Source organism: Chelon labrosus, assembly GCF_963514085.1.
Source record: "Chelon labrosus genome assembly, chromosome: 6".
Classification (NCBI taxonomy): domain Eukaryota; kingdom Metazoa; phylum Chordata; class Actinopteri; order Mugiliformes; family Mugilidae; genus Chelon; species Chelon labrosus.
The window spans coordinates 20,288,994-20,410,889 of record NC_140342.1 but is presented as its reverse complement, the minus strand read 5'-3'; the positions used below and the strand labels follow the sequence as shown (position 1 = coordinate 20,410,889).

The following is a 121,896-nucleotide window of genomic DNA, read 5'->3' as shown; positions in this document are numbered from 1 at the left end:
CCGAGAGAAGAAGAACAAGTGTGGTTTTAACCTTGATTTCGCAGCATTCTCACTGGGTGACGGTTGTTTGTCTTGAGTAATAATATCCTAGGCAGGCAGTCTGAGGTAACAGCAGACTCAGAGCATGACTACCACGTGCCAAGAGTCAGATTTGTGCCAGCATCCCCTTACAACACGCACTTTTAGACACGCGCACACTCAAATAAACACACACACGCGAACACAGTAGTAGTCCCTCATGTGGGCTTTAGGTAGTTATAGAGGGCATTAAGTCCTCCTTGCAGAACCTCCTGGATAGGCTTGAGGAGGGGGTTGTGGATAATGTGGAGTCCTTTATCCAGCGGGTGGCAGGCCAACCGCCCGAGCCTGCTCAGTAGGTACAGTTCCATCGGCACATTTTGCAGATCATTAAAATCAACGTTGAGGAGTTCTAAAGACTCCAGGAAGCAGAGAGTCTTAGGCAGTGTGTGTATACTGTTTCCCTCCACAATGAGAATCTTTAAGTTAACCAGGTCCTGGATCTGGTCCGCTATGGTCTCCAGGCGGTTGCAGGCCAGGTGGAGGAAGACCAGGCCCTTCATGCTGTAGACGCAGGTGGGGATGTGAACGATGCGGTTGTGGCTGAGGTTGAGTTTGGTCAGGCTGTGCATGGCCCCCAAGCTGCTGGGCAGGCCCGTGATTTGGTTGTTGGCCAGGCTGAGCACCTCCAGGCAGGTGCAGGAGCCCAGCTCCTCCGGGACCTCGCTCAGGCGGTTGCGACAGGCGAAGAGCACGCGCAGCTTCTTCAGGAGGCCGATCTCAGGCGGGAGGCTGGACAGGTTGTTCCCCCATAAGTTGAGAATCACCAGATTGCCCAGGGCGCTCAGGGTGGGAGGCAGAGAGCACAGGCAGTTCATGGACAAGTTTAGCTTCTGAAGCTCTCTGAGCTCCCACAGCTCAGCAGGGGTTTCATCGAGCCCCCGCATGGCTAGACTCAGGATGTTGTATCCAAAGTGCACCGTGGCGGTTCTGCGGATCCTCTCAGCCGCCGACGATAGGTTGGCCTGGTCGTCTCTAGTGGCGCTCTTACTTCTTTGACTCACACTCACCTCGCTCAGCTCCTTGTTGGACAAACTGCGAGACTGCTTCCCACCCATCGTCCTCGCAGTGCTGTTTATTCTATCACTTATAACAAGATGTCAGCATGCGATTAGCTGAATCACCAACTCTTGGAGCATTGAGAGGACTGCTAAGTATTGCGTCTCCTGATTGATCTCCAGGGTTCTTGAACCAGCCACATCATCGGTTCCAGCGGCACAGCAGTGTCTGGTTGTAGAAGTCCTGATGTTTGGCAGCAGTTACTCTGAGTCCTGGCTGGGTTTTTCTCGCCGAGCGGAGTCGCAGTCAGCTCTGACAGAGCGCTATGGGGGGCTTGCGCTCTGCGTCTCCCAGACCAACTGCCTGTCTTACTGGATTTCATTCCCCAGCTGGTCCTGTCACTTTTCAAGTCCACAGATAGCACCCTGCTCTCCACCCACTACAGGAGGGCCGGACTGGGGATAGGATGCTGTGTGAGCTCAATCAGTTGAGGTCACTGCCATGATCTCATAGCCCAACACACGGAAATACACCGGTCGCCACACGCTGCAACACGTGGAACAAAAAAAGTGTTTGTGTGACTGTAAAATACACTGTAAGGTATAAAATCTTTTGTTTATTCGGGCTTTCCTTTTTTCCTTTTGATTTAAAATGATTCAGATATTTCACATTCCATCTGTGGCTGAGCGCAATCTCTTCTCACATTTTTTCACGTGTGGGCCCCTGTGCCTTTGTGCATGTTCTTGTGTCTCAACTTAAATATGGCACTAAGCTGGCAGCAGCCGTGAAAACACCGAATGCGCCCGTTCAATCTCAAGAGCAAAAGGACGTGGAACTTTCCCTGTGTTCCCTGAAAACTCTACTACGACTCATATTCTCGTTCATGTGGTTCCCGAGGGGATGAGGGGGGTCTTTCTTTAGGTGAAACAATATACTCTAGCACATTTACATTTTTGAATTTGTCTTTCCCCCAAGCAACTCACACACTGAGGGGGGAAAAAAGAAAACGTCTTAATGCATCCTCCCTAAAGAGTAGTTTAAGTGTCTTTCCACGCAGCATTCCTCGCTTAAATCTATTTGTTCCACTTCCTTTTAAAACGTCAGACAAAATTTCAAATGTCTCACCAGCTCTCCCACAATGCATCTGGCGGAACGCACACACACACACAAAAACACATCACCACCTACGGACAGCATGTCCGCGGTGCTTTAAATAAATATTTCCTGTTTAATCCCGCTTTGTATTTCTGCTGCACAGCTACAAGACAATGTGTTGGGTGCCTAAGAAAGAACGAATGCCTCATTCATAATAATCCAATAATATACAGCATGTGCATGAATGCATCTAAAACATAAATTTGACATTGCAAATGAATAAATAGTCAAATGCACTGCTTTTACTTGTAACAGGGTTTGTTTATATTGCAGTTCTTCTTACATAAATATGTAAAAATCTGCAAATTCTACGTAAAGGTCTGCAGGTAGCTTGTTAGCTTTCAAGGCCTTCCTGTTCTGGGGCAATTTATAGGCTTGTTGCAAGGAGTTTTATAAAGTATTTATACCAATCAGGCATAACATTATAACCACCTTTCTAATATTATGTAGGTCTCCCTTGAGTCTCCATAACAGTTGTGACTAATCAGAGAATGGACATGGGCCTTCTGAGGATGTCCTGTGGTGTCTGGCAACAGAATATTGTTAGTGGGGGGCCTCTGTGGATCCGGCTTGTTCCAGTGCATCCCACAGATACTTGATCAAGTTGGGATCTAGTGAATTTGGAGGCCAAGTCAACACCTTGTGCTGATCTTCATGTTTTTGTGAGTTGTTCCTAAACCGTTTTTGTGTCTGTGGAGCGTCAAGGAGTGTCATTGCTATGGGGTGGGGGTGGTGGTGTCGGGTTTGGTCTAGGTGGGTGATACATGCGCTCTCTATGCTTCTGCGTTAATCAAGGTGGAACTCATCGAGGAAAGGTTAACTGAGAGAGGTTAACAAACATTTGTATGACTCGTCTTTGGTGAAATTTCCACAGCAGTTTCAGTCGCTATTCTTTAAACTGAAACAGGAAGTAGAAACAAAAATTAAACTGACTGGCAAAAAAGACAGAGTGGTGACTAGCGACCAGAATGACGAACGCACAAGCATAAATGGCTCGCACTGGCGTCGGCTACGTGCGTGGGTTACGACGTCTATGTCCCTGCAGAGGAGTAAACTGCGCTTAAGTAGCATCCACACGAATGCCAGGTCCAAAAGTTTCCCTGCAGAACATTGAATTGTCACAAGATGGTCAATGTTGTTTACTTCTTCTGTCAGTGGACATAATGTTGTGGCTGATCGGTTGTTCGAGATATCTTCACTAAATACCTTTAACAGGCGGCATCATGCATCTATACGTTCACATTTACTAATGTAGATCTAAACATATGGAAGAGCCTTCTAAATGAACATATGTACAAATGTATACTTGCCCGTTGTTCGAGGTGTTAATGGGAGCTTGGACTTGATCCACTTCCTCCCTCGACAGCGTCTCAGTGTGTGACCACCACCAGTGGCCTTAGTCATCATTCTTCTCCCAGTCCAGTAATCAAAGAACTCGGGTGACATTTAGTTGTGATATCCAACTCTGGGGACTCGGTGCCTCTGCTCCGAGCACAGCTACATCAGCACTTATGAGTGACAGCTCGGACCATGTGTTTGCTGAATTGGACAACAGGAGGAGTTGAGGAGCATCGATGCAGCTGCTTGTGCAAGCATGTGTCTGTAGTAAATGTTAATACCTTCACATCTTTGGGAACTTCTGTACAAACTGGCTGACTGGCAGATTTATTGTCTTTACAGAGCTCTCTTGTTTTTTTGTTTTTTTTTAGGAGGAGATCTGCACTGCTGATGTTGTGCATACTTGAACCACGGCTAATTTCACAAACAGCAGGATCGCTATATCCTGCCATCCTCTATTTACATGAAAAATGACACCTCAGCTGTAAGCGTCAGAGCGCACACACATACATCCCCAGAGTGGAAGCACAGGGCTCGGAACACATGCTGTCAAATATGCAGTAAAAAAAACCTCGGCTTCGTATTCATATGCATATCCCTCATTACGGGTTAACCGTAGCATCGCAGTACCTGGGAAAGAGCTGAAATGGACGGACAGATGGATGGGAGGGGGAGGTGGGATATGAGCGGGACAGGCGGGTGGATGAATGGACGGAGGGGATAATGCTCGTCTCCGTGACAGAGACATGTCAACCTGACATACCTAACTCCTCATGAATCTTCATTAAATGCTCCTTTCTCTTGTCCCGCGCATGCTTTTCTTTCCCAAATGAACCGTCCTCCTCGCTGACAAAGGAGCAGATGTGTGGAAACAGCTTGAGATTTAAATTACAAGGAAATGGGATTTACCGTTCCTCTTGCATTCACACAACACCTTAATACGGAGCCCCATTAGCGCCGAATGAGGATGAGTTATTCACTCCGAGAACAGTTACACCCTCCAGTCCTCAGGGTGACAAAAGTGATCTCATTTGAGAAAGCTCATCTGGTTATGTGGCACAATAATGACTCCGGATGAGCTACCTTGAGAGGCTCTCACTTCAAGATATATACCATTATCACTTGTTCATTACTGTGGAGGCTTCTGGCAATGACAGATGATATATGGCCTCACTGCCACGGAGTCTGCTGTAGGTGTTTCTGTTGAAATGTAAGGAGTACCTGCCAAGACCCGAGGCTCTTTAGAGTCCATACCGCAGACACATTACTTCTAAAACCGGCACGCCGACTGAAGGATGTGTTCCCTCTTCAGACGGGAGACAAGATCAGGTCTGAGAGACAAGAAATATGCATTTTGCAAGCAGACAAAATTAGCACCATAAAATGGGAGAAAGCGTGTGAACGGCGGCGGCTTGCCGGCCACCTGAGCTGATAATCGTCTATTATTCAGCAGGTGCAGATGTGAATATTCACACCACTGGATGCTTTCCACTTTCCATTTGCGCACGTGTACGCGCCCCTCACCGGCTAATGGAATCTGTGGAAATGGCTTCTCTTTTTTTTTTTTATTTGTCAAAAAATTGGGGGACATGTCACACATTCGAATTGCCATCTGGAAATTGGCTGCGGCGCTGCGTTGCCCAAACCTCCAGGTGACACAGAGGATCCACTCAGCAATGCAAATTAGCCGAGGAGGAAATTCGAGGGAGTGTCCAACGAGTCTGCTCGGAGGCTGAACGCGAGGCCAAGAACATTTCATTTCAGCGCTCGTTTATTTACAAGATTGGACGCGCCGACGTCGCCCCCGGCCGGTTGTGCAAATTGTCAGCATGGAGATGATGATATTAACATATTCAAGCATATTTTGGAGATATAACGTTATTAGAAGCGTACAAGCGCAACTTCGCAACTGCTCTGCATCTTCTTAGAATATTTTTCAACCCCTTTATCAACTCTAAGTGAAACACCTCCACCGAGTATCGTGTAATCTCCTAATCTCCCTCCTCAGGCCTCATGCCAGGTATCTGTAGTTAGATCTGCAGTGAAGCAACCAGATCCATCTTGGGATAAACTGGGACAACATGATGAATAGATAATAAAGGCACCCAGGGGAGAACACTATCCGGGTTAACTCCACCGCATAAAGATACCATTTGTAATGATGGCTGGAATCAACAGGAAAGCACAGTGAGCAAAGCTAACTGGGCTCCAAAGTGACCAGATCAGTTGTGACTCTGCTGATGCAGCAGATGGGGAGTACAAACCAATTGTGGCCGTGACAACAACAAGCGGGGGTGATGAAGTACCGCCGAGCAGCCTATCTGGGTCTCACCTGCTCTCTGCTATAGGCTACTGAGTGCTAAACTAAAACGCTTGTGCATTCAGAACGTTTTTTTTTTTTTTAATCACGGACGAGATAAGCTGTCACCGCTTTGATTGATTTGGAGTCGAGGATTTGACCTCATCACACCCCTCCGGCTGAGGAGATAAGCGGGAAGTGACGATGGCAAACTTCTCCCCGAAGACGCATTAGACACAGATCCTAAATAGGTGTGGACTCTGAGTCAGGACGTCCAACTGCTAACGAACTAAAACTTTCTTCATTGGGGCCAGGCGGTATCCACCTTATGGCTTTTCCTCAGCAAAGCACCTCCAAATAAAATATAACATAACTTACGTACACCAATCAGCCACAACATTATGACCACTTACAGGAGAAGTAAGTAACATTGACCACCTTGTGACAATACAATGTTCTGCTGGGAAACATTTGGACCTGGCATTTACTCATGTGGATTTTACTTACTTACTAGACCAGACCAGGCACCCCTACCTCATAGCAATGACACTCCTTGATGGCAGCAGCCATCCCCAGCAAGATGCACCACCTTCCTAATATTGTGTAGGTCTCCCTTGTGCCTCCAAAACAGTTGTGACTCATCAGAGAATGGACATGGACCTTCTGAGAACAGAATGTTGTTAGTGGGGGCCTTTGGGTCCTATGGGTTGAGGGGAGGGGCCTCTGTGGATCATCCCACAGATACTTGATCAGTTTGGGATCTAGTGAATTTGGAGGCCAGGTCAACACCTTGTGCCATTCTTCGTGTTTTTTGAGTTGTTCCTAAACCGTTTGTGTGTGTGTGTGTGTGTGTCAGGCTGCATCCTGCTGGGGATGGCTGCTGCCATCAAGGAGTGTCATTGCTATGGGGTGGGGGTGCCTGGTCTGGTCTAGGTGGGTGCTACATGTCTAAGTAACATCCACATGAATGAATGCCAGGTCCAAAAGTTTCCCAGCAGAACATTGTATTGTCACAAGATGCTCAATGTTATTTACTTCTCCTGTAAGTGGTCATAATGTTGTGGCTGATCGGTGTATATTCACCGAAACTACAATCAGGCCCTTGGCAGTTGAGCTTGCTTGTAAAACGTTAACGGTGGCACCAAGTGTAGCTCATGTTTGCGTTAAAAGAGCAAATTAGTAGCGCGGCAGAACAACCGCAGAGCAAAAGAGAGGGCGGGTCACTGCCAGTTTGAATCAGCTGCCGTACTGCAAAGAGTGTGCTGGGTGTCGCAGGGAGTGAGGCACGCTGGGGGAGTTGTCGGCTTTGAATGAGGCCTCGGCGGTGTGTCAGGTGTGGCGGAGAAACCCATATTGCAGAGTTCCTGTTTTGACCGCAAGTGACAATCTGGGAGTTGGTGGGAGGGGGTGTGGAGGGGGTTTCAAACTGGCCCGATGATTTTTCTGTTCATGCCACCAGAACTTGAAACAATAGCATCTGACAAGCTCTGTTCCAGAAATTAGGATGCTTGCCAGACCGTCACTGCCAGCGAGCCATAAATGCTTCATGCGGTGCTGATATGGTAATCACTGGATCCCTACAATGACACCTTGTGAGGGTTGGATAACGATGGCTGTCTTTCAGGCCTGTGTGACTCTGGACGCGGTCCAACAGCTGAGGCGCAGCCCAGAGTGTGAATCTGTCAAAAACAAAATGTAAAAAATAAAGCAATAGATAGTTTAAAAAAATGTTAAATAAGATGAACAAAAACAACCTGGCGCAGTGTTGCCATAAACCCACAGGTGAGAGTCGCCACTAAACGTATTCCTCGGCCTTAAATATGCTTTCATGAGTTTTGAGAGAGGGTCCAGGTGCCCGTCGGTGGCACAAGCCCAGCTGGAGGATGTGGCTGACTGGCGCTCGGGCTGGCATACTAACAGAGCCAGGGGTGCTTTCACAGTGAGTTGAAAGAGGCTGGCGCCGGTGCCACGCAGCCAGGGTTCAGAAAACACGAGCTCCAGCTGCATGTCCACTAGCTCGCACGGCTAAAAGAAACGGGGGGAATCATTTATTTTCTTTAATTTTATTTCTCTCCCCAACGCAAACCCTCCGCCGCGCGCTCCGTGACAGGAATGCCAATCTGGTGACATTAACGGTCGCCCCTTTGCGCCGCCACCTTGATCACATCTCCCTCTCGTCGAGGCGCTGGACTCGGTCGAGATTAAATCTTGCAGAAAAAAAAGAACAGGATGAAGCAATAAAAGGCCAACATGTCTAAAACAGCTTAATGTATTATTTCTCCGAGGCTTGTGTAAGCCTTTTATTAAAGTGAGACAATCTTGTCAGACACCTGTTGTTCTTGCAGGGAGGCATTTATTGTTGGCCTGCGTCGGCACACTGTAATCCCTGGCTGGAACATGGCTGTATTACCAGTGTGACCTATTCTTGGTCATCATAATTTCCTGAGTGTGTGTGTGAAAGGCAGAGGAAGTGACAGCGTTCAGTCCCCATGAGTGTGTATTTGTGTGTCCAGTGATTGCATGCACCGTTTTTTTTTTTTCTTTTCCCTGACACCCAATGTCATGCAGAACAAATCGCCTATTGCTGACACCGGTGATTTCTCGTGGCTGCCGCTGAGAAGTGTGTGTGGAGGCAAAACAGTTGGGTCTTACTGACGAGGAGTTGGACATTTCTGTGATTAAGTAGTAATAGCCCAGGACGTGACAGGGAAACAGGGGATTTTGTCGGTCACAGGGCAAAAAAATAAAATAAATAAAAACTGCACAGCCTTGGGCCTGTGTGCTATTTTTGGGGGGGAGGGAGAACATAATTATTTCAAGAGTTCCACTACCAAAACCAGCATTTAAGAACTCGGCCTGTAAAAATGCAGCTTCGCAGGCTGCGCCATCCAGGAACGACTGACGCGCACATGCTCCATTAGACTTTCAAAAGCAAAGAGGACTCTCATCGTCTCACCGCGCCTGTCTTGAATTCCACAGTGTCTGTATTTGGGCTTAACCCACTAATTGCGGCCTGGGTTCCTATGGTATTGTTGCATGCCTGCGGTTTGGTTATAATAAGACCGGGGGGGGCGTTTTAACGTCCACAACGGGACACGCTATCAGCTCAGATAATCAGGGATGCTCGCAGTCTGATTTATGTGTGAGGTTGTTGAGGTGCAGCACTGTTTAGGGGATTTGTTGTGACTCGGTGCAGCGTGAAAAACAGGGCGTCGTGAGTGCGAGGCTAAAATTGGAGTTTGGGAATAAACATTAATTAGAAGGGGGGTTGTTTGCACTGGAATATGAAACAGTTATTTGAGCTCTTAAAGATAGGCCTTTGGTGCTCTAAGAGGGTCACTGTGGGAGCTATGAGTGGGGTTGTGGGGACATCTAGTGGCCGATGTTGAAACTGCAGTAGTCCTCTATTCAGGAGCCAATTTATTTAAATCCTGTGGTAGTATTCTAGTAATATTCCTGGATCTGCAGTTTCCTTTTTCCATCTACCACAGCCACAACATTATGACCACTCACTGGAGAAGCAAATAACACCATCTTGTGACAATTCAGTGTTTTGCTGGGAAACTTTTGGACCCGGCATTCATTCATGTGGATGTTACTTAGACATGTAGCACCCACCTAGACCAGACCAGGCACCCCCACCCCATAGCAATGACACTCCTTGATGACAGCAGCCAGCCCCAGCAGGATGCAGTCTGACACAGTTTGAGAACAATTCAAAAAAACATGAAGAACAGCACAAGGTGTTGACCTGGCCTCCAAATTCACTAGATCCCAAACTGATCAAGTATCTGTAGGATGATCCACAGAGGCCCCTCCCCTCAACCCATAGGACCCAAAGAGAGCCCATGTCCATTCTCTGAAGACTCACGACTGTTTTGGAGGCACAAGGGAGACCTACACAATATTAGGAAGGTGGTCATAATGTTATGCCTGATCGGTGTATATTACAATGCCATGAAATGCAGCAGGGACACCAAGGAACGGTCCAGCATGGACATATGAAACTAAATAAAACACTGAAGTGAAGTTACATTTCTACACAAGTGTGCTTTTAATATGTCCCACAGAGTCAGCTGATTTAAAGTGGAGTTTGTTCCACAGTGGAAATAACCAGAACATGATTCTAATTTCAATTTATTGCCCAACAATTTAATCTTAGGTTTCTTGGTGGAAAAAGAAAAAAGAAGTGAGTTAGATGCATGCGTACCAAATGTGCAGTTCATGTCACGCATGCAGGACTACAGGAGTCATGTCTCATAATACCAAAACTGAGTTATCGTGTGTGAGCGGATGCCTGCACGCAAATTACCTTAAAGTGATCGTCGCCGCAAATGAGTCGGGTAGAAATACTGCAGCATAAAGCTGCCTAATTAAAAGTAGAAATTCTTCCCTCAGCTTTTTACAGAAGCAAAGGAAAAGAGGTTCTTATCGGCACATTCTTGTCCAGTGTAGTTAAACTATCAAATGAAACTCTTGTAGTGTACAGCACAATGGCTCCTTTCAGAGCGCTCCTGGTGCATTCGTGCATCCAGGATTTTACAGTTAACGTCTGTCAAAGCAGAATTACATTTTAAGTTTTACTGTTTTAAGTAGTTTGCTCTTAAGGCAGCAGCCACTTTAAATGCGGCCGTGATTGATGGGTTCGTATTTTGCCGGATGACTGACTGGCAAATTTAGCTGTTATTGCACCTTCAAACATTTAGCATTATAAGGTGATCTACAGGTGCATACAGAATGCATTGCAGTGTGATACAGGAGAAATGCAAGAGTAAGGTCTTTGCTATACGAGCAGGCTGCATTGTAATGTTTATGGACTTAATTTTGTGTTCTATTTTGAGATGTAGAATCACTTGCCAGTTCATTAGGTACGCTAGAGAAATCAAATGCAATTCATTCCTTGGTACTGACGCGTGTACTACTGTGTCTACTATTTTGACAACCCCATTTTAGTCAGTGGGTGAGCCTAAATAACAGAAACACTTTGGTATTTGATTAAATGCAGTTTAGCAGCATCACAAACTACATCCTTTAAAATAATCATACAGTTAAAGGGGAACTACTGTTTTTTACAATCTGGACCTTATTTCTAGTATAAAATACGATTGTTTACTCACCCATATAACTTTGGTGTAATTTGTAGTCGTTCGGGAGATATTTAGATCTGCGTATATCCATATAGTGGGAGTGACTGGGGCACCGAAACACAGGATCTAAATAACACATCATCTGCCACGAAACTTGTTAATTTCACCAATTTTTGTTATTGTACGCTAGTGCTATTCCCCGTTGAGTCCGGAGTTACCTGTTATCATCATCCGAGGTCTTCTGACCTGGATGATGTCATTTCTGAGCGCCGGGTGCACACACGATGGTCGGCTTGTTTACCTGTAATTTGCTACTGCTAGTTTTTTGCATCATGGCCAAATATTTTTCCGATTCTGAGGTTGTGGACGAACCATAGCAGTAGCAAATAACATCCGGCTGCACTAGCGTATCATAACAAAATATTGGTGAAATTAACGAGTTTCGCTGCAGATAGTGCGTTATTTAGAGGCTGCGTTTTGGTGCCCCAGTCACTCCCACTATTTGGATATACGCAGATCTAAATATCTCCCGAACGACTACAAATTACACAAAAGTTATATGGGTGAGTAAACGATCGTATTTTATGCCAGAAATAAGGTCCAGGTTGTAAAAAAACAGTAGTTCCCCTTTGAATTAGCACCTTTTTGACGCTGTTTCAACATAAACTGAACACTATAGCAGCCATGAAGGGGGATTTAGTGCAAGACTGTTCTACTAGAGTTACTTTGTTTTCGCAAGTGTACCTAATGAACTGGCAAGTTAGTTTATATTAAATAGAAGATAGCAAAGTACTTTTTATTTGCCTTCATGATTTCTTATTATATATGTTCATTTCCCCTTATTCTCATGCTATAGTGGTGCATCAGTGTTGGTTGTGATGTTATTTTAAGCTATTTTGTTCCACCAAAAATTGTTAAAGCACATTCGGACTGATAAACATTATGTCGTTTAAGAGTTCACTGTAGATTTACTACATTTTTCCCCCACTGTACATTAAAATAATGGCGTCTTCCTGTCAGGACCATCGTCCCTGCTCCCTGACCCTAAACATATGAATGACACCGCACCCGACCACCCAGCACGTCATAAAGCGCTTCGCAGCCAATCAGAACTCAGAAACCGACAACTGCTGTTTGACGAGCGGCCGCCTCGTCCAACCGGAGCTTTACAAAAGGCGCGGACGCCCGCCTCCACTCCGCGCGCAGCCAATCGGAGCCGGGCACCAATTACTAATTCATTACATTGCAAAGGGGAGTGACGCAGTTATTGTAGATTCATAGATACTCCATGCTTTTTCCCCCCCCTCACATATGACCTGAAATTATACACATTCCCCGAGCTTTAGCCGAAAAAACACCCTCATAAACAGAGAAAAGGAGGAGGATTCAGGCGGTCGTCTGGAGCCTGCATGACGGTTCTCTGCGCCCCTTGAATTTTGGATGCTATTCCGGTTGGAGGTTGCGGTACACCCCGAGGACTAGATGCGATAACCAGGACGAGACATGCCGCAGCCGAAATCACGAAAAATCGCCATCCTCGGGTACAGATCCGTAGGTGAGTTCCCAGCAGACGATGCACAATGAGGGGGGATGAAACGACAGCCCGGTGGCTAAGATGGAAGGCTGGGGGCTCGGTTTGAGCGGCCTTTCGGGTCAGTTTAAGCCCATTGTGAGAGCGCTTCACGCCTCCTATAATAGAGTTAAATTATAGGGAGTAGGGATCCGTCACGCAACGTCTCAGAGCGCCACCAGGTGAGACGCGGCCTTGTGGTTTTTTGGCACACGAGGGCCTCTCCTAACGCGTACAACACGGTACATGCGTGTAAATGTATATAAATAAATATATATTTGTATGAACGGACATGTCTCCATCCCAGTGACCCCGCCGCTGCCATGTTAGCCAGAGCCATGCCGTAGAGGCCTCGTTGGATTTGACGCATTACTGCGCGGTTTGTTTCATCCGAAACTGAAGAAGCGCAGTTTCCATGCAGTGGAAACGACGTGGAGGAAGATGGCACACGCACACAAGATAGCGCGACCGGGAGGCCTGCAGCCAGCATGCCAGCACTGACACTCTAGCATCCCCGTAGAGAAAGAAGTGTGTATTTGTGGTTTTATGTGAGTTGCGGGACAGTTTCTGAGCATGTTGGGTTGCTTTTGTGTGGTGCGTTTTGTCCCCATCAGTGCGTAATTTAACCACCACGGCTTCCATCCTTGCGGGATTTCTGCATTTTTAACTATTTCATAAAATGCACGTGATTATAGATAGACAGATTGATAACTTCTGCAGCATTTTTCTTCTTCTCCTGAGTCTGTTTTTGATGATTATTTGTGTTTTGCAGGAAAGTCCTCCTTGACAATTCAGTTTGTGGAAGGCCAGTTCGTTGACTCCTATGACCCAACAATAGAAAACAGTAAGTGGGGAATCTGTGAGCTGCTACGTCCTCCACATACCAGCAGGAAACTGTTTAGCCCAGGCGGTGAACCTCTCAGATCCTGGCACATCCTCGAACAGCCGAAACAGTACCTGTGTCCTACCGCCAGTCCAGTGTTGCCTCCTCCTCGTGTAATAAAATGTTTGACGAGGAAGTTTATTTTCATTTATTGTCCCTGACATTACAAATTTGTCAGAAACACCTTTTATTCTTATCTTGATCTTCCAGAAATTGGATCGTGTAGTTAAAATCAATATCATACTCGCCCAGAAGGTCTACTCCCTTGTTTCCAAAGCTATCATCTTCATCTTTTGGTCCTCCTCCTCAGTGGATGCAGCTGTTTGGTTGCCACGGAGATGAAACTACATCCTTAGGCCATGTGACAACAGGTGGTTGTGGTTGCACCGCACAGTCTGAACTTCCATCAATCGATAAAACGTCCGATTATTTTGCCGCGTCACGAAACGGTGTAAAATATCCGCCGTGTTTTCTCAGATTCATCGTCATCATTGTGTTTATTATTTTGTCTGAACTTCTTTTAAGTTTTCACGCTGGAATTTGCCCACAGCAGATTCTCCCATTTGAGACAAGTAGAATAGATAATGTTTAAGTTTGCCTCGCAGAAGGACTGTGCCCGATGTTTTTTTTTACGTTAAGTACTCTAGTTTTCAAATGTAACTTCAGATCGTTTTAAAACTTGAAAGTTTCCTTTTATAATTGATCCATATTTTTGCTATGGGAATGCACACATTCTTTTTTTTTTCTTCAATAACCATTGACACAGAAGACAAAGTGAGTTGCTGTAGCACCTCACGTTATCAGTCACATGAACCTTAAACCTTGACGGCATGTTTTATACGTTGGGTTTTTTGGATTTACTTTTGTTTTATGGATTTAAAGCGCAAGTCTGTAATGACTCGCGCATGAAAATAGTTGTTATATCATTACGTAGTTCATGTTTCACGTTTTACTCGGACCTATATTCCTCACGTGGAACTTGATGATGGATGGAAAGTGTAATGTCAGGCAGAGTTCCTTCTAAATATGTATTTATTCTTCATTTGGTTTTTGTTTGTGCTTCATAAATCTTTGCCATCATCCACTCCTGACATCTGGATTGCACATCCTGTTAAGTCATAGTAAGATTTGACAGAAAGACGATGAACTGCAGGATTCCGCCACCGGTTTCCGACTTTCACTTAAGAGATCAGCTCATGTAGATCTCAGTTGGAATAACCCTCTGACTTGTATACGTCCGGGCAAGGGAGCCTTGCTCGAAGGCACTTACGGAGCGCGTCTGGCAGTCTTGAGAGCGCACACTGTAATTCATCACCCTCCTAAACACATCAATTCCAGACGCACTCCGAGATTTTTAGTTTAAACTTCACCCGCGGGCCGTTTCCTCCTTCCCCTGACATGCGTGCTCCGACGATGCCACCCTGCGTTTCTTGAATCCGCGTCTATAAATAATCCCCGGACGGTTAACATAAAGTGAGGTGTCAGCGTTCCAAGCGAGATGCTGCAGGCTGCGCATTCCCCTCCGTCCCGCTGTAGATAATGTGACCCGCCTCCTGGCAGATATTGACAGTCCTGCGCCGGATGAACTCGCTGGTACCGGCCTGGATCCATAACTGGGTTGTGTCTAGTGTGTCTCGAGATCTGCAGAAGGAAAAATAAAACACAGAGTAATGTAGATGCAGCCGGCTGGATTTCTGTGTTAGTCTTATTTTGGTGATGACGTTACATTAAAAATCTTTAATTTGCATTTTCTAATTTCCTTTTACTTGCAGCATTCACTAAAATGATCACGATAAATGGACAGGAGTACCATCTTCAGCTTGTAGACACAGCAGGACAGGTATGACAGTTCATTTTTTTTTACCATCCTCTATGTGGTTTACATATTTTTATTGAAATACTTCTAATTTCTTGACTTTTTCTTCAGGATGAATACTCCATCTTCCCACAGACTTACTCCATAGACATCAACGGTTACATTCTGGTCTATTCAGTTACATCTAATAAAAGGTTCTTATCTCATCGCGCTGCATAATGAGACGGAGTGACGTGCATTGCGCGAACGCTGAAACTTTCCCCTTTGTCTCCTCCAGCTTTGAAGTCGTACAAGTCATCCACGAAAAATTGTTGGACATGGTGGGAAAAGTTCAGTAAGTGGAGCTTATTATCGCTTCTACTTAGTACGTCATATGAAATGGCAATGTCACTTCAACCTTTTCTTTCCCCCTTGATGCAGAGTTCCAATTATGCTCGTCGGAAACAAGAACGACCTACATATGGAGCGGTACGTCCTAACACACCTAAACTGTACACTGATGTATAGACGATGTATGCACAAGGAAAGAAGCTGTCAGAGGAGCTGAAACACAGAGTGGACGTCTAAAATTTGCAGAAGCCATCTGCACCGAGCTGTCTCGGCCATACTACATCTGTGCGCGTTTCGTATCCCCGCAGATTTGCCTCACGCAGCACCAAGTCAATGGAACCATTTATAATAGCAGATTTCTTCTGACACCGCAGCTGCATTCTGAAATATTTCTATTTCCTTCCTCCCTCTTAAGAGTAATCAGTTGTGAAGAGGGAAAAGCGTTAGCTGAATCCTGGAACGCCGCCTTCATGGAGTCTTCAGCTAAAGAGAACCAGGTAAGAGATCATCATCGAGGCCTGTCCATGGATATATTATAAATGGTAAAAAAGCATAATCATGGAGCACAGTCCTTCAACCTGATTGAAATCAGGCTTCATTAAAATAGAAAAAGATTAACAAGACAAACCAAGACAGATTACTGTTCCTCTGGGAAACTCGTCACCTGACCTTCACCCCGTTACTCTAACGATCAGATACGATCGGAAACGTAAGAAATGACCGGCTCAAGTGTATACATATAGTGTTTCCTTCTTTTGGGGTTTTTCTCTTGGGGGTTGTTCTTTTTGTTGTGCGTTTTGTATCAGTGCGTCTTTGAATTACCGCAGCAACGCAGATGTTGGATTCAGCGACCAAACGACAGCAGCCTGTGCCCGTTCACGTACAGGAATACCAAACATAAGCTGTTGAGACATGGCAGACGAAAGTGGTGCAATAGGAAGAAACAACGCAAGCACGTCGTGTTTGAGATGTGCACAAATGTTTCCAGTTCGCTATGAGTAAATTTAGATGTTGGCGGTTAACTGTAGTATTAACATTGTATGGGAAACCCTGATATGGTTATTGTTTGGTGTTAATATTTTCCTGCTAGCGATGTGTCATGCGCAAAAGAGCCGCCTCTATGAGCCGATGCTTGGCGGTGAATCAGAAGAGCCGATTCCCATCCAGTGAGAGACGGTTCCCCACTATTTTTTTTACGTTTTGCTTGTTCGTCTCTGCTCGCGTGAGGACGGGAGCAGAACTTTGTTTTGATGGGAATGGCAGAGCAGAGTGTCTTCACTGCAAAATGGAAAATATATTAAAGGGGAACTGCTGTTTTGGTGTCATTTGGAGTCGTTCGGGAGATATTTAGATTCGCCTATATCCATATAATGGGAGTGACTGGGGCACCGAAACACAGCCTCTAAATAACACATTATCTGCCGCGAAACTCGTTCATTTCACCAATATTTTGTTATGATACGCTAGTGCTATTCCCCGTTGAGTCCGGAGTTACCTGTTATCATCATCCGGGGTCTGTAGATTGATTCCGTTTTTGCTTGCGTGGTTTTGATTGCAGTGTTTTGCTCATTTATGTGCACAATTAAAATTTTATTGAAATATTAAACAAAATTACGAATGTTTTTGTAACAGAATAACTGCACAGAAAAAGACAATTATTAAGCTTGAAAGAGCCGAATCTAATTTGGGAGCCGTGGCAAAAGAGCCGGCTCCCAGAAAAGAGCCGAACTTCCCATCACTATTTCCTACGAGACATTCAGACGGAGCTAATATTCGTGGAACGTAGCCACTTTTGGCTGCGTTGGTGTGATGTTTACGTGTATCTCCTTCCAGCGTCTTTCACAGTCCAGAGACGTTCAGGTTTGGTTGAATGTCAGCCCTGTCATTAACTGCAAACCTGTCAGCGGTGCACTCTGCCTCTGACCCAGTGTCAGCTGGGATCAGCTCCTACCTGCCTTATCCTGTAGTGTGACTAACGGACGTATACTTGGACGGTTTGCTGATCAAATAATGACAGGGTGATATGGTTGCAGCTTGAAAAAGAGGGAACCTTAGTTTTATTTTTAGAGTTCGGACATTTAAAGAGCAGAAAATCACAGTCTGAAAAATGGAGTGAGTTGCATCATGGGAAGTATAACTAGCCTTGCAAGTGTTAACCAGTACTGAAATAATAATAAAGACACTGTAACGCCACCCTAATCAACATTTTCATACTAATGGATTAAATCATGTTTGATGTGGAAGCCGCAGAGATTTAGCACCGGCTCGCAGTTCCGCTCAGATTTGTGAAGCACTTAGCGTCTTTTTACGACACAGTTTTAGTTTTACGTATAACAATTGTACTGTTGTGCAACAGTGCTTAACCAATGCTTTCCTGATTAGATGTATCACTGAAGTTTGGTCATTTAAAGACCTCAAATGAGGTCATGCAGAGTGAGTTGTTGGTATTTGTCTCGCAGAACTATCACTGCTTCTGGTGCGATATCAATCTACGCCCACGCTGGGAGATTTTTACCAACATGAGCAAGCTAAACGCACTAAAAAAAAATGTGAATAAACATTAAAAATCAACCTACAGACGTGTTCAGTGCTGCATAAATCATGTTTGAAGCTTCCCGCAGTGGTTATTATAAATCATCGCTTTATACCGAATGGGAACACTTCCCTCTCTCGTCTGAAAGCAGCAGGGTTCACACAGTCGCGCCAGTCATTGCTGCACCACAGAGCGGCAGAACGGCATTACGCACATCCATCCGCCATGTTTATTAAATCACATGCAAAAGACACCGGGCTGCTGCAGAGTAAACCCAATCAATGTTACGCCTCATCAGACCGTATTGACTTTATTGTATTGGTGTTGTTTACACGATGATGTCAGATCACAGCGGCTCTTCAGTCCAGTGTGTCCTTGTCGTGTCTTCAACTCCTTTTTTTTATGTAAAAGTTGCACTGGTGCAACCGGAAATAGAACAGCATCACGAGGAGCAGTTGAATTCAAGTTAAATAAAAGTGCACGCCATAATGCCTCTGCAGATTTGACATTTGTTAGCATCAAGAGAGTCTTCACAGCTCGCTACAGTTCACGTTTTCTACCACGTCGCCATGCACGCGCGCACACACACAACAAACAGCGCTGTTCATGGTTCGGAAACTTTTTCCGATAGCGAGAAATGCAGCTGTTTGTGCAACCCTTTTTACATCTAGGTGTGAACAAGCGCACTCAGAGCTGCCCGTTTCTGATTTGGCTCACCCGGGACGCTCGCTGATGCCAGGTCTGACCGGAGCAGGTGGGGTCTGGATGGAAAAAGCTTCAGTTTGTGGTTTGCCGCGTGAACCCGGCGCGGCGTGAATTTCGCAGACCCTCCGAATTATATTCCACTTCAGCCGCCGTGCCGACTCGAACCGAAGCAGCAGGTGTGCTCAGGGAGACGCCCGCGCAGTCTGTGTTCCCAAAGAGCTAACGCTTTGCGCTCGCGTTACAATATGCCTCTGCTGTAGCTCCAGCTGGCTGAACAAAAAACATAAATAAAAATTAATACTGTTTTAACAACGGTTCAAAAGTTTACCTTGCACAGCTTCCAAAACACAGAGTGCTCTTTTCACTTTATACGTTCCATTTAGTAAAAGCATAAATCTTGGCTGACATAAGCTAATAGCAAACAGCAAATGTGCAACTAAGTTCCATATTCAGGAAGCCAGTTAATCATCTTTAGTCCGAAGTAGTAGAGTTTAATTTAAAAACAAGGACGTTTCTGTTGTGGCCTGAGCCCATGAGGCTCCACTGAATGTACAAAATTTAAAGTGGTGTGACCGAGGCATGTGACAACATCCTCTCTGTGTGTGCGCTCTCTCTCTCTCTCTCTCTCTCTCTCTCTCTCTCTCTCTCAGACGGCCGTGGAGGTTTTCCGAAGGATGATCCTGGAGGCAGAGAAGATGGACGGCGGCGTGCAGCCAGGAAAGACATCCTGCTCCATGATGTAGGGCCGCCCAATCAACACACAGGACACTGCACTGGGATATCCCGTTACTTGAAGGCTAGCTGCCAGTTCTCCTCCACCTCAGCTGACTCCACCCCACCCCACCCCACCCCACCCCTCTCTCCCCCTCTTCCCCTCCCCCAGGGTCCTAAATATCCAATACTGTCTATTTATGGCTCTGATTCCACTGTTATTTATCAGTATTCCCTTTTGTCATCCTCGGTTTTCTTTTGTGTGTTTGATAAAAAAAAAAAAGAAAAAATGAAAGAAGCGGATGGATGAGCGGCGGTTCCCTCGTCTTATACTGTATTTCCCACATTCCACCCCGCCACGTCTGTGCTCGGCACTGATGCAAAACACAGAACATCATACACTCCCCTCCAAAAGTATTGGAACAGAGAGGCCACTCCTTTATTTTTTGCTGTAGACTGAAAACAATCGGGTTTGACGTCATGAGATGAGTACGAGACAGCTTTTATTTCCAGGTATTTACATCTGGATCTGATGCACAACTTGGAAGGTAGCACCTTTTGTTTGAACCCACCCACTTTTCATGTGAGCGGAAGTACTGGAACAGGTAGACTGACAGGTGTGCAATATATAGCACTGAATGCCTGTGCCTGGACTGCACTTCTAGTTGGAGATGTAACCAACATGAAAACCGGAAAATCAATCAGAGCCATGACTCAAACATTTGCCATAGCTAGTGCAACCATTTGGAATGTCCTGAAGAAGAAACTTTCTGGTGTACCGAGTAAGAGGCGTTGAAAGCAAGAATACAGCAGGAGTTGACGACAGAAACATTGTGAGAGCCGTAAAGAAAGACCCTAAAACGACAACCTCCAGAGGGCAGGAGTGACAGTATCACAATCTACTGTTTGCAGAAGACTCCATGAAGATGCAAACCACTCATTAGCGAGTAGAAGAGGAAGGCCAGGCTGGAATTTGCCAAAAATTCTGGGACAAAGTTTTACGGACTGATGAGACGAAGATGAACCTTTACCAAAACATCTGTGAAGGTTCTCAGTCATCCAGGTCGTGGTATATCCAAAAAAGGTTTAACTGAAGAAGCTGCTCGGATGAGTGGTGAAACGTCTCCAGTCCAGTTCCCTCTTTTAAACCTTTTTTGGGGAAACCTTTACCAAAGTGATAAGAAGGCTAAAGTTTGGGAGAAAGAGAGGATCTGCTCACGATCCCAAACGTACAAGTTCATCTGTGAAACACTGACGGTGGTGTCATGGCTCGAGCTTGCATGGCTTCTTCTGGGATGATTGATACGATGATTGACACACGATGGCCAGCAGCAAAATTATCTCAGAAGTCTACGGAAAGATTTTGTCTGCCAGTTTAAAGGAAGATGCAACCAGACTGACTGGGAGACCCTTCATTGTTCAGCAAGATAATGACCCAAAACAACAAAGGAGTTCAACAAGGGCATGAAGTGGAAGGTTTTATACTGGCCAAGACAAGTTCCCAGACTTAAACCCTATAGAGCAGGGGTGTCAAAGTCATTTTAGTTCGGGGGCCACATACAGCCCAATTTGATCTCAAGCGAGCCAGACCGGTAACCTAGCATAATAACCTATAAGTAACAACAACTCCAGATATTTTCCATTTGTTTTAGTGCAAAGAAGAACAAGTAAATTAAGAGAATGTTTACATTTAATAAATGATCCTTCGAGGAAAATGAAATTTCTTAAGAAAAATTAGTGCAGTTGGGCACATTGCTGTCTGCTGTTTTGTCCTGGGTCTCAGTGTTGTGTCCTGTCCACTTCTCTTCCTAAAACAGTGGACAAATTAGGAATAGAAGCATTTTCATTGAAAAAACTGCAGCCTTCTACGTAAGTTTCGCACTTTGCAAATTCATGCTGCGGGCCAGATTAGACCCTCTGGTGGGCCGCTTTTGGCCCGCGGGCCGTATGTTTGACACCTGTGCTATAGAGCATGTATTTTATCTGCTGCAGAGGAGACTGAAGGGAGTAACCCCCCAGAACTAACAACTGAAACAGGCTGAGGTGAAAAGCATCACAAAAGAAGAATGCAAAAGTTTGGTGCTGTCAGTTGGTCACAGGCTTGTTACAGTTATTGCAAACAAAGGAGTTGCGACTAAATATTAAGTTTTATTCACTTTAATTTGAGTCTACCTGTTCCAGTACTTCTACTCACATGAGAAATGGGTGGGTTCAAACAAAAGGGGCTACCTTCCAAGTTGTGTATCAGATCCAGGTGTAAATATGTGGAAATAAAAGCTGAAAAGTTGATCTCTTGTCTCATATTCACCTTTTGACGTCAAACCGTTTCCGGTCTACAGCAAAAAATAAAGGACTTGACTTCACTGTTCCAGAGGGGAGTGCATGTGAATGTATCAGAAAAAATGTGTCTCAGAGATGACTATAACTCAGACTAGAGATAGTAGTGGCTTGATGCATCTCAGCTTCTCATTATGCGGCTTCCATTTAGGCTCCAGGCCCCCCCCCTCTCTGTTTAGATAACACGAGATAAAGAGATCTGTCACGTCTGCTGTGCGCGCACCTTCGAAAACTGGTTTAAACACAAGACGTTTCTTCTGATACATCACCGGCCGGCTGTTTGGTCCCTCCAGTATACAGCCCCCTTTTTTCTACTTCCATCACCACGCGGTTCCCACATCTCTGTCCCTCGGTTTGTTTTTCATCGCAGTTTCTGTCAGCCAAAATTACATTTAAAAGAAAAAAAAAGAAAGAATTATCTGCATCCATTTTCTAATGTTGAAAATGTTGTACAAATGTTTTTGATTGTAATCATTAAAGCAAAAAGTGGTTATGTAAACTGGCTGGTTTGTGGATTATTATTGCAGCGGCTGCTTTTGTGAAGGGCGAGTTTTTTCAAGTGTTTTACAGACTAATAAATACAGCGGAGGCATGTTTAAGTTCAGTGTCTGCTTCTACACAAAAAGATGGAATGAATTGAAAAGGGTGCAAGACTCGAGAGCAGGGAGCAATAATGATGTAATGATTTAGCACAAGGCGATAATAAAGGTGGGTTGTCTCGGTTCTCTGCAGCAGAATACACCGATCAGCCACAACATTAAAACCACTGACAGGAGAAGTAAATGACATTGACCATCTTGTGACAGTTCAGTGTTCTGTTGGGAAACTTTTGAACCTGACATTCATTCATCTGGATGCTACTTAGACATGTAGCACCCACCTAGACCACACCAGGCACCCCCACCCCATAGCAATGACACTCATTGATGGCAGCAGCAGGATACAGCCTGACACAGACATATACACACAAAAACGCTTTAGGAACAACTCAAAAAAACATGAAGAACAGCACAAGGTGTTGACCTGGCCTCCAAATTCACTAGATCCCAAACTGATCAAGTATCTGTGGGATGATCCACAGAGGTCCCTCCCCTCAAAGGCCCCCCACTAACAACATTCTGTTGCCAGACACCACAGGACACCCTCAGAAGGCTATACTGTTTTGGAGCTGGTCATAATGTAATGCCTGATCGGTGTAACTACATGCTGCGTCCACATTTTCTTAGTTATATCCTTTATTTAAAAGACAATCTGAGATTAAAATGTAAGTGTTTTAAACTCTAAGCTACCTTCCAGACTTTCTAGGACACATGCAAACCTGCTCCAAATAAAGACGTATGTAACTTTTTTCCAGAGCGTACAATAAGATGCTGTTAAACAAGAAAAGATTTTACAGCCACGGGCTCCTTTTAAAACTCTTTTATTTGTCGGGGCAAGAAAATTAACAGAGTGTATTTTTCCAAAAATAGCCTCTTTTATGTGTTGGGAGCAGCCTGCAGCAGCTGCAGGACTCACTGGGGGTTAAACGTGTCTCCTGAACCCCACGCTGCAGTACACTGTAACACATATCCACGTTTTTATTGTTATATATTTATTATATTTTTAAAAGGTATTGCACATGTCGTCGCTGCAGCACTTGATGTCAATGTAGGCGTTCATCTTCAGCATTTCGCAGTCCGACAGAGCCATGCATTTCTGGTAGTGCCCATCTGAGGAAGGGAAACGGGAAGCAAAGTCAAATCATTCTTTATGTATTATATTCATTCACTAGTATTTTGGCCTTTGTCCTGTGAGGCCCATGGTACGCATGCATGCAAAAAAAAAGCCAAATATTTTATTCATACTTTATTAAGGGTTATACACTGTCATTCCCGAGGTCAGGGGGTAACGACAGAAGTGTTTAATATTTTAGTATTTTGAGAACACTCACGTGGTGCTCTGAGGAATTTGGCAGCAGCGCAGCCGTCCTTCTCTGGATTACATCTCTCCACGCTGAGCTCGCAGGTTCCTCCGGCGCTTCTCGGGACGCAGCGGTGGCACTCCAGGGATTCACCTGAAAATAACGAGAAAATATCGGCGAAGGAATATGAGAAAATGTCTCATATTGTGATGAAACCTACTCAGGGGCCAAAACCAAATTTGCAAGTTAATATTCGTCTGGTTTGACTCTCCTGTGACCCCCCTCAAGTCATTCACTTTGAATTTGCTTTCACATCTTAAATATGTTTACAGTCGGCTGCGAAATTAAACTAATTGCATTTCATCTTCTGACGGGTTAACTGAGATCCAGCGCGGTGAAGGGTAACAGCAGATCTTCCTGTTGCACAGCAGCAGCAGCAGCAGCAGTCATGTTTGTACAGTGGAGAATCAGTGACAGACTCACCAGCTGCAAACAGCAGGGCAACGCTTAAAGCCAAGACCAACAACTTCATTGTTCTGTTCAGTGCTGCAGCCTGCGTGAGATAGAGCACAGGTTGGACAACATGCACGGTGGCTTCAAAACTCCTGATTTCATTTTAAGCAATGAAAGAAATGTACTCATCCCTCTCAGCATTTTCTCTAAGGTCATTTCATCTCATGATTTCAGAGAAATCCGTTTGATGCATTTTCACCCACAACGGATTTGACATTTAATATCAAATCCGATAAAATCAAACTGATATTGATTGACGTTTTAAACAAACTAAATACCGTACTTATCCGAAGCAGCGTTTTCTGTGTACATACCTCGCCGGGTTTCTCTGCCGTATTTTCTGTCTGAGAGTGCATTCATCGACCGCCCCTCTTTTTATACCCCCTTTCATACTTTGTCCTGCCATGGCAACGTCCCATTAAGTGCTGTATCTGTATACTTAGCACCTCACTCGCCCTGGGTACACTGTGTTCAGGGGTTACAGTTTCCCAATGCCCAGATTGCTGCATTATGCAAGAGCCCTCCACCCTTTGTCCACCGGTGTGTATAATTGATGAGCCCTTTGCAAATAGTATTTGTCACAAGCTCGACTAAAGGTTTATATTAGTTGGGTTTGTAAATGGGGACATGCTGCAGGATAAAGGAATATATAGTAAAAGTATAGAGTGTTTACCATAGGTGCTTTATGTCAGACCCACATGAGGTTTAATAACGTCGACTAAGGACTCTGTAGATGTGAATAGACTCTATACACTGAGGAAAGAAAAGGAAAGGCTGCAACACTTGACCGCTGCTATACATTTGAAGTACGTGCTTCTATAGGGCCAATTTATTTAACTCATGTTCAGTACAATGTACCAACAGCAGAGCAGCGGCCAAGGTCACGCGGTAAAACCGTTGCTTGCCTTGGTTCTGTTTGGTTTTCCGACCCGCTCCGGCTGCCTTACCTTAAATCTGGCGGGTGTTTGATGTCATGAGTTGCCTCGCAGATTTTTATGGGTCAAGGTCAAAACTGATCCTGGGATACGTCTCCAGCTTAAGCGGCAGAGCAACAACAACAGAAAGGGGTCCCGAAAGGAAGGAAAAAGCAGGAGGGAGGGGGGTATGTGCTTTCATGTGGAGACATTCGGCCTGCCGCGTAAACTGTGAGTACAGTGACATCGACCACTGTTTGTTTTTTTGTTTTTTTGTGGACTACTGCTTTAAAGTCCTTGATTTTGGCGTTTGAGGAGGAGCTGGGGTGGAGTAAGGGGTGAATCAAACTAAGAAAAGGCGAGGAAAATCTTGTCAACACATGAATTGATCTAGGCCTAATATCTAATTAATACTGGAATAATATTCAAAAGCAGCACCAGCACACTGACCACAAGAAAAGATAATGTGTGGAAAGATTTATTGACTTGGTATTTCCTGATGGAACATTTTTTTTTTTTTTTGATTATTGGGAATCAGAGACATTTTGGAGCCAGTAACCATAAGTGGTACTGCACTTTAAGCCACTTCAGACCTAGTGGCTACGTCCATCTGTTCACCCTGTTGCCATAAAGACTCAGCCTTGGATAAGTGAGACCGACTAGGACTAATAACCCTCATTGTTGCTGCTTGTCAGGAGACAGATTTACTGTTGGCTCTGGGTCTGTCCCGTCCTCTAACCTCTGATTTAAGCGTCCCCGTCTGTGTTTTTTTCCCTCCTCCTCTTTTGTCATCTGGACACAATCCAAATATTACTCTGTTGCCTTCGGTGCTTTGACTGGGCCCCTCACGGGTCAGATTTTGCTTTGACAGATTTTGTCCAGTCAGAGATACATCTGTCTCACCCCTCCTGAGCAAAACCGAGTTCGCATGAAACCCCATCGGTGTCGATACCACTGCCTTTAGGTCTTGAGTTTGGCATTTTGGCTGTCGTTTTTCTGTTTGTTTGCTTTTTGGAGCTAGAGCTGGACTATGAGCTGTGGGCTGACGAAGGGGTGAATCAAACTCACACTGATCAGAAACTAGGAAATCTGGAAAGCATTTTACTGACTTTGACAATTTTGAATGGGAGTCAATAGAAGCTTCCCTCTTCAGACTCCTTTATCCATTTCCATACTTCATGTACAGTCTTTTAGTTGCCCTATTCACCTTGGATATGTAACTCAAGGCTGACAAGGGCCCACCCTCATTGTTGCTGCTTATCAGAAGACAGGTTTATTGTTTATTGCTCTAGATGTGTCCCGTCCTTTAACCTCTGCCTTAACTTTCCCTGTCTGTGTTTGTTTTCCTCCTCCTCCTCCTCCTCCTCCTTTCTTGTCATCTGGGCACAACCCAAATATTTCTCCGTAACACCGCCTCGGACTCGGCGCGGCATCACCCGCAAAGCCCAATCAAAGCACAATCGGCCTCCCTCTATTGTTCGGCCCTCCCGAGCCAAACTCCAATATCAGCAGTGGCACATGTAAGGGAAACTGTCCATGTGGCAAAACATCTAAACCCCCCATTGTTGCGCTTTTGTTGCCCCCGCCTCGCGACACCGCCACACTCTGCGGCGGCCGTATATATCTGGGAGTGCGAATTTTTTCACTTGCTTAGACAGTGTGAGTAGCTTGGAACAGTGGAAAATGTCTCAGTACTCAGGAAAGGTGAGTACAACGGCAAGAATGCAGCCACAGTAGGCCTTTCCCTGCGCAGGCGTTCCACAAACAAATCACAAAGACATTAACCTTGATGACTTGTCAAAGATATAGATATCAGCATTTTTCAGTGTGTCTGTTAGGAAAGAAAAAATAATATATATATATATTTTAACCCTCACTGTCGTGGTGGAAACAGATTGTGTTCTATGAGGGGAAATGTTTCACTGGGAGGAAGCTGGAGATCTGCGGCGACTGCGACAACTTCCAGGACCGAGGCTTCATGAACAGGGTCAACTCCATCCGTGTGGAGAGTGGGGCCTACATCTGCTTTGACCACCCAGACTTCAAGGGTCAACAGTACATTCTGGAGCACGGAGAGTACCCTGAATTCCAGCGCTGGAATGCCCATAATGATCACATGGGCTCCTGCAGACCAATCAGGATGGTAAGAGAGTGTGTGTGTGACACTCCAGGGAGAGACAAATATTTGGCTGGGGGGCGGTAAGAGAATCCCTGGCACACTGGCATATGTGTGGCCTCATTTGTGCACATCTGTTTGTCAGGCAAACTGAAGACAGAATCATTTTTCTAACTTCTGTTACAGGAATTAGCCTTCCATCATAGGCACATTTAATTTTTTAGTAACCTAAATGTATTCATCACGAGCTGCGTTTCTTCACACTGAGGCCTACATGTATATCTCCCTCCACGTGGGTGCATTTAGCTTTCTATAGGTGCAACTGTTTGTGCACACAATGCAAGCCTCCGCGATATAAAGGAGGAAAAACCTTGGTCGTTTGCAGAGAGGTGAGGTCAAACACTGTTGCTATGACTCAGCGAGCACGCATATGTCATTACCCTCCCCAGCACGGAGAGCACTACAGGATGGAGCTGTTCGAGGGAGAAAACTTCAATGGCCAGTGTGTGGAGCTGTGCGACGACTGCCCGTTTCTGCAAGCACGAGGCCTGACCAAGAACTGTGTCAACTCCATCAGGGCCTATGGAGACGGAGCGTACGTATCTCTGCGGCCGTGTTTGATTTGACCAACATATTTTTATTCCTAAAGCTGATCGTTTGTAAACTGTTACAGGGTCGGTTCCCTAAAATCCCTCAACGCCAATTTTCTCTCTTGCCCCTCTTGCAGGCATACAGTTTCACATGTATTCATCAAAAATGTGGTAAAATCAGCTGTGAAGACAAATACATATGATTTAAGTGGCTCTCATCACTCTGTAACACTATTATTAATGTTTAAAATGAGTAGAAAAGACATAGGATCAGCTGATCTAGGGATAATTTCATGGTTACCAACCTAAAACTCACAGTTAAATACTACAATTAAAACTTTAACAGTAGGAACTCTGACCATAAATGTTTAAATAGGGACTGTAGAAAATTGTTCCAGTAAAAACTGTTATGATGCCTGAGTATAAATCACTATAACAAATATTATATATTGACAAAAGTGTTCACTGTATGGACACACTTTTGGTTTTAATATCCTCCTGAGACCCGAGCTTTTGTTTGGTGTGCATTTTTAATTTTGCCAAGGTATTTGGGTTTAGTAGGACCTAAGAAGTATAAAAACTAAGCATCATCTTTAAACAAGAAGTAGTTTTTGGGAAAAAAAAAAAAAAGATGTCCTCATATGTGGACACAGGGATTATCACTGTATATTACAATAAAGTCACCAATATTAAACTGTTTTAATACCTGAACATTGCTGTGCAAAACCAGAATCCCAATGTCCTCAAACGAGTACTTGATAATTAGTGACGTTGTAGCTTGTTACTATTGATACAATTTGTTAAATTTGTGTGTCATCTCAAACTAGAAAAGTTAATAAGAATAAATAAACAAGTTTCAACTGTAGAATTTGATGAGGTTTTATACCTCGTCCACTTTTGTCCCGTGATCGACTGTAGGGTGAATCTGCTGAAATGCCAGCTATCATGTTTTTACACCGACTACTGTATTGACCCTATACTGCCACTATATGGCAGACAAAGGCGTAGACAGCAGGTCTATATGAAGCAGAATGCAGATGAAGCTGCCACAAACCTAAAACTTAATGTCCCCATATGAGGACACAGGGTCTCAGGAGGATATGTACATGAATGTGATATACATGATTTTAAGATCGTGCAGGGGGAGGCAGGGCGACCCGTCCTACGTAATAATGGCCAGATCAGCAAAACTACAAAAACTGAAGATATGTATAAATAACATGAGGGAGGAAAGGGAATGTCACTGGAAATGTGTTTCTGGTGGATTTTCAATGCCAAATTCTGATAAGTCTCAGAGGTTGGGCAGTTTGGAGATTTAACAATCATGCAATGCCCTTTCGAGGATCATTTTTTGCACACCTGTACATCTTTCTTCCCTCATTTCCAGTCATCCCACCACTGTCATCACTAATTATTTTAATATTCTTGAAACTTGGCCAAAAAAACAAAACAAAAATAAAACTGTCTACGTTGTTTGATACCACCAGAGGGCAGTGATGGACCGACACTATAATCCCTTGTCATAAATAGTAGCTACTATAAAGGCCAAGTAAGAAGGCCTCAACTTTACATTGTGTTCACTGACTTACAGTAGATGTTAAAATTCTTAATGGTTTCTTTCTGATTTATACCGAACAGCTGGGTGCTGTACGAGGAGCCTAATTACCGCGGCCGCATGTACATCGTGGAGAGAGGGAACTACTGTACCTTCATGCAGTGGCAGGCGGAGAACCCCAACATCCAGTCTGTCCGCAGGGTGTCGAACTACTTTTAAAAAGAAAAAAAACCTCACCATCACCGGCGATGTGTGACTGCAGGGGGGAGAAAAAACTCAGCCGCTCCGACTCTGTGGGGCTGTGGAGCAATAAAACATGAAGAAAATGTGTGACACTGCTTGTTGTTTTATTTTTGTACTGAATAATTCAAGGGCTTAAATAAAGTGGTGATCCTACAATACCATCAGTCTGTTTCTTTTTTTCTCCTTTTACGCTTACTCAGCGTGCAACTACTAACTTTACCATTGCATTTCACTGCACAAGTGGCTACAGGCTGTGATTCGGGTAATTGCTTTCTATTATATGGCATAACTACAAAACCTTTAAGTGCTTTCTCTCATCCTAATGGATCCATTACCAAGTCATACGAGATACTCTGAATACCACTCTAACGCAGATTAATAGATAGCCAGGGATTGTATTTATAAAGGAGGGGAATTAAATTGTTCTGATGGTAAAATAAAGTCCAATAATCAACAAAGGGAAATGCTCTGATTAAAACGTTCACTGGACAGAGTTGCAGGTAAACATGTGATCCTCCCTGCATGCACAGTGTATAAATCAAGGTAGTGCACACATCAATAGAGCAGCTACACTTGCCCTGGGGAGCTCTGCTACCACCTAGTGTCATTTATCTAGTTTTCTGTGAAATATAGTGACTTTCACCTCAGGGTTCCCAGAATGATCAGAATGGAGGCATCTCTGACAATAAACAAAAAAAAACAAAAGCTTATCTGCATGACAGAAAAGAATATACATTTTCAACCTATGGTGAAGCTAATCTTTATCTTAACATAATGCAGTACATGTTTATGCTCCCTACAGTGCAACAGAAGTGCTGGCAGGCCTCCCATAAGTTGCATTTAACAGCCTTTTCCAACACGATTAGCTCACAGTCTCATGCTGCCCCGGCATCACATCCCGCATGCTCTCATTCTTCTAGGAATGTCACACCACGGCTGTGGCCGCTGGACCTTTAATGAGCACTCGTGTGCTTTCTCTTCCAACTGTCATGACAACAGAACATCTATCTTTACAAGGTTTCGCCCGTGGCCTCTATTGAGTTACAGGGTCAATACAGGACAGCCTAATGAGGAAATGCTTTGTCTTGGGTTACGCTCAACGCCACTAGTTTAAGGGCGATTACCTATAGCTAACCCTATTCCTGGGCCATTTGCCGCATGAATTGGCTGAGTGTCGCTAACATGGCATTGGCTTGGATGTCAAAGTGGGGAGAACTGAAAGAGGAGCCTGTGTGCTGGGCTAACTGGCTTCTTAACAATGTCATTGTTGCTTTTCTGTGATGATGATGGGAAGTTTAGTGTTTCTTAGGAAGCAAACTACAGATATACATGAAATTAGGCTTGAGCGGGAGAGGTAGGGCGACCTGTCCTAAGTAATCAAGGCCAGATCAACAAAAACTACAAAAAGAGATAGATAATATAAAAATATCAAGAGAAGAGGGAAAGGGAGCGTCACTGGAAATGTGTTTCTGGTGGACTTTTTTTTTGGAAATGTCTCAAAGGTTGGGCAGTTTGGAGATTTTGATATGCGGATCACGCCATGTCCTTTTAAAGACCGCTTTGCACACCTGTACGTCTCTCTTCCCTCATTTCCGGCTCCATCTCTCCACAGTCATCACTCCTTTATCGGCATTTTAACTATGTCATTGTTACAATTCTGTGATGATGGCACTTCTCATTTCGCACGAAGAAGTTTCGGCGGCGTCTTAAATGCGAGGAAAGCAAACCATGTGCCTTGACATTTAATTATAACAGGCGACTATTCTGTCACAAATGCACCTTGATTACTTGCTCCAGTGAAGGTAATCATTTCTTCTTAAGTGAAAGAGAAGCATACCCAATTAGTCAGAGGAAAAGAACTTGAACTCTTCAGAGGGAAATTCTTCTAGAAGTGATTGTCTGCTGTCTGGGAGACTTGATGAGTGGGCAGCGCAAGCGATCATCTGACACCAGACACACACTGTTTTCACACCATCAGTAAAGTTCAGTCTAGTCTATAAAAAACGAGTAGTACTAGGTTATTTTGACTCTCACTTCCTGTTTTGTGGCGAGAATAAAACGCTTAATGGAGCATTGTGAACTGTGCCGCCTTTTGCCTCTGTTTTTGTTGTTCTGTGTGGGATATGGTTTACATGTAACACCATGTGTTGGTGAAATGAGTAATTAGAAGGAATGCATTTTAAACAGCTTTTATAGTATCACGTTACTCCAAATTAGGTCAGCTATTTTCAGCACTACCACTTATGCATAAAAGATCTTTCAGATAGAAAACTGAAGGGCTGCAGGAAATGTAATGAAAAAGCTGTAAAGATTTTTCATATTTAGATTTTTATTTTATACATGGTTCTTGTTTGTAATAAAAGGATTATTTTTTTAAATAAATAAAATTAAAAGACAGGCTTTATTTAACTATTCATAATCATTTGGCTGTTTGTTAAAATAGATTTTCAGCACGTTTTTTTTACTGTGTTTTAATAAATTAAGGTAACATTTTACATGTCGTAACTGTTTAATTAAATAATCATCGGCTAAATTTGCCATTTAAATCCCGGGGATAATTTATAACAACGTAGAAAGTAGAGTAGGCGATAAAATCCCAACCCCGACCACAGAAAGTGTAAGTGTTATATCGCTCGAAGCGGGGACAAATACCGCCGTGGAAAACACACATCTTTCCCCCCCGGCACTTATATTTCTTTACGTATGCGTGTAAAAGCTTTGTCAATTTCCACCGCGAAGCTAGAATATAGTAATTTCAGGCGTGTATCCGCGGTGTCGTGTTAAGGTCACTCGCTGGCTGCCTGAATTCCCCTCTTTGTGTTTACACATCCGGGTTTCCCTGTTTGCAGCCCATTCCCCATTTAGAAGCCATTTTGGACACAGATCAGTAACATGCATGTAAACCCCTACCGACCTCCCGACGCAGCGGTGCTACTATTCAAGTGAATAACCTCAAAAGGAGCGCTGAGCCGTCGTCTCGGATGGTTAAACGGCTCCCCGTTCGGTTTTTTATCCACTTCCGACGCGAAATGCTGCACCTATTAATGGACTAAACAGCCCGGCAGTCAATTAATCGCTCCTATCTGTTCTTGCAACATTGTTGCGGCGTCGCGGCTATTGACACGCGTTGTGGTGGTGGTTAGGCTGCTGGAGGGACCGGAGGCCTGTGGTCGTTTTGATCCTGGACTGATGTTTTGGACAACCTGAGTTTTAATGTTCGCGACGGGAACCGGGGGAAATCTCTGTCCTGTATTTAAAACGGAACATGTCTTTTTCATGGCTGACTTGTTCACTTCTTCTGGGAACTTTATGCGCAGGTAAGCTGCTTTTTATTATTAGTATTATTATTTTCGTTGTTGTTGTTGTGGTTGTTGCCGTCGGCGGCGGCGACTCTGAATTTGCAACAGTTTTTTTTTTTTTTTTGTGTGTGTCGGGTCGGTTCGTCTCGAGGCACAGACATTTTGTGCGTAATTGTCCGCGCGAGCGAGTTCACGTTTGCTAGTTTAAACTTTGTTGGCTTCAATCGTTGAGCTCGGGATTTTATTCTCGCAAACATTAATCCCCCCCTGCTCGGAGACGGCATACTCCTCCACCCCCCACTCGGGAAACATTTTTAAACCCTATATGTGCCTTTTGATATCACTATTTTTTTTTTTTGTTGTTGTGCGTTTTAAACACACAAATACGTGTCCAAATTTAAAACTGTTGCGTCCCCCCCCCTCTCCCTTTCGCCTTGTCCCCGGCCGTGGCAGGAATAGAAGGCAGCAGCTGCATCAACATCCTGAAACCTTATAGGCTTACATCTCGGGTCTTGCACTCTTGTTTGTGGTCACAGCCCGAACAAGAACCTTTGAAAACACACTTCCTTCCGTGAGGATTTTCATAAATCAATGAAAGAGACGCGACAGCTCTTGTCTGATCTCGACTTTTTTTTTTTATCGCGAATTGGGGTTACTATTTCACACACGCCACACAGACACACACACACATTTACTCGGTACCACGTGAAATTGAAGCATGAGGGTTGTTTTTCTTTTGTTTGGCCTGTTTTATTTTTCACAGAAGAAGAAGAAACGAAATCCTGCTCTAGACATTAAAACTCTCTCTATATGACTGAATATATATGTATATTTAAAAAAAACAGTAACATCTACTTGAGTCTGTCCTCGAACTGTGATGAAATTTTCATTAGGGGGGCACAGCTGTCTCTTGTGTACTCAAGCAGCTCGGTGCTTAATGTCTTTTATGGCTTGTGTACAGTAAAGCAGCTTCTCCAGAATTCATGTTGTTGTGGTGTAAAGGCTCAGTAAGTGACACAGCTTGGAAGGGGGGAGGGAGGGAGGGGGGTTGGGGAATGATCTTGTAGTAAAAGTCCTCTCCCGGATCATGTGACCGCAGATATCAGAAATGCCATCTCGACTCAATGGAGCATTGAGCATCACTGCTATTTGTGTGTGCGCGCGTTTTCTTTCTTTTTCTTTTTTTTTAATCTTTAATACCTTTCTTCCTTCTAGCTTTTATAACGAGCATGATGTTTTGGTCGTTGCATGCATCCCTGTGTGCTATAATGAAGCCCATTGTATGCTGCTGGACAGCTAAATGTATGTGTGTGTGTGTGTGTGTGTGTGTGTGTAATGGGTTGGTGGGGTAACACTTGGGGGATGGGCAGCCTCCTATAGGCAGGGATTTAAAGAGACAGGCACTATTTTTTTTTTCTCCCCCTGTGAACAAAGATTGTCCAAGACATATGGTAAAAGACGCGCACAGTGTCTTATCTGCCTTAACGCTCATCACGATTACGTCCTCTGTGTGCCGTGTGCGTGCCCAACTTTAAATCCAGTGTGAGGAATAAGAAGAAGAAACCCCTTTCTTATAAAGAATTCAGCACGCAGAGAGTGGCAGCTATTGTTACGTTTCATCAAAGTATTTCCCATTAAACAGTCTTATCTTTTTCCCCCAGATGTGTCTCAAGAAGAGATGTCGTGCCGTAGTGTGCGTGCTGTGTTTCTATACCTCAGCAGGACGTATCAGTGTTTTATACCTAATTACATTCTGTAATTTACTTTTTTTTACTCCCCGAATAGATCTTATAGTTAATAGGATTACGCAGAAGTAGCATTCAGCAACAATTTCCTAGCTCAGAGGAACTCCCTTTTTTTTTTACTACAGAGAGCTCCCAAAGTTGGCTACGAGCCAGAGAGATGATAGAGGCTCTGCTCGGGGACGTTTCTTCGTGGCACCGAGCGGATCCTGCGCCATATGCCCGCGCTTCCGCTGTTGAGTTTCTATTCATTACGATGCGAGCTGACTGAGGCCTTCTGTCCGTCTCAGGGTACAGTCTTGGCGAAGCGGAGACCCGGGAGTGCGTGTACTACAACGATAACTGGCGTACGGAGAGGACCAACCAGAGCGGCTTCGAGCGCTGCGAGGGGGAGAAGGACAAGCGACTGCACTGTTATGCCTCCTGGCTCAACTCCTCAGGGACCATCAAGCTGGTGAAGAAAGGCTGCTGGCTGGACGACTTCAACTGCTATGACAGGTTGGGTCACTGAGCGAGGTCATCTCCACCGTGCATTACTATTTATATTTTATGTGTACAGTGTATGGCTGATACCCAGAGTGAGGGGCAGCGGGTACAACAGAAATGTCTGCCTCACATCTTTTGTTTTCCCCCCTCCCCTCTCGTCTTGTATTTGCAAGGACAGAAATAAAGGATCAGATGCTGAAACAATTTATCAGATTTGCCGGTTGCAGCTTCTCAGATGTTAAAATAAGCAGTTTTTCTCACGATTGAACGTCTTTGGCCTTGTAGTTTAACAAACCGACCAGTTTAAATATGTCATCTCATACTCTGGGGACATTTTAAAGGGTAAATAATTGACCAAAAGATTAATCAATATGGAAAATCATTAGTTGTGAGGCATAAACGGTTGCAAAATAAAAGAAATGTGGGGTATAATGCCACAATAGCACATGTTACGTAAGCTTGCAAGCGACCATAAATCTGTTGAGGCTGTACATAGACAGTGTGGTGTTAACTGATTGCTTTTTACTTCTCTCTGCACAAAACGTAAGGGGAAATCAATTCATAATGTGAGAGTAACGCAAAATGTACAGTGTACATACTGAGAATGTGTTTCCAGCAGATTATTTTGCATGTTATTTAGAGATTTATGTTGGGGTAGTCGGGGTGGGGGTGCAGGGGGGTGGGGGGGGGGGAGGGGTGCTCTGCAACCGGCCCAGCTCCATTTATTCTTTCTGCAAATAGCCTGATAGCCTGCATCAACAGTGCAGAGTACAGCTCAGTGTCCACATCCTGATGATGGCAGATAGATACGGTGGCACCGGGCCACTCAGGATTTTGTCAGTCAGGAGGAGACTTTTTAACTTTATCAGCAGTCAGTGCGGAGTTGGTGTGGCGCTATCACATTTTCTAGTAGTTAATATTCCAGCCGTGGCGTTTTGAACAAGCTGTGGAGTCCTGACGGCTCACAAAGGTGAGCTGGTCTAAAAAGAAGCTTAATTATTGATCTTGGAGGACCAAAAAGTTATTTCTTTAACTAAAGCTAGTCAAGCAAGTGTTGTGTGACGGTTACGTGGAAATATGACAATTATCAACTTGTGATAAACCTAATTCAGGTTTTTATATAGCTAACCCACAATAGTTGGTTTGGATGCAGATGCAAAGACAGATTGCTGGGAAATGACTTCACCCCTGAGGTGTTTGCTGTAATTACAACCTTGGGAGGAAATATAACAAGAACCTGAAAAGTAAATGTGTTGCTGGTCAGTTTAATCTGTATTAAAAGCTCTGGAAAGACGGCTGTAGCAAATTAAGAGCAGTGGAGCAGGTGGGAAATTTCAATTTTCCTTTTAATAGACAATTTCACAACAGGCGTTTTTTTTGGACCAAACTGTTCTGGGAACTCTCCACTAGAGAGCTCCTCCAAGAGCCACATAGACACTTGAAGAGCTTTTATCAGTTTGCATTCACACCACGCTGAAGTGACATACTAGTTGGCTGGTGGCGGGTAGAGCAGCACCGCTCGATTCTGTGCAGCGTAAAACAAAGACCTGTAAGATGCAGGATACAACCACAACGTCACTGCTGGTCCATTTCTCATTGTTAAGTCACGCAGCTAAACCTTTATGTACATTTACCATTATTCATGGACCATAAATAAACTTTAATTGCTCTCAGTTAGGGGGCTTTATTTATAAAGTGCTCTTAATGAAAACACAACCAATATTCATTTTTAAGACACAATTATGGAAATGATTTATTTCTGCTAACGGATCCCCCTAAATGCCGCATACTTCACCATTTTTATAAGTTGAAATAGTAAAAAGAGGATTTTGGTCTCAAATAAAATGCACACACTTGAACCAGTAACCCACACCATGCAGCTTAGACAATACATTGGATCAATATATTTTTTTTGTCTTCAGGCGATTCATGTACAGCAAGTGTACAATATCAAGAGTTACCCTGGTCTTATTTTTTATTTATTTATTTGTAAAGTTTCTCTTCTTATCTGGTTTTGGATTTTTTTGTTACCAGAGCAATGATGTAGTGGCGTCATGTGTCGTTTTAGGCAAGAGTGTGTCTCCATGGAGGAAAACCCTCAGGTCTTCTTCTGCTGCTGCGAGGGCAACTACTGCAATGAGCGGTTCACCCACCTTCCTGACATGATCGGCAGTGGCAACCGAGGTGAGCGGCTAATTCATCCCACGTATAGTACGAGTAAAATCTAGACCTCCTCAGTCTCGCAGGTTGGAGTGGAGTCGATATGCGATGTACGCGCACGGGCAGAAACATCACAGCCGAGATGTTATTACAGCCACATTTTCACAGCTTTTGAAGTGAAATGTTTTTTAAATCTTGAACAGATATTATATGTTTAAATATTAAAGGGTGTAATGTTGAAATTTTGTGCATTTTGGAATTGTTATTTGACTTGTATGTGATTTTACGCCATTCAGCGCTTTTATCACCTCAGCGGACTAGGAGCTGACACAAATTGAGTGTTTTTAACAGCCTGCTTGCTGCATTTCTTCACTGTGTAATCACTCATTTGTCAGGCGATGATCAAGGTAGCGCAGCCGAGATAAAATGTCACCCGGCTCTTCTTAAATTGGGTCTCGCAGCCTGCGAGGGACGCTCGCGATGCAGCTAATAACCTACACGTCATAAAGCTGACACATTGTAATTATTGTGTTTCCCCTTGACAGTGAAAATACGGCCTCCACCCCGAGTGCCGTCTCTGCTCAGTGTGCTGGTGTACTCCCTGCTGCCGCTCTGCGTGCTGTCCCTGGCCCTCGTCCTGGCCTTGTGGATGTACCGCCACCGCAAACCTCCCTACGGCCACGTAGACCTGAGCGAGGTGAGAGGAGTTGCAGTCGGTTCGGGCTCTCATTTGAAGTAGTAGTCTGAAGCTTATGAGGCGATTGGAATTATAGTCTGATTGTCTGTGTTCTTGTACATTTGTTCATATGCAGTTTTTTTTCCTTATACTAGTTTATTTTACTTATAGTTTATTTGTATTTTATTGTAATAGATTTTTACTTATATTTTATTTTGTTTTATCTTACTAGATTTTTACTTATATTTTATTTTTGTTTTATTTTACTAGATTTTTTCTTATATTTTATTTTTATTTTACTAGATTTTTACTTATATTTTATTTTATTTTACTAGATTCTTTCTTATATTTTATTTTTTATTTTATTTTACTAGATTATTTCTTATATTTTATTTGTATTTTATTTTTCTAGATTTTTACTTATATTTTATTTTTATTATACTTTACCAGATTTATACTTATATTTATTTTACTTTTATTTTTTTTAGATTTTTATTTTATTTTTTTATTTTTACTAGTGGTTCTTGTGTTTTTTTTTAGTTTTTTTTTTTTATGTGCAACTGAGCCACTGTGACCCAGCAGTTTCCCTTGCGGATGAATAAAATCTGTCTAAGTTTTAATGCAATAGAAATAAGTGTTATGTCTTGGGGTTTAGCAGTGGACTGAGATTTGTTTTTCTCTTTGTTATTCAGGATCCTGGACCAGCTCCTCCTTCCCCCTTGGTGGGTCTGAAACCACTGCAGCTGCTGGAAATCAAAGCTAGGGGGCGCTTTGGTTGTGTTTGGAAGGCCCAGTTAATGAGCGAATATGTTGCTGTAAAGATCTTCCCTATTCAGGTATGTCAGCAAAATTAATTCAAGCCATTTTTCTGCGCTGTCACGTTTGTTTTATACCAAACACCACGTTTCCTGTTAAATATACATCCTTTAATCCTTGAGTAAACCCAGAAGGTCGGTAATAAACACCTCCTGCTGAATCTGGAAATATTACAGGGCTATTCGTGTGGCACATGCGAGACGCTTCCGTTATTTGACGGCTTAACCGTCTGTTTTTGTTTACAGGACAAGCAGTCATGGCAAAATGAGCGGGACATATTCATGACCCCGGGGATGAGACACGAAAACCTCTTGCGTTACATCGCTGCAGAGAAGCACGGAACAAACCTGGAAGCAGAGCTGTGGCTTATCACGGAGTTTCACGAGAGGGTGAGAGCACGCCTGCGTACTTATACACGCTGATTCATACATACATACACACATACATACATACATACCACCCCAAAGCAAATTCATGCTGCCGTATAGGGCTTATGTCGGAACAGAACTGCTGGACAATTTCCCATATTGCCTGAGCCCTTGTTATTTACCTCCAAAATATAGCAGAGCGGCTTTTATTAAAAAGAGGATTTTTATCACCTACTATACGTCTGGTCTCTATCTGAAAGCAATAGATAAAATGCAGCTTACACCATTGTGTTTTTGTGATGTAAAAATAAATCAGTTTGCGTTTAATGTCTGCTTCTACAAGGTGGTATTGTGCGTTTGCCTCGTGTAACACTGCTCTGATAAAACACCTTTAGGATACCAGAACATCCCTTTCATTAATCACAGGATTAAACAATGATTGCCAAAACCACAAATGTGACACTGATGACTTATCCTCGTGGCACCTTTTATTCTTGGTGGCGATACGAATGGGTTTAGTTGCAGTAATTGTCTCGGTGCCATCCCTGTGTGCATCATCTCGTTTTTGGCTAAATGGTGATACTTCTATTTGTATTTTTTATGAATTAAAACAAGTGGTAATTCTTCCAGTCTATAATATTTGGCTGGCAAATGGAAGTTAAATCTATTCCCGACCCTTTGATGATCCGTCAGACGCTCTTATGCCAGGTTGTGGTTGGCTCTCGGCGTGGCCGCTGACTAACAGCACAGCTTCTGAGACGTGGATTGAAAAGGAGGTTCTTGTGCAGCTGTTAATCCTCGTCCTTTAATCCTCTGCGTGTGAGCAGGGCTCCTTGACAGACCACCTGAAGGGTAACACTGTGACCTGGACTGAGCTGTGTCACATAGCAGAAACCATGTCCCGCGGCTTGGCCTACCTTCACGAGGATATTCCCATCTACAAAGGAGAGGGGCCCAAACCGACTATTGCACACAGGTAAGAAAAACCTCATCTTTAGACCACTGGAAAAACCTCACAGTGTCTTTTTAGCACCAGCCTTTTCTGGCGGTGCTTCTTTTAATGATTTTACCCTGAAAGCCTGGGATCTAATTTGTGTGACTTCTGTGACTAAACATCTCTATAATTAAGGCTTTGTGAAATTAATTCCCCAGGGACTTCAAGAGCAAGAATGTGATGCTACGAGATGATTTAACCGCTGTCATTGGAGACTTTGGGCTCGCTGTGCGATTCGAACCGGGAAAACCCCCTGGAGATACTCACGGCCAGGTATGAAGTAACTTAATATTCAGTTTTCAAGTCAGCACTGACTGTTTTTAAACGTTTTATGGAGGATTTGCAAGGCAAAAATAGGAAAACAAATGTATCAAGATGCTGTCTCCTTAGTGTATTTAATATAACTGGAGGTTCAAAGGCTGGTTTAGAGAAGCAGAAAGGAGTTCTGGCACAGAATCTAAGCAATGAACAGTTGTGGATGTAGTTGGCAACGAAACATACATTTTAACCATCTAACACAAGGCATACCTAAAAAAACATCAATATCAGTTTATGTGTATACTGTATTTAGAGTATTTTTGTTTAACCGTGCTGTCAGACAGCCTTTCCTGACATAACTGAAGTCTTTATAGTGCTCTCTTCAAAGCAACCAGACTTCACTGACATAAACGGTGATTTTACCTCGCAGGCACAAGAGCTGTTGTGGTTGCACCGCTCCCTCAGTCGGTGGATCTGTTTGCCCAACTGTGTGACTTTGACGTTCGCGTACTAATTTCAGATCCAAATGAACATGTTCAAACAAGAAAAAAAGTCTCACGGCGGTGGAACAACAGTCAAATGTGTTGCAAAACATTTTATGTCAGTGTAGTCTGGTGGCTTATTATCCTTGTTGGATAATAAGGAGATAAGACAACAACAGAGAAGTACTGAAGTAATGAATATTTAATAATTATTTAAAATTCATTTTGAAGGAATTCAGATGGTGCTCTTCGTAGAACAAGGCAATGTGGATGCTGTTTGATATTAAAGGATACACCGATCAGGCGTAACATTATGACCACTGACAGGTGAAGTAAATGCCATTGACCATCTTGTGACAATACAGTGTTCTGCTGGGAAACTTTCGGACCTGGCATTCATTCATGTGGATGTTACTCAAACATGTAGCACCCACCTAGACCAGACCAGGCACCCCCACCCCATAGCAATGACACTCCTTGATGGAAGCAACCACCCCCAGCAGGATGCAGCCTGACACAGGCCCACACACAAAAACGGTTTAGGAACAACTCAAAAACAAGGTGTTGACCTGGCCCCCGAATTGACTAGATCCCAAACTGATCAAGTATCTGTGGGATGATCCACAGAGGCCCCTGCCCTTAACCCATAGGACCCAAAGGCAGTAACAACATCCTGTTGCCAGACACCACAGGACACCATCAGATGTCCATTCTCTGATAAGTCATAACTCATTTGGAGGCACAAGGGAGACCTACACAATATTAGGTCATAATGTTATGCCTGACCAGTGTAGTTTAACATTAACATTGGTGCATAAACTATGCAGTCGTCAGCAGGAAGTGTAAACCACATTTTCTTTATAGTGTGCAATATTTTGGGTTTATAAACATGATACTTAATGTGCTATGGTTTAGACCTGTAGGGGTTTGAAGGGTCTTGCATTCACTTGAATCCACTTGAACCCATTGTGCGTGCAGGTGGGTACGAGGCGTTACATGGCTCCAGAGGTGCTGGAAGGAGCCATCAACTTTCAGCGGGACTCCTTCCTGAGGATAGACATGTACGCTATGGGCTTGGTGCTGTGGGAGCTGGTGTCCCGCTGCACAGAGGCGGACGGTGAGTCAAACGGTGCAGGAATGCTGCTTCACGCGCAGGTTGAAAGGTCGCTCGGCTTCAGGCTGACCTAATAAACAAAGGATTGGTTCTGGCTTAGAGATTGAGGGCAAACGCAATTTAAACGTCCACGTTGTTTATTTGACGCGATTTCCTCTCCGGTTACAGTCGGCGAGTACATGCTGCCGTTTGAGGAGGAAATAGGCCAGCATCCCTCTCTGGAGGATCTGCAGGATGTGGTCGTGCACAAGAAGATGCGTCCAGTCATCAAGGACTTCTGGCTCAAACATCCGGTGAGTAATAGTGGAAGAATAGCTGCTGCATTTTCAACAGCAATACCAGGATATCACGCATCCTTTTCTTTATTAATGAATACAGTTCACTCGTTCGAGGTCACAATTCTCAGAATCTGTTTTTATTGTTTCCGGAGCTTTGTCGGTAACGTCTAGAATTTTAAACCTCTGATAAAGTAAAGGATTTCTGACATGATCTGACAAAACTTCCACGATTATAACCTTCCGTTTCTGGCTGCAGGGTCTGGGCCAGATGTGCGAGACCATCGAGGAATGCTGGGACCACGACGCAGAGGCGCGACTGTCGGCCGGCTGCGTCGAGGAGCGCATCAGCCAGATCTCCAGGACGATAAGCAGCACTACCTCAGACAGCCCCGTCTCCATTGTGACGTCTCTCATCAATGAGGACCTACCTCCCAAAGAGTCCAGCACCTGAACGGGGTGACGCCACCCTCCACCCGAGCTCCTGACTTTTCATTTTTTCAAACCCAAACTCAGTGGATCTCCGTGAATATTTGAAAACGTGAAAAACAACTAGCAACTTAAACGCAGCTGCTATTTTATCCCAATACTGGTATTTTCCCCCCCTCGTTTTAATGTTTTTCTGTGTTCAAAGTCAGATCTTACCAACACATCCATCTGCTGTAGTTGAAGTAGTAATAAGCTATGCGATGGGCACATCCGATAACACCCATGTGTCAAATCTTAAACGTCGTCATTACCTCATGTATTTCTTTGTTGTTAGTCTATTTTTTTATTACCTCATGAGTTGTTTGTCTGTTTTTTTTTTTTTTTTCCTGTCGTGGTCATGATCGTCTGCGGCCAAATGAAAACGAACCTTTTTGCTCCAAACCTCAGACGACGTGCTGCACACCTCGGAGGAACCATTTTGAGACTGTTAGACGAAATATATTCATCTTCCTCAGGGGTCGAAAGCTTCTCGATTTTTAAACTCGGAGCGTGCTCCCTCGTTTTTAAACCTGTGAATTCCTCAGAACGAGAAAAGAAAAGAGATCGTAAAAAAAGAAAAAAAAGAAAATTTAAAAAAAAAAGAAATATTTGGAGCACAGCTGTTTTACGGCGACGGAGGAAGCTGCGTTGGAGCTGAGCAGTTGTATCGGACATTTTGGACTTTCTGAAGATTTGGGACAAGCGTCTTGTCCTCGGGGAACTACCTCTCAGGTATCCAGTCGGCTTCTTTGGAACATTTTCTCTAAGTTGAGAGCCAAGCTATCCAGCTAGCTATCATGGACGTATTCCTGGATTTTTTTTTGTTTTCGTTTTGTGTTTTTAAGTAGTTGAAATTCAGAGTTACTCCTTTGCCAGTGCCAGAGGCATTGACGGATGCTGTCTGGAGTTGCAATGTTACACATTCTTAATTTTTAGCGTGTGTGTGTGTGTGTGCGTGCGAGCGAGTGTGAAAGATGGAGAGCGAGGATGCTAAGGCTAAACGATATGAGATTGACAGAGCGTTTTTAAAGCAAGAATCATGGACAGGTAATTGGGCGGTTATATCCTTGCGAGGGCCATACTTGAGTAAGCGACATGTCTGTTCTTTTTGTTTAATTTCCGTGGGCGTTTGTTCATTAGACTCAGTCGGACACCAGTCCCCAGATACCTCAGTCACTGTATGTCATGCAAGGAGAGCTCAAATGGTTGCCTTTGTCTCAAATGCAATGCCATAGTTGTACCATAACATGAATACCATACATTGAATGTCCGTTATGCTGCTGTGACTATTCCAGGATACTCAAGGATTTGAAGATGTACATGTATTCTTTGTTAATATAACACTAACATGTGATAACTATCCATGATATTATGTGAGGCTAATATTCTGTTTTATTTTATTATTTTATTTTGTTGTTTTTTTTTTTTTGACTGGGTAAGCCCTCAGCTGCTTACTCCTCCAGACTGACCTCAGATATTCAGACAAGTACCTCAGGCTTTTTTCTACATGTATATCAAGTTGTGTTATGTATTTTATTGTGTTTTAGTAGTCGAGATATTTTATCGCCGGTCGGGCCTCTCGTCTGTGGAGATTTTTTTTTTTAAAAAGAAACGGAGCCTGACCAGTTTTCACAGTGTTAACGCTCTACGAACCTAAAAGAAGACAGACGGATTCTTGTAAATATACGCGTGTACACACAGTTGCCGAACACTGATCTTTTTTTTCTTTTCTTTCTTATTTTTAAACACAAAAATCAGGGCATTGCTGTTCTCATTTCCCAGAAAGGGATTTCTCAGTTCCACCTCCTAGCCCTGCGATTGTCTCTTTTTAATTTTTTTTAAAGAGTTGTGGTTGTGTTACTGATTTCAGTGAATAATGGTATCAGTTCCTCTGGATCAGAAGCTGTGTGGGTAGCAGTTGCATTAGGAAGCTTAGCGTGTGTGTATCTCATCAAGAACAAACAAACAAAAAAAAAAAATAATAATAATTATGGTTCGGTGCTGGCGGCTTCCGTGATCGGCCACTTGTTTGAACAGTATTGCCTCAATATTAACCTGCTGATGTGATGTTCAAACCTGTTTTTAGTGATAGTTTAGCCACGTGGGGCGACACACAGGCTCATCTGTTGTGCTTTGATTAGTGCTGTGGAAAGATGGTGATTTTTTTAACAGTGGTCTGTAACGCTTGCTGATGTGCAGTTTTGGTAATGGACATTTGAGAAAAAAGAAAAAAAAAAGAAATCTAATCGACACACAACGGAGTATGTGGAAATCATCGACGTGTTTGTGACCACATGACTTGACTGATGATGCAGCACCATTAGGATTCATGTAAACCGTGGCATGCGCGTGGTCCAAGGGTCCAGCAATATTTATTATACAGCAATAGTCATTTGAATATCATAGTTTCAAGTCATTACAGCTGTGGCTTGGCAGTTTTTCTTCTGCGGGTCAGTGAAAGTACATCTGGATCAATTTTCTGATGGTGATATGGGAAAGAAAAAGGAAAAAAAAAGAAAAGTACTATGGGTTGAATTTTTGTGACCTGAACGTGGCCCAGGTGCTTTACACGAATTGTGCCAGAAAAAAAAAAAAAAAAAAGTCACGAAGAAAAAAAACAAACAAATAAATAAAAATCTGCCGTGAAGGGTTGTTACCTCCAAATGCTGTCTTACACCCAGCTCTTCTGAACAGAAAAACCAGTTACCTCATGCAGTACCTCGTTAGTAACACTAACATGGAGTCGGTCTCATCTTCAACAAAAAAAAAAAGACAAAAAAAACTTATCAATTATTGTGTATATATTTACTTGACAAATGTAAAGGGTTTCTTCCTTTTCATGTGTGGATCCTGTGAAAGCAAAGTCCTTTTACAGTCAACATATTGTTCATTACTCGTAGTATGAATGGATGTTTGACTGAACCTGTGTGACCTTCCCTGTTTATGTGAACTGTGTGCGTGTGTGCGTGTGGTGTGTGTTGGTTGGTTTCACTAAAACCGTACGAATGGTAACTTTATCTGTGAGTTGAAATGCTTAGAAATATAAACTAGATGAGAATACATCCATCTTTTTGTATATGAAAATAAAGACAAATCCTGATTAACCATGTAAATTGTGTTCTTTGCATCTCTTTCACCACCTTGGTATAGTCTGTTCAGCATAATAGGGAAGTTTCAGTGCGTAAAACCCAGATGGTAGTTTGATGCATCCAACAGTTTGTAAACACAAGAGGCTCAATCTAGATGTGTACATGCACACTGCCAGGTCTGTCACAAGGTCTAGGCTGCATATGCACACTAGATGGCAGCAGTGGAGCCAATGGGTTGGTCAGACTGTTTTATTTGATGGGTCTGGAACAATTCCCATTGTAATGAACCAAGCTTGAGAAATGTACATGTAAAGGAAATGGTGGCACATTAAAAAAAGCAATTTTCATTAACCTTTACATTACAAAATAAGATAAAAGTGGAATAATGTACAGTAAAAAAATGTAAATACATGTCCATATATGCTAGAACACAGCTTGTATATGCACATATGCAATATCTGTAGTATTCGTATGCACAAATACAAACATGTGCAATATCCAATAATTTTCTCTGCCTAGAAATGGAAAAAGCACCTCAAAAACACTTCAAGGTGCAGAGTATCAGTATGTTTTATTCAGTATCATATAATATTTTCTGTTTTTTGGGTGCACATTTTTAAATTTGTTTTATTATTTAAAGCGCATGAACTGTGCATTAATCTGTGTCAAGCACAGACTGATGTCAGAACAGTAATTATTAACCGTCTCCTCATCATTTCATCAAGTAAACTTGATGAACACAACAATTACAGAAGAAAAATATCCAAAGGGCGAGCAAATGCACTAATGTGCATATGATACACTATATTACCAAAAGTATTCGCTCACCCATTCAAATGATCAGAATCAGGTGTTCTAATCACTTGGCCTGGCCCCAGGTGTATAAATTCAAGCACTCAGGCATGCAGACTGTGAAACAAGACATTTGTGAAAGAATGGGCCGCTCTCAGGAGCTCAGTGAATTCCAGCGTGGAACTGTCATAGGATGCCACTTGTGCAACAAATCCAGTCGTGAAATTTCCTCGCTCCTAAATATTCCACAGTCAACTGTCAGCTCTATTATAACAAAATGGAAGCGTTTGGGAAAAACAGCAACTCAGCCACGAAGTGGTAGACCACGTAAAGTGACGGAGAGGGGTCAGCGGATGCTGAAGCGCATAGTGCAAAGAGGTCGCCGACTTTCTGCACAGTCAATTGCTACAGAGCTACAAACTTCATGTGACCTTCAGATTAGCCCAAGTACAGTACGCAGAGAGCTTCATGGAATGGGTTTCCATGGCCGAGCAGCTGCAGCCAAGCCACACATCACCAAGTGCAATGCAAGGCGTCGGATGCAATGGTGTAAAGCACGCCGCCACTGGCCTCTAGAGCAGTGGAGACGCGTTCTCTGGAGTGATGAATCACGCTTTTCCATCTGGCAATCTGATGGACGAGTCTGGGTTTGGAGGTTGCCAGGAGAACGGTACATTTCAGATTGCATTGTGCCAACTGTGAAATTTGGTGGAGGAGGAATTATGGTATGGGGTTGTTTTTCAGGAGCTGGGCTTGGCCCCTTAGTTCCAGTGAAAGGAACATTGAATGCTTCAGGATACCAAAACATTTTGGACAATTCCATGCTCCCAACCTTGTGGGAACAGTTTGGAGCGGGCCCCTTCCTCTTCCAACATGACTGTGCACCAGTGCACAAAGCAAGGTCCATAAAGACGTGGATGACAGAGTCTGGTGTGGATGAACTTGACTGGCCTGCACAGAGTCCTGACCTGAACCCGATAGAACACCTTTGGGATGAATTAGAGCGGAGACTGAGAGCCAGGCCTTCTCGACCAACATCAGTGTGTGACCTCACCAATGCGCTTTTGGAAGAATGGTCAAAAATTCCTATAAACACTCTCCTCAACCTTGTGGACAGTCTTCCCAGAAGAGTTGAAGCTGTAATAGCTGCAAAAGGTGGACCGACATCATATTGAATTCTATGAGTTAGGAATGGGATGGCACTTCAGTTCATAGAATGAGTAAAGGCAGGTGAGCGAATACTTTTGGTAATATAGTGTATGTAAGTATTGGAGGCTTTTGGTAAGGCATATGCTTCAGTTAATATATCGGAAGTCTTTGGCATACCCTTTACTGCTCTTTGTTCGGGTCAAAGAAAAAATGAAATACATAAATAAATAAATAAAAATACGGATAAGTAGAAAAAAAGGTCATGTGTTTTGCATTTCCGGTCATACTGTACATTACGACATTAATGTATGAGGCATGACACCAAACTGGCGCATTCAGAGGTCATCGGTACGAGTCAACTTCAGGTGATATGACACACACAGTTTGATCGTTCGTCTAATAACTGGCATGTGTCAAAAACTCAGATAGCGTTTTATTTGATTTCTCTCTTACATTTAAATGATGTCAGACACATACAGTATATTATCTCATAAAATCATCAATAAACGAATCCGCTTTTCAGTGAACTGTTATTTGATGGTTTATTTGCGAGCCACTGTCCTATAACGTCCGCCGGCACTTGAATGCACCACTCCGAGAAGGCTTTAGCCAATCAGAACGCGTCTGGGCCGTCATGTGACAACCCGCCTCGTAAATTGCGATTGACTTGAGTTGCCGATAGTCAGCTACTTCTCGATGTACAGTGAGTCAAAGCTGACAACTTTCTGCCTTTGTCGGAGTTTTTAGTTTTTCCTGCCTGCGATTTTTTTGGAGGGGTTTTCACAGCTTTCCAGTTAGCAAAGTTCTGTTCGGATACTGTGGCCATTATGTCAGCAAACTGCCAAGCAGGTAAGTTTATATAGCGTATTTTGGCTGTGCCAGCAAAGCAGTTTATGACCCGGGTCGACTGTTTTTTTTTTTTCAGCAGCATCACTTTTCACTATAAAGAAAAAAAGAAAAGTTTAAGTGGCTAAGTTTTTGTTGTTGCTAGAGTTTTGTAAACATCTTCTATAGGTTTACTCCATCGTGGTATTTTAAATACTAAGTGTTTTGTGTGTGTGTGTGTGTGTGATAACGTATGGACGTATATTGGCAAATAACGTAATTTCACAGATGTAACGTTAGTAACGTTAGCTGTGCTAGCTAACAGCAAAAACGTTGCTCAACGTTAAAACAGATGTAACTTAGTAAAAATATAAAAATATATGAACTGTGAGGGAATGGAGACCATTTATTGATATACATGACTTTAAAATAAGATACACTATGATTAATGCCTGCTGTAAATTAAACAGTTAGTTTCAAGTAAAAATGTAAATATGATTTTAGACTCTGGCTTAAGTGGTTGTTGTTTGTGACAGGTCTTTATTTAGTTTTCATATATATATATATATATATTAATGAGTTTTTGAGACTAAAGCCCCATCTGCACACACACACCACTTTCAACCATCATTCCCTGTCCCTCAGCCGTCCAGGTACCAGGGCAGCTTGGTGAGTTCAGGGGCTAGCTGGCCTGCTGTACCCCCTTTAAAGGGCAGCAGCCGCACTGACTGCTGGGATGCTACGGAAGAGCAGCAGCAGCAGCAGCAGCGGTGGTGGCGGCGGCACAAAGCACACACAGGGACCGCCACGACACTTCTCCAGGCCCCACGCGGAGCCCCTGACGGCCGGATCCTCCAGGACCCTGGATATGGGTCGCAGCTCCAAGAACCCCAACCCTCTGAGCAGCATGGGGCTCACGTCCCGCCTGATGGGGGCACCGGGAGTGGACCCCGAGTATGTGATGCAGCTGGTGAACGACGTGCGGAGCTTTGCTGACGTGCTGCTCAGCCTCAAGGATGCGTTCCAGTGTAAAGGTGAGTTCAGGAAGTTGCTGGAATGTGGCGGTTTTTGTGCAGGGGCTGCGGAGGTCAGGGAACCGTAAAATGACAGCTGAAGAAAGAAACTGCACCCTTGGCTGCTCTTGTTACATACCTTGCCGTTCATATAGGATGCTAAGTATTTATCATATCTTGCTCTATGTAAGGCTCTAGCAGTGTCTTGATAATATATATTAAATTATCAGTCAACCTGATAATGGTTGAGAATGTGTTGCATTCAGGTGACGCTTGAGAGGGCAATCTCCACAGCGTGATAAGAAAGACTTTCCAATTGACTAAGTACTTTATTTAAAATCAAACAGCAGCTGCAAGGAATGCTTGTCTGAAGAGGCTTTTCTCCACGGAGAACATATTTCTATCTCTAAAATAATGGATTTCTCCTTGAGTAAGTGCTGACCCTTTGTCTAAACCTGAGACCCTTGCTCTTTGAACAGAGGCACTAAAACCCAATGTTTACCAGTGATGCTGTAGATAGCTGAAATTCTCCGCCGGCAAATTCCACTGTATATATGCACGTATTGACAAGATGTTGTCTTTGTTTGGCCAGTTGTCCGGTCACAAATACCAATGTGTTAACACTTCTTAAACAGTGCTATAGTGAACATTCTTGTCTTTTAAATGTTGGTAGCGCATCACAGCTGTTGCACGTCAAACCCTGTCCCTGCTCTGCTTTGGTGCACTGCTTTGGTTTCAAAACCACAAAATGCAGTTGCACGTAGCACTGTAAAGGGCTCTGAATAAAATGTTTTTTTTTTTTTTTTGTGTGATGTTACTGTTTGGGTAACGATAGCCTCAAAGTTTGCTATCATGACAGGCGGCCAGACCCACCTGTGGAGCGTCTGTAGTGCGACAACAGCCTCACTTGTTAACGCGCTGGAGTGCTCGCAGTGTTGTTAGAGTCTTCAGCTACAACTGCGCTCACCCACGCACCACTACTTACACACTAGAGTGCGAGAGGAGCAGACACCAGAGCAGAAAGCAGGTTACTTACTTTCTGTTTTTCCCACTTGGTTTTGATGACTTGCAGACTCAGACAAACACTCTGCCCACACGAATGCACATTACTTCACAGCGGGATTAACGCCGTGAGAGGCTTGCTGTATTGGTTGGTGTTAGTGTAGGGCTGCAGAACATTTGTGTTTTTGTTTTAAGTCATTTGATTCTACTAATTAATGGCTTATTCTATAAAATGTGTGATAAACAAGTTTCTGGAGCCAAAAGTAACATCATTGACATGCAAGTTTTTTTACAACCAGCTTTAAAAAACTCAAAGATGCAATTTATTTGCTTTTTATCGTCTATTATAAAGCCATTTTTTCTGTGGTATGTTTCACCCTTACAGTCTCTGCTGCCTCGACTGTACTGCTAAAGGCCCATACCTACAAACACACAATCGCTGGGGTATTGCTCTACTGTAGGTCTGGCGGTGGGAGTGAATTGTTTAGCCATTCCTCTGGCTGGAGGAGTGTGGCCTCTGCGAGAAAGCCTCAGCTTGTGTCGTGCTGAGTGTTGCTCTGAACCATCACAAAAACATTTGGGGTATTTGCCTCCCCGTCAGCAACAGCCCCTTATTCAGCAGGTGGAATGAAATCATACCGTATAACCCCTTAATGTCATTTGGATTAGTGGTTGCTTTAGTTTTGTTTTGCATTTCTCTGAGACGCTGTCATAAGCAGAGGGGCGGAATAAAACATCTGACATGCTGCCACTATAATGTGGTTTCCTGTCAGCTCAAAAGTAAATAGTGAGTCCTTTTTTTGCGCTAACTGCTAACAAGAAGTGGCCGAAGATGGTTACAGAAATCAAACATATTAGAATCAAATACAGATAAATCCTAAAACCACTATTTAAGTGATGAATTCTTTATTTATGGGTGAGCATAAATTTGCTTGAAAAGACAAACAACCTCACATGGACAGGTCTGGCTGAAGCTTGCTGAAGTAGTTAGACAGTGAAGGAGGTGATGAGGAGGTTAGCGAGGCACATGACAGCTCTTGTGTTATTCTTTTCATATTTGGAAAGGTCCGTCACAGGAGTACAGTGTGAAACCGATAACAGTGTTGTTTTTTTGCTGAGAGGCGTTGCACCCTGTTGAGATCTTGCAGGATTTTATTCCCCTTGCCGAGAAGCAAGTTTGAGTCAGTGTGGCTCACGCAGCTCCTCACGCAGAGAGAACATTATAGCTTTAGTTTAGCTTGGAAGATGCTTATTTTGCCTCTCAGAGCTCCCCGCCGGTTTTTAGCCGGAGGCGACACATGCATGCAGCGTGTTTGGTCGACGGAATCCCGCAGGGGCGCTCCGTCGGTCACCGTAAGCATGAGTTAACTAGACCCACCACATTCACACCCACGGCTTCACACCTATGGATTCCCCAAGGTCATATCTTGGTGTAGATTTACACTTTCTCTCATAACTGTGCCCCCAGTCACTGCGCTCGCGGGGATTTGTTGCCTAACAATAGCTGAGCTGTCAAAGAATGTAACCCAAGAAAAGAATGTGAGGCTGTATGAGTTTTGACTGAGTAGGTGACCCCTGTCCTCATGCTCCTGTTGTTCCAAAATTATCTTTACCCACTCTCAGGGCCCATCAAAACACACTGTCAAGTTACACATCTGGATCATACTCAAAATTATGCTGAAATAATGTGATTTACAAGCCATAATATCTGAGTTACTTGGCCCAAAATATTATTGAATAAATGGCCAACTTGCAGCCGGCTAGCTGGCAGCCAATGGCCAGCTAAACATCATGCAGCGATGTGTGGTTGTTGTTAAGTGACCTTCTCTTATGTTGAAATATTTCTATTGCTTTTAACTCAAGCACACCCAGTGAGGTTTAATTTGCCAGCATTACAAGCATTTAGTAGTAATAGTGCAAGAGGCAGTAATTGCTTAGACCTTCAGGGCCGATGTTAAAAAAGACTCATGCAGTTAAAAAGGTCGGGGCAATTTCTCCATTCACATTTTTCCATCTCAGTCTGTGTTCTGTTGCAGAAGACAGCTTAGTTAATGGTTTTAATCGGCATGAAAAAGGAGTCCTCCACACACACAGCCGAGCTGCTGTCCCCCTCCCATCCCCCCGCTCTCCTGCATACTCTGCATTCCTTTAGAACAAATGTTCACTTGTAGCTATAGTGCCTTCAATAGACTAGTGGTAGGTGTGAGGCACATTGACTATGAAAACTAAATTCACTTTGAATTCATGGTCATATCTGCCCTTCGCAAGACGCCACTCTGTGTTGTCAAAGAAGAATTAGAAACATTATACCTATTTTAAGGGAATAGTGAAGTGGAACAGTCTCTATGCTTGACACAGACTAAACATGCTGTTATATCTTAGCTGTTAAATCAATATACATGCACAGGGTTATGGTGCAAGGTTATGGCATTCAGCATTTATTACAAATAACTCCAAGAGCTGTTGATTCAACTATGTTTTCATTTTGGAGGCTGTGATTTGTACTGTTGAGTTGTATTATGTTATGCAGCGACACATTCTATTATTTTGATAACCTTGATTCAGTCAGTGGGTTAGTCTAAATAACTTTTAATACACTTTAACGTCATACATTTGAATTACCACATTTCTTACTCCGTTTCAACAGGCGACAAACGGTTGTTAAAGTGAGATTAAGTGCAGGACTGTTATATTGGAATCCATTAGTTTTCACTAGTATACATAATGAACTGGCAAGTGTGACTGAATTAAATGTGACGAAACAAAAAAAAATTTAATTGTTGCCACAAGTTATTATGCTAAGCAATAAATCAAGTGGCTTTGTTTTGCTTTTATTTTGGTAGTCATAAAGAAACGAAACGACAATTCACAAGAACTCTGTGTTTTCAAATAAATTTTTGAAGAAGTAGTTAAGAGGAACAATTGCTTGTGCTTGACATAGAATACATATATGCCTGTATATATTTATAAAGTTATGTCAGTCACTTACATGTACAGTATATACACTCACTCGACAGTTCATTAGGTACAATAATGACACCAAAAGCAGCGTCTACTGTCACAGTCCTGCATTAAATCCCCGTTCATGTCGGTTATAACATTCAGTTTATGTTGAAACAGTGTCAGAAAGGTGATTTTGAATGATGATGTACCTTGTGCTATTAAACACCAAAGTGTTTCTGTTATTTATCTAAAATGGGGCTGTCAAAATCATAGAAATATGTGTCAAACAATACAATTCTACAAATGAAAAAACACTGTTAAATCAGCATAGGTATGTTCAACAAATGCTGAATACCGTAACCATCAAGCCACGACGTAGTACGGGACTATTACATTAGAATGCATTCATTTTGACGAGTATACCTAATGAACTGGCAAGTGAGTGTAAGTGAACTGAATGTAACGGGACAAAACTAAAAATGAAACTGTTCTGTTCTCAAGTTCTTATGCTAATAGGTCTTGTGACTTTGTTTTGCTTTTATTTTGGTGATCAGAAAGAACCAATTCAACTCACCCAAAGTCTGCTTTTCCCTTCAAAATGTTTTGAAATTTGAAAAGTACTGGAGCACAGTGGTTTGCCCTTCATCGAGCCAAAAAACGTTAGGAATGTGTGTTGAGAAATATGCGGTGGAAGTTATGGATAGTGTACAGGCCAACAGTAGGGCTGGAGAGGGTGAGGTTTTAGCTTGAAATGGCTCCTGTTACAAAAACAGATCAGGACACCTTCTGAAATTCAGTTTCCTTAGAGGTTTCTGTGCTCAGTAGAGTCTGGCTTATTTTAGGCTATTTAGCCTCAGGTGGAAAGGAGTTTCACTGCAGCTATTACACACTTCTACTTCAGGTAGAACAAACATCTCTCGGGCATAGCTGCAGAGCACGAGGTTAAAAGCTTATTTACTCAGTGTATGGTGTTCATTGTACAGTTTGTCTGACCACAGATAGACTCTGGAGCTACGCTACTAAAAAAAATGGTCTTCACACAATCTAGTGCTAGTCTAATCAGAGGCATTAAATGTCTTTAAATGAGGAAGAGCATATTTAGATGACTCATGAAACATTGTGCCATCATGAAAACTGTGGCTGTTTGTGGCTGCTGGTGTCATCATGACACTGTGATAAGATCAGGCAGTACTCCAGTTAAACTGCATTGTTGTGTTTCACAGTGCCAGCCTGTGACTTTGTTGTCATCAGAAGGAGCAACATATGATAAAAAAAATATAAAAAAATGTTGAAGGAGAGTTTGCTTTTATCTTACAGGGAGTTGTTCACCATAATGCTTGTTCTTTCAGCTTAAAAAATGTTTGTATGGAGGTTGCAAGACAGTTGGAAAGTTTAGGTTACTGTACGTGGTGTCAATTCAAAAAGATTCAAAGAGTTTCTGTACTTATTTGAGTAGATATTGGCATTTACACTCACCCGCCACTTAACTAGAAACAGCAAATGCATTCAAATATAGTCCGCACCAAATCTTAGCTTTGTGAAGGTTATGGTATTCAGCTTTTATTGAAAAAATATTCAAGATTCAAAGAGTTACTTGTATCGAATGCCCAACAATATAAAATCTTAAAAGTATAATTTAAAATAGTTATATACATAATAAAAAATGTGAAAAAATACAATAAAATATATATTTAAACTATGTAGGGATATAAACTACACTCAGAGAGCTGTTGACTCAACTGTGGTTTGTAGTACTTTTGAATTGAATTGTGTTATACCGACACTTGTTTCTGTTATTTTGACAGCCCCATTTTAGGCAGTGTGCTTGGATAACATAAGATAAGATAATCCTTTAATGAACCCACAGATAAATACAGAAACAAAGAAGACTTTTTTGTTTAATTCAGTACAACTTAACAGCACCTAGGTCCCTTGTTTTTCAAAATGACGTACGGATATACGGTTGAATTGTCCTCTTGCTCACCCTGTTTTAACGTAAACTGAACATTATAACAGTCATGAAGCTAAGATTGAGGGCAGGACTACAGACTATAGGTTATATTAGAATGCACTATTTTTCACTGGCGTACCTAATGAACTGGCAAGTGAGTGTATGCAATTTGATTGTATAATTAGGCCAGTTTTAAACATTTTAATCGGTTTAATGATCTATTTTCTGGCCATAAAGCCACCACCACTGTGAAAAATCCATCCCACAAACATCTCCCTCCTCTCACTCAAATACCCCGGTGCCAAGCTGAAGTGGCCACTTGCAGGTGGTGTCTTCAGTCGAGAGAAAAGCCGAAATCTAGCACATAATGGTTTAATGGCCCGCTGCTCTTAGGAGTAAGAAAGGAGAGATTTGTTGGGCAGTAACTTTCCCCTGTGATGCTGAAGGATGTTTTTGTGCAAGCCTGTGGTTGGGGTGTGTTTCCTGGGGTGGGATTTATGGTTATGGGCTCTGGATGTTTGTGTAGGACATTGGTCATGGCGAGGGGAGGATTTGCCATTGGAACTCCTGCTAGCAGGGGGGACGTTACTGCTGGTGATTGGGTTAGAACGGCTAAAATTTACAGCTCCGGGGCAGGCTTGCAACAGCGCGGGGGCTAAGGCTTGTTATGCTACTTGGTGAGCCAGGTTGTTATTTTTTTTATTTGTAGTGTAGCAAAAACTAATGTTATGTTTGCACAGGTTTTGAATTACTCACCACGAAAAAACACAATCGTGCCTGTCCCAATAAATACCTAGATCCGTCGTTTTTCCCGTCTAAAAGAATGAATCATTTCTCTTGCCCAATACGGTAGTCTCAAACGCACAGTCCCTTGTTGTAGTAAGTGATGCAATTCATTCAGGTGTTTAGGTTTATTTGCGTACTAGTCAATAAAACTCACAAACAGTACCAGCCTGCCTTTATTTTTCTTTCCTTAGTGATGAAGCTCTTAGGTATGATAATGGCTAATAACTAGCCAATTAAAACTTTAATAAAATAATTGCTAATGAAACCCCAATTACATTTGAGGTCAGTTTTATAGAAAATTAAACAAAAGTCTATGATTTCGACTAGAGTCTGTAGATCCCTAGCTGACACCTCATAGAGACTGTTCATTCAAGAATGCCATCTCGTGTCACCTGCTATAAAGTCCCCCCAAAACACGTAACGAAGTGTCAAGGAATTAGCCTGTCTGTGAAGGCCGGACCTCACAGGGTGTCCTTCACTAATGGCCCGTGAGCAGGTAGCTGTTTATGGAGTGCTTGCTGTTTACTGTCTGTGTGATGTCTGGGGCTCGCCTCGTCTCCAAACAAGGCATGGGAAAGACGGGAGAGGCACCCGGCAATGCTGTGTGTTTGTTTGGACAGAGGGGGAAATTAGTGTTTGGAGATGGAATCCTGACCAAACAATTCCACCTGTCGCAGATCAGGTTCCAGGCGGCTCAGCAATGCAAGCGGAGTCTGTTACAGTGAGTATTTTATGCTTTCTGGCCTTGCGGTCAGGGATTGAAGAGATTTGTGGATAATCTGAGTTTAGCTCGTTCGGTTTATCTGTGGACGGGGCCGAAAGTGGCTGTTTCCATTTCTAGGGGAGCATTCGGGGTGATGGCTGAGTCACCACAGGGAATAGTGCATCAGCGGACTGGAATGCGGTACACATTTGAAAGAAAATGTGAAAACAGTCTACTGCTACAGGTGTAAATGTGTCAGCCTCCCTCCTTCCAGGAAAGGGGAGGAGGGATGCCGCAGGACAAACGTGGCCTCCCCTGTCTTTCACCAAAGCCCTGCGGCTGTTTCTCAAGCAGCACTGTGTCGCTAGAGCTGCCGGGGCTTGTTTCATGTCGAGCAGATCGCGTGTCCAGACGGGCCAGTTGATTGCCTGTTGTTATCAGTGGGGGGAGCAGAGGCTGTAACCCCTGTCAGACCACCTGAAGGTCTGGATTAGATTGGTCCTTCTCTGCGCCAGACTCACAGTGAGCCTCGTAAGACACAATGGAACCCCCCACACACAACAATTTAAGAGGCAACATTAATTTAAAAGATAAATGTTTGAGCCGGTGTGCTGCATTAAAGTAGAGTCACCACTTAAACCTGCCTAACTACAATTACAGTATATGTTTGGCGTGTTTAGCAATATTATGACGTGTGATATGAGTGTTTGCAAGATAATGAGCCTAGACTGGCAGCAAAAGAGTAAACTGTTCTGGATCAGTGATTAGAGAAGTTTCGGCTTGTTTCTCACTCTGGTAGGACTAGAAGCAGGCTTTTCAGACACATACGATGGATTGGCTGCAACATCCCAGTTGAAACTCTGATTTAGAAAATGTCACTTCATAGTAAAGTTATTTCCCTAAAAGCGAAGGAGGTCTTGATCCAGGCCGAGCGTGAAGCGCGGCTGGGGCTCTAGCACGTCGCACCGCTGTAAAGAAAGACGAGGGCAGGTCTGAGCTGCGTCGGTGTTGGCAGGGGGTCTTCCTTTAAACAATATGGCCCAGCTCTGTGCCTCTGCGCTGTTATCTCTACCAAAACAATGGAACGGCCCTCACAGTCACCAGCAAACTTCCAGTCCTCTTTATGATGGCATTGTTGTGACAAAACCACTCGCCGCTGATTATTACCAGCTCTCTGCGGTGAGCCCAGATACTCTAACACAATCACAAAAGCAACAGTGCCAATAATCACTAAATGTGACCCTGTTTTGAAACTTAAATCCCGTTTATAATTTTTTTAAACACAGATCTAAGAAGCCTAATTGCACACAAACTATGCAGCCATGTTTACATTTTTATTTCTCACGGTTGTAATGAATTATTTCTCCTTTTGATGATCTTAAAAAGTCATTATTTACTTATATCTTAATTGATCCTTTATATTTTCTCTCACATTCTGACTACAACGTTTGCCAGGTCTCTGATGTGTGGTGCAAAATAGATGCATGCATGAAGCTCTGCCCTCATTATCGCCGTGGACACTCTCTTTGTTTGCTAAAGGTTGCCGTCGGTATGTTTATCATTAATTGAAATGGCTGGCTGCTGTTTATTTGTACGTGCCACTTAATGACGCCGTGTTTTTAACTCTGCACATTGCCGCTTTTGTGAGCGGGTACAGTAAACAGCGAATAAAATGCCTTCTTTGGCTTCAGCTCCGGTCCAGCAGATTGGCTCGGGACATCCTCGTTTTTTGTTGCCACAGCGTCGCGGCTATTGTTATTTCCTCCCAATTTGCACTCACTTTGCTCCTCTGAAGAACAGATTAGTCTAATTAAATTCTTTTCTTTTTCAGAGGAAAAAGGAAATGGGCGATCCTAGGCTACATTGCTCCTGTGATTCCGTAGCAGCGCTTTTCAGTCATGCTCCATTTGTGTCATGCTAAGTGGAAATTCTCAGGTGTGCGCCTCATTAAGACCGGCTCTTATATGCTAATTAAAAACCCTTTGATAAGAAAATCTTCAAAAGCCAGTGAGCTAACCACTAATGCCTTGATGGCCACAACTGAGGAGGAGGAGGAGGAGGGTTAAAAGGAAGGGGAGGGTGCTTAATTAAGACTCATTGTGTTGGTAGAGAGGCAGACTTCAAAGTGTGTGGTGAGGGTCAGGGACCTCTCACCTTGGGGCAAGTGAGCAGGTGAGCCCCCTGCAGTAAAGGACACATTTTCTTTAATCCTAGGGTGGACGCTGGGGACACAGGCCCTGTTCAGACCTGGTTATATGAATACGTCCTGAGTGATCGGATCACAAGTAACCAGCTGAAGATGTTTGTGTTCATACCTGACATTTTAAATGCGTCTTGAGATCCTTACTATTCAGCATCTGACCACCAAGATGGATCCTCTAGTTGAGCAGATTGTTTTTTTTTTAAAACATTACTGAAGAAACACCATTATTCCTCTTGTTTATGGTGCTAACTTGCATTTCTTTTCTTGCTTAGCGTCTGTTAATGTCTAATTCTTCCGTCATCTGTGGAATAGTATCACAGATGGCCAGGGCTTATGTCTCAGTTGTGGATTATGTCTCCTCTGTCATGTTTTACGCCGGCCAGTTGAATTAGTGTGCGCATGAATAAGAGAGGGGTAGAAAGCGTAACACACACACACACACACACACACACACACACACACACACACCCAGGCTCTCATTTTCACTCCCTCTGTAATTCCTTTTAACCTTGCAATAAATTCAGTCTCTCGCCTCACCCTGCTGCTCGGTTAGGGCAGACTTGATGAAAAACAGATGACTTTTCTGTTTCCAGCCGGTGCCCCCGCTTCTTCCAAAACAGTGAGTTAGACATGAACTCACCTACTGTCTGGTGCCAACCTTGCGGAGTCTCCTCTGATTAGCTGCATCGGCGCAGGACGCAGGTTCTTCCTATTGTGTAGTTGCTTTGTTGTTAGCAGAAGTTCGCCGTGTCGCAAGTTAAATTTTTTCTTCTGCTATCTTTTAAGGGCTGCTTTGAAAGATTGTGTAGGCAAAATAAGTGTGTGGCCAACAAAACCACCAGTTAAATGCATGAGTAAATAAGTTGCTGCTTTTCGCTGCTTTGCCTGGTTTTACAGGAAAGAGATGCCTTTCATAGCAGAAGGACTGATAGAACATGATATGGTTGAAAAAAATAAATAACTAGAGAAGTGTAATCTAATGCATTTTGTACATTCTTTTCCTCGTCCTGTCATCTCTTTTAACTCTCACTGGCATTTGAGGGATCTAAGATCTTCCTCAACTTTTTGTGCTGCTCAGACTGTCTGCTAACTCATGCAGAAAACACATGATTGCATAATTGGTACCGTGTGTGGCTGCAGTCGCCTCCAGAATTTCATTGTAATCTCTATTTACGATGGCAGCCCTTCGAATTATATACGTACTTTAAAAGATTTTTTGTTTTCATTCAATAACAAAGCATTAAGCCTATGTCATAAATATAATTTCTGTCTGTCGCTGTTAACTTTACCAGAAAAGATGATGTCTGACACATTGGCATTTGTAAAGATAAAATCTGTGGTTTCCTGAACCAGGACATTTTCTCACTCTGTAGATTGACTGTATTTGAATTGTGACCACAAAAGCATAAAAAGCACGTAGAAATTTCCTCATCTTTACCTAGACTCGTGAGGGGGACAGTGCAACGTGTTTACAGTTCACCTCTTCCGTTTTACACCGTGTCACTGTGTGCCTAGAGGAAGCAGAATGCAAGTTGCGTCACAGTCATTTCATGCAACTGAGTTTGTCACCGTCTCTGAACCACAACCGTCTCTGGCTCTGGCTCAGTAGGTGGAGCAGGTTGTCCACGAACCACAGGGTTAGCGGTCCGATCCAATGTGGCACATGCCGAAGTGTCTTTGAGCAAGACGCTGAACCCCAAGTTGCTCCCAGTGCGTGGTGTGTGAATGTGCTCGTGTGAGTGAACGGGTAGGTGCAGCTGTGACTGTAAAGCGCTTTGAGTACCAATAAGTAGAAAAGCAAGGCCATCTACCATTCCACTTTTCAACTGTACCGTAGACACAGATAACAACAGAACATGTGTTTGCCTGAGGGGAACTGTGTGGATTGGATAAAAGATAACAGCAGTAACGTCATAGTTTCTAAATGACCAAGTATTTGTGAATGTAATGTGAATGTAACGCAACGACAGAAAGAATGCCAAGAATTGATATGACGCTGGCTAACTTGTGACTCATGCTGCAGTGCGAAGGTGTTAATTTGAACTGAGAATGTGTGATTGCACCCGGTGCATGGTAATTGGGATTAGGATTTAATTAAGAATGTGTTATTCTTGTCAAGGTCTTAATGCTTACGCGACCTAACAAAACGGACTTCTTCTTCTTCTTTTCCAGAGAATCTGGAAGGTCTTCAAGCGACGGTGCAGGAACGTTTGGCAGAGCTAATCCGCGTCCTTAAGGTTGTCATTGGCAAACACCCGACCCTCAACTCGCAAGACATCCTAGGAGCAGCTGGCACGGTCATTGCTAAGGTCAAAGGTCAGTAGTTGCTCACTAGCATGCGTGGGTGCACACGGGCGATATAGGTGAATACGTAAAAGCGCAAAGGTGATGCTCAGATAGTGGCTCACGATAGGGGCATACGTCAGTCTTTTAGAGCTGCGTGGGAAACACCCTTCTGGACTATCTCATTGATCTCTGCTTCATGATATTCTTCTAAAAACAGCGTAAAAAGTTATTATTCCTTAAGCAACAAATTTATTCCTGTCTCCTGAATGAACACACACACAAAGAAATTCTGTAGTCACAAGTTCATCTGCTAAAAAAGTCAACCACTGCAAGCGTAAGTCTTCACCTGACTTGCACGCAAGAATCTTTAGAGCGGAGCCTCTACAGCTGTAATCTACATTCCGTATTTCAGGGCCCTTGGCCGTCTGCTTGTCGACGTTTCTTTACTCTCTTCCGTGTAGTGAGGTGTCTGGCTTACTAACAGGTCACCTGCCGTATCTCAGCATCTCACTTGCTGCCTTACAATGGACAAGAATGCACGTCTGCCTGTTGAGTGGTGCTTTGACAATGTTTAGAATGCAAAAAGGAAACAAAAGACAGACTGATTAGCCAAAGGAATGATTGGCTTTGTTGAGGTAAAACTTTAGTTGAACACATTTCGACATGAGTCATGGGATGGAAGAACGGCACAAAAGCAACCAACTCATGCTGACTTGTACATTTTCGTACAGCATTTAATCACAAATATTCCTATAAAACCCATCGAAAGTCATATAATAAATCTGAAGTATTTGAAAAGCTTAAGTGGGTGCTGCAAAGCCTTTTTGATATCACAATTAGGGATGAAGTAATCCAGTATAATAGATTAGTTTGGTGCAGATGCTGTCATAAGTTAAATCCTAAATGGATTTGGTATGGACCATTTTTCAACAAATCCGCAGTAAATACAGTTTCCTTGTCGCTGTCTTTATAAAGTATGTTTTTCTGCTACCTATCATATAGTGTTGACCAAATGGAATCTGTGTCGAGACAGATTGAATAAAGATTGGCAAAAATTGTCAATTAACAAATTGTTTTGTTTACGAATGTGTGAGTGTGAAGGCATTACTTATGAGAAAGGATGTTTCATGTTTGAAACCGAACCAAAGTCATGCATGCTAACAGTGACAGATCGATGGTGATTCTGTACATTGTAGTGCAGTGTGTCTTTGCTTTTATGAGGAAAGCTCTGCAATTTCTTGTCGCACTTATTGCAGTAGTTTCACATCTAGTTGACTCAGGAATTTGCCTGTCCACAAGGGGGTGCCTTGCATCTGCTCACTCCCTGGATGGACTGTCCCTAATGGCCAGTAACACAATACTAACACAGACAGTGAGCCAGAGGAGGCCTGAAAAGGAGAGACTGAAAGAAGGATGAATCAGTGAGACATCAGAGATGAAGACTCAAAGGTTTGGATGATAACAGGCCTTGTGCACCTCACTGTCTTCAGAGTGTGTCGACTCTTCGCCCGTGTTCCTCTTTGAAGCTTGGTCACGACACCTGGGGCATTTGGACAGCTGCCAGAATTTACTGGAAAAAAAATCCTCCCCCCTCCTTCCCTCTCCAAACACATTGTTGTCTAACCAGTTTCAAATGCCAGATTAGGCACTCAAGATTTTCTCCTACTATTGTTTTTGTGCTTGACACTGTATGCATTGTGTGTTGATAAAGGTGAAAAAAGTCAGAAACGTGTTCAGCTCCACAAAGCCGTGTAATGCACAAGGTTTGATTCCAGACAGAGACGGCTATTGTTGCCGTCTGTCCTCCTCTGCATGTGTGTCATCGAAGATATGATCTTTTCGCAAAGTCTCATTGGCTCAAAACAGACAAGGTTTCTTTTCTGGTCACATTTTGAGACAGTGTTCATGTTCCCTCTCGAACTGCGCTGCAATAGAAACTGCGCTGCAATAAAAATGAACACATCTGGTTTCAGTCTTTTAATGCTATAACATTATAGAAACAGTTTAAGCGGGCCAGAGAAATTAGAAGAATTTAATGTGCTAATTGTCTCGTTTACGGCTCAACCGTGAGAAAACAATGGGCCCTGTACTTGAATGATGCAGTTTCCATATTTCAGTCATGACAAGGGGGGGCCGAGCTCTGGAATCATTGTTATGAGACCCACAGGATGTCCTGAGGAAGAAGTCGGTGCAGAGTTGTACGCTAGCATTCAGGGCCAGGGAGGTGCACGACAGGGAGGCTCGCACCGCGCCTCCTTACTTTTTGGTGTCCTCAAGAGTCTCCCTGGAACGCGGGGTTGCCTCCCAGAACCCAGGATGCCGTGACCTTTTTATGTTTCTTCGCAAGCTGGGAATTAACAATTACCCTTCCACCACTGACTTGGATCTCCTGAAGAGAAAATGGAGGATAAAAAGCCATGAAGCAGCCTGGAAACTAGAAACTTTTTGCCCAGCAACTCATACACGTTGCTGAAATTTTGAGGTCCCTATCGCTTGACAATGCCAGTTGACTGACAGAAAGCGGGTAAGTGTTGTCATGGTTGACTACAGCATTTCATGTCACAGAACTCGTGCTGTGTGAGTGTTTCCTGTGGCGGGGCAGACAGGAAGTACTCAGCTTAGTCGGATTTCACTGACTGTGTCTTTAGTTCCTCTGATTGCTCTCCGCAAATGTCTTCTTGCTGAGGGAAGTGTTTTCTGCTCTGTGCACTTGTTTGCGAAGATTTATCGAGATTGGAAGACCTTTTAAAATTGCAGGACGCCTTGCTGTCACCATATCTCAACGCCAAGAGGGCATGCCATCGATTTTTGTTTTCTGTGCATGATCAGCATGGATTATGGCCCAGAGGATTATAAGACATTTGAGCAAAGGAGGGATCATTTGGGACTGTTTCTGAATATGTCTTGAACATTCAACCTTGAAGATCTTTGAAGCCACTTCAAGAAGACATTGGTACGAAGACGTATTGTACGTGACATTTCCTTTGACCGCTTCCACTCTAACAGTTGTGGTTTTAAGCTTTTTTTGTAAAACCCTTGACCTGTTGTAACAGATGGGGGGGGTTAACTTTTTGCATGTCAACGAGAATGTCAGCGATTGCAACAACATTAAAAATTTTACGGCCAATAAATGACTTCCTAGAAAATCTATACGGTCTTGGAGGCTGCAAGAGGATAACCTCAGTCACCTGCATTAAATCTAGCCGTTTCATTTATATGTCACGTACTTGCTCATGGGTTTCCACTTTGGTGGTTAAGATGTCAGCGTCGTGTGCAGGCCTAACTTTACCGATGCCTTTGCTGAGTATAAAAAAGCTGGTTTGTGATTGCATTTCATTTTGGCTAAAGGAGTTTTATCTTTCTCCACAGGCGTTAACTTCAAGGAAGTGAACCCAGAAAACAAAAAAGCTATATTTGGCGACGTCCACGCATCCATTGACACTTTGGCATTCACATTCGGCAATGTGTGAGTACAATGCTTGTTTACCCTTTCAACACCACTAGATTTTTATGACTTTTTTGTGTTTCAGCCAAAAAAATAAATAAAAATTGGCCTGATTTTGACAAGATGGGAGCTTGTTGGCCTAGTTTAACCTATTATTATGTGTGTCCTATATATGTGTTTTAAATAGTAGGTTTGCTTCTTGTTTTTTAGTCCGGCGCAACTATTCTTTAGAGTCGCTTTTTAACTGAAAATATTGCAGTGTTGCACATATGAAAGTATACTTTTGACGTGGACTCTGTCTTGTGTACCTACCCTTCAGAGTTTCTGACTTCCTTATGGGAGATGTGGACAGCAGCTCAGGGTTGGGGATCCCCCACACCGGGAGAAGCAGGGTGAGACACCAGTTTTCTGTTCCCCGCTTTCGTACCAGATATTACTTTATTCTAGCCTTTGTTTTGAAGCATCAAGATTTTCAAAAGGGTGCACTTAAAGCAGCAATTTTACCACGCCTCCATTTAAAAAAGCCTCAAAGTCTTGCTTTCTGCTCTTAATTGGGGTGTTGAAAATGCGGCTGCTTCTGATGTCTGACTTTGATTGTATGTCTGCTGTTCCCTCCTTATAATCTAAAATGTCTTTTTCACAGTCTTTTGACAACCTCTCTGTGGATCATGAGGGATATGTTTCAGAGAAAAGCGATCTCGTGGGTAAGTGTTGTTCACATTTCGTCATTGATCTCTGAGCTATCTATGTGTAAAATAGCTGTTAATGTATTCTTTACAAAGCATTTGACGGTTGCTTTGCAGCTGAGGGCAGCCTGAAGTGTCAGCTTTTGAGTTAGCTGAGTGATTTAAGCTTTGGACTCTTGAATGCCTGAGGTAGACCCGCCTTAAACCTCTGCTTCCACCCCTGTTATTTCTGCTGCGTGTTTCATACTACTTGCTCGTTTTCCCCTGCTCCTTCCACATATCTGACATTCCTTGCCTGTTGGAGAGTAGTTCCGTGTGGGATGGGAAACACATGGGGTTTGTGTTGAATCAGATGGCGGGCGGCTAGGGAAGGTTGCACGGTGTAACCAGTAAAAAAGAAAATAATGCTGCTAGATTATTTTAAAAGATGCCTGGCACTTTAATGTCCTCCTACACCGGCAACTTCACTGACCTCACTACCTCAGTGTGTTTTTTTTTTTTTTCTTTCTTGTTTTCATTTACCTCCCACACACGTCTGCTGGGATAGTCTAACTGAGATAGAGTAAATCAGTTAAGCGTTAGGGAAATTTTAATCTTACCCTTTATGTGTGATGTGCGTGTCTCCTCTGCTGGCTTCACAGGCTCCGAGGTGCCACTGTCACGGGAAGAAGAAGTTGACTTGACCCTGCTGAAGAATGACAGCGGGGTGGAGTCTGCGCTGCTCTATGCTAAGGCTTGGTCCAAGTACATCAAGGACCTTCTGGCCTGGATGGAGAAACGACTGGCCATGGGTGAGACATTAGGACATCATACTAGATAATATAGGAAAGAATGTTTATTTGCTAATTTATGATGTTCCCCATGCAAAATATGTCTGAGCCAAGGTTAAATTTTGCATGAACATATAGATCTTAAACCATCATAATGACTTCATTAGTCTTGGCCATATGTGCTTAAAGAAAGTAAGTAAGCCTCAAATGAGGACTGTAGCTCTTTATAGTAAAGTAATTTTGTCTGTCAGGCCTTATTGTGAATATGCTATTCTTTTATCATGTCTGTATAGTCTAAGAGTTTATCTATATTTAGCTGGTTATATCAACAAGCAGTAGTTCCGTAGAGGGCTGCATGTTGACTGTGTGTTCATACAATATGTATTTATTTTGCAATTAGATATCAATACTAAAACCATTTGCCATACTGTTCCAGTTAGACGTCTTCTGAGCAATCTTAATCTATTTTTTGTGCAATGTAATAACCAAAGTCAGTTGGCGTATTACCTCATGAATATGAAATGTGAGTTACTTTGAGTCTACCTCTGTACCCTCAGATGACACATATTTATTTCATTTATTTTTCTCCAGATATTGAGTATGCCAAAAGCTATACCAAAATGGCTGAGTCTGCAAAGGCACTGGCCAGTCAACAGGTAACCACAGAGCTATTTTTGAACAATATTTACTTTATTATGGTATTTACTGTTTCAGCCACATTTACAGTGAAGCATATACACTATGTGAACATTAATTTCCTTATATTGTTTCTCCAAGGACTACATGCCATTCAGTGATATCTACATCTCCACATTCAAGAACGATATTGAGTACAACCAGCTGCTTTTGCAAGACGCGGTGGCCCTTCAAACGAATAAATTCATACAGGTAAGCGCGGCAAGAAGAACTTGACAACTATTGAGATTAAACATGAAAAAAAAAAAAAGATCTTGTTGAAATACCTCAGTCTAATCGTTGACCTTCCTTCAGCCTCTCCTGGCACGCAAGAATGAACTGGACAAGCTGAGAAAAGACATCAAGGAGCAGTGGCAGAGAGAGCAAAAGAAGATGGTATGTGAAGAGTTCCTGTATGGATACACTGTAGTTACTTGATGTTGGCTCAGTAGCAATGCTATCAGCCTCCCTTTCTGTATTACAGACCAGTCAGCATTCCACAGTAAATGTTGCAATGTTGTCAGAAGGCCAGGAGTCGGATATGCAAAGATTATTTACGGGCAACGTAGTTAGATTCATACAGCCACAGCCACATAGAAGCTTTTTGCATGAGTTTTTTCTGCTTGATTAGTTTCTCTCAAAAGTATTCTTTTCATGAATTCTTACTCTTTCGGCATTGGCTGTTTTTAAATGTCACAAGCTTTGTTTATCATCCACAAAGGTGTGTCTGATTATACTCACGATGAAACCGGTGTCACAATTTGATCACGTGATTTATGTGGCTTTTCTGTGTGGTTTTGGCAGCAAGAGGCAGACGCTACCTTGCGTAAGGCACGAACGCTTAAGACCCAGAGGAGGGATGAGTACCAGAAAGCCCAATCATCCACAAACCGCTCCCAGGAGGAGCAGTCTACTGGTGGAAACAAACAGCTGGAGAAGAAAAGGAAGCTAGAGGAGGAGGCTCTTCAGAAGGTGGGCAGGAGGAAAGAAAGAAACAAGGAGATTCATTTGGTGACACCAGTAATTTCGTGTGAACGGTGAATTCTTTTCTTCCACGTCCTTACAATATTCTCTGTCCATTGTTTTGGGGCAGGCGGAGGAAGCGCAGGACCAGTACCAGACCTGTAAGGCTGACGCAGGCGTCAGAAAAATGGATCTGGTCAACGCTAAGAGAACCATCCTCACTCAGATCCGGGAGATGATCTTCCAGTGTGACCTCACACTCAAAGCTGTGAGAGCCAGTCTAAGCTTTTATTAGTCAGCTAACTCACAGGGAGATGAAATGAGAGAGGAACCTGGACTCTGCCCAATGCAGTTGTACAAATTTGTAGCTCTACAAGCAAAAAACAAATCACTTTAACTAATCCCGAACTACAGGATATTTATTGATGGTAACATGATATATTAATGATTTTTTTTCTTGTCAAAATCACCAACAATCAATATAAAATGACTACGATTTGAGCTAATTATATTATTGAACTAATGACATCATTTTAGGATGATGTCCATGGTACTGAGTAGTGAAATGTGATGTCAGGATTGTGTCAAATACTGATAGTTTGTTCTAAATGCTTGCTTTTTAGTCAGTGTTTAGATATTGTCTTATTTGGACTGAAATATTGAATGAGAAGGACAGAAACCATAGTACCTGTTCATGTGCTGTTTGATCTGTTTACAGTCACTTTAGTATTTAATACTGAAATTGAGATTAAGATCAACTCGGTGACTCACTCTCTGATTTTATTGACTAATCCCTTTGTGTTTTTAGGTGACGGTGAACTGGTTTCAGATGCAGCAGTCGCAGACCGTGTCACTTCCTGCCCACTTCCAGGCCCTGAGTGACGGCGCCAAGCTGTATGAGCCAGGCGAATGCTATGCTGAATTTGCCCGGAACCTGCCTAAACATCTGCCCAAAGAGCGCCTTCACTCAGACTCCATCTCCTCTGACAGTTCCAGGTAACATGGGCAATGAATGCACACATGCATTCTGGAAATGCTTCTGAATCTGTAGTCAACCAGGAAGGATACTGATATGCAAAACAGGAAATTAACATAATCAAAGTCAAAGCTCCTCAGTTTGTCGCTTCACTCTGGCGATGGTTTATCATTTAAAGTTAGTCATCAGAGATTATTGCACATGAAATGACATGAAAGAGTCAGTGTGACCTGAGCCGGTCTGATGCAGTTGTAGTTGTAGATGATTGTGGTGTGTTAAACTAAAAACGACTGTGTGTTTTGAAATATACTGAAGCCGTTGCCACCCATTTTGAAGTCGCTCAGTTCTTCTTTCAGCAAGTGTTAACAGTGAGTCAGAGTGGGAGGGAGAGAGAGAGAGAGAGAGAGAGAGAGAATCTAGGAGAGATAGAACGTGTGTTGAATTTCTTGCCCTTCCTCAGGAAATATCTGTGGCGCGGGCTGAATGCAGCAGGGAAGATTGCGAGCGTGAGAGTTTGGCTCTGCATTGGAGCTGTCCCTAAAACCCTACTTATGTTGTCAAAGCTCTGTCAAATGGCTTCCCACACATACACTCTCATTAGCAGTAAGAAAATAAGCAATACCTCATAACAGCTTCAGTCTCTACTTCTAAGTTAATTGTACGGTTAACGATGTTGTGGCTCTGTTTGGTATTAGGTGTTGACAGTGATTTAAAAATTGTTGCTGGGATGTAAATCCAGTGCCACAGAGATAGTACTTTCGTTATTATGAAGGCATTTTTAACGGGAAATTAAGTGTTGTAGTGGTCTGCTGCGGGATCTCATTTCAGTTTCTGTTCCTCATCTTCGGCTTCAGTCTTGAAAAACTTAATGATTTCTCTGAACAAATCGAAACAAGCATTAGTGTGACTAACATTAACATTTATTAACAGAGAGGTCTCTAATGGACAGATAGCAAGCTGTAGTCACATTTTTGTGTTGTAAAGAGGAATAATACAAAGCAGATGACTGTTTAAGCCGATTAATAAAATATGTCCTGCCATTAATCACCTATTAGACTGCCTATGTTGTTAGTGCTATGCGTTGGCAAACAGATTCTGTCCCAGAAAATGAAAGCCAGAAATTTCAGTTCCTGGTTAAGTGATTGTTGAGTCACTGGTGGTGATCAACAGTCCTGTCAAACCCCCACAGATACTCCCTGTGTAATTTAATAATGCTGACCTATGGGACAATAAAAAACTTTCTTACCCTTAAATCCATCACGCCAAACCTTAAATGTCGACTTTATTTCTCCAGGTTTGTGTTCAACAAAAGGTCAGTGGGCAGCACTCATTCCTCCCACGGCAACCTGTCGCAGGCATCAATCACCTCTGGTGAGGTGTTGAGCGGAGATGACATGGACAATTCCCTCCAACGGCCTGCAAAGATCAGTGAGCGGAGGTCCAACAGCAGCACAGACATACAAGGTATGTATTCAAACATACATTACATGTCAGCTTGAGTTTGTACTGGTTTACAAATAAGCCCTGAATGATTGGCATTGAGGTTGGGAAGTTTACAACAGTCTGTGGATTTTGTGGACATGTCCATATCTTCACACAGGGACTTACCCTGTGTTCTGAGTCATGGAAATGTTCTCAATACTTAAGTCAAAACAGCTGCTGTCGTGTGTGGCTTACTCACCATGAGTCTGGAATATCAGTGTGACTGCTTGTGTCTCAAAATAAAAAAAAACTAAGTATATCTCAAACAAAAAGCTGTTATTTAGCTGTATTACTGTGGTCACTCTGTGTGACTGGTGGCCTTTGTGTGTGTGTGTGTGTGTGTTTGCAGCGCTGAGAAGCCAGGCCCCGCTGAAACCCTGGACCTCCAGTAGTCAGGGAAGCCAGGGCGGGATGTGCAGTGACTCGGAGAGTGCTGGAGGCAGCAGTGAGTCAAGATCCATGGACTCCCCCACTGCTAGTCCAGGTAAGAGGATTTTACACTATTATGCAGATTTGTAAGAAAAAAGTCTTGAGGCTGTTTGCACATGAAAATGTTGAATACATAAGGAATGCAAATGTGAAACGTTTGTGCAGATGATCTCATGTTGGGAAAACACCCAAAAAACGTCTCTTAAGTGAGACGACAAAGACAGTGAACAGATAACGACAGAAAAATGCTTGTTTTCATAAACAAACTGAATATTTTGAGTCTGACTTCCTCACTTTATTCTGCTCAGCTGGAAGTTCTTACCACAACGTCCAAAGCCATAACATTTTCAACACAAAATGTAGGCATGTAGAGCATTCCAGCTTTTCTGTCTGTTTAATATTGACCTTGTTTCAGTCCACGGTAAAACTGTAATCAGTCACATTGTTCCTGTATATAAAAATTAATGGCTTCCTTATTTGTGAAGGTGACTTCAAACGGCGGCTGCCTCGAACTCCGTCCACTGGGACCATGTCATCTGCTGATGATCTGGATGAGAGGGAGCCACCATCACCCTCAGATAATGGTGAGACTTGTCTGCTTTTGTGTATTCTGTCGTTATTAAAGTGTAGTTTGTGTGTGCCTTTCTGCTCAGGCAATTGTTTGCTCATGTCTTTTGCTAATTTTGGACTCGTGTCTGCAGTAGCACGGCCAGTCAGTGTATCCGTTTATGTGACAGGGAAGTTGAGGAAGAGAAGGAGAAATAACATGAGAGAGCACCGCACAGCTCGGTGTCATGTGTGATACATCTGCACTGTTGTACTGGTCCAAATCTTCTTACATCAATTTTTTTTTTTTAACATCCATGGAGCCATGCAGATCGAGGTCATGTTAGTTTTGGCGTACGGTCTCAGCTTACACTTCCTGTATCTGTGTTGACCTCTCCCTGTCGGTGTGTTTGTTTTCTCATTGTGAGCTGAAGCTGCCAAACAGCTTTTCTGTCGGCCCTCTCTGTTTTTTAAACCCAAGTGCTGCAAGTTAATTTGATGTTTTAGTTTGTAACCTTTTCAACTTTCTGAATTTTGTTTATTAGTATAAAAGGAAAGGAAAGCTACTTCAAGCTTTTATTTTGCAAAGTGTGGTGAGGTTAGATTTCGGCTGCTTTAAACTATTATCAGTCTCCCTGTGATAATTACTCAGCAGCATGCTAGGCGCTCTTCTCATCAGCTGCTCCCGATTTTCAGGTCTGGCAGAGATGGTGACAGAGACGGCCAGTTCACCCGGTCCCTTCCGAAATGCTCAGATGTCCAAAGCCGCCCAAACCCATAAGCTAAGAAAACTACGAGCCCCGTCTAAGTGCAGAGAGTGTGACAGTCTGGTCGTTTTCCACGGTGCTGAGTGCGAAGAGGTACATTACACACAGTATGCTATAGAAATGGTCATGTTATTAAAGGATTAAATACAAGTATTAAAGGATCTGTGCCTTTGAAGTATTAATAAATCTTCTTCTCTTTGCCAGTGCTCCTTGGCCTGCCATAAGAAGTGTCTGGAGACGCTTGCTATCCAGTGTGGTCATAAAAAGCTGCAGGGCAGACTTCAGCTGTTTGGTATTGACTTTGCCCAAGCATCAAAAAACAGCTCGGATGGTGTCCCATTTATAATCAAGAAGTGCACTTCTGAGATTGAGAGCCGAGCCCTCAACATCAAGGTAAGTTTTAGTTTAAAGATTACTTTAATATGTTATGTTACCTTATAATACTATAGTTTGGGTTATATATCTGTCCTATAATTTTGTGTTACATTAAAAATCTATGTACCTTCTTTTTTATTTTCACAGGGCATTTATCGTGTCAATGGTGCCAAATCACGTGTGGAGAAGCTCTGTCAGGCGTTTGAAAATGGGAAGGACTTGGTTGAGCTGTCTGAGCTCTCGCCTCACGACATCAGCAATGTCCTCAAACTCTACCTGAGACAGGTGAGACTTAAATGCATAGTGCACACTTAAGCAGAGTTTATTCCTCTGCGGGACATAGACGCCGTAAGGCAACACCGGTGCGAGCCATTTATACTTGTGCGCTCGTCAGTCTGGCTCGCTCTGTAAAAACGCCACCCAAACTCTAGTCGCTGCTGTGTCTTTTTTGCCAGTCGGGTTAATTTTGGTTTCTACTTTCTGCTTCACTATCCACTTCCTGCTTCACTTTCAACAATGGCGACTGGAACTTTCCCCAAAATTTTGGCCGGATTTCGCTGAACATGAGTCATACAAATGTCTGTATCCCCAAACCTCCTCGGTTAACCTTAATGATTCTTTATCAATCCAAAACAATCAATTCAAAAATTGCAGAGATGGAGAAGCAGCCGGAAATACTAAAGCGTAAACACGCTACTACCAAGCAGACCGATCACAGCTCTCGCACGCTGCGTCACCGTGTCGTTACATTTCTTGGGAGGTGCACGTCAGTTACACCGCTAGGCACTGCAAAGGCTCTGCATAGGTGTCTGCATTGTCGCCGTAGCCTCTGCATCAACTTAACACACAAGCATAAACCGCCTATTAGAAGTATGTTGTTGGATCTTTAAGGTTTTACTATATTCATTTAGTATACGTGAAAAGGTATTCATTTTATTTTACTAGATTTTTAATTTAGTTTTAGTTTTAGTTTTACTTGTGGTTCTCAAGAGTGTTTTTTTATGTGCAACCGAGCTACTGTGACCAAGCAGTTTCCCTTTTGGATGAATAAAGTCTAAGTCTAAGGTGTATACTACTACTTATCCGACATTTTCCACTTGTAAGAACCTAAAACATGTTCTCTCACTGTTCGACTCAAACAGTTACCAGAGCCACTGATCCAGTATCGATTCTACAACGACTTCATCGGCTTGGCCAAAGAGTGCCAGAGGGTGATAGTGGAGGAGGCTGATAAAGCTCGGAGCACTCAGACAGTGGAGAAAGCTGGGCCAAGCGTTCAGCTGAACAGAGTCATTTTCAAGATTAGAGACCTTCTCCTCCAGCTGCCCGCGGCCAACTACAGGACTCTGCGCTACCTTATAGCCCATCTAAACAGGTAACGGCTGTAAACTGAAATCCAGTCTTTTTATTGTAAGTGATTATGTAACTGCTGCTCGCTTCACGAATACACTTAAAACTTCCTCTTAGCACACATAAGGAAACTGAGACTTCCCCATAACACAGAGGAACACGCAGTACGTGAAAACGCAAAGGCCCGTTTATAGTCTTCATTAACCAGCACCAGTAGTTTTAAAATGAATAGTATGTGTTACGTCATTTCACGAATAGAAGCATTTAGTTCTCAACTTTTAGAACATTGCATAACTAAAAAGTGTTTTCATCGTTTGTCGCTTCCTGTACCAAGTTTAGATTATTTCTGTAATACAAATGTAATACAAAAGTCCCTGTAAAAGAATTTGCAAACTAAATCCTTACTCTTTACAACCACAGAGTCACTGAACAGGCGGAGGAGAACAAGATGACTGCGAGCAACCTCGGCATTATCTTCGGCCCCACTCTGGTGAAGCCCCGGCACACAGACGCGGAGGTGTCCTTGTCCTCCTTGGTGGACTACCCGTACCAGGCGCTCATGGTGGAGCAGCTGGTGCGACACTTCAAGACGGTGTTTGACGGATCCCTTCTGCCCGGCTCCAACATCGCCACCGCGAGCCAGGCGTCCCCCAAACTCACCCCACAAGAGAAGGTGCAGCAGCTTAGCAGACACTCTACCTCCCTGATGGATATCAAAGAGGTAGGGGGCATTAAACGTTGTACATAAGTGAATATGAGCAGCCAAGTGAAAAAATACAGCCTGACAGTTACAAATAGTGGACAAATAATGACAGCAGCAATTCAAGAACTCTCAACAAACAAACTGGTGCCAAAAAGACATATTTTATTTAATCGGGTTTATCTTGTTATGTAACACTACCAGCATGTGACCACATAAAGATAACATATTAATGCATACCGTATGACTACTGGACTTGCAGGGGTGGAGCCATGTGAATGGTGGACAAACACACTCAAGTTGTTTCAACAAGATGTTTCCTGTTCTCCTCCTCTAGCGGGCTCTGTCTGGGTTTTTTGTGGATACAGCTTCGTTTGGTCATTGCTGCGATTGTAACCTGATTATCCATTATGTCCCTCCAGAGTGCCAAAGTGTACAAAAGATACTCATCAGTCATCCCGTCCTCACGCATCCTGGATGAGGTGCACGAGGTCCAGCCAGGAAGAAACAGAGCAGAGGTCTCGGCGCTGGACAGACTCAACGGGATCCAGGCTCCTAGTGAAGCAGAAGTCCAGCGGTCAACCTTAGTGTTCGGCCGTCCCAGCACCACCGTCGCCCCCGCCCCCGCCCCCGCCACAGGGCCGCCGAAGGTCCAGCTCCGCGCCCAGCGTGCCAGACATGTGTCTCGACCGATCAGCATGCCGCTGGAACGCCTGCCTAACCCTGCTCAGATGCTGGAAAGGAATACTCGAAACAACGCCGATTGCACCGAGGGAAGCTCTGCTGGGCGGGACGCCGTCACTGAAACCATACAGGAGATGCCAGAGCCGGAGAAAACTCGCTCATCCAGGGTTAGCACCTACTACATCACTCCCTTTATTGACACACAGACTATGCAGAGGAGAACGTGGGACAGGAAATACAAGCACTATGATGTTACACCCAGGACTGCTATGATAGTGGCCAACCTGCCATCTGCCAGTTCTGGAGTTACGCCTGTGAAGGCGACGATGCCTGTCACTGTTGGGCCGACTGTGTCTGCCTCTGTGGTCTCTACCCCAAGTACTGTAAGCACCGTATTCTCCAACAGCCCATACACAATGTCAGCCAAGCCTGCCTGGACTTCTAAAAGGGATAATGACTCTGAAAATTCAGTCATCGAGTCCAGCAGCTCCCCAAAGCTTCCACTAACTCTCAGGGCGCCGAGGACTCTGCAGCCTCCTCCCGGAACTTTCTACAAGCCCCCCGTTACCGCAAACAGCCGAGCTAGGACACTTCCAAACTGGACTACCACTGTAACCACCGTCACAACCACCACCACCACCTCATCCCTCGCCCCCACCACCACCACCACCACCACCTCATCTTTCGCCCCCACCAGCCCTCCTCAAGTAGCCTCTTCTACCAGTCCTCTTACAAGCCCCAAGCAGACAAAGCTCCAGACACAGGACTCCACTGACAGTGCTATTGACCCCGGGGTCTCGACCTCCTCCACCCTCTCACCCCCGCAGTCTCCAGCCCCCAGCAGCCCCGATGACCTCAGCCCCAGCGAGACTAAACCCGTCTACCAAAGACTGAGACCTCGGCAGCTGCAGGGGCTTGAACACAGGGAGGCTCATTTTGTCTGACACCAAAAAAAACCCCAAAAAACATATTATATCTGTAAATATTAATGTATCTGTGCCATAGTGTATACTGGGGATTTTTATCAAGAAGCTGGGAGAATGAGAGGAAATGTAGGCCTGTGAAAATAAACCGTGAAAGTGTTCTAAGTACTAATATATTCTATTTTACATGTTAAAGTCCTAGTGTCAACAACAGTGGCTGGTCTGAGCATTCAAAACAAGCAAATACTGAAGGTTTGATGCCAACTTGAATGTTTAGCGTCGCGTTTTTAAATACTCGTCAAAGAAAAATTGCCAATCACAAAATGGATTTCTGAAGAATTGTAAGCCTATCACTTGTTTAATGTTTGATCTGTTGCAAAACGATATGATACACACAATGCACTTAATGCAGGTTCAAATTCTGATGTTGTTTTTAATTCGTTTTAAATTCTGTATTTTATTCCACGTGGAATAGACGGGAAGTATTCCTAACATGAGGTTCTTAATTATAAAGAATTTTTTTTAACTGTGTCCATTGTAGCCTGTGATTGGTACATCTTTTCTCAGTATGTAAACCTTATGTATCTGTTTACGTTTTTTATATTCATTCATACATACGCCGTGTTTGGCACAGTCGTTTTGCCTCATCGCATTATTGTGACTATACAGACGAAAGATGACATGCAACAGTTCTTGCTGCAAATTAAAAGAAAAAAATGTACTTTAAACTGTTATTTCTGTTTGTATTTTTTTCCAGGATTATATTTGACACTTTCTTCAGTTTTATTTCTATATTCTATATTTACTCCGTGTCATATACTGTATGTACACTGTCAGTTGTCCATAAGATAAGGAGTAAATTACATTTTTTCAGGAAGTTATTAAGACAATTTGGGAATTACAGATGTTTTTAAAAAAACTTAATAGAAGTTCAACTTTAATAACATCGGAAACTATTTTCTTTTTGCTTTTCATGAAATTTAATTCCATTAATTCGCTAAAAGTTTCCGTTCTAATCCAATGTTTGTGTCTCAGGGAATCAGGGTTGTGTCTGAAACAATTTTGTCATGTATTTCAGTGTTCCTGTAGACATAAGTTTACTTTGTTGTTTACACCAGCTGTTCCATAGCCGCCTTAGTGCATATTTTATTGTCCATGGATTCGTTCAGATTTTGTATTTACAAGTTAATCATTTAGACAACACTGTTTACTGGTATTGTTGCTAATCCCAGACAATACTGAACAAGTGCATCTGAATTTCTAAGAGCTCAGAGTGACGTCTTCAGATTGTTTTGTGCAACCAACGACCTAAGTAGCTGGAAAGGGACAATTTTATTTTTGAATTACTATACATCGATCAGGCATAACATTATGACCATGTTCCTAATATTGTGTAGGTCTCCCTTGTGCCTCCAAAACAGTTGTGACTCATCAGAGAATGGACATGGGCTTTCCGAGGGTGTCCTGATGTGTCTGGCAACAGAATGTTATTAGTGGGGACCTTTAGGTCCTATGGGTTGAGGGGAGGGGCCTCTGTGGATCATCCCACAGATACTTGGATCAGTTTGGGATCTAGTGAATTTGGAGGCCAGGTCAACACCTTGTGCTGTTCTTCATGTTTTTTTAGTTGTTCCTAAACCATTTTTGTGTGTGTGCCTGTGTCAGTCTGCATCCTGCTGGGGGTGTCATTGCTATGGGGTGGGGGTGCCTGGTCTGGTCTAGGTGGATGTTACATGTCTAAGTAACATCCACGCGAATGCCGGGTCCAGATGTTTCCCAGCAGAACATTGAATTGTCACAAGATGGTCGATGTTATTCACTTCTCGTGCCAGTGGTCATAATGTAAAGGCTGGTCAGTTTATGAGAAACCTTCTTAGCCTTGAGTGGCCTAGGTAACTTTACATGGACTGTACTACTACCTCTTGAAGTTATCCCCTGTTTCACATTCAATCCTGTTAGACCTGCGTCTGCCCTTACAAATGTTTCAAGTGTTTTTAATGTGCTACTGTCAAGGCTTCACATTCTCCTCTCCTAATTACCCATGTCACCTTCTCCACCTTGTCCAGCTGCTCAGGAGTGAGTCATTTCAGACGTGTGCGACACAAATCCTGAAACAGACCCTCTTGTTTCTGAGTCTGATAAGCTCCTGAGTTTCCTCTTGATTTATTTTGCGGGAGCCGTCTCCCGGAGTGACTTACAACAACGACCGTGCAGGTAAATCTTTTGACAGAGACGCTGGCTGCCGCTGTCATGGTGCGCCCCACCTCCAGCGCAGGACAACCTTTCTCTCCAGCAGGATTCCTCCTCTCCTCTCCAGCAGATACCCCCCTAATTCTGCCTCAAAATGGATGACTGTTGTCTTTTTTCTGCCTGCCCATGTTGAGCTGGGAGATTAGAGCAATCAGATTAGGAGTGCTGCTGACCTGCAGGCAGAGGAGAGAGAGTGGGCAGCTCATGCGGAGCTCTTCTACCTTGCTTAATGTTTCCTGTTACTTCAGCATGTTTGTGAAGCTGTTTCTCTAGATGCCGTTGGACTTTTTCATGATTCAATAAGAGGTAAGGATTTACTCTTTTATTCCACCTGTTTAATGTGTTTGAGCATCACATAGGAGCTGACAGGTGTGTGATTGCTAATTACAGTTTGAGTCTCTTCCTGTGTTTTTATCCAAACATAATGTTATGACGGATACCGGCGGACGCCTGTTGAAGGGTGTTTTTGTTTGTTTTTTTAGTTACATGCAGCAGTTTTTATCGACGATGAGACGTGTTTGCCTCAAAAACCATTCTGCCTCTAATTTATAATTACTGTATGAGTAGTCTCAGACATATAATAACAGCCTTCGCTCTCTCTCTCTCTCTCTCTCTCTCTCTCTCTTCTTGTTTTAAGTCTCACAGTGTCCTTCTTGTTTTTCCAGACAAGTGTTTATGTCCTTGTATGCTCAGTCTGGCAGTCAGCAGTAATCTGTCGGACATGTCGCTCTGGACAAATTACTCTCCACGTCCGAACATCCTCTGATTTTCCAGTCTGCACGTAACCTCTGTGTGCCAGTGGCAATTTTTCTCCAGCAACTCCCTAAATTGATTATTATTTGTCTTTTTGGGGTAAATCTTCTGGACATCGTCGATACAAATTGCATTCGTAATTCAGTCGTGCAGTTCCGTGTCCGTGCGCGCATAAAGTCCTGCTTATTTATATCTTCTTAAAAATAGTGTTTGGTGTTACAGCATTGTGTGTTCCTGTGTGCTTTGCCTTCATATTGTACATGAAGCCTGAGAGAATTTGCTAAATTTTTGCTCTCCAGAAGTGGTGTGAATGATGGTTTGTCCACAGTTTGGTTCAAATTTATGCCAAGGTGAGGTCAGGTCAACTTTAAGGAAACTTCAGGTCAAATCCAGAACCAGAACAAACATGTCATACATGTCTATATGTCTTTCTAGATGTAGAAATAACTATTTTATGGATATATATATATATAAGTTAAAGTACCTTTAAAACCACAAGACTGTCCGAATACACAATAAAGTGAAACCCTTTCGACGATGAGAAAAAATAGCCTGGGTGAACTTTAAATAAATCTGGCGCAAGATCAAGTCTAACCCTGGTGTTCTCAAGCCCAGATCCAAGTGCGAGTGCTTCTTACAACTGATAATAACGTGATTTATTTTGTCTGGTGTCGTGACCCGCAGCTTTATCACAGTCTGATGACCCCATCCAGGGGTTGAGCTGCCGAGCGATGAAGGCAGGCTCTCAAATCAGCCTGCTGCTGTGGAAAAACTGGACTCTCCGCAAGAGACAGAAGGTAGGAACTCTTTATGTGAGGTTTGTAGAGGCATTTAGGAACGCTGTTAAGCATGAAGCAATCCAATAGAATCGGGTAAACCGCAGCAACAACAACATCTCTCTGATGCAGCACGCGCAGGTAGACCTTGATCCGTTGCGTTTGTATTGTTCTTGATGTTCTCACTGTTGCATCTGCTTCTGTCTAGATCCGCTTCCTCGTGGAGATCTTCTGGCCGGTGTTGTTATTTATTGGTCTGGTGTGGCTGAGGAAGGCCAATCCACTGTACCAACAACATGAGTGTAAGATTGAATGCATTACTAAGAACAGACATCATTGCCCTCTTGCATTGAAACATGTTTTCCTAACTTCTGAATCCTGGAGCTCTTCTCATTTGGAAGAATATCACCTTACGTACCCACTAAATTCATGTCTGTCTCTTCAGGTCATTTCCCCAACAAGGCCATGCCCTCAACAGGGATCCTCCCCTGGATCCAGGGCATCTTCTGCAACGCCAACAACCCCTGTTTCAGATATCCAACCCGAGGAGAGTCTCCAGGCGTTGTGTCCAACTATAACAACTCAGTGTAAGCATAGCCAAACATGAAAAACTGTAACAGGAACCATTTAAACTCTATTACTCTATCTAATTTTTCTTCCATTTTGGCTGCATCCAGATTGGCACGGTTCTATGTTGATGCCCAGGAGCTTCTGCTCAATGACACAGAGGTCCAGCAGCTTGGCCGGCTTTGGCGCGAGATGTCGTCCTTCTCCAACTTCATGGACACCTTACGCACCAACCCATCTTCGGTTTCAGGTAAAGGACAGATGTGACGAACGGTTCGAAGCAGTAGCGCTTCTCCCGAGAGTAAAATTGTGAGTAAAAGCCATTTTTCAACTCAAACAGAAAAACACTGTCAAGGACCATCTTTGAGTGTGGCTTTCTACACAAAGGTTATCAAGAGTAAAAACTCCTTTTTCTTCACTCTTCTTCCATTTGAGGTCTTACTCATGTGTGACATTTCCATCCTCAGTATTACTTCTATCAAAATTAACTTCACCTCTTGGCAGGGAGATTCTTATAAACGCTCATCTCCTGTCCGTGAATCCCCAAATCCCTGTCACTCCATGTGGCTGTGAATCATTTCCTCTGAGCAGTCCAGTACAGGTTGGGGGCCAATATTGGGTTTTTTTTCCCCCGATTCTGACCTTTCTCTGTCTCTGTTCATGATTTTCCATCCAGGCCGTGGGCTGAAGATAAATGATATACTGAAGGATGACGAGGTTCTCACGGCCTTCCTGTTAAGAGACGCCGGCCTCTTGGATTCCATTGTCTACCAGCTCGTCAACGCACAAATACGACTGGAACAGGTGCAGTTGGATCATTTTTCGCGGCGCATTTCTGTGTTGATTCTTTGAAACGCGATCTGAATGACATGATGTATGCGTGCGTTCCACCTTTCCTTCCTTTTGCTGTCGTCCAGTTTGCGTTTGGAATCCCAGACCTGCAGCTGAAAGACATAGCGTGCAGCCAGGCCCTGCTGGAGCGCTTCATCATCTTCCCCAGTCGTATGGGACTCCACGGGGTCCGCAACGCCATGTGCGCCCTCAGCCAGCAGAGGCTGCAGAAGATAGAGGACATCCTCTATGCCAACCTGGACTTCTTCAAGATCTTCAAAGTGGTCAGTGGCTTATTTGAAAGTGAATCACACAACAACAGGATGATGGTGGTGTGTGTCTCGTGACCTTCATTGCGTTTGTTGTTTCCTGCTTATGTCAATTCCTTTTGTGCTTTCCCATCTAAAGACCAGTCATTATTGGTACTTTAACATCCTCTGCAAGGCTTTAGGTGCTGCGTGCGGGAAGTGGAATTTCTCTCTTCCTGCCCTGGCAGCATAGAGCTCATAAAGGCACCAGGTCTTTGTTATGACTTCATTTGTTTGCAACGATGTCTCTGATTTCTCAGAATTGCCCTGCAAATTGTAATTGAAGGAATGTACACCAATCAGCCACAAACTTAAAACCACTGACAGGAGAAGTAAATAAAGTTGACCATTTTCTGCTGGGAAACTTTTGGACCTGGCATTCATTCATGTGAATGTTACTTAGACATGTACCACCCACCTAGACCAGACCAGACCAGACCAGGCACCCCCACTCCATAGCAATGACACTCCTTGATGGCAGCAGCCATCCCCAGCAGGATGCAGCCTGACACTGGAACACACACAAAAACGCTTTATGAACAACTCAAAAAAACATGAAGAACAGACCCGGCCTCCAAATTCACTAGATCCTAAACTGATCAACTATCTGTGGGATGATCCACAGAGGCCTCTCCCCTCAACCCATAGGACCCAAAGGCCCCCACTAACAACATCCTGTTGTCAGACACCACAGGACACCCTCAGAAGGCCTGTGTCCGTTCTCTAGTGGTCATAATGTTATGCCTGATCAGTGTACTTATGATGATTTATGATTATAATCCATTCCTGCCAGCTGATCCCATTTAATCCTAAAATTTGGGTTTGACCACTGCGGCTTTTTTCTTTATTATTCTTTCTAGAAACAACAAAGCTGGTGTGGTCGCGCTTTCCAGCTTCAGAAACATCTTGCGTTTCCATGGGATGCGGTTGTGGCACTTGTAAATATATCCGCGCTGGTTTTGGGGAGCAATACAAACACAAAACGTCCTCTGTGTGAATTGCAGCGTGTGTTTTTGCTCCGTGTCGACGTTTGTTGTGCTGTCAACACTGCATGTGTGGCCTGGTAGCTGGATGTAGCCTGCAGCAGGTGACTCCGTTAGAGCCGTTCGCTCTGTCACTGGATTTATTTGGCTTCTTGAAAGAGAGAGAGAGCACAGGCTCTGCTTCAGACTGTTTACACATGGTTTTATTAAAGTCACACACAGGCAGAAAAACACAGCCTTTCTTTTCTTTTCTTTCTTTTATTACACCATTAATCACATTTTAATTAAAGGAAGAACATTCCCTCTCAGCATTTCTTTTTTTTCTTTTTTTTTAATATTCATAAATGTGTCCCCTTTAAGATACACGGCAAACTTTAAAAAAGAATAAAAGTAGCACTAAAAGAAAGCTGCAGCATATCCTTTTTTAACTTAATTAAACTTTTTTTTCATTCTAGTTTCTTAATGGGTGAGTTCAGGTTTCAGGGCCGAGTGAGTCAGGTGACTGGCTCAGGGGAGTTCACATGGCATTAACCCCGTTGGCCTGTTTCTCTAATGGGCTTAGGCCAAGGCCTGCCTATAGCCTGTGAGGTGTTTTGTAAGACACGACGCGGCGTCGCGTATAAATACTTAAACATCTTGTGCCAGTCAAATTAGTTTAGTCAAACATATCTGCCAGCACACCTGGTTGTCTGGTTGCTGAAAAACCCGACTGTAAGACTGAAAGAGTGGGAGTGTGACAGCGTGCCTGATTACCTCTTTCTGAAGCCATAGAAACTGCACTAATGAAGAAGCTGTGGTGTAAATGGTTTTGTAAATGAGGCCCAGCCTGAGTGTGTGTGGCTAAGTTTAAGGGAGGCTATCATGCAGACATTCATGGTTCCCAGAAGGTGAATTCAAACGATCAGTGACTTTTCTTTTCAAAAAAATATTGCATAGTTTACCATGGACCTTGGTGGACATATTCATCCCCTTTGCCAACATCTTAAATTCTTCGTTTGCAGAGAATACAGAATGAAAATTGCCAGTGAACCCACACAATAAACGTCCATTGTGTAAGATTTGGTAGCATATTGCTAATTAAACATCACCACTGGATGGATTTTTTTTATATTCATTGTCCCCAGAAGGTGAAGGCAAAAAACAGTGACTGTCCCTTGGCCTATTTTTGGCACCACCTTTGGTTGGTTGGCCCAGACTGAAATATCTCAACATATTCACTGTACTGGATGGATTACGATTAAATTTTGTACAGACATTCATGGTCCCCAGAGGGTGAATTCTTAAGATCGCCATGATCCGATACCTTTTCTATGGGCACGACGTACACATATGGACTTTTGTGAACATTTTCATGGGACCACCTGGATATATCACCTTCTTGGTTTGACTAAATACTTTGCGTATTTAGTTTCAGTGGTTCAAAACTCTCGGGATAGCGACATCGCTCTGTTGGTCCAGCCTGAAATATCTCAACAGCTGCTCGATGCATTATTATGAAAAGTCTGTACAGACATTCACGGTCACCGGTGGGTGGATGCCAGACATCCTTGAAAATTGGATGAAATGGCATCAAATTTGCTGATGAACTATATTTTATACAGCACTTAAGCTTCGTCTTGTTTGACTCTAGTTTTTATGCGATCTCCCTAAACAAGAAGGAATATTCTTTAAACGCAATACAATGGAATTTTTACAGATTTACAGATTTACAACACCACTTATCATTCCACCTGTTTTATTTGCCCGTACAAATGTAGCTGACATTTTCAGTGAACGCTAGTGAATGAGTCATTTACTAAGTGCATGTACTCCCTCCGTGTTTGGTGTTAGTACTGTAGTACAGCCGCATCTTAGTAGTGATCTCTGCGTTTAACCCTTTAGCTTTGTTAAGTTTTAAAGCCCATTACCACGGTGACCTCTGCCTTGCAACAACTTTCCTCCCCTCATTACGCTCTCGACTCCCTTCTTCCATGGACCTCTCCGACGCCCTCCCTTCCCATTCCCTCGCTTTCTCTCTTTTCCCCCTCCTCGCCGCGCCGCCTCTCTCCTTCCTTTTCGCTCATTGAAATGCAGGCGCAAGGAATGCGAGAGGAAGGATATCTCATGTGTGTGTTTGTTTTGGCACCCTGGGTTTCCTCACCCTCAGCACTCTGCCCTGACCAGGCGTTTTCAAACCCCTGCTGCTAATGGTTTCTCAAGAAGATGAGGTCACCGGAGGAGGTTGAGGGAATAGCGTTACCGACGTTCCATATTAAAACAACTGGATGGATCTCAAGTTTGATACAGGTTCACCAAAGTACACAGTTCCTTTGTTGGTTTACACTGGGTCCAAAGTGCGTGACAAAGAAAAAGATTGTATAATTTAATATTGTTTTGCCCAGTAGGCTGCTAATTCCAATTTCAATGAAGTCTTTGTAAAAATGGCTTCCTTCCTTAGGTAACAAACACTTCTCAGAAGTTTCCAGTATAGGTCGTTGTTTGGCTGGCTTCTTGCTGGACATGTTTATCTGTCTAAGGTCATCCTGGGACGCACAGACACAAAACAAAAAACAAACGGCCGAAAGAATTGTGTTTGAACTTTTCATTTCACCCTGCACGAATATTTTTTCTCAAAATGCATCTCCAACTCTATCTCCTCAGATGCCCAGGGTTATGGACAGCAGCTCCAAGGGGATTGACCTGCATTTCTGGGGCCAGGTTCTAAAGGCAGCGTCGGAGAAGATCCAAGTTGTAAGTGGCCCCACAGGCCCTCAATCCCTTCCACTCCTGTGCCTCTCCTCCGCTCCTGGAGTCCTGCAGGATCACAGGCACTAGTATTTTTAGTCCTGCAGGAAACTCGCCTCTTCCGCTGCTCCCTGTTTGAGAGTCGCTCGCAGAGGAGGCTGAGTGATGGGCGCAGCAACAATGCGGGGGGTTACGTGTGTGTTAACAGCCTCCGTGCGTTGCTCCCGTACGAGCGCTGATGTGCCTCTGCACGCTCAGATATGCGTGCGCGAGGCTCGGTCTATGTGACGAATAATGGAATAATCATTTAAAAGAATATAGCATAGAGTTATAGAACACAATCGAACAGAACAGTTGGATAAAATGGATAAACTGTATGGAAAAAATGAAAAGAAAAAGATTTAAACCTAGGAGATGGAATATAATAGTTATTATAGAATAGAATAGAATAGAATAACCTAAGAAATACAACAGGTTAATGAATATAATAGAATAGAATATATATAGTAACTTATGTGTGTGTCTCTGAATCTGACCTCTAGCATTTGATACACACACGTACACAAATGACTGTGATTGAGATGTGTGTTTTGGCACGTTCACTGTATGTTCCCAGGGGGGTGACAGTGTATCCCATCATCACCTTGGCCAGGGGGGGTAGAGGGAGAAAGACGGGGGCGGGTGGGGGAGGCCGAAGGAGACAGAGAAAGGGGGGAACATTCCTTTGAGGTGACACATCCTGTAGGTGGGACCTTTGCATCACCGTGGTGACAGAAAGGCGAGCCAAATGCTCTCATTACACAACCTCTCCTTCCTTTCACTTCTGTGTTTGTGTGTGAGAAATGATAAATAAGAAGAAAAAAAAAAGAGGAAAAGGGAGCGAGGGCGACAGAATTGGGATTGTGCCGTCCATGCGTGTTCACACGTATGTTCTGCCTCGAGTGGGCGACATAGACGACCACTGAGTCATTTTCATCACCGGCTTTATTAATAACACTGACCTTATGCTAATGGAATGGGTAAAAGTCAACATTTGAAGATTTAAATTGGTTGATTTCTGATTACATCCGTGGAGCTGTGTCTGATTATCCCCCCCGGTAATGAAACCAACTCCTCCGTGTTTCTTAAGAGAGGAAATTATACGTACTGGAGAGCACTGGACTTGGATGAAGCTATTTTTGTTCGGTCAATAGGAGGATATTTAGTCCAGGCTGCGGCTATCATTGAGGAGAGGGGCGTCTGTCTGACATGTTTGCTTATCTTTATAACTATTGTTTTCTCGTGGTGGTTTATGTTGTGAAATTCACAGGGTATGAATGAACATGGAGTCTGTATATATATATCCACCCTCAGTGTAATTATCTGATAAAGGTCAAAAAGCTGTACTGTTTACACTTCCCAGCAATACGTAACATTCATTCATCCTGTAGGTGAAAAGTTGGTTGTTCGCCATTTCGCCAGTTATACACAGGGTGAAATATCTCTGAAACATATAAGACGCCATCATGGTCCCCAGATGACTTCTCCTTTAGCTCCACCACTAACACTATAAACACATTTCAGAAAACCTAATAACCTGCTACATGTTAGCACTGTCATTGTGAGCACGTTAGCATGCTAACGCTAAGGCACTTAGCGCTGCTGTACGGCCTCATAGAGCCATGCGACTATAGATTCTGATTGAATATTTGGTCAGTGGTTTGAGAAGACATTTTCTTTGAATGGCAGTCCTCGTCCTTGTGTTTTAAGTTTGTACTTCCCAAATATTAAAAATAGCACTGTGACAATCATATTGCCGGTTAGCTAAATCGAAACTCTGTAGGTTCCTGAGGGGCATGAATTCATGTATCTTATGTGGGTCTCAAAACATAAACACGTTAAGGGGTAAAAAATGCAAGCAGAGACAAACACTTTCAACCCGGGCTTGTCTTTGTCTTGCACAGCTCATGGCGCGGGAGAGCTCTCAGGAGCTTCTCAAGGCGGCTTCCTCTCTGTTCCGAGCCGGCGGTCCTTCCTCCTTCACCCAGCTGATGTCCAGCGTGTCGAGCCTCTTCTGCGGATATCCAGAGGGAGGCGGCTCCAGGGTCCTGTCCTTCAACTGGTACGAGGACAACAACTATAAGGTGTTTCTGGGGGTCAATGGCACCAAGAGCCACAACTACGTCTATGATGACACTGCCAGTAAGTAAAGAGCCAGTTGCATTTCATGAACTGTGTTATATACCATTTAGTAGCCTATACTTTTTACCATATAATAATAATACACACTAGAAATCAAATCATAGTATACTGTGTTTGCAGATGCTAAAAGAAATCGTTGTATTTTGAAACTTTTCCTTAAAAAAAGGTCCATTTAGTAGCTGCTTTTGTTCAGTAGACATCTTTGATCACAACACAGCTGTCATGGAGAGCTCTTCAAGCACTTTTCATCCATTTTGGCTTTAATGCTTAGAGGGTATTCTTGACCTTGGAAACAGCCACTAAGAAAATCATATTGGTCCATTTAGTAGCGCTTTCCGAGTTCATAACGTTTAATTTATTATGGAGATTCTTAGCCTTCCTGAACTTGATTTGAAGAAGAAAGATGTACTTCAAAGAAAGCTCCAGCCAATTTAATTAAAAAGAGAAAAAAATGTTTTTGCAAAAAAACTCTTTATTCCTTTATTCCTTTATTTCCTTGAGCTGTCTCACTTCTTTTCACAGGTAGTTTTTCCTGATTTTTTGCTGTGTTCATTTTCATTGAATTGCATTGTGCAGTGGTGCAGTAGTCTGCATTACAAAGTGGAGCACAGCTGTAATTACACAAAAAATGTGAGATGTTATAGTTCACTTACGTGCCCTATTGGTGGTGTTGGCCACATACACCGATGACAATTCAGTTCAATTTATTGTTAATTTATTTAATAGAATGTGAATGGTGTTCATATGTGGAGGATTTAAGGATGAATGCTTAAGTTGTTTCTCTTTTCCTCTATCTTCCTTTTTTGTCTCTGCTTTCCTCTTAACCGACTTCTTCTGTGCAATTTTTCTACCCTTAGCTCCCTTCTGCAACTCCCTGATGCAAACCCTGGAGTCCAACCCTGTCACAAAAATTGTGTGGAATTCGGTCAAGCCCCTGCTGATGGGAAAGATCCTGTACACCCCCGACTCCCCTGCCGTCCACAAGATATTAAAGAGCGTAAGAGAGACCTCCTCCAGCCCGACCCTTCACCTCTTTCTCGTTCCCTGCTCACTTTTTCTCTCCTTCTCCATTTCTTTCAACACCCTCGGTATCTGTGTATATGCATACAAACCCCCCCACCCCTCTCTGGAATGAGCTGACTACCGAAGCAAAGGAGGGGATGGATAGAGGGGAGGGGAGGGGAGGGGGGTGGATCTGCTGCGGTGTGAGGGAAGGGAAGAGGAGGGGAGAATTAAACAATAAATTGAATGTGTGGGTGCGGGAGTGGAAGGAAAAACAGATCCGTCACGTCTCTTTCATTGCTCCTGACACAAAGCAGATCTCAATTTCAAGCGGGGTTCGGCTAATGAGAGCGTAGCCAGCTGACCTAATGTAACTGTCTTCTCGTTACCTATGCTGTTTGAAGTGTTTCGCAGCTCAGAGCTTTGGTAAATTAAATGTTAAACTCCACATGGCTCCTTATTGACATCAATGTTAATAGCACGTAACAGCACTATATGTTGCCTCTCCATTGCTGGTATTGAAATATATTTCTCGACTTTAATTGGAAGTGTGTGTGTGTGTGTGTATTCGTGTGTGTCCAGGCCAACACGACCTTCGAGGAGCTGGAGAGGCTTCAGAACATGTTCAAGGCCTGGGAGGAGGTGGGACCTCAGCTCTGGGCTTTCTTGCAGAGCAGTGTCCAGATGAACATGGTCCGGGTATGGATGCACATACTGTATGGCAGCTGTACACTAGTTCCCTGCGCTAGATATCCAACAAAACTGTGGAATAATGGAATTCAGTTAAAGTTAGCATAACGGAATTCATGCATCCTGAGTATATCCCAAACATATCAATTGATAAGAGATCTGTTTTTCCCTTTTACGGTTCAACTCCGGTACCACCAGTAACCACTAGACGACTGACATTTATCAGTTCAATACCTGCTACTACTTAAGTATCAATGACAAATAAACTGACTCCTCACAATCATCTGATATCAGCTCATCAGGTGCATTTTTCAATTTTAAGTGCAGCCGGTCCAGAATAGACGAGCGTGTGCAATGAACATTTGCACATTTGCATTTTTTGATTAGATTAGATTTGATTCAGCCACTGCACTTAAACGTAAACAAGAATGCTCCTAGATCTTTGCGTTTCACAACTAATTAGATAGCTAATTAGATGACCCAAAAAAAAAACAAGTTAGGTACGAACAAAGCACGGTAGTTCTAACAGACTCATGTTAGACTTCAGGAAGGCTAAAAACAGACTCAAACCATGCTGAAATGAAAAGTTGGACGAGTAGTGAAACGTCTTCAGGAAACCTCAAACAGTTGCCTTTGTGTTAGCTTTACATACTTCCATATGGCTTTATGCCGACTAGACTATATCAATGCATTGCACGCAGACGGCTTAAGAACAAATCATTTTGATAGCGAGGGAAAATGAAAGTTACGAAGAGAATGGAGCGGCAGAAGTAGCCCAAATAGAGTATAGTAATAGGAACAGGTCTTCCTTACTGAAATTTCACTTTAGCTTCATTATAGTAAAACTTTATTACAGCATAGAGTACACAGTGTTGAAGTCAAATTCAAGCCACAAATTTGACTTGTATGAAACGTGTCTTTATATATATAAATATATAAATATATCTTGTTTGAATAACCTGATAGTCTATTTCAAGTAGCTAACTGACTGCACTGCCTGCCACATTCTTGTCCTGCAAGGATATAATAGAACCGAATAGAATGCCTTTATTGTCATTGCATGTGAAAAGTACGAGAGAATTGAAAACCTTGAGAGTACAAACACGGCAAGACTGTAAAAATAAAAATAAAAAGGGACATTTTATATTGACTGCACGACCGATTCTTCTTGAGGAGGTGAAAATGTAGCTCTCTTAAAGAGTTCAAGATCTATTACAAAAAATAATAGGATATGAGATACCAAAAATATGTAAGATACTCTACTTGGGGAATCTAACACAAGATACAATACAAAAGGAGGATGAGTATCTGGTTAAAGTATTGTTGTCAGCCAGTAAAAAAACAATTACCAGAATGTGGTACAAAGTAGACCCCCCGACAGAGGAGCAGTGGATATGCACTGTGGAAGAGATTTTTGTAATGGAGAGAATCACACATAAACTGAGACTACAAGAGACACAATTTGAGGATAAATGTAAAAAATGGACTGATTACAGAAGACGAGAAGAGGACACCATCATTGCCATTGAACAATAAGGACATTGATATAAGAATGAATGTTTAACTATATATGTATGATGTGCCCTGATACTGTAATTGTTGAAAGAAAATTTGAATAAAAAAATACGTTACAAAAAAAAAAGAGTTCAAGATCTAGCAGTACTCTGGAGTAAAATCTGTTTTTTATCCAATTTGTTCGTGTTTTAATAGTCGTGTAGCGTCTGCCCAAGGACAGCACTTCAAACTAGAGAATGTCCCACTGTTTTGTAAGTCAGTGGGGACTGGGTAGATCTTCCATGGAGGGGAGAAGCCAGCCGGACGGAGAGCAGCGATAGTAGGACACAATCACTTCTGAGATGTCAACTTGCCTGTGGCAGTTTTTCAGCTAACCAGGATGTTGTATTAAACTTGATAGAAATGGATCATGTTTATGATTTACACCTTAATGCGTATTAGTAAATGCACTGTCTCCGTCACTGCAGGACACCCTGAGGAACCCTACGGTGATGCAGTTTGTGGACAATAGCTTCGTGGAAACGGACTTCACCTCCAAAGACATTCTTAACTTCCTGCACAACGGTCTGGATGACGAGAGGGAGGCGGGAATGCCAAACTTTGACTGGAGGAACATATTTAACACCACCGACCAGATCATACGCATGTTCAACCAGTATGGAGAGGTAACGAACCTGTTCCTATTGCTGTGATTCAGCTGGATAATTCCCATTTGCCAAATCTCGCACGTTCCCAGGAGAGGATATTCAGCCTTTTTGTTCAGACGGTTTCCACAGACGGGAGCATCAGTCTTCCGTGTCTGCTCCCCGGAGATTTTCCTGCCAGGCCCATTGAAACAGAGCGAGCCACTTAGCGCTGCTTTAGAGACGCTTTCCCCCGTCCAGTAGGTTGAAAGGTGGAGAGAACAAGCTTGCTGTCACCCCCTTCCCTCGCTTTCATTGTGGAGCCGGTGATAAAGTAGAGAGTAGGTGGGAATGAGTCACCCCCACTCATGAGCTCAGTGCTGTTTTAGTGTATGGCCCCTGCATTGAAACAGACCCCTGCGCCTGCAGCATAAAAGAAGGCAAATCACTCTATCCATCCCTCACGGCGTCCCTCTCTCCTCTCTCCTCTCTCGTCTGATTTAGAGGAGGCCGTGATTTTGGAGAGACCCCTATCGGTGCTGGCATCTCAATCTGTCCTTTGTCTCCGAGTTCAGCGCCAAGACCCTTCAGAGCCCCGCAAACAAACCCAGGCAATTTAGCCAATTAGATATAGCTGTCAGCTAGCATTTCTGCCACAGGATAACTGCTGGGGCTAGCGTCAGGTCCTCTCACTCTGTCAGGGGCATGTTTGTCACACTGAAATCCCACTGGAACATGTGTATCAGCGAGGCTCTTTCTCCTCCGTCCATCTCTGAGTGAGCGTTATTGTGTTGGGAATGTATGGCCCCCGTAAAGATGAATGGGAAGTGGGCTCTCGTCTTTCTTTGAGCGCGCTCGGGGTATTGTACAGTAATGTGAATGGAGACATTAGACATGGTGTGCGGAGGGGGGGCTGGAGAGCTCTGTGAATGCTTGTGTGTGTGCGCGGGGTGAGAGTTTCACATGGCAATTACGCATGTTTTATACAAAGAGGGAGAGAGTGTGTGTGTGTGTGTGTGTGTGTGAGAAAATGACACTGCGTAGGAGTCGCGCTCATGTTTTCCCCCGTGTCACCACATCGCTTCAGTGGAAAAACACGGAAAAACACACAAATGCGCGCGGTCTGCAATCCTCAATCGACACTGCCTAAATATTTTTGCACAGCCGAAATGATCACAGCAGCCATACAAAGCTCTAGCAGAGGAAAATAGTCAGAAATCTGTCTGATTCAGGAAACATCCGGTCAAAAATAAGCAAACAAGTGGAGGAATCTGATCCAATGTGTTCCTGTCGTGCTTCACGGTGTTGAGAATACTTACTGGGAGTTAACAGACACAGACACACGTAGATGTTTGCATCAATATAGACACAGACAGAAAAAAACTTGCTTAAAACATACATTAAAAAAGGAATATTTGTTAGCAAACCTGGGCGGCACAGTTGTGTTGGTTCCATTTTCTCCCTGTGTCTGCGGTGGGTTCTCTTCTGGTTCTCCAGCTTCCTCCCACCGTCCAAAGACATGCTCCTTAAGTTAATTGGTGATTCTAAATTGGCCGTAGGTGTTATAGACTGGCGACCTGTCCAGGGCGTACCCCGCCTCTCGCCCAGTGATAGCTGGGATAGGCTCCAGCCCCCCACCCCTGCCCCCGTGACCTTCCAGAGGACAAGCGGTTGCAGAAAATGAACGATTGAATGTTACCAAACCCACAGCCACTCTTCCCTCTGCTTCTTTTCGTCTGCAGTGCATCAGCCTGGACAAGTTTGTGGCCAACACGGACGAGCCCCAGATGATCCACCAGGCCCTGCACCTGCTAGAGGAGAACAAGTTCTGGGCCGGCGTGGTCTTCACGGACATGTACCCCTGGACCACGAGCGTTCCCCCGCACGTCAAGTACAAGATCCGCATGGACATCGACGCGGTGGAGCGCACCAACAAGATCAAGGACAGGTCGGTGAGCGGCGTGGCGCCGATTGATGGTTTTTCCTGAAGGGCTAACTCATCCTTTGTGGCTTGTGACCCCTTAAAATGAAGCCAAATGATTAGTTTGGACTCCCCGCCGTTGAAGCTGTTTCCTCGCGTTGTCTCGATTGAGAAACTGTTTGAGATAAGAGAAAATCCAGAAAGTACTTTGAATAGCAAATGTTTTTTTTTTCCTTTTCTTTCCTCCTTAGTTTATCATGCCGTCTCATCAGCTGATACCCAATTCTTCAGGGTTTTGCAAATCACTTGCGTATACAATTTATTACACTAAAACTCCAGTACATTAATCTTTGTTGGCAGCCAAGAAAAAAGGGCTATTTATAAAGAGTTTTCAATATATTGTGCTGTAGCTGACAGAGCATTGGAGTTAGTTTGGATCCAACCTTTAACCTCAAACAACCCTGACAGCTTGATACCCCTGCATTTCTTAATGCCATATTAATGAGGCAATTTATATGGATCTGTCACATTCCTCAAAGGAGGAAACCCCTCTCCGGCTGGCTTCGCTGTTTCTTCCAGCGTTGCTCCATATTAACACGTCACCTGCTCTTTCATCCGTCTATGTGCAGCTCTTGCTTGCGTTTTTCTTTCCCCTCTCTTTGATTATTTTATTCATATGCAGACAGTATGTCAACAGCCCCTGGGGTGAGCAAACATTTTTAGCTGTTTACCACACACCAGCAGGATGTAACGGACCCAGTGGGAGTCCTGTCTCTATGCAATTGAATAATCAGATTGTGAAAAGGGCTTTGACTCAGACTTATCTGCTTAACGGAAAGCAGAGTGCGTACGTGTGTGTGTGTTGGGGTGGGGAGGGGTGGGGGCTTTACACACTTCTGTCTTATTACAAAGGTTTGAATGGACACAATGCAAATAGCTTCAATAAACTGCCGCCGTCCTCCCTCAGGTACTGGGATCCCGGCCCCAGAGCGGACCCCATGGAGGACCAGAGGTACATCTGGGGAGGTTTCGCCTACCTGCAGGACATGATCGAGCACGGCGTCATCAAGATTCACACGGGCAATGACTGGCCGCTTGGGGTCTACGTCCAGCAGATGCCGTACCCATGTTATGTAGACGACCTGTGAGTGAATGCATGCCTTATTAGATCAGTGTTGCAGCTTTTGTAATGACGCCAGGGATCAGGTGTTGTCCAGAGACATAATCTTTTAAAAAGTGCAGCCAATATGCTTTTCATCAGATCATTTTGCGCATGGGAAAGTGCGGTGCTTCACTGGAATGTAGCAAATGTCCACACAGATCTCACTTACTGCTAATTTATTAAGACTTTTTATCATTTCACACTGTTCAGATGACTAGTGCTCTTGTTTGGATTTATGCGGAAATAGTGTGGACTCATTTCTACCGTACTGTGAGAGCAACATAAAGCAACTTCAGGGAACTGCTTTCATTTTAGTGTTTTTTTATATATATATGTTGTTTTGCTTTGTTTGCACTGCCAAGGTCTGTACATCCTATTCTATTCTATTCCATGCAAGATCCTGAAACATGCGTCCACTTCTTTTGCAATCATAGAAAACAGAGGAGTCTTTTAAATTACTAGCGTCCCAACTCAAAATCTCCCCCCACCCCCTCTGACTTCTTCTCCTCCAGCTTCATGATCACGCTGAACCGCTGCTTCCCGATGTTCATGGTGCTGGCCTGGATCTACTCCGTGTCCATGACCGTGAAGAGCATCGTGCTGGAGAAGGAGCTGCGCCTCAAGGAGACCCTCAAAGCCATGGGGGTGGACAGCGGGGTCATCTGGTACACGTGGTTCATCGACAGCTTCATCATGATGACGGCGAGCACGGCCCTGCTCACCGCCATCATCATGGTGAGGAAACAGATAGAAAGGCGGAGGCCGAGCTGAAAGTGAAATTAAGGTCAAAGTTTTGTCAGCTGCTTTCGGAGGGTTGGTGTTTTTGCAGGGTGCAATGGGGCCCTCTTGTGGATGATATTGTGTTCAGCTCTCGTGACTCACTTCAAGCCTCTTTTTGTATTTCTTAATCTCAGGGAGGGAAGGTGCTGAATTACAGCAACCCCATCCTCGTCTTCTTCTTCCTGCTCACTTTCACGGTGGCCACCATAATGCAGTGTTTCCTGATGAGTGTGTTCTTCAACAAGGCCAACCTGGCTGCTGCCTGCAGCGGCATCATCTACTTCACCCTCTACCTGCCTCACGTCCTCTGCTTCGCCTGGCAGGACCGCATCACCAGGAACATGAAACTGGCTGCGGTATGCTCACTTTTTACTCAGGGAATTCTACAAATGTGTGCTTTGACCTGAAGCTTTTCAACTGCACTAAATGTATTTGACATGTGTTATCACAAAACAAATTTATTTTTGATTCTCGTTCTGCAAGAATACAGTTAGTATGGATTATGTTTGTGCAAAATCGAGTTAATCACAGACCTCCTATGCATTCTCTTGCTTCTCCAGAGCTTGTTGTCCCCGGTAGCGTTCGGTTTTGGCACGGAGTACCTGTCCCGGTATGAGGAGCAGGGTTTGGGTCTGCAGTGGAACAACATCCAGACCAGCCCGTTAGAGAAAGACACTTACTCCTTCCTCACCTCCATCCTCATGATGGTGTTCGACGCCGTCCTCTACGGCGTCTTGGCCTGGTATCTGGACAGTGTCTTCCCAGGTTGGGCTGCTGATATATTCTCTCCAGTGTATTTTAATTCTTGAGTGATATTGATTAAATGGATTATTGTTTCTTTCTTCCTCTACAGGACAGTATGGCATTAGTCGACCGTTCTACTTCCCATTCCAGCCGTCATACTGGGCAAGACCTACACCCTCTCTCGCAGAAATGGCTGATCAAGGTTAGTCGAAAGAGGAGCAGTCCTGTGGTTAAAGGTTTGTCAGAGAAGTGAACACCACTATACTTTGCTTTAAGATGCAGTGGGGATAGACGGGGCATCTTATGACCAGTGGAAGACGTTATAGGTCAGTGTAAGGTATATAATGAGTTGGGACCTCACAGGATAGATTTGCTTCCTATCCCCTAACAACAACAACAAACAGCAAGAATGGATATTGAAAGGGGGCAGATTAGTAGGATTTGCTCTTGACAGCTCAGAAACCAAGACTGTGGCATAGATCAGGCTCAACATTATGACCACTGACAGGAGAACTGCTGGGAAACTTTTGGACCCGGCATTCGTGTGGATGTTACTCAGACATGTACCACCCACCTACACCAGACCAGGCACCCCCACCCCATAGCAATAACACTCCTTGATGTCAGCAGCCATCCCCAGCAGAATGCAGCCTGACACAGACACACACACACTAAAACGCTTTAGGAACAACTAAAAAAATAAACATGAAACACAGCATGAGGTGTTGACCTGGCCTCCAAATTCACTAGATCCCAAACTGATCAAGTATCTGTGGGATACTTCAACCCATAGGACCCAGAGGCCCCCCACTAACAACATCTTGTTGCCAGACACCACAGGACACCCTCAGAAGGCCCATGTCCATTCTCTGATGAGTCACAACTGTTATGGCGGCACGATATTAGGAAGGTGGTCATAATGTTATGCCTGATCGGTGCATATCATGCCATATGACTGGAGCTTGAGTGATGATATTTCACACTTCATCATCAACTGCTATAAATTCGTACTCAGCTCAGGCTTATTCGACTGTGAGGTGGGAACTTTCACTACAAGTCAGACAAATCTATGACAAGATCGTACTATCTGACCCCCTCCAGATCCCGAGGAACCTGAACCAGAGAACCAAGACAAGGACGTTGAGAGCAGAGGCACGCCGGAGATGTACACCTGCAACGGCTCAGGCAGCAGGAAAATCTGCAAGCACCAAAGTAAGAGAGAGCGTCTGGAGAGAGAGCGGGAGCAGATGAAACGACAAGAGGCAACTCCAAACCAGGAGGAGGAGGAGGAGGAGGCAGGAAACGAAGGTGAGGACAGGGAGACTGGACGTGGAGAATATACAGTGGGTCAGTGACAATACTGCCGTGTGGGGAGCGCTCTGGGGCCCTCTGGTGGACATGAGAGGAAACACACCACGCCTGAATCAAATCTCAGACCATTGCAACTTTCTCTCACAGTGATGTAATTTTTATCTAGCAAAACATGTCTTTTTTTACTTTATTTAATTGATTAATAATGAGTTGCATTAGCTGGTTCCTTCGTGATAAAGTTTATTTTTTTCTCCACACACAGACCAGCTTTTCTTTGAGCCCGACCCAGTGGGCCTGGCAATGGGGGTGCAGATTGTAGACCTGGTGAAGGTGTTTGACGGAAGCTCTCGTCCGGCTGTCAACGGCCTCAGCATCAATTTCTACGAGGGACAGATCACGTCCTTCTTGGGACACAATGGAGCGGGAAAAACCACGACAATGTGAGCCGAAATTAGATTTCTCACAGCAGCTTGACAGTCAGATCTCGTGATTTTATTTATAAATTAGATATTTAGAAATCTATTAAACCGAATGTTTCTATCTTTTCCAGGTCCATCCTGACTGGCCTCTACCCTCCAACATCTGGCACAGCATATATCAACGGTAGAGACATTAGAACTGATATAGACATCATCCGCTCCTCAATGGGGATGTGTCCGCAATACAACATCCTTTTCCAAGAGTGAGTCACATTTCAGATGTCAAATTACAATCAGCAGCTTTTAAAAGTAAAAAAAAAAAAATAACACTTTCCTCATGCAAACTTAACAGTCTCACGGTGGCGGAGCACATCCTCTTCTACTCGCTGCTGAAGGGTCGGACCCAGGCGGAGGCGGAACAGGAGGTCGAAGACATGCTGGTGGACGTGGGGCTGCCTCACAAGAGGGACGACGAGGCCCAGAACCTCTCAGGTCGACGGCTCGTTTCGATCCGTGTCAAATCTGTGTGTGTGTGAGAGAGAGAGATATTATTTTTATTCATCGTCTCTAAAACTTCATTGCGTGTCACAGGTGGCATGCAGAGGAAACTGTCTGTCGCCATGGCATTTGTCGGAGGGTCGAAGATCGTCATCCTGGACGAGCCGACCTCAGGAGTGGACCCTTACTCCAGAAGATCCATCTGGGACCTTCTACTGAAATACAAAGCAGGTAAAAAAACATTTTAACCCACTGAAGTCCAAATTTAACCCACAGTATATTTTTTTTATTTAATTTAACTTTAGGAACGGACATTTAAATTTTTCCACATACATTTTTGTGTTAAAAGGATATACCACTGCACTGTCCACTTGAATTAATAATTTATTGAAAACTAAAATCCTTAAATAAATAATTAATACAGCTGAAAATGCATTTTTACTGAAACTGTGCATCTCTCTATATAACAGAAATAGCTTAGGGCAGGTGTGTCAAACATATGGCTCGGGGGCCAAAACCGGCCTACCAAAGTGTCCTATTTGGCCCGCGTGATGAATTTGCTAAGTGCGAAAATTACATAGACCATTTACTGCATTTCTTCAATAAAAGTAACTGCTATTCCTAATTTGTCCCCTAGGGATTTTAGTAAGAGTTGCGGACATAGTGCGACACTGAGACCCAGGACTATACAGCAGGTGGCAGCAATGCTCCAAAGTTACACTTATATTTCTTAAGAAATTTCAGGTTGTTCATAAAATGTTTTGTAAACGGATAGTTCATTAAGTTTTATTGTTATTTTAAAGTTATTTAATCATTATTTATAGATTATTATGATATTATGCTTCTATTCCGGCCCCCTTGTGATCAAATTGTGCTGTACGTGGCCCCTGAACTAAAATGAGTTTGACACCACTGGCTTAGGGTTCGGTAAAACCTGTTTCGAAATAATTTTCTCAGTCATCACTCTTACCTCTTTCTAGAATATTTTAATCTTCCTGCATTTCCATATACAGTAAAAACAAAGATTTAATGGATTTATCTTACACGGTTTTGTTGAATCGATTGAGCTCCTCGTGGTCACGTTACCCATTTATATGATTGCATTTGTTGAATAGTGCTGGCTACTCTCCAAACTTGATCTAAAATTCGTTCATCCTCTAGTTTCCAAATTGTAATTGTAACCACATTTTACTCCTACAAGCACTATTATTATTATTCTTTTCTGGGTGTTTGGTATTTGGGTCTATAATTCGTGTACATGTATGTCTGACAGTGCTGTATACGATGGAGATGTCAATTTCCCTGCGGGAACCTCCCAAAGGGATCAATAAAGTTGTCTATCTATCTATCTATCTATCTATCTATCTATCTATCTATCTATCTATCCATATACCCATCAGGCATAACATTATGACCATTGACAGGAGAAGTAAATAACATTGACCATCTTGTGACATTACAATGTTCTGCTGGGAAACTTTTGGACCTGGCATTCATGTGGGTGTGGATGACACTCCTTGATGGCAGCAGCCATCCCCAGCAGGATGCAGCCTGACACAGACACACACAGGACACCCTAAGAAGGCCCATGTCCATTCTCTCATGAGTCACAACTGTTTAGGAGGCACAAGGGAGACCTACACAACATTAGGAACCTGGTCATAATGTTATGCCTGATCTGTGTGTCTTACCGCTTAGCTCCAGCTTTTCACTGTAACACAGAAAGACACTGAGGAAGGAAACAGCTCTCCCGAGGCACTTGAATTAAGTAGCGATGTGATCAAACGGAAAAATTCAACTACACATCTACAACAAAAAAGAAAAACTGTTGTCATAAAACCAATAGCATCTGTTGGTAAAGGCACTTCAAAGCTGTGGTAACTTACACCGCACATAGAACAGGTTGAAGTTTTTCAGTGGAGCCACTTCAATAACAGTACGTCCCCTGCGCAGGCCGTACTGTGATCCTGTCCACTCACCACATGGATGAGGCCGACCTGCTGAGCGACCGCATCGCCATCATCTCCAAGGGGCAGCTGCACTGCAGCGGGTCCCCCCTGTTCCTCAAAAACTGTTTCGGAGTCGGCTTCTATCTGACCCTGGTACGCCGCAGGAAGGACGTCAAAAAGAAGGAGGTGAGGTTACAGTATTGTGCTGCAGTATTTCTCATCTGTGTCTGTTTCTGCGGTAGAAGTTGAGTCAGGAGAGTTTCCTCCTACTGGGGGAAGCCTCACTTTTCTGCCAGGAAATATAGGAAATACACACATATTATTATTATTTATTTATTTATTTATTTTTGCATTCTTGAAGCTGTTCTCTTCTTTTCCTTTTCCCTTTCTCTTGTCAGAATGACTGCGACTGCGCCTCAGACTGCTCCTGTTCCTGCTCCATCTGCACCAAATACAAAGATCAGTCTCACAATCAGTTCCAGCACCTTGACAGAGCTCTGGATGGTAAGAAAGAACTGTATTTTTCCTTTTTCAGCATCCTCATGAGCAACCGCTCCTGATGTGTGTTTGTTTGTTTATGTTTTTTTTTCTTTTGTCCTACTGGGGATTGCAGAAGGCATTTTTTGGAAAGAGAGTACATTTTGTACATCTTTAAAGATCTGCTTGGAGGTTGATGTTTGGGTTTCAGGTTAAGGTTGAATTCAGTTTTAAGATACAGTTTTACAGGTGCATGGCTGCATGCAATGTCTCCTTTTTAAAAAAAAAAAACTTGGAGAAGAACGTATAAAAAATAAAAAAATAAATGTTTTCAGTTTTGCCGGAAAATGCCGTGCTTTTATCTAATAGTAGAAGCTGATTGAGAAAATCTTTTCAGGCTGTTGTCAACAAGGCCTGAAAAACGTTGCTCCTATTATCTAAGTTTTAAAACAGACAGAGCACTTTATTTTTTTTTTCACATTTATAATTTGGATATTGATCCACAAGCCTGCTCTGCCTTTTTCTGCCTGAGGACACTTAACTTAAAATGCAACACCAAGCTGCTGCTCAAGCATAAATGTGCTCATGCATTTTACTGTTATTTTTGGACCTCCTTGCCCCGTTTTGCTATTTTTGGGAACATTCACATGTAATTTTCTTCCTCCCAGGGGACATAGACAGCATCACCAGCCTCATCCACCACCACGTTCCCGAAGCCAAACTGATCGAGATGATCGGACAGGAGCTGACCTATCTGCTGCCCAGTAAAGGCTTCAAACATCGAGCCTACGCCAGCCTGTTCCGGGAGCTGGAGGAGACTCTTGGTGACATGGGTTTAAGCAGCTTTGGCATCTCTGACACGTCACTAGAAGAGGTACGGACATATTTCTGTTGAAACTTTTTAAAATACTGCTGTATAACCTCTACTTTCACCTTGCACAGTTTGTATTGTAAGATATACCCTAATATAAGGGTGTCAAACATACGGCCCGGGAGCCAAAACCGGCCCACCAAAGGGTCCAATCTGGACATTTACTACATTTATTTATTAAGTAACTGCTATTCCTAATTTGTCCCATAGGGGTCGTACTGTTTTAGTAAAAGTTGGAGCACGACAAAGCACAAAGCATGACACTGAGACCCAAGACTAAGCAGCAGGTGGCAGCAATGCGCCAAAATTACCCTTATTTTTCTTAAGAAAAGTCCTTCGTAGAAGGACAGTTCATTAAATGTAAACATTTTTATAATCTACTTATGCTTCTTTGCACTAAAACAAAGGGAAAAAGCTGTCGTTATGTAAAGGTTATTAGGCTATTATGTTGCTGCTGTGAACTAAAATGAGTTTAACACCTCTACCCTAATATCTTCAGCTTTCTAATATCAGTAATAGGTCAAAGAATTTTATTATTTTGACCAAAACAATATATTAAAGGAAGTATTTTCACTTTATTGCATTTACAGTTTTCAGTGCAGTACTCAACAATATTGAATTTGCCTGCAAAAGCTTTTTGTCTGTTACTACGTCCTTAAAGTCTTGCTTCCTCCTTTAAACGTTAAAACTCTTCTCCTGCGATAAGATTTCAGCTTTTATTATTAGAAGAATTCTCACTACGACCCTGAACTGGATCATCCTGATTTGAATCCTAGCTGTCGCCGTTGCTATTTAATCTCGCTATCTCTTCTGTACATTTAATCGAAAAATGAGATGAGATGTATGCCACGTTACGTCAGACCGGCAAAGAAGTGCTCATGTTTTAATGCGTGAAAAAGTTTTACAAAGTTTAAGGTCTTTTTTCTTTTTTTTCTCTCCAGATCTTCATAAAGGTCACTGCAGACGGAGAGGCAGCGAATAATGCCACCACTCCTGGTAAATATCACCACTGATATTCTACATGGCCTTTTCCTGGGAATTGAATTTCTGACCCCTCTGCCCTGTCTCTGTAAAACTGTGTTAATCCATTTGCCTTACACCTGTTTTTTATTACGTGGTTATTGTTGTGTGTCCAACCCTCTAACTGGCTTAAATACAACAGTGACGTGAACGGTAGCTACTTTTCCAGTTTTAACCCTCTAGTTTTGTGTGTGTGTTTTGTGTTTTTCACTTGTGTGTCCCACCTCTAGAGCAGTGGATGTTGCAGGGAAGACAAAATGGCATCAGAGATGGTGTAGATGGAGACGAAGGTCAGAGAGTCAAGAGCCACTGGGCAGAAGTGCTTTATTGAGTATACTAGACCCGGGTCAGCTGGAAGGACGTTTTGCCTTCCATCCATGATTTCTGCAGAAACTTCTTTTCTGTAACAGTCTAAATTTGATCGTTGTACTTGTTTGAGCTTCACGCTTGTGGAGCTCCAAGCAATTTAAATGACCCACGTCTGGAATACTCAGTTTATGCAGTAAACAAGAAATCGGGCAGTATTCAGTATTTATTTTTGCTGCTTCCATGCGCTCAGTGGAATCTCAGCAGTAGGGCTGATCCAAAGCCAGCTACCGCTACAGCTAAATGTTTCATTTTCCATGGATATGCTTTGAGAAACAATAGCTAACTATGTTTGTTTGTTTTCTTCCCGATTGTAGAACATAACGGAGTGAACGGCACTAACCACGCATCAGACAACAGTGCAGGAAAGGGCTCCAGGCAGGTCAAAGGTGCCGCTCTGACCCTGAAACAGTTCTACGCTCTGCTGGTGAAAAGGTTCCACCATGCCACAAGAAGCCAGAAGGACTTGCTGGCACAGGTACTGTATCTAATAAATACAAGGATGCAGTGAGGAGTAGATGGGTGGCTTAGTGAATGATTGTGTCATTGAATCCAGGGATTTGGGAATTATCACGGTTACAAGTTGTGACAGGCAATCCAGTGAGAAAAATCCTTGATAAAAGACATTTGTTTATCTTTATTTGAGACAAAACTAACCACTGTATGCGTTTCCAGATCGTCCTTCCTGCCAGTTTCGTCCTGATAGCTCTGATCTTCACCATGATCGTCCCTCCGTTTGGAGAGTACCCCAGTCTGACTCTGAGCCCCTGGCTGTACGGACAACAGTTCACCTTCTTCAGGTCAGGCCTCACGACACATACAGTGAAATCATGGCTCGGTAGATTTAATTTAGTGACACCACCCACAGACGGACCCAATGGTAGAAAAGAAACATGATCTTTATAAAGGCTTTAGACAAGTCTTTGGTTACATACCAGGGGTCATTTTGTCATTTTCTACTTTGTGTTTTTTTCCTGGCCTTTTTAGCAATGAGCAACCATTTGACCCCAAGATGAAACAACTCACAGAGCGCTTGTTAAACCCTCCGGGTCTGGGCACACGATGCATGGAAGGAGAACCTCTAGGGTGAGTATCACAAACGAAGCACATTTTAGCTGTGGATGCTGAGGGGGAAGTGCATCCTCGCACATTTCTTCCTATCAGTCTTGGGGTGGAACTGGTGAACCTTTGGCCCTAGGTCCTCTTCTCAAAGCACAAGTTGAAACAGTGAACGTGGTTAAATTAAATTTGACGATACATATTTCATCTACACCCCAAATGATTTCATTTCTGTCCGCTCCTCTTCCTCCAGGATGCCCTGCAGCAACAGCACCACGGACTGGGAGTATCCCGACGTCTCCCCCGTGGTGCGCAACATCTTGCTGAGCCCAGAGTGGACCCAGAGAAACCCGTCGCCTTCCTGCCAGTGCAGCAGCAGGAAGAAGCTGACCATGATGCCCATCTGTCGAATCGGCGCGGGAGGCCTGCCCCCCCGCCAACGAGTGGAGGCCACGGGGGACACCATGCTGAATCTGACGGACAGGAACATCTCTGACTACCTGGTGAAAACCTACCCCAGTCTCATAAGAACCAGGTAGGTCTCAATGAAATACTACAAACAGGAGGCATTAAAATAGAAATACAAATCTTTAAGCCTAAAAAATACTAAACTTCATTCCACAGTTTGAAGAGCAAATACTGGGTGAACGAACAAAGGTAATCATTTATTATTCACTTCTTTACGTCACTTCCTGTGCCATCCTCTTGTGAATATTAACTTTAGCTCTTCTCACGTCATCAGATATGGAGGTCTGTCGGTAGGGGGACAACTCCCCATCCTGGACGTGGACCCTAGAGACATCCAGGGTGTTTTCCATCAGCTGGGACGAATGCTCAACATCACTGGGGTAACTGTTCCTTTGCTGCTCAATATACCGACATGAGAGCAGAGCGTAAGATCAATCGAGTCAGGTTATAATAACCAATGCTGTTCACAGGGTTACTATTCTGGACGTGCCCTGAGGGAGTTTGGTACTTTCTTACGATACATGGAAAGTGAATTCAACATAAAGGTATGTGTAGATTTAACAGGTTCGAAAAGTCTTTTTTTTGCAGTTTATACCACTTCTGTTGTTAATCAGCATGAACTCCGCCCCCCTCTGTCAGGTGTGGTATAATAACAAGGGCTGGCACGCCATGGTTGCCTTCATGAATGTGGCCAATAACGCCATTCTGCGGGGCTTCCTGCCGCCGTCCGCCAAACCCATCGAGTACGGCATCACCGCCATCAACCACCCTCTGAACCTCACCAAAGAGCAGCTCTCCGAAGTCACCGTGTGAGTAACACTGTTTATTGTTTAACCGTTGTGAAGATTCTCAGTCGTCCAGGTCGTGTTCCATTTAAAACAAAGCTTTAATCCTTGCAAGTGTTTTTTTTCACCCAGACAGTTAGTGTTCACCTTTTTTCTTGGAATGGATTTTTTTCCATCCATGTGTAAGTAGACTTTATCTGCTTCCTCCTCCAGGTTGACCACTTCAGTAGACGCCGTGGTGGCGATCTGTGTTATTTTCGCCATGTCCTTCATCCCTGCCAGCTTCGTCCTCTACCTCATTCAGGAGCGTGTGACCAAGGCTAAACACCTGCAGTTTGTCAGCGGTGTCAGTCCTTTAGTTTACTGGGTGACCAACTTCTTCTGGGACATGGTGAGTTAAGTGAAGTGAGGTGAGGTTGGGGGGGTCAGGGAGAGGTGTACATTTATGGAATAAATAAGTATTTAAATTAATCATGTCCAATTTGTGTACGCCGATCAGCCACAACATTAAAACCACCTTCCTAATATTGTGTAGGTCTCCCTTGTGCCTCCAAAACAGATACTTGATCAGTTTGGGATATAGTGAATTTGGAGGCCAGGTCAACACCTTGCGCTTTTCTTCATGTTTTTTATAGTTGTTCCTAAACCGTTTTTGGTTGTGTGTGTGTGTGTCTGTGTCAGGCTGCATCCTGCTGGGGATGGCTGCTGCCATCAAGGAGTGTCATTGCTATGGGGTGGGGGTGCCTGGTCTGGTCTAGGTGGGTGCTACATGTCTAAGTAACATCCACATGAATGAATGCCAGGTCCAAAAGTTTCCCAGCAGAACAGTGAATTGTCACAAGATGGTCAATGTTATTCGCTTCTCCTGTCAGTGGTCATAATGTTGTGGTTATTCGGTCTATATACCTTATTTTATATAAGAAACTTCAAACAGACATTTCTGTTTTTGAACTGCATCTAGTTGTTATTTTTAAATGTGATTCTTGTTTTAATCTCTCACTCTGAATGTCTCCTTCCTGTAGATGAACTACTCTGTCAGTACTGCAATGGTCATTGGCATTTTCATGGCCTTTGACAAAAAGTGCTACACATCACCAGCCAACCTGCCAGCACTAGTGGCACTGCTTCTGCTTTATGGGTAAGCTGTTAGTTCAGTTTTGCACTTCAAAAAATAAACAGGAGTAAAGCACAGATTGTCCCACCGAGATAGATACACCTCGAAGGACACCCACGGGGTCTTATTAGGATGTCCCATCTTTGTAAGGTAACAAGATAGGAACAGAATAACTGCAATGCTGCAACAAGGAGCTTCATAGAGACACATGACATGAAACCCATATAAATATAATATATTTCTGTCTTCCGTCCTTCAGGTGGTCAGTGACGCCCATGATGTACCCCATGTCCTACATATTCAACATCCCGAGCACCGCGTACGTGTCTCTGTCCTGCATCAACCTGTTCATCGGCATCAACAGCAGTGCCATCACCTTCATCCTGGAGCTCTTTGAAAACAACCGGGTAAGGACGCAGTCGAGAGTTTCTTTGAGTGGAAAACGTTGTTAAAGCAGATCATGCTTTTTTGACTCAGTCACTAAGTCTCACATTAGGGTTTATATTTTTTGAGATTCCACTTAGTTTAAGGGACTTAAGCAGTTAAGCAGTATTGCAGACCTGTGGCAAGTTTACTTGTACTACTAAATGCTAAGACTGGGAGCAAAGAGCAAAACCAGAGAGTGTGTAATAAATAAAATAAACCTACCATGATTTATCTCTTTATCACTTCAGAGCAATGCAACAAACCATGAAACACTACTGTGGTTGCTTTAGCTGAGCATTCAAAACCATTTTTCATTATCAGTATAAAAATCCTGCAGCTTTAAATGACTGCAAATTAGTATTTTAAAACAGTGGATCTTAATATTTGTATTCAGGAGGCCAAAACAGATCTACATATGAATGTTTTATGGCACTTAAATGAAGTAATAAATCACTGCAATGCACTGTAATGCACTTAATTTAAGTGCGTTATTTTTAGGTCGTAATGGGCAGCAGTTTGGAACAACTTCAAGGGTTCACTGTGACAGGACCAAATTAGTTTTACTCTCAAGAAATTGTTAGTGGCAGTCGCATTAGTGATGTTTCTTTACTAAGCCGGGACAGCGTGACACTTTATATCAACACCAATTTTCCACTAACTAAAATACCTCATACCACCTTAATTGAAGCAGACTGGGCCAGAATTAAGGGAATAACAGTTTTCATTCAGTTTTAGAGGAGTGGTGTAAACCTTTGATAACGGGTCAAAACTCATGACCGTGTAAATGCTTGATCGACTGTTTCTCTCTGGTCGGAATAACTACAGGTGACAGAGAAAAGATCAGGTGACATCAAACATCAGAAACAAGCTTTTCTGTTGTAGATCTTAGAGTGTGAATTATCGTTGAATTCGTTGATGGTTGAAACACTAAACAAAAAAAACAAAAACACATCGGTCAATCTGCCAAAATCACTGTAGATCCATTTTTGATCTTTTTCTTGTGTTGATCAGATTTGACAGAACCGCTTTGTGGATATCAGTGTTTTGGAGCATGTAGAAACAGTATCTTGTCAGACGTTTTTAAGTAGCTTCCATATGAACAATTACACAGATCAGCCACAACATTAAAACCGCTGACAGGTGAAGTAAATAACATTGACCATCTAGTGACAACACAATATTCTGCTGGGAAACCTTTGGACCTGGCATTCATTCATGTGGATGTTACTTAGACATGCACCAACCAACTAGACCAGACCAGGCACCCCCACCCCATAGCAATGACACTCCTTGATGGCAGCAGTCATCCCCAGCAGGATGCAGCCTCACACAGACACACACAAAAACGGTTTAGGAACAACTAAAAAAAAAAAACAGTACAAGGTGTTGACCTGGCCTCCAAATTCACTAGATCCCAAACTGATCAAGTATCTGTGGGATGATCCACAGAGGACCTTCCCCTCAACACATAGGACACAAAGCCCCCCCACTAACAACAATCTGTTGCCAGACACCACAGGACACCCTCAGAAGGCCCATGTCCATTCTCTGATGAGTCACAACTGTTTTGGAGGGACAAGAGAGACCTACACAATATTAGGAAGGTGGTCATAATGCTGTGGCTGATAGGTGTAAGTTGAAATCTCTGACCAGAGTTTTTTCCGTCGGGTTGAAGCTATATTGTCCATCTAAACTTCTAACTGACCCTCACATTTAAAAAACTTTAAAAATCTTTTTAAAAACTACACAGCAAACACCAGCTACAGAAAATAGTTAGCACGTACACAAAGTCTGATGAATAATGTGGCGAGACGTGGAAGCCCGAGGGCCGTCAAGAAGCTGAGTCACAGGTGTTCAAGGCAGGAGGAACACCGAGGGAACCTGTTGAACGCCCGAGGTGTATTTGGGTCTGAGCATTTAAGACAAGAACTGCCAACGGTTATTCTGTCGAGCGTTAAAAAAAAAACAAAAAAAAGGAGGAGTGGGAGAAAACAGAAGCTGTGAGAAAGGACACAGATGCCGCTCTCACTGTGACAGGTGACTTCCTGCGCTGTCAAAAGAAAAGGAAAAAAAAAAGCGGAGGTGTTTCTTCCCACCAGATGGTTCTCTCTGCGCCACATCTGTACTCCACCCCTCCCCAAAGCAGATGAGTCATGAGAGAACCGCTGGGGGTGGAGAGAGTTGTGTTTTCTGTTCTGCTGATATGAACACGTAGGAATAATGTTTGATTTAGGGAATACATGGATACCACAGAAAAACAAATCAAAAGATTCAGAATTAGTTTTTGACGTGGTGGCAGCACTGGAAGATGGCTGGACTAAATGAGCTTCTGTTTCAGTCGAATGAAAGATATTTTTTCTCTCATTTGGACACAGAGTTTAATTTTATTTTTGTAAAAAGAAGTCAAACTTACCACGGTGTTACATACCATTGATGAACATTCATTTGCACCAGTCGCTTCAGAGTTTTTAGCAAGTTTGTAAAGTTTAATATAGATAAGATGGGAATGCCGTATGACTGCAAATTACTGGGGTATATCAGACATTTAATTTAGCCCAAGATGTTTCTCCCACAATATTGATTATCACATTTAGTCTGACATCGACCTGTGTGTGTGTGTTTGTGTGTTTTGGCACTGCCAGTCTTTGCTGACGTTCAACGAGTGGCTGAAGAAAGTCCTGCTGGTGTTCCCTCACTTCTGCCTGGGGCGAGGACTGATAGACATGGCCATGAACCAGGCTGTTACGGATGTTTACGCCAGGTTTGGTAAGTGCAGTACGAGCAAGGGTTATTTTAGTCGATAAAAACCCAAGTTGCATGTATTTTTCCCAATGAAAATGGTCAATCAGACTTTACGTAGTGTCTCGTTTGGTTCAGCAGATTGTACAGATATCTGTCCTCGCTGCCTAGAAAAATAGTCTGTACAGACTGTAGGATATAAAGAATCTCTCTTTTTGCTCATGAAAACAAATCAGTATGGAGTTTTGTCTCCGTTTCCAGGTGAAGAGTACGCCGCCGATCCTTTCCGGTGGGACTTTGTGGGAAAAAACATTGCTTTCATGGCAGTGGAAGGCTTCGTCTACTTCATTTTGAATCTCCTGATCCAGTATCGCTTCTTCTTGGATCACTGGTGAGGAAGGGCCCCGCCGAGCTCAAGACAGACCCGCTTAAACATTTACGTGAACAGCAGAAACCTTATCAGGGAACGCTCTGTCGCTTTCAGAGGGTCATAGATAAGGTGCAGCTGTGCCTCCTTACAGATGTTCTTCCTCCACCCTTCAGGTTATCGGACTACAAACGCACCCCTATACGAGATGAAGACGAGGACGTGAAAGCAGAGAGGCAGAGGATTTATGACGGAGGGAGCAAGACGGACATCCTGCACATCAGGGACCTCTCTAAGGTAAGAAATCACTGACTTGTTTGTGTAGTGTGAGCTGTTCTGAAATGTAATTTGTTTAGTTTACATCCATTCCTCTTTTTGTGAGTATTTATGTTCTGTATTTATAGGAATGAAATGTTAAAGAGGATGAGGGGGACATCATTTTGTGGCTTTTTGTGTTAGTATTTGGAGGCACATCCACCAGATTTCTGCGGAATAAATGGTGAATATAAATCAAGTGTGAACACATTGAAATCAATCCACAAGTTCTTTTTTAACAAACACCGTCTCAAAGAAATCTGAAAAGTGAAAAGAATTGAAAAAATACAAAAGCTCATTTTGAAAGCTGGAAAAGAAAACGACAAACGAATGCAACGCAACGGCTCACAAATACACCGTTGTCCAATATAGTTGGAATCACTTTGTTTTCAGACACATTCCTCCTCTTTTTATTTCTATTCATCCACATCAGTCATATGTTTGGAAGAGACTGACAAACAAAGATTTGAGAAGATATACACTTCATCCGTCAAGAACAAATCACATCGTCACAATCATTTCATGAGAAGAGGCAAAACATGTTTTATACCAACTTTATGGGCACCGTCCAAAGACATGCTCCTTAGGTTCATGTATATAATGCTGTGTAAAAAATATACAGTAGTATCAGCAATGACCACAGTCTAGTTGGTTCCTCACAGGGAGACGTTGTAGAGTTGTATGTCCTGAGGGACAAATGACCTCCTCAACCTGTCCGTGGAGCAGGACAGAGATAGCAGCCTGTCACTCAGTGAGCTTCAGTGACAGGCTGTATATATACACTTTATTATTTCTCATATGGGAGTATGTTTGTGAAGGTTCTCAGTCATCCAGGTAAAGGTTTATCCAAAAAACAAAGCTGAAATGAGGGCAACTACAGTTGTAGATTCTTCAGTTCTGTGAGACCGGTGGGGACTTGAGGTTTAAATAGGAACATCTGTGGGTGTTGCCCATCAGAACCTCACATGACTAGGGTCTGTTAACAACCAGATACTTACCTGTAGTTGGATCGTTTTTTTCTTCCCCAGTGAATAGCGCTCTAACGACCCATAATGGCGTCTTCAGCCTATAATGGTCATTATCAGACCCTAGTCGTGCAAGTTCCTGATGGGTGACAACCCCAGATGTTCCTATTTAAACCTCAACTCCCCACCGGTCTCTCAGAACTGAAGAAGCTACTCAGATGAAACATATTCAAGAAATGCTAGTTGCACATGTTGCTGCTTGTTTTTCCAGATATTTCAGTGTACACGCTGTATTTTCACTATTTCTTATGTGTGCCATACATATCAGGAGGAGATCTTTATCTATAAAATAAAATAAAAAAAATGTAACCCCTTTCCCAGGAACAATAATTTTCATACAGTCCCTAACTTTACAAAAAGATAGATCCCTTCTTTCTTTTTAACCATATTTAACGTATTACACAAATAAAGAATGAGTAAATCTAATTTCCCTTGTTTCTCTGCACAGACGTATGTGGGCAGGAAGAGGGCAGCTGTGGACCGAATTTGTGTGGGAGTCCCTGCAGGAGAGGTAAAGCCACCGAGTTCATTACTACGAGACCTGCCGCTGTCTGGTGTTCTGGTGTTTTTGTGCGCGCTCACTTAAACCTATGTACACTAATTAATCCTTCAGTGCAATAAGGCTTGCATATTTACTTCTGCTCTTATTTAATCTTCTTTTCCATTTCGGTGTTCTCGTATTTTTACATGCATACGTGGACATTTCTAGCCAGCAGTTGAGAAAATCAGAGTTCTTTAGAGAAGCGAGTGTCGTTTTAACAAGACCCTGGTTCTGGTCTTTCTCTTTGCTAGTGCTTTGGTCTCCTTGGAGTTAATGGAGCTGGAAAGACCACGACCTTCAAGATGCTGACTGGTGACACAGATGTCAGCTCAGGGGAGGCCACTGTGGCTGGTTACAGGTACATAAAGCTCGGTTTGAAAACAATATAACGCGGCCATCGAGGTCTGTTCAGGGCTGCATTGGATAGTACTCATAAAAAGAGAAAGCTTTGCTCTTGGATCCAGAGGGATGACAACCGGAAACAGTCCATCTGACAATATCCGCCTCATAACCCACCACCGTGGAGCAGAAAATAATGAAAAGAAGTGTTATTTTTGCAGTGTTTTTGCTCTTTTTTATTGTTTTATTGTATCCTCGCAGCTACATGCTGTGGGTCTAATCCTATTCTTCATTTTAAGGATTTTGTTATTCTTCCCGTGCTCTGTCAGCCCCGCTGCAGTGAGTGTCGTTTTTCTGTCTGATTGTGCAGCATCCTCACAGAGATTCTGGACGTGCACCAGAACATGGGCTACTGCCCTCAGTTTGACGCCATCGATGAGCTCCTTACCGGCAGGGAGCATCTCTACCTCTACGCTCGTCTCAGAGGGGTACCTGAGTCAGAGATCCCCAGAGTGAGTGGGACTCCAGCTGCTTTACATATTGAACTGTCTCAGGATGTTTCACTCTGCTGCCTAAATGACAATCAGGAGAAAGAAACACACACAGAGCTAATCTGTCTTGCTTTTTATTTTTTGTCCTTAATATTTGCCAAGGCTTCTTTTCTGTTTAATTTGTGAGAATTTTACATTGTAAAAGGTTGTTTTTGGATCGTTGCAGCCACTAAACAGAGCTCCTCTTCCCCTCGTAGGTGGCAGAGTGGGGCATCCAGAAGCTGGGTCTGAGTGAATATGCAGGCCGCTGTGCTGGGACTTACAGCGGAGGCAACAAGCGCAAACTCTCCACAGCTATCGCAATGATTGGCTGCCCCGCGCTGGTGCTGCTGGTGAGTTAGCCAATGACGACGAGCTCTCGAGGCCAGTGTTTGGGCTTTCTGGGTTTTATGCGGGGAATTTATCAATGAAATGGTCTATGGATCCAGATGGGGAGCCATATGGGTTCAGTCAAGCCTGGCCTCGAATGCTTTATACATTGGCAAAATACTGCGCAGTTCAATTCAAATTGGCATAAATCTGAGATCTTTGCCATATGCTGATAGAGATAAGGATTTGTCTGGAATTATGTGCTCAGAGAGTCAAATTTGTTTGTGGATGTGTGTGTGTGTCTAGGATGAGCCCACGACGGGCATGGACCCGCACTCGCGACGTTTCCTGTGGAACGCCATCATGAGCGTCATACGGGACGGCCGGGCCGTGGTGCTAACGTCACACAGGTTGGACATCTAATAATGAAATCAATCCTCCGCGCACATTTGCCGCGTGTGCAGCTGACCAAACAAACATAACTACGCTGCCAACAGCTGTTAAACTGAAATCACGACTCGACTGGTGTTTGTCGGATTTTCCCGCAGAGATCTGTGAAACGATGATGCATTGCTCAGAGTCGTGAAAGAGCAGCAGTAAAAATTAAGATGGATTATTGTGTTTTTCCACCAGTATGGAGGAGTGTGAGGCTCTGTGCACTCGACTGGCCATCATGGTCAACGGGACCTTCAAGTGTCTGGGTACCATCCAGCATCTCAAATACAAGTGAGAGGTTTTTGTGTTTGGCAAGATATTTAAATGTATAAAACTAGTTATTGTGTAGAACAATTATACCGTTCAGGCATAACATTATGACCACCTGCCTAATATTGTGTAGGTCTCCCTTGTGCCTCCAGAACAGCTGTGATTCATCAGAGAATGGACATGGTCCTTCTGAGGGTGTCCTGTGGTGTTGTTAGTGGGGTCTTTGGGTCCTATGGGTTGAGGGGAGGGGCCTCCGTGGATCATCCCACAGATACTTGAACAGTTTGGGATCTAGTGAATTTGGAGGCCAGGTCAACACCTTGTGCTGTTCTTCATGTTTTTTTGAGTTGTTCCTAAACCGTTTTCGTGTCTGTGTCAGGCTGCATCCTGCTGGGGTGTCATTGCTATGGGGTGGGAGGTGCCTGGTCTGGTCTAGGTGGGTGCTACATGTCTAAGTAACATCCACATGAATGTCAGGTCCAAATGTTTCCCAACAGAACATTGTATTGTCACAAGATGGTTGATGTTATTTACTTCTTCTGTCAGTGGTCATAATGTTATGCCTGATCGGTGTATAGTGCAAACAAAATAAAAAATGTGTGGGCAGGTTTGTGTAAAAAAAATATATGTAAGGTTTATAAGCCGTGTTCCATCGATCCAGATTTGGCGATGGCTACGTGGTGACCATGAAAATCAAGGCAGCTAAAGGAGGCTCGTCCCCAGAGCTGGAGCCGGTCGAGAGCTTCATGGAGAGCTCGTTCCCCGGCTGTGTTCAGCGAGAGAAGCACTACAACACGCTGCAGTACGAGATCCCCTCCTCCTCCCTAGCTAGGATATTCCAGCTGGTGGTGGCCAATAAAGAGAGGCTCAGCATCGAAGACTACTCCGTTTCCCAGACGACACTGGACCAGGTATGGAGGAGAGACAACAAAACGAAAGGTTGCTGCGTTTCAGAAATGTGAGGCAGTTTGTCCTGAAGGCAGGGAGGGACAAACTATTTATTCAGCATTTCTAACGTACTATAATGTAGTTGCATCCTGTGCAAGAAGGTCTTCATTTTATATTTTTCCAATGGTCCAATGGTTTAATACATTATTATATACACTAGCTTCCATTTAGTGTCTTTATTGGAAGAGGGATAGATCTTGACAAATTCATTAAAAGTCTCCTTACTTTAGTGAAATTGAAGGATATGATATAATTTAATTATAAATTTATCCGTCGTTCAGGTGTTTGTCAACTTTGCCAAGCTGCAGACAGGAGACGACGATGACGTCACGTTACAGAGACGGACGGCGGGCGGACGGAAGGACATCAAGATCTCTCCAGTGAAGAGGAAAACGTGAAGAAAAAAACTCACCGGTGAATGTTCAGACACACAAACGTAAAAGGCGTCGCTCTGCACGGGCGGTAATAATAAAACGTTGCACACTGTTCACAAGATTCAACAACCGCCAAGTTGCTTTTTCAGAGTAGAGACTATTTATTTTCACAGCCGCGGTCAAAACTGACTCAGTACTTAAACCAATGTATGTCACTTTGAACAACAGAAACCTATGTACACGTGTCAAGGAATATATTTCTGCTTAGACTGACTGGCTTGTATAAATATGTACATACTGAACTGTACGTGTACGAATACGTAGGCATAGTAGAAGCAGTATTTTTTAAGTTGTCCACGTTAACGCACACACCTCCATTTTATGTGATGTGTCTGAATGGAGCATAATTTAACGTTGGTTTTCAGACTGTCTGAATGCAAATCCTTTTTACTATTGCTTCCATTTATTGTCGTACGTTCGAGTATTTCTTCGTCGGCTGTGTCTCACGCACGGCCGCGTCGCATTATCTCCCAGTGCACAACATTTTCTTTTAAAGATCACATTTTAGAAAACAGGTAAACAGAGACGTAGGTGACTCCGTTTTGGATCTGGCATCTGTTTCACATGCTTTGCACACGCTCTGTTGAGTCCGTTCTAGCTGATTTGTACTTCACCATGAGTCACAAATAAAACAGTCTGAAGTTTCATAACGAATGTGAAGTCCTCTATTAAATATTCCAGCTTCTCTTAAAGCTACTCGATGCTATACACTGGGTTGTACAGCGACGAGAGCTGGCAGGCTTTTCACTCTGCTCTCCTACAATAACGCCACTGACCCTCCCTTGAAAAAGCAAAGAAAGCGGCTACAGATCAGTGGCTGAGAGACAGCTTCGCATCGGGACCGAGTGGCTCGTCACAACCCGGATTTATCGGACTCGCAGCCCAATTACCGTTCTCCTGCCGCAAGTGGTGGTGCCACTGCCTCAGGCCGCCCACAAGCCCCGGTTTCATTGGCTACCTCAAAGAGACGGAGGGATGATGGCGCTGTGCAATTCAGGGCCGTTAATGAATTCTCTGGTGGGGATCTCATGCTCCTATCTGCCCATATGGTCATCTGGATGAAGCTAATGACCATGAATAGCACCGCTGTGGGAGAGCAAACGAGACACTGCGGTAACAGGCTGTGGGGCTGTGAGTGTTTTGCATCGTGCTGAACAATGGAAAGGGCTGACTTGGAGAGTCATTTGTGCCCGTAAGTGCTCACATCCTTTGTTGCTTTCGCTGGTCAGCAGTCGCGGCCGGTTAAAAGCGACAGTTACAAGGTACTGATAAATGCCTACATGTAGCATAAGTGAAGAAGAGTCAAAGTCAGTGAGTGTACTCAGTTTGTCGATATGGTAATGTCACTCAAAAAACTTTCCAGGCCGCCATTGGTCATAGAATGTAGTTGTGCTATTATGAATAATAAATAGGTTTAATGTTGTGATTGTTTATTACTCTTAGCAATTAGAAGCTACACCAATCAGGCAAAACATTATGACCACCTTCCTAATATTGTGTAGGTCTCCCTTGTGCCTACAAAACAGTTGTGACTCATCAGAGGATGGACATGGGCCTTCTGAGGGTGTCCTGTGGTTTTTGTGTGTGTGTCTGTGTCGGTCCGCATCCTGCCAGCATCGAGACATCGGTGCTATCACTGTGCCGCCCAATCTGCTGTATAAGTTACTGTGGTCAAATATCTGTAGTAACGAACACGCTGCAGAGTGGGAGCATGGACACAAGGACCTAAACCGCAGTGCGTGACTGAAACATCCTCACTTTCAGCCAACTGAGAGGACAGAGACGAAAAAAGTTTATTGTTGGATCAGGTCAACCGCTGGGTCACGCCACAGCCGTTACTCTCGTTAAAACCACGTCTGTGCTCTTTTTTAAAGCGTGGCAAGAAGTCACTGTACTGGAACTACTGCAACATTATTGTTGACTTCCAACTTCTTGACTTGACTTTTCATAATTTGCCTCATCTTCATCATGTCAGTCGGCTAATTGCCTGAAATTTGTATTTGATTGGGTTTAATGAAATGAAATGTCAACTGCATTAGAGAGACTGAAATTGCTGGCAGAACAACAGCTACAAAAGAAAAGTGAAGTGAATGTGACCTTTGAATAGTATGGACGCAGACATATGAGCAGTAATTAATTTGTAGCTGCATTCTGCGTTATTGGGGGACAGTGAGTATAATTTAGGAGCATATATAAGAACAAATCGGACATGGTATTCATAATTAGTGTTCACCCTTTCATATCTGCATACACCGATCAGCCGCAACATTAAAACCGCTGACAGGAGACGTGAATAACACTGACCTTCTTGTGACAATACAGTGTTCTGCTGGGAAACTGTTGGACCTGGCATTCATTCATGTGGACGTTACTTAGACATGTAGCACCCACCTAGACCAAACCAGGCACCCCCACCCCATAGCAATGACCCTCCTCCTCCAAAAACATGAAGAACAGCACAAGGTGTTGACCTGGCCTCCAAATTCACTAGATCCCAAACTTATCAAGTATCTGTGGGATGATCCACAAAGGCCCCTCCCCTTAACCCATAGGACCCAAAGGCCCCCACTAACAACATCCTGTTGCCAGACACCACAGGACACCCTCAGAAGGCCCATGTCCATGCTTTGATGAGATACAACTGTTTTGGAGACACAAGGGAGACCTATGCAATATTAGGAAGGAGGACTGGTCTCTTCCACAAGTGCACAACTTGAAGCCTGGCAAGACTGATCTTGTGATCTTGCAGGATTTTGTTATTGCAGGTTGCAACCAACTGAACATACGGCAACGTTTCCCTGAAAGGCAGATGGATCCTTGTGAGATTGCAAGATTACACAAGATCCGACTGCCTTGCAAGCTAGAGCCACCAACTTAACTAGATGTTCTCTAACTCATACATACTGGAAATTAGACATAACAAAATGCCACCTGTGTCAAGAAAGGCTAAAATTACCAAAGGAACATTAGCTGCAAAAGAAAAACAAAGTGAATGTGTCCTTTGAATACTGAAAAGTCAGAAGACTAATTAATTTACAGCTTTAGCCGACATCACAGAGAATTAAATGAATATGAACTTCCTAACTTGCATAGCTTTAATTAATCCAGAGAGAAATGGTAAACTAGCCTATTTTACATTATAATGATGTAGACTATTGACCAAAATGTCTAGTGTCCAAATGACAGAATCCCTTTTCACTGACGTGGTATAAATCATGTTCTGAAATACTATTTTAGATGAGAGCTTTCATAGCCTGTTGGTGACTGTGGATGATCGATGTGGCTGCAAACCCCCAATGAATATGAAAGCTTTTTCCATTATTGTAGTGATAATATCCACAATCTTAGTCCACACGACGCCTTCATAATCTAATTGTCAGATATTTTGTGCAGAAACCGTGTGTGCAGCTGCAACCCGATGGCTGGGGTCTGTAATAAAGATAAACACTTTCATGTGACACATCTTGAGCTGCTGTCTGCAGTAAATGTGAGGCATAAACAAAACTGACACGACTTAAAACCTGGTATTGATTTCCTCTTACTCTTTGGTGTCAGACAAATACACTATGAAGAACTCACCACCTTAAAGGTCTCTAAAAGCATGATGAAAACATATGAAAGCGATAGTTATAGATGTTCCAAAAAAAGAACGTCTAATGTGATGGTACACGGATGTCTGATCACAGGGAATGTTACTCAGACAACTATATTAATTAATATTAATAATCAGTATTACTTAGGCAATGGCTGTGTACGTCATGATAAGCAGGACAAGTGATCTGCATTCTTACCGTGAAGAGAGGAGCTACAACATAAAGCTGAGGCAGAACGACAGAGGTACAAAAATAAATACCTATTCCAGTGAGCTGCTTGTGACACATGGTGGAGCTTCTGCAGCCGAAGTGTGACGTCTCTTAGGCCTTTCCAGTCGTGCCCTTTTATCCACACCTCTTCAGACGTGGCTGATTAGGATAATTATGCCTATGAACCACCCCAAAACACTCTTGCTAAAATTGCCCCACACTTCATGGATTAGATAAAAGAAATTTCGAAACTTTTTAAGGTCATAAAATGGTTTTCAAGGCAAACAAATACAATGCACAAGAATGCACATGAGATCTGATTGCTCAGGACATCATAAAGACCTCGCTGTACCATATCATCCCAATAGATCACTTCGATCTCAAATCTCCTAAAATGTAGAATAAGAGTTAGAGCCTTCAAGTATCAGGCCCCTCTCCTGTGGAGCCATCTTCCAGTAAGGGGTTTGGGAATGCTGCTAGTTACGCTGCTATAGGCCTAGGCTGCTGGAGGATGATGCACTGAGCACATGTCCTCTACTCTCTTCTCTCTCGCACCGAGCTCCTATCCTCTAATTTCTTTTCTTTGGCTCCAAGCTCCTATCCTCTAATATCTTTTCATTGACACCAAGCTCCTATCCTCTAATTTCTTTTCTTTGGCACCGAGCTCCTATCCTCTAATTTCTTTTCTTTGGCATCAAGCTCGTATCCTCTAATTTCTTATCTCTGGCACCAGGCTCCTATCCTCTAATATCTTTTCATTGGCACCAAGCTCCTATCCTCTAATTTCTTTTCTCTGGCACCAGGCTCCTATCCTCTAATATCTTTTCTCTGGCACCAAGCTCTATCCTCTAATTTCTAATCTACTTTATTCTCTATTACTGCTCATGCAATTGTGTATTAAACTGTATAGCATGTTAATTGCTGTGTGACCCTCTCCCTCCCCCTCCCCCGCCCCCGATTAGCAGCCTGTTTTTATACACACTATACATATCTGCAGCGCACAGTATTTCTACTAGGGGGTTGTACCAACTTGTCGACTTTACTGCTGTGCCATGACGCTTCAAGCAGGACGTTGACTAGTCGCTGATCACGTGACAATAACGACATGGACACCTCGGAGAAGACAAGTGAGTAGCCCACTGGATTCTAAATCTGAACACACACGCTTACAGCTGCCCACTTGTCATCAAATCGTGTTGTTAATGTGAACAGGGCCATAATCAATGTTTTCTTAAAATGCAAGGCATATCTGTTATGTATATAATCATATATATGACACATAGACAGTATATTCAAATATGAGACAGAAAAATCACTAAAATGGAGACATGATGTGTCTTTTTTGGGCATTAAATTCTTTCTCCTTTTTCTTTTTTGAGTCAGAGCAGCAGATATTTTGGTTCAAAGGCTTAATTGGGGGCAGGCTTTAAGGGTGGAAGCCACAGCCAAAGGTTACTGGTGTATCTATATGTTCAGAATGGGCCAAAAAAAAAAAAATAAGTTGCTGTCCAAGTTTGAGCCAACAGGAGGAAAACTGCGCATTAAAGTAGGTCTGCATTGTACTTCGCTGTGCTTTAGAAAATGAGACAGGGATGGATGAAGATGTATGGCGGCAGGAAAAAGGTCTTGATTGCTGTGGTCAAGGGGGACAAAACTGTCACTCTTTGAATGCACATTCAGCGTTCAATCACCGTCCATTCATGCAACACGCCGTATGGATGATAGCAACCCATCTATATGTGATCAGCTGCACAGTGGTCTGATGCACCATAAGAAGGGTGATGTGAGAAAGATGAAAGGCGGCATCCGAACCAGTAAATGAATTTGAAACTTGCTTGTTCATAAGTTTGTTTTTCTTATTCTTGGATGCAGAACGTGGATATAGTAGATACGGTATAGCTGAACTTGACTTGCTTTCTCTGCCTATGTGGATGACATGGTTGATATTTCATAGCTGGATTTTACAGTCAAAACTCACATTCTGGCGTTATTCATCCCAAATCCACAGCAGGCATTTCAACTGCTTTCATCTCTTTCTCTACTTACTCTCTTTACACAGCAAGTGACAATTTCACTGCTTTCGTTTCTCAAACCGAAACTTTTCCTTCCACCTGTTTTTTGGGGACTAGTCTCCAGCTGACATCCCATCTCCTTTCAAGTCTAAGGTCTTCAATACTTTAGTTCTTTAATTTCCACAGATTCTTCAAACGCTTTGAGAACTTTCACTTCAACTTTTATTTGGGCTTTATTCATATAAATCAACTAAATTCACTCCTTATTCCAGCATTCCTACCTTTTCTACCATTTCAGCTTCTATCAATGATTGTATTTTGACAGATGATTTGTCTAAAATTTAAAGCAGCCATAACCGATTTCTTTTATATATATAACACAATATAAAGATGAATGAAAAGAGACTCAACTCAGTCGGCGGCCTCCCTCAGCTTTACAGAAATGCAGAGACGAAGCTCTCTGTGCTGCTCAGTCACTCTAGTGTCTCATAACGTTGCAGTGAAAACGCTCCACAAACCTGCTGTGCATTACCTGCTCAAACAACAGATACACACTGAGTAGCTTGCTTGTGAATATAATGGAGCATTTAGTGGGCTGAAAAGTCACCAGACACCGAAAATGCAACTAAAAGAGAGAGAAGAGCAGAAGAAGTGAACATTTTCATTGTTATTTGTATTTTGGGATGCAGAGTTACACTGATGGAAATAAAATGTCAGGTTCTATAAAAGCTTCATCCGTCATAAATCAGTTCATATTTATTAGCGGAAGCACTGTGATGTGAAGAAAGCAGTTTAACACTTAAACTAACCACGGGATGATTAGAAAACATATTGAAAACCCTTTGCCATCTGTGTATTCTTTTCAAGTCCAGTGTTGTAAATCAGACAGCTGAGAGAGGAACACATGCATCA

The 121,896-nt window shown here is 43.3% G+C and overlaps 6 protein-coding genes and 1 pseudogene across 11 annotated transcripts; 5 read left to right on the top strand and 2 right to left on the bottom strand.

Moving 5' to 3' along the window:
- Positions 1-227: 227 nt before the first annotated feature.
- lrrc30a (leucine rich repeat containing 30a) lies at positions 228-1,136 on the bottom strand (the record flags this gene model as incomplete). The annotated part of the gene is made up of 1 exon (XM_084546126.1): positions 228-1,136. The coding sequence occupies one exon, from the start codon at positions 1,134-1,136 to the stop codon at positions 237-239; it is 900 nt and encodes a 299-aa protein (XP_084402252.1). The 3' UTR covers positions 228-236.
- An 11,069-nt stretch (positions 1,137-12,205) lies between these two features.
- On the top strand, positions 12,206-20,326 carry rheb (Ras homolog, mTORC1 binding). Its single transcript, XM_084546482.1, has 8 exons — positions 12,206-12,511; positions 13,299-13,370; positions 15,182-15,249; positions 15,337-15,419; positions 15,503-15,559; positions 15,646-15,693; positions 15,971-16,052; positions 19,444-20,326. The coding sequence occupies exons 1-8, from the start codon at positions 12,460-12,462 to the stop codon at positions 19,534-19,536; spliced, it is 555 nt and encodes a 184-aa protein (XP_084402608.1). The 5' UTR covers positions 12,206-12,459; the 3' UTR covers positions 19,537-20,326.
- A 3,117-nt stretch (positions 20,327-23,443) lies between these two features.
- On the bottom strand, positions 23,444-24,614 carry LOC311489160 (annotated as a pseudogene). The gene is made up of 4 exons: positions 24,569-24,614; positions 24,225-24,294; positions 23,772-23,894; positions 23,444-23,550 (listed from the first exon to the last, which is right to left on the bottom strand). The product of its transcript is annotated as an uncharacterized misc_RNA (transcript).
- A 2,222-nt stretch (positions 24,615-26,836) lies between these two features.
- LOC311489161 (gamma-crystallin N-A-like) lies at positions 26,837-29,727 on the top strand. The gene is made up of 4 exons (XM_084546109.1): positions 26,837-26,872; positions 27,063-27,311; positions 27,734-27,879; positions 29,513-29,727. Exons 1-4 carry the CDS (start codon positions 26,852-26,854, stop codon positions 29,646-29,648), a joined length of 552 nt encoding a protein of 183 aa, XP_084402235.1. The 5' UTR covers positions 26,837-26,851; the 3' UTR covers positions 29,649-29,727.
- A 2,838-nt stretch (positions 29,728-32,565) lies between these two features.
- LOC311488999 (activin receptor type-2B-like) lies at positions 32,566-46,253 on the top strand. The gene is made up of 11 exons (XM_084545889.1): positions 32,566-32,989; positions 35,004-35,211; positions 37,268-37,383; positions 37,905-38,056; positions 38,728-38,871; positions 39,097-39,240; positions 40,047-40,195; positions 40,372-40,486; positions 41,932-42,070; positions 42,236-42,360; positions 42,602-46,253. Exons 1-11 carry the CDS (start codon positions 32,938-32,940, stop codon positions 42,794-42,796), a joined length of 1,539 nt encoding a protein of 512 aa, XP_084402015.1. The 5' UTR covers positions 32,566-32,937; the 3' UTR covers positions 42,797-46,253.
- A 1,951-nt stretch (positions 46,254-48,204) lies between these two features.
- Positions 48,205-77,144, top strand: LOC311489815 (rho GTPase-activating protein 29-like). 5 transcript variants are annotated; one of them, XM_084547099.1, is made up of 22 exons: positions 48,205-48,689; positions 49,311-49,699; positions 61,439-61,582; positions 64,922-65,018; positions 65,317-65,389; positions 65,641-65,701; positions 66,325-66,474; positions 67,045-67,109; positions 67,231-67,341; positions 67,444-67,524; positions 67,933-68,100; positions 68,222-68,359; positions 68,900-69,087; positions 70,362-70,531; positions 70,899-71,033; positions 71,464-71,562; positions 72,221-72,384; positions 72,496-72,684; positions 72,814-72,951; positions 73,809-74,041; positions 74,437-74,689; positions 75,139-77,144. In XM_084547099.1, exons 2-22 carry the CDS (start codon positions 49,402-49,404, stop codon positions 76,342-76,344), a joined length of 4,161 nt encoding a protein of 1,386 aa, XP_084403225.1. In that variant the 5' UTR covers positions 48,205-48,689; positions 49,311-49,401; the 3' UTR covers positions 76,345-77,144. The 5 variants fall into 5 exon arrangements, with proteins under 5 accessions (XP_084403225.1, XP_084403224.1, XP_084403228.1 ...); XM_084547098.1 differs by having other exon boundaries at positions 74,437-74,737; XM_084547102.1 differs by lacking the exons at positions 48,205-48,689; positions 49,311-49,699; positions 61,439-61,582 and adding an exon at positions 63,977-64,076 and having other exon boundaries at positions 74,437-74,737.
- A 2,168-nt stretch (positions 77,145-79,312) lies between these two features.
- LOC311489504 (retinal-specific phospholipid-transporting ATPase ABCA4-like) lies at positions 79,313-115,879 on the top strand. The gene is made up of 49 exons (XM_084546616.1): positions 79,313-80,123; positions 80,311-80,404; positions 80,548-80,689; positions 80,780-80,919; positions 81,346-81,473; positions 81,587-81,784; positions 85,432-85,521; positions 87,459-87,696; positions 88,554-88,693; positions 89,281-89,397; positions 91,371-91,568; positions 93,269-93,474; positions 94,415-94,591; positions 95,122-95,344; positions 95,524-95,745; positions 95,950-96,154; positions 96,243-96,335; positions 97,235-97,441; positions 97,707-97,884; positions 97,995-98,126; positions 98,216-98,355; positions 98,455-98,592; positions 100,315-100,496; positions 100,709-100,814; positions 101,456-101,661; positions 102,600-102,654; positions 102,909-102,968; positions 103,362-103,522; positions 103,720-103,844; positions 104,032-104,130; positions 104,357-104,638; positions 104,728-104,760; positions 104,846-104,951; positions 105,042-105,116; positions 105,211-105,380; positions 105,570-105,747; positions 106,379-106,494; positions 106,730-106,877; positions 109,539-109,662; positions 109,897-110,026; positions 110,179-110,299; positions 111,791-111,853; positions 112,135-112,241; positions 112,593-112,734; positions 112,971-113,105; positions 113,389-113,492; positions 113,716-113,808; positions 114,449-114,698; positions 115,017-115,879. Exons 1-49 carry the CDS (start codon positions 80,058-80,060, stop codon positions 115,131-115,133), a joined length of 6,960 nt encoding a protein of 2,319 aa, XP_084402742.1. The 5' UTR covers positions 79,313-80,057; the 3' UTR covers positions 115,134-115,879.
- The last annotated feature ends 6,017 nt before the right edge of the window (positions 115,880-121,896 follow it).

Excerpts from the sequence above, each read along its gene's own strand:
- rheb (XM_084546482.1), top strand. The coding sequence starts at position 12,460 with ATGCCGCAGCCGAAATCACGAAAAATCGCCATCCTCGGGTACAGATCC. Across the intron at positions 15,560-15,645 it reads GACATGGTGGGAAAAGTTCA|AGTTCCAATTATGCTCGTCG; the intron begins GTAAGTGGAGCT and ends CCCTTGATGCAG. Across the intron at positions 16,053-19,443 it reads CTTCAGCTAAAGAGAACCAG|ACGGCCGTGGAGGTTTTCCG; the intron begins GTAAGAGATCAT and ends TCTCTCTCTCAG.
- LOC311489161 (XM_084546109.1), top strand. The coding sequence starts at position 26,852 with ATGTCTCAGTACTCAGGAAAG. Across the intron at positions 27,312-27,733 it reads CCTGCAGACCAATCAGGATG|CACGGAGAGCACTACAGGAT; the intron begins GTAAGAGAGTGT and ends TACCCTCCCCAG. Across the intron at positions 27,880-29,512 it reads AGGGCCTATGGAGACGGAGC|CTGGGTGCTGTACGAGGAGC; the intron begins GTACGTATCTCT and ends TATACCGAACAG.
- LOC311488999 (XM_084545889.1), top strand. The coding sequence starts at position 32,938 with ATGTCTTTTTCATGGCTGACTTGTTCACTTCTTCTGGGAACTTTATGC. Across the intron at positions 35,212-37,267 it reads GACTTCAACTGCTATGACAG|GCAAGAGTGTGTCTCCATGG; the intron begins GTTGGGTCACTG and ends GTGTCGTTTTAG. Across the intron at positions 38,872-39,096 it reads TAAAGATCTTCCCTATTCAG|GACAAGCAGTCATGGCAAAA; the intron begins GTATGTCAGCAA and ends TTTTGTTTACAG.
- LOC311489815 (XM_084547098.1), top strand. The coding sequence starts at position 49,402 with ATGCTACGGAAGAGCAGCAGCAGCAGCAGCAGCGGTGGTGGCGGCGGC. Across the intron at positions 65,702-66,324 it reads AGAGAAAAGCGATCTCGTGG|GCTCCGAGGTGCCACTGTCA; the intron begins GTAAGTGTTGTT and ends CTGGCTTCACAG. Across the intron at positions 68,101-68,221 it reads AGGAGGAGGCTCTTCAGAAG|GCGGAGGAAGCGCAGGACCA; the intron begins GTGGGCAGGAGG and ends GTTTTGGGGCAG.
- LOC311489504 (XM_084546616.1), top strand. The coding sequence starts at position 80,058 with ATGAAGGCAGGCTCTCAAATCAGCCTGCTGCTGTGGAAAAACTGGACT. Across the intron at positions 100,497-100,708 it reads AGGACGTCAAAAAGAAGGAG|AATGACTGCGACTGCGCCTC; the intron begins GTGAGGTTACAG and ends TTCTCTTGTCAG. Across the intron at positions 109,663-109,896 it reads GGATGTTTACGCCAGGTTTG|GTGAAGAGTACGCCGCCGAT; the intron begins GTAAGTGCAGTA and ends CTCCGTTTCCAG.